Below are 139013 nucleotides of genomic sequence, written 5' to 3' on the forward strand. Positions count from 1 at the left end.
AAAAAATGACAAAATCATAGAATTTTCAGGGAAATGGATGGCATTAGAGCAGATTATGCTTAGTGAAGCTAGCCAATCCCTAAAAAACAAATACCAAATGTCTTCTTTGATATAATGAGAGCAACTAAGAACAGAGCAGGGCGGAAGAGCAGGAAGAAAAGATTAACATTAAACAGATACATGAGGTGGGATGGAAAGGGAGAGAAAAGGGAAATTGCATGGTAATGGAGGGAGACCCTCATTGTTATACAAAATTACATATAAGAGGTTGTGAGGGGAATGGGAAAATAAACAAGGAGAGAAATGAATTACAGTGGATGGGGTAGAGAGAGAAGATGGGAGGGGAGGGAGGGGGGATGGTAGAGGATAGGAAAGGTAGCAGAATACAACAGTTACTAATAGGGCATTATGTAAAAATGTGGATGTGTAACCGATGTGATTCTGCAATCTGTATTTGGGGTAAAATTGGGAGTTCATAACCAACTTGAATCTAATGTATGAAATATGATATGTCAAGAGCTTTATAATGTTTTGAACAACCAATAAAAAAAAAAATTAAAAAAAAATGCCTATTGCCAGGCTCAAGTTATAGCTCAGTTGGTAGAGCATTTGCCTAGCATGTGTGAAGCACTAGGTTTGATCCTCCACACTGCATAAAAATAAATAAAATAAAGGTTTTGCATCCATCTATAACTTAAAAAAATACTTATTGCCAGTGCACTTCACAGGTAACAGTTGGGGTGTGGCTATATAAAATAGGAGACCACTTTGTGGAAATGTAAGACTCTAATTCAGTTTTTTTTAATTGAAATTTCTTTTGGTGTGTAGGAAAGGGAGATTAAAAATTTAATGAACTTTAAAAAGTTTAACAGAATAATGGTAAATGCACAATGTAATTCTGTAGAAATATCTAAACTACTGAATATTCTGAATCTAATTTTTAAGTGGGCAAATTCTGCACATTTATACAGGGATAGAAATATGTTTATGGTATTATTTTGGCAAAAATACACGAATGTGTGTTTGTGGCTGAAAAATGTGTGTTTATAAATACATATAATACATACATATGTGTATGAATGAAATGTAAACTTCTTTTAGTGGGACATGGGGCTCAGTGGCTAAATACACTTTTAAATTCATACACTTTCAGTTACAAAATATGTGCTTAATTTTAAAATAAAAATTAACACTAATAAAATATTAAAGCATCAGTAATATGAAAAAACTGCCAAATATAAGCTTCTAGCAATGCAAATTTATCATAAATTTATATTTATTGTTCATTTTTAATATTTTCTTTTCAGATGTTTTATTTTGTTTAAGAAAACATGTAAAATAAAATGCAAATTGTTGATCAGTAGTATAAAATGTTGAAGGGTTTAGGATAAGACATTATAGTATCCATGTCAATTGATAGTTATTTTATCAAAATGTGTATAAGAATTATAAAGTACATAAATAGAAAATGTCCAAATGGTGACAGCAAATGTTTCCAAATCAAATAAATAATATAAGATGATTGAATTTCATTTTTTTAAAAGATGAAGGAGGAATACAAAATATACTTTCATGTAAGTCATGATTTTGCCATTTGAATAATTAATATTGTCAAAATTTCACTACTCATTCTAACCATTTCTTATGTAGTCATAAAAATCTTATGAAAATTCATTATCCTTTGTAATTCAAACACCTATACCAGATATAAAGACCAAGATAATCCAAAGTAATTACACATTTTTCTGTTTCAGATATGTAACAATTTTGGCAATTGTCAGTGCTTTCCTGGCCATAGGCCTCCAGATTGTACATTTCAGATTGGTTCACCAGGGGGCAGTATTGATGATGGAAATATTCTAAAATCTGGTGAGTAAAAGTTCAACTTATAAAACAAAACAGAATTTTGTTTGTTTTACAGGGTACTAATTAAAGAAATCTACTTCTGCTTCAAGTCTTTCATGCTCTCCTGAGAAATTCAAAGAGTTACATGTATGGTGTTTCTATTTAAATTAATGTTATACAAATTTTTAATCATATTTTCTGAGACATCCAAGATTTATTTATTTAGTTAAATAAGATAACATAAAATAGTACTCCTAAATTTTAGTTAATATTTTAAAAATCATATAGAATAACAAAGAATACACATGTGATTTGCATTTCATATTATTAAAAACTTTGTAAATCATTTAAAAGCAACTGTAGGATACAGTGTGCAATTTGAATGAAATTTGGAAAAACATATGGCAAAATATAAAAGTATATTTTATATGGAATAATACTAAATCAATTACATTTGGAGTGGGAGTGCATATTTATATTTTCCCCTGTTCCTATGAATGAATACAATATCCTAAGGTACGTTGCTTCAACCATTCATTCATACTTTCCCTCCACAAACGTGTTGTTGGATATTTGGAGAGGCAAATTAAGATCCATATTTCATAAACTAGTTATCTAAGTGTTTTATGGTTTGAATGCGAGGTCCCCCAGAAGTTCACGTGTAAGACAATGCAAGACGGTTTGGAGAAGAAATGATTGGGTTATAGCCTTAATCTAATCAGTGTATTAATCCCTGGTGTGATTAACTGAGAGTGAACTGGAGACAGGTGGGGTGTGGCCAGAGGGAGTAGTTCACTGGGAACATGGCTATGGGGTATATGTTTTGTATCTGGAGCATGGAGTCTCTTTCTCTCTGCTTCCTCACCACCATGTGAGCTGTTTCCCTTTGCCATACTGTTCTGCCATGATGTTCTGCCTTACCTTGAGCCCTTGAGGAATGGAGTCTTCTGTCTCTGGATTGGGGTCTCTGAAACTGTAAGCCTCCAAATAAACTTTTCCTTCTTTACAACTGTGCTGGTTGGGTCTTTATGTCACGGTAGTGAAAAGAGCTGACTAAAACAAGGTGTTTGGTAATGTCAGACTGAATGAAAATATATTACTTGAAAAGCAATGACTTTAATTATAAGGGCCTTAAGCAGACAATGAAAGAAGGGAAGACAAGTAAGTTGTTATATAATATCAGGTATTTGTAAGTAGCAATGAGTAAAGAAAAATTATGGAGAAAGATGTTTGAGAATTAAAATTGATACATGGAGAAAGATATTTGAGAATTAAAACCAAATTTTCATTAGAAATCAGAAGAAAGCTGGGTGCAGTGGTGCATACCTATAATCTCAGCCACTCTGAGGTAGGGGGATCACAAGTTCCAGACCAGCCGTAGCAATTTAACAAGGCTCTAAGCAAGTTATTGAGACCCTATCTCAAAAAAAAATTTTTTTTAAAGGCCTGGGGATGGAACTCAGTGGCAAATTATCCCTGGGTTCAATCCCCAGTACCTCAAAGTAAAAATAGTAATAATAACAAATAAAAATAAAATAAATCAGAGGATGGACAGACATGAATATAATCCAATTTTCTCAGAGATTAATAATCCATAGTTTATGGTTAAGTCATCAAAGTAATTCATGGAATGATAAAATTATGCACAATGAGTTGAGATATAACTTCAGGAAGCAACAAGAGTTTAGAAACAAAATCTCTGAGATGATTAATAATCCTGGAAACAGAGAGAATGAAAAGGAGCAGCAAAACAGATATGTACTTCTGGCCATGGCAAAGTAATAACAGAAAATTACACGAATGTTTGTCAACAAGTGACAACAACAACATGGAGTATGATCCTTGAGAAAAGGGAAACATGAAATGAGCAGCACAATGGTGAGACATTGTCAACCATTTTTGTGTGTATGTTTTGGAAGATTCAGATGAAGAGAAGAAAGTTAATGTACAGAACAGATATTTTTTTTAAGTAATGGCCCCAAACTTCCCCCAACCATTATTCTTTTCTAGAGATCAACCAGCAGCTGATTATAATGAATCTTAACATAACAGGAGGTGGTTTGGATCATCCACAACTTTCTCGTGCTCCTGCAGCACACTGAAACCTGGTATTAACTTGGCCTCCTTATGGATGAAAGTCCTTTTAGGTTTTTATTCATGACGACTATTTCTGATAACAGAGTGTGAGGTCTGTGACTTACTTCCATAGGCTGCATCTGACTCAGTTCTCTCAATGTAGTAGTTCAACCAGGAAGAAGCTAGTGTAAAAAAGCATTAGCTTTGTTTTCTTCAACAACCAAAAGAAAAGCAATAACCAAACCAAAACAAAATGGTAAACCCCCAAGTAAAGAAGGCAGAATGAGATCTCCAGTTTTCTTTTTTTATTTTAAGAAAAGTTTCACAGGACTTTACCCATTCACAGTTCACAGGAACAAAATTAACAAAAACCATCCTCAAGGAATCCCCAAATATGATGTGTTAGACAAAGGCTTTAAACTTTAAATACTCTCTTATTAAACCTGCTCAACACCTACAGAGAAACATGGACAAAGAACTAAAGCTAATCACAGAAAAGTGTGTGAACAAAATGAGAATATCATTAGAGCTAGGAGTTATAAATAGAACCAAACAAATTTTGGAATTAAAAAAGTACACTAACTAAAATAAAAAATTATAAAGCAGATTTGAACATATAGGGAAAGCAACAGAAAATTTACTGGTAGTTCTGGCTGGTTTGAATGATTTAAGAATTGTTGGTTGTTACATGAATGTCAGTGGTAGTCTGCAGGTACTAATGTGAGGGAAGCTGAAGGATCTTTGCAAACTCTAGATAAACTGATTACGGAGGAAAATTACTTGTGAGAACAAATATCCAATATGGATGAAACTTGTGTTCTGGAAATGGATACCTGAAAGGCATCATACTTAGAAGAAAAAAGTAATAATCACCCCCATGGAAGTTTACAGTGAAGGGTTTAGTAGATGCTTTTGTAGTAGACCTCAGTACACTTCTCAAAAGATTTGAAAATATGGACTCAAACATTAAAAGCTTTTTATTAATAGAGAACGTTCATGGTCCATTCCACCATGGACATATTTCCAAAGAGAATAACAGATCCTTCTCCAGAAGAGCTCAGACAAGTCCTTCAGGAGGCATTTGGAAAAAGACATTGTTGTCGCAGGAGATGACAGCTCCTGTATGTTTTTGCCCCTGAAGATCTTCTAGTGGGACAAGATGTGCAAGTGGACCAGTGATATTTATTATCTGTCTGGGGCTAAACCTAGACTAATGTTTGTGTTTATATGTTTTTAATAACAAACAGTAAAAAGTTTAATTTTTTTAAAAAAAGTATGTTAAAAACATACAATAAGGGTACAAAGAAAAAAATATTTTACACAGCTATGCAAAGTATTTGTGTTTTAAACAAATGTTATGACAAAAGAATCAAAAGATTAAAAAATAGAAATTTTATAAAATAAAATATTACAGTAAGCTAAGGTTAATTTATTATAGAATTTAAAAACAAAATTTACTGAAGCCCTACTGTCCAGTGTTTATTAATTCTTCTGTAGTCCAATCCTTCACATTTACTCACTGACTGACCCAAAGCAACTATGTGTCCTGCATGCAGTTCCATTCATGGTAAGTGCCCTATACAGTTGTATCTTTTTTAATTTTTTTCCTTTTCTTTTTTTTTTGTGGTGTTGAGGATTGAATCCAGGGTCTTGTGCATGCAAGGCAAGCACTGTAACAGCTGAGTTGTATCCCTAGCCCAGTTGTATCTGTTTTTATTTTCATCTTTAAATACTGTATTTACTGAACCTTTTCTATATGTAGATATGTTTAGATAACCAAATGCTTATTGTGTTAGTTTTCTCCAATATTCAGTGCACTAATATTTAGTACACATTTGTAGGTGAGAAGAAAAAGGATATAATAATAGCCTAGATATGTAGTGGGATATACCATATAGGTTTGTTCAGATACATTTGTGATGATTGAACAATGACAAAATCACCAGTTGATGCATTTCTAAAAACATATCCCACTCTAAGTGGCATATGACTGTATATTTATAGTCATTGTATCTTCCTGATAAAAAGACCCTTTTATCATTTTACATTCTTTCCTTTGTGTCTTGTGACAGTTTGTCTCATGGTGTATATATTTGTAAAATCTCATCTAATTGTACAGTTGAATATTTGCATTTCATTGTATATAAAAAATATAAAAAAGGAAAATACCAGAGCTATGAAATAACCAAGATTTTCCTTGGCTATTGATGGGAATATAATTGTTTCAACCACTTAAGAATATCACTGGAATTATTTACTAAAATTGAATAAAAGTATATGTTGTGAACAAGCTTTGCCACTCCCGAGGTGTACATGTGCAAGAGAAAGGCAAACATGTTGATGAAAAAAAATATGTAGTAGGATATTCATGGCAGCACTATTCATAATACCCAAATGGCAAAGTACCCACACATCCTATGGAATAGAAAGCTTTAATAGCTGTTATTTCTTTGCAATGATATAGTATCCACCAAAAAGCATGAACTTTTTACCACAATAAGCAATGATGTGGGTCCATCACAAAAGCCAGCAATATTGAACAAAAAATGTGAGATGGATTAAAAGTACATATAGTATAATACCATTAATATAACATTTAAAGTCTGTTGAAAATGATGCATGTTTTTAGAGGCCAAAGTAGTTATTTTTCCTTGAGATGGAAAACAGTAGCCTTGGGAAGTTCTGAGGTGCTGGTAAATGTCATATTTCTGGATTTGGTGGTGATTGCATAGTCATGTTCAATTTAGAAAATTCTTTGAGCTATAATAGTATATGCACACATTTTAAAAAATATTATGTTACACTAAAAATAATAAATAAATGATAATTGGAAAAATAAGTGTATATAGATTAATGTATATATCTATACATAGATATAGATATTTATATATACAGGTTATATATATTAGATATCTGTATTATGTATATATTATATTTGGGTTCTGTTTTTGAGTCCAGGACAGTAGGCATATGCATATTAATTTTATTAATGCATTATTAATTCTACAAGTATATTGATATATTGTATATTTTTCTAAATTGTGTAATACCTTAGCTTTTCAAAAGTGTAAAAAATAACCAAAGGGCAAAACCTTGTAGAATATAAATGAAAGGAGAAGTATATACACATATCTAGAAACACAGATATAGATATTGACACCAGATGGGAAGTCATGGAAATTGCTTCTTGCAAGGAGAGGAATTAATTTAGCAGTGTTATGGACCAGGCTGTATGGGCAATGACCAAACAGACTCCATTTTACCCTAAGACTTCATATCATGTAAGAAATGCTTCCCCCATTGGAAAGCTCCGCCTCTGTACCCATTAATAGTGACCAAGCATAAGATACTTGGCAACACAAAACAGCAATTCTTATACAATATAAAATTGTTCTCTTTGGTCTCCATTTTTCTTGGGCAGTGTACCTTGTCATACATTGATTGTCTAGACGTTAGTAACCATTCTCTAACTTGAACTGAACTTAGGTCATTTTGACCGCTTCCATTCTACTTGCTTGCTGCTATGACAACCTGGAAAGTCCCGTGGGAAGTACCAATATATCCATTGCCCCTAACTGCCCAATTCAGCTTCTGTACCTGCTTGCTTGCAGCTACATCAACCTGGATGTGGTTTTTTCAGCTTTTGCCTTTAAATATCCTAAAATGCTCAGGTTCAGGGATGTTCCTTGCAGACACAGTTATGGGTCCTGTAGGTATTGAGCCAGCTGGCCGGCTAAATAAAGACTCTTCAGTTTGGACAGGGGACTTGGTGTGTTTTCTGAGCGACCTGCCCTACAACAAGCAGGGAGTGGGTAAAGTTTTTACAATTTTTTTTTTAAAGTTTAGCTTAAGTGTTTTTAAAATAATAAATTATTTTTATTTAAATTAATATTATTTTTAACTTTTACATAAAACATAAAAGTTATACATACTAGTGGGGTAACATGTAGCACTTCAATACATATATACATTGTGCAATACTTAAATCAAGTGAAACATACCTCCTCAAAATTTATCATTTTTGTGAAAACATTCAAAACTTTCTTCTGACTCTTAGAAATACACTATCATCATCCGTGGTCACTCTACTGTGCAACAGCACAGTGAAATTTCACACTCCTTCCTACCTGAGAAAGGGAAAGGTTGATCAATGAGTCCTTTTAAATTTTGGTGTTACAAATGAATCCAATGCAGTAAATAGCACTCAAAATGTATACAGCACCATAGTGTTTAAACAAATATATATAAAAGACAAATTAGAAATGTATGAAAGTATACCATTATGGTTTGGGGATTATGAGCTTAAATGTTTTTTTCCCCTTAATAATTGCAATGTGTTAAAATTTTATGTGTGTGTGTACATTTATATGATTAAAATAAGAAAACTATAATTTATTATAAAGTTTTCAACAAATCTGTACTTTCTGATGTTGCATTTCTAGATTTATTTTTTCTTAAAAAAGGCTATAATGCACATCGGTACAACTGGCTTATTCTGAGTTTCTACATTTTTCTGCCATTTTTTATTTCTTTCATCCTTGTTATCATTAAGAGAAATGAAAGGAGAAAATCAGACAACAGAGAGAAAACAGAATGTGAAGGGTAAGTATGACTCTTGTAGTTAATTTATTAGGTTAAATTGTACTTAATATTAACCATTGTCATAAAATCATACTAATGTTATATAGCATCTGTCATTTTTACTCCTAAAGATGTGCATTTTAATATAATATAAATGCCTTTTTTACAATTTTGCTTTCCAATAGTTTGTTAGTTTATTGAGCCAAGTAAAAAATTAGACTGTGCTAAAACATTTCCTGGTGAGTGTTCCACACTGTACTGGGGTGTTTATAAATCAGAGAAGAATATATTTGGTGCATTATTTTAAGCCTCCTTCTATTTGAATCTAACTTATGTATTGGATTTGGCTTTCTTCAAGGAAAGCCTTTTTTAAATTTAGGAGTTGCATTAAAACTTTTATTAGCAAATTATTTTAATTTCATAATCTTTCTGTCTCAAATAACATAAAAAATCTCACTTAAGATTTCCTCTGAAATTATATACTGTTTCCTGTAGGTTTGTATATGCTATTCTTAGATTTGTGCTTTTTTTCTTCTGATGACCAAACATTCAATTAACTGAAGGCAAGAAACTCATATTAAGACTCTAATTGCAGCTTGGTTGTCTCAGTCTTTTTCTGTTATTACAATTGAATATCACAGACTGTATAATTTATAAATATTTATTCAGCTCACTGTTCTGGAGGTTGCAAGTTCCAAGATTGAGAGATTGCTTCTGTACTGAGGTTCTTCTTGCTAGTGAGGGGGACTCTGCACAGTCCTGAGATGGCACAGGGCATCATATGATAGAAGGGGCATCCAAGAGACAGAGACAGAGTGGCTTTTTTTATGACACAGTCACTCTCAAGAGAACCCATTAATTCATGAATCTATGAGTAGATTATTTAGTTCTTGAGGTCAGAGTTCTCATGACCTAATAACCTCTTGAAAGTCCCACCTGATTTCACCTCTGTAAACCTCACAATGAGGGTTAATTTCAACATGAGTTTTGATGAGGACATTCAAACCATAACATTCACAAATTGTTTCATCTTCAAAGTGTTGTTTTCTTTTAAGCTGTTGTTATGGGTCTGTTTCAGGAAGATACTTTCAGTTTTATACACACAATGCATATTGTTCCAGCAAAAGAATAAGTAACTTAATTAGGCTACCAGCATTTTTCTGAAGAAGAAAAAAAAGGCCTTGCATGCTTGCATATGATACAATTGAGGGGATCTGGGTGATGTATGTGCTCAATACATCTCCATAACCCAATATTTTTATTTTTTGTATTTCTACAAGGAACATTTACTTGGATATATTGAAAAGTTATTTTAACCAGTTGTGGAAATATAGGAATATACTCATTTCCACCATGCATTACCTCTTTATTGAATTTTATAAAGGGCTCTATAAAGGGCTTTGAGTCTCAGGAATCTTTGGATATACTTAGTATAGAACCATCTGTCTTGCTGCCTAGCTTCAAGAGTTCCCTTGAGAGTAACAACCTAAGGCTTAGTCCTAGAAAGTCTTTTTTCCTACCCTTGAGTTAGTTCAATTTTTTGATGTCTTAGGTTATAAGTAAAAAAAATTGACTATGGAATATTTTTTTTTTCATCTACACCTTGAGTGAATATTTAATGTAAGATAGAGTTGGATTTCTTTTGGTTTCTTTTTTCTTTGTTCATTTATAAATGAGTTTTCCAGAGTAACTTTTTATCTATTTCTGATATTTAGGGGTAAGGATGGCCTCTGCAAACATGCTTTTAGTCATTCTTATCCTTGACATACTCGATCTTTCACTTAAGTAAACTCATGTAAAGTCAATAAACAAAATATTGGACTTTCATATAAAATATGGTAATGATCATTTTCATTCAGATCTTCATAGAAATAATCACTGAAATTAACAAAGAAAATAATGTATTGAGAATTTCTTTAATTATGTGAAATCCTAGGCACATTCCCAGGTAGAGTAGGAAAAAGAAAAATGAGGAGAGCTCTAGCTAGGCTGGTAAAATTAAGCAAGGATGTTGGCAAAATTTGTAATCTTTTTGGCTTCATGCACTCCCAGGAAAAAAACATGGCCATTTAAAATTTGGAGCGAGGTAAGTTCAAACCCTAGAGAAAAGAATAAGTCTTCCCAATAAGTAGGGATATGATTTTATTGTGTATTAGGGTGTGTGTGAGGAGAGGAGGTGGTAATTGTATCTAACTTTTATAAATTATACTTTCCTCTCTTCACATATAGTTCTTATTGACTGAAAAGTTGTGCGGATTTCTTGAACCTTGTGTCTTTGTAAAAGATGTCAAGTAAGACATAAGGCATTGTAAAAGTATAGCAAAGTGTGTTAGAAGAGAAGGAAGGGGGAAAAGACACTCTCAAGGGAGAGAGAGGTTGTATTTTAGAGGAGATAAAGAACCTACTTCTTGTGTCCCAGCTTTTATGGGGATTTTGGGGGGAAGTTTCTAAAGGGTCCCACATGAGAATCATCTCCTAGCTTTTGATTGACAGTTGGCTTATATCAGATTTCTAAATCCCTGTTGCATATGTTTACTAATGAGTGTCTAATGAAATCCATGTGGGTGAAAATTTATAATTACACTAAGATCATATCATGTGCCACAGACCTAAAGGCAACTGGAATTTTTAAAAATATATATTTTATAGTAGTCTTAGGCCAGGGCACTCTGTCTTCCTCTTATCAAAGGAGTCATTTTGAATAGACACCTTTTAGCCCTAGGGATAATGTTGCAGATTATTTTCATAATTAAGTCAGAGCAGTTAGTGTGACTTTGTGTAATGGTTTCCTTAAAAACATGTTGAGGGCTAGCACATAAGCAGGGTCTTTGCAATTAATGCCTTAATCTCTGTATTTTCAGTGCTTATGTCTACCTGTTCCTTATCATTTCAACTATTTTTCCTCTCATTTGAGCTCTTATTTATTCAATGATTTCACCATCAGGAGAAACAAAGTAGATTGACACTCCCTTAATTATTGTACTGTTCTACAAATCTATAACCATCAAAAAATTAGAAATCATCAAGATTCTTTCTTCAAAACTTCCTGCAAAATATAAAATCTATGAAAGATCAAGGCAAAATAATGATAGGACATATCAAGATGTTAAATTGAAGCCTAATTGTTTCAAGAGTCTTAATAAATTTAAGCAGTCTAAATCCCTTATTTACAAAGCAGATAATACCAGATTGGATAAAAATAAAGAGAACTATAAGCTGACAAGAAACTCACTTTAAACTTTAAGTTCTGGTGTGCTATTGTGACAAATATAATAATAATATGCTATGTATTTCAAAAAAAGTGGAAGGATGTAGAATATTTTCATCATGAAGAAATGAAACATATTTAACCCCAATTAAATTGGTGTACAGTATATATCTACAAGTAAATATCACATGGTACTCCATTAATATGTGCAATGTTTATATTTATATGTAAGTTAAAAACCAAATTAAATTTAACAAAATGTCTAAAGTTAAAATACATATTTTAACTTTATACATATATAACTAAAAATATTTATAGTTATGTACACCATGCTAACACCAACCATAAGGTAACTAGGTATACTTGACATGGAGAGCTATGTTAATATCAGACCAAAGGCTTTCTGAATAATTATTTTACATGAAGAGAATAATTCAGTATGCCAATTAGAATAATATAAAAATCAAGTTATTATGGAGACACATAATTGTTTTGTTCTAATAAAAAATTATTTTTTATTAATTTCTTTATTTTTACCTTGGCTTTGTGTACTTGAACTTCTGTTATTTGGTGCATGAAAGAATGAGCTACAAATATTTGAAGTGTCAACAATCTTCTCTCAACAATTGATAAATTAGTAGGCTGAAGATATAATAAGGACCTAAAAAATTGTAAAACAGTAACCAGTAGCAGGAACTTTCAGAACACTCTGAGATACATCCATCAGGAATCATATTTAAGTGTTCCTGAAACTTCTGACAAACTAGACCAATTCAGTGCCATATAAATGTATCAATAATGGTCCCATCATGAGTCCATTATGACTGTATCTTTTCCCCCACATTTATGCCAACATTTATTGTTGCTATTTGCTTTAAGTTTTTCTTATTCTGCAAAAGCATAGGTAGTTAATGCAAATGGCTGGGCAAAGATAGCATTGGCAAAGGTTTTGTTCATGGATTTACAGAAGTTAGAAAGATACAAAGCAGAACACTAGAAGACAAAATGTTAGAAAGATATGTAGTAACATTATCAGGCATCCTTGTATTATTCCTCAAAGTGAAGAAACCCATCCCCATAGGTAACCAGCTGAACAAATCATATAGACTTGCCTTCCTTTATTACATGCTGCAACCAGTGGGCTTCAGGCTGATTCTTTCTCCCCCAGTCCCTGTTTCCCCAGAAGTGTTGACACAGTGCAACATGTTGTGTTTGCTATCATACATACTCCTTCATGTGGTTCTAGTAAATTTTCAGGAGCAATTCTGTTATGTAGGATTACCCGGAAAAAATACAATTATTTTTGTTTAGCAGCAATATTCTTGTAATACCTTGTGCTATTTGACCTGTGGTGGTAGAAAAATTTCTCACCATGTCTTGGCTTATGTATTCTCCAGCACTGCAAATAAGAATAGCAGGTATGTGTTGACCCTACCTTATCATCATAACATGTAAACATGCTTCTTTTTCTTCTGGAAATGGAGTTATGGGGATTTTCCCACTTGAAATCATGTTTTGTGTAGCAAGAGAGGAGTAAAGGAAAGCCCTAAAAGGGAGGTATTCCTTCCATCAGCTCTCTAAACAAGGGATTGGTCCCATCCTTGAGTTGGTGGATAAATACTTAAAATCACAGACAAAAATGTAGACTTTGGATTGCAGATAATGCCACCAAAAGTACTTTCATTTATTTCTTTATTGACCAGGAGGATGAAAACTGTATCAAGGCAAGGATGGGTGTGGCCACAGAAGTCAACTGAATGACATTTAATTTGAAGGAGTGTCTGTCATAGCCTCATATTGTTAATCTGGGTGAGACACCTATCTATAAAGTTGGGAATAGATCATGGAGATCCTGGTGCATAGTTTTAAATTAGAATAGCAACATTTATCTGGTGAACGACTTTTATTTAGAAGGTAAGATCTGAAAGGGGAAGATCTTCATGGATTATGACAGTAGGGATGGCATTGAAATTGGTTATAGGAATAATTAAGGGCATGTGTTGGTCATGGATCTATTATGAAATCAGGTGACATATCCAACAGTTGGTTAAAACCATTGCTAATTTTATGACACTTTGGGACAACTTAATTAAAGCATGATCTTTCCAAGTTTGGGTACAGTTATATATGGGCTCTTGTGGGTTCTAGCAGTTAGGATAATAATGATGTTGAGTAAGCAATCTAAAACATAGGGAAAGTAGCCTTTTGGGTGCAATATGTTCAAAATTATTAATATTCATAAGAACAAAAATTACTTTTGGTAGCTAAAAATTAGCATAAGGACACATAAAATAAGGATATTAACTGAAGAAGTTACAGCCGTTGAGCGTATATGATTGATTATGCTTACAGAGAATATGAAATAAGGATTATCAGAAGAAGTCATCAAGTAACTTGTAGTGTTACTAGGGATTAGATTAGTCTCTAAATCAGTCAAAATATCCTGGCTTGGTCCAGAACCTTGGGTTTGTAAGCTGACCATGGTAGATATCTACAACTTCTTGATTTTGAGTGTTAAATCATCAATAGGAGTAACTTCCCAGGAGGATTTTGACATTCTTTTAAATTGAGAAACATGAATCCAAAAATCATTACACTCTTTTAGAAATCTTAATGAGACCCAAGCCCTGATCACTGTCAGGGTATTTGAGGTGCTGGGATGAATATCCCTTATGGGCTCCACCTCATGGGTGAGACAGGATTTTTCCTTCTGACCAGCAATGGGATCTATTTATTAGGGGAATTGTATGAAAAAGCACCACATCTTGGAGTCCTGAAACCTCCATGAAGTTCCTAATCACCTAGAAATACACCTAAGGGGCAGGGAGGAGTAGATGCCCTCTTCTCTTTGAGGTGAAAATACCCTCACCTCAAATATCTTTTGTTGATCAAGTTAAGCAACTTCAATTTTCCAATTGCAATTTTGGAAATGACCAAAAGATGTCACTGTGAACTCAATGCAACAAGCAGAGCCAAGCAGGAGTGCACCCCATCTTGGAGCAGCTTCTGTGACAGATCCATATTAAAAATTTTGCCGAATAGTATACAGAGACATTTGCTGAAGATCCCTTTACACATTTTTTGTTTCCTTTTACAAACTTAGAAAGACAACCAATATTTGATTGTTGTCTCTATGCATCATTATATGTAAGGTATAGAAACCCAGATAGTTTATGGAAACAAGAATGTAAAGAAAAAGAAAAGAAAGAGAAAGAAATAAAGAAAGGGAGGGAGGGAGAAAGAAAGAGTCATTGCAAAATTAAAATTAGGTAAAATACTCCTAGGTAACAATGTTCTTTCCTGCTGTTTTGTTTTTGTTTTTATTTTTTAAATAATAGTCATCCTAATGAATGTGAAGTGGTATCTCAATGGTTTGAATTTTCATTTCCCTGTTGATTGGTGATACTGAGCATCTTTCCTTGTACCTCTGAGCCACAGGGGATATAGGAAGATATTGTTTAATGTGTATGAAATTTCATTTTTGCAAGATGAAAAGAATGGTACAGTCGTGGTGGCTGCACAACAATATGAATATGCTTAATACCGTGTAACTTAAAATTGGTTAAGATGGCAAAGTTATGCTATGTGTATTTACCACAATAAAATGTATTATTTAAAAATAAGTAAATTGTGAAAAAAAATTGAAATTAGCATGTTACAAATTCATTAGCCATAAAATGAAAACTTTTCCATGTTAATTCCATTGTCTTTCCATGTGTGAACGTCCATGTGTGAACATATTGGTGGGGGGAAGGTATGACCGATCTTTCAAATGCTAAAGCCATGGGGCTTTCCAAGAAACAAAGTTGTTCAAAACTGAATAAATAAGTGGTAGTTTTGTATTATGGTTATTTCATAGTTGTATTTTTTTGTCTGATACTTAAATTATAAATCAATACTAAAGTCATAAAACCATACACTTTGTAGTTAGCTTCTTGCTTGGACTACTCAGACAGTATTCTTAGACTCAAATTGACTATAAAATTTATTTTTTATTTGTTGATGTTTTGTGTGTTTTGAACTAAAGCATAAAGTAGAACTCCAGCAGTAGATATGGTTACAAATAGGCAACTACTAATGATCATACTGAGAATTTCTTTCTTTTCCTTTATTACAGTAATTCAGCTATTGTACCAGAAAGCTATGATGTGAAGTATTAATATTGCCAAGAAGTTCACCACCAAATGGCCTAACAGAGAAAATGTGCTTTATAACCCCATGTTATGCCCAAATGCATTTTAAATGTCAGATTTTGGAAAATAAAGCCCACATACATAGACAGCAGGCTCCTATGAGTCAAAGGCAGCTTGCTGTGGGTGGGTGCTCCTGAGGCTGCAAGTGACACTGGCCTCTGTGTTCACAAAGCTGGGGCCTGGGCAGCTGAGTCCTTCATACACCCACTGCCCTTTGACTCAGCTCCACTTCTACTGCCCCAGCAAGAGCCTAGGAAACAACAGGTGTTAGCCTGCCACAATTCAGCTCCGCAAGTCCACCACTGTGTCCTGGCTGACTGGTGCTCTCTCCTTCCGGTTTTTTCAAGCCTGGGCAAACTGGCATTCCCCAGTAGAATATTGCTGGACTAGGGCTTCCTATCATAGTGCCAAATGGTAAGGAAAGATTTTCTCTTGGTTTAGAATTTCAGACCAGGCTGAAGGGTCCAACACTGCCCAGTTTCAGTGCCCAAGAACTGTGGGGGCCCTGCTAGACCTAGTGGTTGAAGGGTTCAGTGCATAACAGAGACACTTATCCCTCACTTACCTGACCTGCAGAAGAAGGTGCATTTCTCCTGGGGAGTGAGGAAGGAGAAAGCTTGATGGAGTCTGAGACCTACAGCCTATACTTCTTCCACTCAGGGCTGAGGTTAGTAGGCCACAAAGTGTCCCTAGACGATAGTAGAGAAATTCTCTATCTCCTACAGGAGCCTCTCCCAGAAATCAATGTATAATTTTATGGTGCTTATGGTGTATATGTGGGTGTTGGGGTTTGGAATTATAAAGAGCAATGAGAGATAAAAAAATAATTAAATGAAGAATGACGATGCAGCTCTACACTGAGAAATGCCCATATAAACTTTGCTCCCCAAAGATTCCAAAACACCAGGACTGCAAATCACAGTGCCATAAAAGATAGGGGAAAACAACAATGAAGGAGTTGTTTCAATACAGATAGCCAAGTTTGTGTGTGTGTGTGTGTGTGTGTGTATACATATATATTTTTTTTCAAAAAACAATGTGGAGAAATCAAAACCCTTGCGCCCTGTTGATGGCAGTGTAAAATGGTACAGCCACCATAAGAAGCAATATGATGAGTCCTCCCAAAATAAAATGTATAATTACCAAAGAGGAGAGCTCTTCCTTTTCTGAGTACATACTAAAAGAATTGAAAAGGTTTCAGGAGATATTTGTAGACCCACATTCCAAGCAACATTATTCTCAATAATAAAATAGATTTATATATATATATGAATTATCTCCTTAGTGATTGGCCTATGGATTATAATTAATATAACTTACAATGGATTAATACCAACTTAATCTCAGTAGTATGCAGAGTTAGTTCTGTGTACCTTTGTTGTCTCCATTATGTTTGGCCTTATTTTCACAAACACTACTATATGCACAGCAACACAGATTTATAATTATTGCTTTATGTGATTATCTTTTAAATAATACAGGAGAAAAAGTTACAACAAAAAATGTGCTTGCACTATCTTTTATATTTACCTTTACTTCATAGTTTCCTTTATTGGCTCAACAGTTCTTCATATGCATTCAAGTTACTGTCTAATGACTGTTAAGGCATCCTGAGGAACTTCCCTTTAGTATTTCTTATAGGACAGATCTATCTGTTAGTGATAAAATCTGTTTTTTCTCTATCTGGGAATATCTTAATTTCATCTTCATGTTTCGAAATATAATTTTGCTGCTTATGAAATTCTTGGTTAATTATTTCTTTTAGCACTCTATTTCATGCCACCACCTTCTGGCCTCCATGGTTCCTGATGGCAAATCAGCTGTTCTTACCTGGTGTCACAAGTCATTTTCTTATATTACTTTCACAATTTGTCTTTCTTTCAGTTGTTTGATTATATGTGTATAATAGACTTTATTTGGAGTTCATTCCACTTCTTAGATGTGTAGATTTATACATTTTTATCATATATGGGAAGTTATAGCGCCCTGTTGATGGCAGTGTAAAATGGTACAGCCACCATAAGAAGCATATTTCTTCAAACATTCTTTATGCCCCTTTTCTCTTTTCTCATTCAGAAATTTCTCCTATTATATGTAAAGGCATAATAAAGTCCAGCAGAATTTTAAGGCTCTGCCTTCATTTTTTTTTTTTTTTTACTTTAAAATCCTCAGACAATGTTAAGGGCTGGATTGTATCCTGCAACATTTGTATGTTAAAGCTCAGTGACCAAGTGACCCAGAATGTGATTATATTTTGAGGTGAGACCATTAGAAAGGTAATTAAATTAAAGCAGAGTCAAGGTGAAGAACATAGAATAGACTGAGAATCAACCTACAGGTATAAGAACAGAGCAAAGATATGGGGACACAGCATGAAGGCAGGGGCCATTTTCCAACTAGAGACAGACAGGCTTCATATAATAACTGTACAAAAATAGTATTATTAGGTATACTTTCTAACATTTGCAGTTATCTTCATACTAAAAATTTTAAAACTCTATGAAAGACAGCTAAGAATATCTAAACAGATGCACATGAATAAGAAGAATCAACATAATAAATATGTCCATTTCTCAGTTCAATCTAATGATTTACTAGAAAAAAATAAAAATTTAAAAAACATCAAATACCCTAAAACTGCAGAACAAAATTGGAAGATTCACACAACGACAAGATATACTGTAACACCATATTAGTCAAGAACAGACACACAGATTTGTAGAAAGGAAAAATAAAGGCAGTACAGGGCCTTACATACATACTCAGCTTGCATGTGATGATAGTGACAAACGAATGGAGAAATGATAGTCTCTTAACAAATGGTGCTGAAAGAATTGGACATCCACATGTCAATAAATATACACCTCAACACACACCTCATACATTCACAAAAATTGAGAATGGGAAGGAAATCTCGGTGTAAAGTACACAAGGGTAAAAATTCTAGAGGCAAATATAAAGGAAAGATTGTTAGGGAAATGCAAATTAAAACCTTAGCAAGACACAGTTAGTCATGCATCTATTAGAATAGTTAAATTTTGAAACACCTGACAATACAAAACTCTGGTAAGAATGAATTGCAACAAGTTTTCTCATTCATTGCTGGTGTGATAATATCACCACCACTTTGAAAAGCCATGTGCCAACAATATCTTAGAAAATTACACACATATTTAACACATAACCCAAACATCTCACTCCTAGTGGTTTGAAAACAAAATGTTAAGTATTGCAATACATAAATCACACTATATTGTGATCAGTATTTATTCAAAAATTTCAATTTAAAAAAGCAATTAATATAATTTATTAAATGAGTAGAATATAATTTTCTGAATAGAAGCAGAAGATCTTTTGATAAAATGTAACATCTATTCATGATATAAATATTAGCAAACTTGGAATACAAGTTAAGGATCTTTTTTGGCAGGGGAGGGGGTACTGGAGATGGAACTCAGGGGCATCAGGGGCATCAAGCCACATCCCCAGCTCTACTTTTATTTTTATTTAGAGACAGGGTCTCACTGAGTTGCTTAGTGTCTCTCCTTTGCTGAGGCTGGCTTTGATCTCATGAGCCTCCACCTATCTCAGCCTCCTGAGCCACTGGGATTATAGGCATGCACCACTGTGCCTTGCCAGAAGTAAAGGCTTTTAATCTAATAAAGGGTATCCACTAAAAACTTAGAAAAATGTCACATTTAGTCATTAAATATTGTAAGTGTTGCCTCTAATATTGAGAACAAGACAAGAATACCTGTTCTCATTCCTTATAATTACACTACAAGAAATAATGTAATTAGCCAAGTAAAGTGATAAAAATGTTGACAAGTGGAAAAAATTTATTTTTACACAAAATAATTGTGTTTATAGAAAATCCAAAATAATCTCCAAATTAGTAGAATTAGATTAGAGATATTAATATTCACCTTATATGCAAATGCCAATTGCATTCCTATTCACCATCAAAGAGGTAAAGTGAAATGCAAAAGGCTAGACTATATACAACAACATCAAAAATACCTAGGATTATATTTTAACAAGAGTTATATAAGAACCTCTTCATAGAAAACTGCAATATCCAAGAAATATTAAAGAAGACTTAAAAACTAGAAGGATCTAGCTTGTTTGTGTGTTGAAGAAGCCACCTTGTATTTGTGAACAACAATCAATATTTCTCAATTAAATCTGTATTCTCAATATGTTCTGGCCAAAATCCAAGCAGATTATTTTAGGAAACTGACAAATATTCAGTGCATTAAATACACTCAAAGTAATGTTGTGCTCATTTTGGCAGCACATATGCTAAAATTAGAATATTAATGAAATTTTACAAAATTGGAGTAAGTATACTTTTACATGTGAAAACTTCTTCTAAACATCAAAGCTAGATAAGTTATCACAGGAAAAATAAACCATATACCAATATCTCCCCTGAGTATAATGATTCTCAACAGAATATCAGAAACTATTTTAGAAATTTATAAAAAATCATTAGACATTAAATCTGTTATGATTTATTCCAAGAATGCAAGAACAAAATCCAAATCTATTCATAATAAAAATTCACAACATCTTCTCTTTTCTCATTGGAATGATTAAGTTTTGGTGATCTTTTGCACTGCATGGGGGACAATGTTAATAATACTATATATATATATATAATGTATCTATATATAATAGATACATTATATATATATATATATACACTATATATAAATAAAAGATATCCAGATAGTGTGTGTGTGTGTGTGGATATATACACACACACACTATATGGAGATTGAACCCAGGTATGCTTACCACTAATCTACATTCCCAATCCCATTTTTTAAAATATGTTTTTTATTATTTTGGAGTCTCTATAAATTCCTTAGGGCCTAAATTGCTGAGGCTGGCCTCAAACTTTCGATCCTTCCTCAGCCTCCCAAGTCACTGGGATTACAGATTATAAACATGCACTACCATGCCTGGCAGTGTATTGTGTACTTCAAAATTGCTAAAAGAATACATTTTTAACAATCTTACCATGAAAATAAGTTGACATGTATGTTAATTAGATTGATTGAATCTTTCTACTGTCAAAACATTTGTACCCAAGAAATATGTCAATTAAAGACAAATAAATAAATAAAATCAGAACAAACAGAAATAGAGGGAAATATCCTCAAACTAAATTAGGAAAGAAGAAATAAAAGATATCTAGATAGCAAAGGATGAATTAAAATATTCTATATATCCAATCATGAGCTTGTGTATGGAAAATTTAAGGAACACACATACGAAACATTAGAATAAATATATGAGTTCAGATATGTCACAGGAAAAAGATCTAGATTTAAAAAAATCAAATGTATTTCCATATCATAGCATAAATAATAGGAAAATTAAAGTAGGAAATGATAGCATCAAAAATAATCAAATACTTAGGAATAAATTTAACAAAAGAAGTACAAGATTTAAAAATACAAAAGATTTCTGAGAGAAATTAAAGAAAATCTAAATAAAGAGACAATCCATGTTCAGAGGTTTGAAGAGTAAATATTGTTAAGATGGCAATTCTCAAAATGACCTATAATTCTAACACAATTCTTATCACGGTTCTTGAAGGGTTTTAGCAGAAATTGAAATGAAAAGATTACTATGGAAATTCAAATGAATCAGGACATGGGAAACAATTTTAAAAAATCAGAATAACTTTCAATTCACTTTCAATTTTCAGAACATAAACATAAGGCTAAAGTAATAGAGTCTGGTACTGATGAAAAGATGGACCTACATACCAATAAAACAGAATTGAGAGTATAGAAGTGAACCCTTGCATTTGCGATAAATTGACTTTCTATAATGGTGTCAAGTAAAGTCATTGCAGAGAAGAAAGCATATTCAAAGAAGTATGCTGAAACAATGATGTCTCTACATAGCAAAGGATGAATTGTTACCTTTACCTTACATCAAAAATAACTCAAAGTGCGCCAGAGATCTAAAATTCTAAAATAAAACTACAGAATATTTAAAAGGCCACTTCAGGAAAATCTTGATGTCTTTACTTTAGACAAAGAGATCCTAAATATGACACCAAAAGCAAAATTCATATAGGTGAAGTTCATAAATTGGACTTGTCAAATAAAAAGCAATTCAGTAAAGAGAGATTATATCTGAAAGGATTAATAACAAGAGGGGGTGGAGAACTAATAGAGACAATTCTCTGATACAAGATTTGCAAGTATCAGAAGTCTTAGGAAAAAATGTTTTTTTTTTCTTTTCTGGGGAGTAAGAAGTGTCATGATCAGATATCATCAGAGATGAGACATGTATCAGATACTGTTTAACCCTGGAGCCAGAGTTTTCACAGGAGGGACTATTAGGGAAGAGTTGTATATTGTCTTAGACAGAAGATGGGCCAAAGATCAAGGACCTAGCAGAAGGAAAGAAGGTTAATTAAAGCTTGGTTAACAAGAATGTTGTTATAAGTGTTGACCAGTGGAGACCCACAGTTCAATTTATCATTTATGAGGCAAATGGGATGGGGGATTGGTATCTGTGAGCCTTTTCAAGGCAATATAAGTGAAGTTGTGTCTTTGCATGAAGCCATTTTCCAGGACACAAATGGTGGGGGTTTTCTTATTTTTTGATACCAAAGGGATTTGGTAAGTTACAAAATTATCTGGACCTCATCAAAACTAACTACTTTTGTGCTTCAAAATGCAAACACAAACTGGAAAAAATATTTAAAAATGATTTATCTGACAGAGAACTTGAATCCAGAACACAGAAAGAACTGTTACCATCCATTTGCTCAGTTTCCAACACAATGCTTTGTTTGAATTAGGAAATCAATAAATATTTGTTGATTATACAATTTAATTGACTTACCCTTTTCACCATCTTGATGACTTTATGATCTGATAAAATTGCTTTCAATCTTCATCCATGGAGACTGAAGAGGGTTACTTTTTAAGACCCCAGACATTTGAAGATGAAAATAAGTCTCCTTATTGAAAATAGAATGATTAAATAAATTCATGCATACTGAAGAGTAAACCTGATCCTTTCTCCAAAGCCTTTCCATGACCTAGACATGGCGGCTGAAACTCTAACTGCTGGATTGATACACACACCTCTATCATCAGAAAACTGATTCTGTCTAGGACAGCTCAAGAGATAAGACCTAAAGATAATTGGCATTTGGGGTTTCTCAAAGAACCAGACCTTTTCTGTACCTTTCTTGTGTACAGAGAAGTTTGCCATTTTAAAATGCCCACAATATGATTAAATCTGACTGGTAATTTCTACCATTTCCATTTTTTTTTCTTCCTGGAGACATGCCTCTTGGTGTATCTATCTTCTCATTCTAGTCTGGATTATTAGACAGTTGTTATCCCAGGACTTCAGTTCCATCCTAGAAATTCTCAATGACCTCTTTCTTCTGTTGGATACCATCTTTTACTCCTGTGCACCAAGGGTGTGGTTTGTCAAAGAGCAAACTTTTCTGTATCATATTTCTAAGGAAAATTTGAAAATAGCTCCTTCTCAAGGGCATGAATATAGTTTTAAAAACTTTTCAGTGTGTCTACAAACTAAACATATACCCCATAATTATATTTACACAGAGACATAAAGAAATTCATTAAAATATTTAGCAGATTCTAATTTTTTTTAGAGATTATTCCCAGTCTGATTCTGGGATAATAGAATGTACTAAATGACATATATCAGGAGGAGGAACTAGAACCTCATTCTCACATAGCAAACTAAAGCCTACCAATAATCATCACTGCTTCCACCCCTAGTGAACAATCTCCTGAAGAGTCCATCCATATGCTTATGACCCTGACTTCAATTTTGCCATGCTGATTTTCTAGTGAAATTGATTTACCCTAGCTTGATCCTGCTGGTCTTTTCTTTTAGCACAGCAAGAAAACAAAATGAAATGTCAATGAATGCAAAGCAAGGCCATTCTCCCTCAGGAATTGTCACCTTACCCTTTCTTCATTAAAAAATAAATCAATTAAATGATCACACAATACACCTCAAATTGAAGTCATACATTTTCTTTCCTGAACAAGACTTTGCAGTCAGCAGCAGTGTTCCCATGACCCATTTGATCAGGTCAGGGTTTGTGTACGTAAACCACTGCAAGTAATGTGATCTCTCAAATCCAGGCAGAATATTTGAGAGGATTATTGGGCTCTCTGATTTTAATTAATTCATTTTCTGAAGAGGAAAGATTGGAGGCTCCCATTTTATTTTGTCTGTGGTTTCTACCAGGACACAGATAGTTCAAGTTTATACAGAATCTTTTGGGGGTGTTGAAATGCAATAGACTGAGGACTGAACTAATTTCCTAACAAGTTCTGGATAAAATAATTTTACTCCATTCTGAACTGATGACTAATAAAAGATTATGAAATGCTGGTGAAATTACTGAGTGTTCCAACCCTTGGTGTTAAAGGTCACTGAAGCAAATCCTGTCAAAAATAAGTAGGGATTTGTTTTAAAACTCACTCCCCCAAATTAATAGGAATAATAAAATTGGGACTTTTTTGTGCTTTCTTACTTTCTGGTGGTTCAGAGACTATATTGGGTGTCTCCTGGTAAAAACTAAAGATGATTATGCCCTACTTGCCAACACACATGTCATACTTATATTTTTTCTGTTATTAATAGATGCAAAATATTTTATTAATAGACATGATAACTAACAGGACAATTGCACCAGTGAGTACCAGTTATGATCTATTGCCTAACTTGGAAATACATAGTGTTCAACAGATTGTGCTATCATTAATTGTCCTTTAACAAGGTAAAAGCCCTCTTTCTTGACAGCTTCAAAGACGAGTATATCATATCTTCAACGTACTATGGAAATGACTTGATTTTTATTATTTTATTTTATTTTTTGTAGTGCTGCAGATTGAGCCTGAGGTCTTGCACATGCTGGGCAAGCACTGTACCACTGAGCTATACCCCAGTAGTGTGATAGAACAATACTCATAAATACTTGAAGAAAATGTGTGGAGTTGCATCATCCAGTGACCCAAAACAAGAACCAATGCCTGAATGTATGATTCTTCATACAAACAGCAACAGAATCCTGCCATTAGAAATAGAGAAGGAATCCTCCTTTGAAGGGAAGGGGCTTCAGTTGTTCCTCATGACTAGAACCATAATAAACAATGTACCTGTAATATAGAACATAAATATTACAATGTTAATAACAATCTTGCAGCCTTGTTTTTCAAAGTCCATTTTATTTTGATCAGTTCAGTATACTGCACTAATTACTTTAAGTCTTTTCATTATATGAAATCTACCATGTGTCAGAGATGATTTAATCTATTTAAGTGTTGAACTGCTAGCCAAACTTGTACATTTTATAGTAATTCAGAATTAGTAAGGAAAACAGTTCACCAGTGTTTAGTTTTATATTGGGGTGCTCAGGTTGGAATAAAGTGGTATAAAAAGCAAAAAAAAAAAAAAAAAGAAATAAAGAAGGAAAGTGTAACTTGTATCTGGTACATGGTACTGTACTTGGTACATGGTACCTGGTACTGCATTTATTAGAAAATAAAAAAAGAGTAAATCCTTTTGTCGAACTCAATTCACAATTTCCCTCACGGTGATTTTTCAAGAAAATCTGTTTGAGAAGTCAAAAATTGTGCTCCATTTGTTTACAATGAATCAAACAGCATTCTGCTGTCATATATAACTAATTAGAACAATTAAATAAATTTTAAAATAAAAATAAATTAAAAAAGAAAAATCAGACAGAATTTGTTATATAGATCATTGGTAAAGTACCCCAAGTTTAATCACAAAACAAACAAGAATATTAAAAAAAAAACAGTGACTTAAGGATCATTTGATATTTTAATTTTCAGAACTCTGAAATAGATAATAAACATACAATTTTTGCTATTTTATTTAGAGGAGACAATAGTGTATTTTAATCTACACTATAGGAAATTACTTATTTTGTACTTATTTTTCAACAGTTTGTTTAAATGATGTTTATTATAACTTTAAATAAGGTTTATGATAACTTTAAGTCCATCAAAGTGAGTCTCAAATAGTTTAGAATAAAGAGAGGTTGATCACAGACAGGAAAGCTGAACAAAAACATGAACTTTCCCAAATGCTCTAAACTGCCTTTAACAGAGTGGGAAAAAAAGAGTCAGAACAGCCTAAGGCTCCTCTTCAGGAAGTACTCTTTATACAGAAAAAACTAAATAAAGGATTCTTTACTAGCCTTAAAAAAAAAAGAAAGAAAAGAAAAAATAAAAAAATCTGTATGGTCCAACCCAATTTCAGAATGCACTAGATTTAGGAAGCCAAGGGATTTAATGTACTATGAATTTATCACATTCTTATAAGCATCAGGAGTTGATACCCAGCAATAACATGATTAAAATATTAATCAAAGATATAAAAATTTCCAGCAAGTATAAGAAACTTTCCTGGACATGCAAAATGTGTGAAGGATCTCTGTAAAGTTAAAACGTCAAAATCTCTTTACTTCAGAAAGATTTTGTCATCAAGATTTTTTTTTTTTTTTTTACAAAACACCAACAACTTTATTAAAAATATTTTCAACATCTCCAGCCATTGGGGAAGTGCAATTCAAAACTACACTGAGATTTCATCTCACTCTAGTTAGAATTGCAATCATTAAAAACAAACAACAACAACAAAAACCAAGACATGTTGACAAGAATATGGGAAAAAGCAACTCTTATACCTGGTTGATGAGAATATAAATTAGAGCAGTTACTATGAAAATCAATATGGAGGTTCCTTAAAAGAGTAGGAATGGAATGACCATGTGATCCAGCAATACCATTCCTTTGTGTTTATCCAAAATAAATAAGGTTAGCATGCCAAAGAGATACATACCTATCTATGTATATAGCAGCAAGGTTCACAGTAGCAAAATCATGGAACCAGTCTAAATGTCTGTCAACAGATGACTAGATGATGAAAATGTGATATATATATATATATATATACATACATACATATACACACACAATGGAGTTTTATCCAACCAGGAAGAAGAATAAAATTATGTCACTTGCAGAAAAATGGCTGGATAAGGACATCATGTTAAGTGAAATAAGCCAGTCAGAAATCCAATTTGCAAAATGGCCACAATTATTGCCCTCCTCGTGTCCACATCTGTTTTGAATTAACTGTGTAGTTTTTCCCCTCAAGAGGTAGATTATAGGGCTGGGGATATGGCTCAAGCGGTAGCATGCTCACCTGGCATGTGTGCGGCCCGGGTTCAATCCTCAGCACCACATACAAAGATGTTGTGTCCGACGAAAACTAAAAAATAAATATTAAAAAATTCTCTCTTTCAAAAAAAAGAGGTAGATTATATTTCCTCAACATTTGGATCATCAAGATTTTTGAAGTAAAAATTACCTCCAAAATATTAACCTATACACAATAAAAATTACAGTGTGGTTTAAAATTTGTATGCTTTTAACATTAGTGATAATTTTTCCCAGAAAAGTTATGTTCTCTTATACTGAAGGAAACAGTAATGAAATATAAAGTAGGGTAAAGTTAAATAACATATTCTCCACATGTTATATGTCTAGAGAAAGGGAGTGAGAGAGGAAAGAAAAAGAGAACTACGAGGAGAAAAACGCTTTCTAGAAGAGGAGAAGAAATAATGATGAACTACTTCAAAAATTCTGTCTTGGTGTGTTGACTACTCTTGATCTATTCCTTTGCAGGGAATAGGTTTACTCAGTTTCTAAATATGAATTTCTATATATTTAACTGTAAATTTGGGAATTTCATGCTAACTATTTATAATTTAAATTAAAATGTAACATGATTAATATCAAAACATGGAAATATTTCTAATGGTTTGGATTTGTGTTATTATTATTATTATACTGAGGATTGATCCAAGGGCACTTTACCACTGAGCTGCATCCACAGTCCTTTTTGTTTCTTGTTTTAAGACAGGGCCTCATTAAATTGCTGAGGATGGCCTTGAACTTGTGATCATCCTGCCTTAGCCTCCTGAGACACTGGGATTATAAGCATGTACCATGATGCCCAACTGTATTTATTTCTTATGCAGCTATTTAAAGTTAAAAAGAAAAGTATTATTAATAAAATGAATATTGCATGAGTTTAACTTTTGGAATGTGATGATGATCTTCACTTGTGTTTACTGAATTATCACTATAACAATACAAAATGGTAATGCAGCAGGTGAGTGGGGCACAGGGCAAAAGAGGCCCCTTAACAATCTATTCTAAAATTTATACAATTGCAATGAGGACAAAGTAGTTAAATACTTTTCTATCTTTTAGTTGAATATATGTGTAGGAGAAGCTCCACAATTACATGGATTTGTTGCCTCAAAGAGCTTGCATTTGCATTTTGCACTGAATCTCCTGAATCATGCCACCAATCTTGTACACGTGTGACAATTATTGAGTAATTTTAAATTAATTTTATTTTTTATGTCATAATGAAATTATCCTTGCACGTTCTTGATTTGTTTCTTTAGAAATTCAGATAATCTTGTAAAATTAAATGAATTCTTGAAAAATAGTCCATGGGAACATTCGATTAAGATGTTCTTGTATTCTTTTCTGAATTATGAATTTTTTCAAGTTAGCAATAACAAGGACATAGAAGAGCATAAATAGAATGTCATATTGTTTCAAATACATTTTTAAGAAATGAACTGGCATGGTGTTGCACACCTGTAATCAGAGAAACTCAGGAGGCTGATCAGAAGTTAAAGACCAGCCTCAGCAATTTAGCAAGGCTCTAAGCAACTTAGTGGGACCCTGCCTTAAAAAATAATAAAAAGGGCTGGGTATAAGACTCAGTAGTAAAACACAGCTGGGTTAAACCCCCACTCCCCCAAAATAATTGAAATAAAATTTTTAAAATAAAAATGTTTTAAAAAATAAAGAAATGTTACAGATTTGCAGAAAATTTTGAACCTATCCAAAATGAATCATTACAGTTGTAATTAAAGCACTCATATAGCTACTTTCTGACCTTTCCTTCTCACTTGAATAGAAAAAAAGCACTACTGTGATTTTGATGTTCCATTCCCATTGTATGATCTTATATTTCTGCCACTGTAAATATGGATTTTTAAAAACTAGTATTATTGTAAATATCACATTTTTCTCTGGGTGAATTTTTTATTTAACATATTTTTCTTTGTCCATTTTGTAGCACTGGAGAACAAACACAGGAGCACTCTACCACTTAGCTACATCCCTAGCCCTTTACTTTTAATTTAAATTATGAAACAGGGTCTCATTAGTTGCTGAGATTGGCCTTGAACTCATAATGCCTTTTCCTCAGCTTTCCAAATAGCTGAGATTACAGGTGTGCACCAGTGTGCCTGGCTTGTTCAGATATATATAAATACACACACACACACACACACACACACACACACATATATATGCATATGCATATATATGTATATATGAATCATATATTAATATATACCATATATTATATTGTGAATGTATATTATTTTTATACATAGTGAATAATATATATTTTATATATTTATACTTATAAATATATATAATATTTTAAATATAATGAAATATATATTTCATATATTTATAAATATATAAGATATTTTATTTACTACATAGAGTATATATAAAATATAACATATATTTATAATATAATAATATGTAATATATATGCATAGTAGTTAGGTTCATTTTGACATAATCATACATGCATAGAATTTAATTTACTCCATTTCAGTCCTCATTGCCCCTCCTTCTTTCTTCCCCTTCTTCCCTCCTCCTATTCCCCTTCTACTCTATTGGTCTATCTTCCACTAATTCATACATTTTTAACTGGTGCTTCATAGATACACACAAAGTTGGAATTCACTACTTTACTCATGCACATAGAGTAATCTTGCCAAATTCATTCTGCATTTTCTCCTCTTTCCCTTCCCTCCTTCCTCCTCCTCAATCTCCTTCTGCTCTGCTGATCTTTCCTCTGTCTTTATGATATCTGAATCCCCTTTTTCTCCATTACTATGCTCTTCCTTCTACATCTGAGAGAGAACATGTGACCCTTGATTTTATGAATCTGTCTAATTTTTCTTAGCATGGTCTTGTCCAGTTCCATCCATTTATCAGAAAATGCCAGGATTTCCTTCTTTATGTCAGCTGTATAAGTTTGAAAGAATAATATGGTTAATAATTGTTTTTATTATTTAATAATATTTCTTTATATGAAAATATTATAGTCCATATAATAGATGAACATTTATGTAGTTTCTATTTTTTTGTTCTTATGAAAATGCTCCAGTGTATGTACATGTAGGTATATGTGTGTGTGTGCATGTGTGTGTGTTTATTATACACATCTGTGAGAAGTCCTCTTTGGCAATATTGTCCAACATATGAATTATGATCAATTCTAAGCTTGAAACACATTAATAAATTGTAAAGTTGATAGAGTTTATTGGGACACACATTTTTAGAATATAAATGAATAGAAAGAATGGAATGGAATAGAATAGCATAGAAAGGATACAATAGGATAGAAGAATAGAACAGGAAATTCCAAGGTGCACCATGCATTCAAAAGTGAATATAGTTTAGTAATGATTTTTCTTTATTGATGTTAGGATGTGTTCCCATTGTAAAATGTATCCACTTATCACTGTGGTCAAAATGTATGAAAAGAAATACCTATAGTTTGTTACCATTAAAGGGACTCTCAGGTTTTTGAAAAAGAATATCTTCAGTTTTTTCAGACATTTACAAATCACTTCCAAGATTATTTGCATAATGATTGTATAATAATTCTCCAGGAAGCATCTTTTAACATTCCTACATCTGCACATTACCATTTGGTCATTTTCAAATATTTCAAAATATTTTTCTTAGAATATAAAATACATACAGAAAAGTACACCTATGATAAGTGTACCTATCATAGTGTATGTCAGTTTTTATAAACTTATCTGTGAAAATATAACCTAGGAATAGAAATAGAACATTATCACCTGCCATGGTTCCACTGTAGGCTCACTTGTTTGGACTTTTACAAATGGGACTACTTATGTGCCTAGCCCTTTTTATTTGGCTTTGTGTGTATGTGGGTGTGCCTTGTACGTGTTAGACAAATGCTCTGCTGCTGAGCTATACACTTAGCCACATTTATTTATTTGTTTACTTACTTAATATAACATTTTATTTTGAGACCAGGTCTCACCAGGTTGTCCAGTCAGACCTTAAACTTGTCATCCTCCTACCTCAGCCTCCTAAGTAGCTGGGATTAAAGGCCTGGGTTATCAGGCCCAGCTCTATTCACCACCTTTTTCTCATCGATTTATTTAACCAATTACCTATCATGGAAATTTGGATAGCTTCCAGTACAGAGCTTACAGAGATACTGATACCATAAGTATTCTAATTAACACATATTAGTAAACAATTCCATGTATTTTTATTGAAAATACAGAAAGCCATGAAATTATTGGGGCAATTGGTAAAAGATAATGCTACAGAACAAAACTATACAACTCAAAACATTCAACAATGATTCATTTCTAGAGGTTGACAGTGGTTGGGTGGGTGACTCTAATGCCTACTTTAGACCTGAGTCAGTCAGAGCAGCTTTCGGCCTAAGGTCTTATGTCAGGAAGAGTTCCGGGTTAGAGATATGGCAGCTGCTCACCTTAGATAATGATAAAAATAGAGGAGGGCACACTCAATTACAAAACCATATTTGAAAAGAGATGTTAGTGTAGACTAGGAGGGCGCTGGGGAAGAGAGATAGGGAGAGGATGGTCAATGGATGCAAAGTAACAAATGGTAGAATTAAGTTTCAATGTTCTATTTGCACAGTAGGATAATTACAGCTAACAATAATGTAATGAGTATTTCAGAGAAGATACAAGACAGAATTTGAATGTTCTCATGTCAAAGAAAAGATAGATGCTTAAGGTAATTACCTGATTTGATCATTATACAATTTATACATGAATAGAAATATCATTGTGCCACCACCCCAAATATGTACATTCATGTGTCAACTGAAAGGAAAAGACAGTACAACTAAATAAAATAAATTCTGATAATCTTTTCCTATCAACCTTTCCCCATCTCTTCCTCCAGAAATGATTAATGGGTACAAAGTTATAGTTAGATAGGAGTATGAATTTCTGAACAGTAGGTTGTCTGTAGATAACAGTTATTTACTGTCAAAAAGCTAGAAAATTTTTGAATGTTTTCACCATGAAGGAATGATGAGTGTTTGAAAATCTAGATATTTTTCACCTCACTCAAATATACTACAATGGTATCCCATTAATATGTAAGTTTTATGTAGTTACATTTCATGTAACAGCTAAAGTAAATTTAATTTTAAAAACACAATGAAATATCAGTACAATGCTTATAATAGTATTTTAAAGAAAAAACAAAACCAGAAACTAACAAAATGTTCCATGTATGTGAAGTAATCATTGTTGGTGGGAATGTAAAATGGTGTGGATGCCATGGAAATTGTCTGGCAATTATTCTAAAAGGGAAACATTGAATTGCCACATGACCCAGAAATTATACCTCTAACTTTATACCAAAGAAAGTGTAGAAAATGCTCCGTTAAAAACAAACAAACAAACAAAAGTGTATATGAATGTTTATAGCCGTACTGTTCACAGTAGCCAAGTAGAAACAATCCAAATGCCCATGAGCTGATAAAAGAGCAAATTCGGTATATCCACACAATAGAATATTTTTCATCTACAATGAGAGAAAGTGCTGATACATGTTAAAACATGGATGATTTTTCAGAAACATGCTGTTTTAGTCAGCTTTTTTCACTGTTGTGACTTAAAGATTCAACCAGCACAATTGTAGAAGAGAAAAGGTTTATTTGAGGGCTCAGAGTTTTAGAGGTCTTAGTCCATAGAAGGCTGGCTCCATTTCTTGGGGCTTGAGATGAGGCTGAGCATCATGGCGGAGCATGGGTAGAGGGAAGCAGCTCACATCATGGTGATCAAGAAGCAGAGAGATGGATACAAATATAAACTCAAAGCCACGTCCCAATTCCCACTTCCTTCAGCCACTCCCTATCAGGGTTAAGATTCTTAGGACCCAATCATTTCTCCCTGGAACTTTCTTGCATCATCTCACATGTGAACTTTTGGGGGACATCTCACACCCAAACCATAACACATACTAAATGAAAGAAACCAGACGCAAAAGGCTGCATGTGGTATAACCCCGTTTATATGAAATGTCCATGAAACAAATAGATACTGAAAGTATTTTCAGGGTTGGGAGAAGAAGGAAATGAGTAATGACTGCTTTATTGAATAGGGTACATCTTGTTTGTTTTCTTGGTGTAATGAAAATGTTCTGAAATTAGATGGTGTTGATTGTGTAACAATGGACTAAATGCAATTGAGTTAGACACTTTAAGATGGCTTAAATGGTGAATCTGAGGTCATGTAAATTTTATCTCAGCAAATAAAATAAATTTAAGAACAAACAAAATAAGGCAACAACTGTTAACATTTCATTAATCAAAGCAATTTTCATGGAGTCTCATCCTCTTGCGATTCTACACATGGCTTTGGGTTCTCAGAGAACTAGGATCCAGAATTTATTTCTCTCTCAATCTTTTCACCCAGTTAGAATTTCTCACAGTGAGGATCTAAGACCAGGTTTGAAAATCTAAAATATGAGCTGTGAAACTTCTTACAGTCTGTCTTTGCAAGTACGAACTATTATGTCTGCCATACTCTATTGAACAAAAAGTATTGAGAAAAACCTAGATTCAAGAGAGTGGGAAGCTGACTCCATTTTTTACCAGTTATAATCCACCTGGCCTCTCTCTTGAGCTGGTTCTACTTGCTGCCTAAAGGTTTCCTTGACAGATGTTCCATGCCACTCACATCTTCCTGGTGTCTCCATTGCAGCTTTGGCTTTATTCTCACAACTTCATGTGCCATCCTCTCAGGGGTTGCCCACAGGGATTCCATTGCTGTCACATACTGCCTGAACTTCCACAGTTACTTTTAAAATTCCAGTGGAACCCTGAAATGCTTACCTTCTTCAAGTCTGCAAAACCGGCACCACATGGATGAGGTCAAGGTCTTCCACCAGTTGGAACAGTAGTGGAACCCACTTGGACCATGGTTGTAGTGGCCGTGAAGTACCTGGATGGCTGCGTACCATTAAACAAATCTTGGGGCAACAACTTCCTAGGTGGCCCTGTGCAAGAAGGAAGCCCTGGCACTCTTTTCTCAAAGCAAAATCTTTGAAATGAATTTACACTTTTACACTATTGAGCGTGTGATGGGTGGGGTCTGGTCAATTCCTGAGATGCCCTTTAGTAGTCTTTCCTACTGTCCCTGTGAAAAATATTTAGCTTTTCTTCAGTGGCACTAATCTCTTCAGCAACTGGATATTCCTTGGCACCAATTTTACATGCACTTTTCTGTCCAAAATTCAAATTTTTAACATCTTTTTGCCCTTATTGTTGTTTCTGATTATCACAGTAAACCCGAATAAAAGCCTGGGACTGTGCTCAGTGGCAACGCACTGGCCTTGCAAGTATGAGGCGCTGGGTTCGATCCTCAGCACCACATAAAATTAAATAAATAAAATAAAGGTATTGTGTCCATCTATAACTAAAAATATGTTTTCTAAAAAAGCCTAAATGCCTGAAATTTCCTCTGCCAGATAATCACTTTAAATTCATTCTTACACAATGTCTCAGCACATGAAAAAAATATAGAACCAATTGTATGCCAGAATATAACATGTATGGTTCAATTCTTAATAGATCCTCACTCCGATCTGAAACCTCATGATCACAGTCTTTATTTATCACAGCTCTATCATCATTCTGGTCTTCTAAGTTCATATCAGAATGTTCCATTAAGCTCCTCTTTACAACATTCTATGGCCTCTATAACCTGTGTTTCTAAACCTTTTCAAACTCTTCCCACAAAACAGTTTCTGAAACAAACCTCATGGACAGGTATAGTATACCTCTTAGTGCCAATTTCCTATGTTGGTCAGCTGTTTGTCTCTATAACCAAAATACCTGGTGTAAACAACAGAAAAAGAGGAATGATTTATTCTTGACTCACAGTTTCAATGATTTTAGTCCATGGTCAACTGGCTCCATTGCTGTGGGCCTGTGGTAAGACCAGACACCATGGCAGAAAGGATGAAGTGGAACAGATATGATTTCCTCATGGTAGGTAGAACAGAGAGGAAGAGAGAAAGAGGTCATAGACAAGGTATAATAGTACTTTGAGGGTATGACACATGACCTGCTTCCTGCAATGAATCCCTACCTCATCCATTTTCCACCACCTCTCAATAACACCATTAGTTTGTTAATCCACTGATGAGGTCAGAGCCTTCATGATCCAATCACTTCCTAAAAGCTCCACCTCAGAACGTTGTTGCATTGGGGACCAGTCATAAATTTTTGAACACTTTGGCCCTAAGGTTAAAAATAAGTCAAGAATGTGTACTCTTATTACTTCTAAACATCACTGTAACTGGAGGATATTAGATGAATGTATAATAGGTAAGTGATAGATATATAGATAAAAGAAAGAAGTAAAACTGTACTTTTAATATGTGGAATCATTCTATATGCAAAAAATCCTAAAGAATATGCAAACCATAGCTAGGGATATAGCTTAGAAGCAGAGTCCTTACTTAGCATATGCAAGCTTACCAGGACAACTGAATAAATCTTAAAAGGTCAAGTGCCAGCATCTAAAAATAAATTGCACTTATATACTCCCAAATAAGTAGAAATGAATTTTAAAGAAATTACCATTTACGATAGCATCAAATAAATTTAGTGAACAGTTTTAGTGAACTATATTTAAGACTTCAATAGTAAATACAAAAATTTTAGAACTTTAATAATTGAATTAATGGAGTATTATTATATTCATAGATTATATGATTCAATATTGGAAAGATATGAATTATCTTCAAATTGATTCATAGATTTAATGTAATGTCAATTCCCCAATAGGTATTTGATTTTAGGTTCTTGAAGTTTCCAGAAGAGGACTTAGACTAGCTAAAGTATCTACATAAAAAAGCCTTTACAAATAGTGGTGCTGGAACAACTGAATATTCATATAGCAATAAAGCAAAAAGTAAAAAAAAAAAAAAAAAAAAACCTTCAAATTTGACTTCAGCTACACAAAATAAAATCAATTCAAGGTGAATCATAGATTTGTATTTATACAGTTCTTAAGGAAAATCTATATACTCCATATCCCCTTTCAGTTCTTTTTAGTTAAAATTTGTGACATCGGAACATGGGGGTAGGAAAGATAGTGGAAGGAGATGGATAACATCACATATATGAAGTACATGGATGAAGACACGAATGGTGTGACTCTACTTTGTGTACAGAGATATGAAAAATTGTGCTATATATGTGTAATATGAATTGTAATGCATTCTACTGTCATTTATAACAAAATTTTAAAAAATTGTGACATTAGTTAAGTGGCTGATTCTTACTTGAATATTATATTTGTAACGGTTATGGTATTATAGTGATGTTCATTATTGATATTTGGTATTTGCATAATTTTTTTGTTTTTTCAGGGTTTACATTTATTAATGTCTTTATTCATTTTCTTCCTTTTAGATTTTTTGAGATTACTTTGGTTATTTTTCCAAAAAATATATATAATGTCAGCAATATACTTCCCATTAAGTGTGTCATTAACTGAATCCCACTCCCTAAAATTTTTGTTAGTATTTACTATCAAAGTCTTAAAAAATAGCTCAATAAAATAGCTCATTAAATTTATTTGATGTTTTTGTAAAAGATAATTTCTCTAAAATTCATTTCTACTTATTTCGTAGTATATAAGTGCAATTTATTTTTAGATGCTGGCACTTGACCTTTTAAGATTTATTCAGTTGACTTGAATCAGATCAGGCAATGAAATGTTTCAAGTTCCATATTAATTAGTATAATATTGTTAAAAGAAAAAAAAAATAACAAATTTAACAGTTTATTTAAGCAAAAACTGATTCATGGTTCAGAAAATATTCAGAGCTAGAAGAGGTTCAGAAGAGTGTTGTTCTGTAACATGGAATGAGCATTTATAGACAGGAAAGAAAGCAAAGCACATGATATTAGGAATTGAACTCAGGTCATCATACCTGCTAGGATTAGACAAGCACTCTACCACCAATCTGTATCCCTAGCCCTCTAATTTATGTTTTGAGGTCTTCTTAAACCAGTGAATCACATTTAAATTTTTATTCTTTTTCAAACATACAAGAATTTTCCAAGTAGTGTTTTCTTCTTCCTCCTCTTCCTCTTCCTCTTCCGCTTCCTCTTCCTCTTCTTCTTTTTCTTCTTCTTCTTTCCTTGAGACCAACTCCTGCTATATTGCTCAGGCTGAACTCTAACTGCTGAATTTAGGGAATCCTCTTGCCTCAGTCTCCCAAGTAGCTAGAGATATCTACTTGAGGTAGGCTATCACAGTGGAAGGGTATGGTAGAGGAAAGCAGCTTAGCTCAGGATGTGATAAGAAGCCAACAGACTGCTCTGCTCAACAAGAACAAAATGTAAACCCCAAAGGCATAACCCCAAGGACCCACCTTCTCCAGCCACACCCTACCTGCTTAAAGTTACCACCCAGTTAATCCCTATAAGGGGATTAATGCTCTGATTAGATTAAGGCTTTTATAACCCAGTCATTTCACCTCTAAATTTGTTGCATTGTCTCACACAGGAGCTTTTGGGTGGGGGGGACCTACTATCTAAACATAATAAAAACAAAACAAAACAAAGCAAAACAAAACAAAACAAAACAAAAACGTGTTTTTAAGAAGAGTTCTTGCTATATTTCCCAGGTTGACTTTGAGCTCTGAGCTTAAGGGATCTTCTTACCTTAACTTCCTGAGCATTAAGGACTTTAGGTACATGCCACCAGACCTGGCTCAAAGTGTACAGAAATTTAGAACTGTATCTTCCTGGCGAATTGAAATTTTTATGTTATAAAATATCCTTGTTTATCTCTGTGATGATTAGTTTTATGCCAGCCTGGTTAGACTGTAATACTCAGATATTAAATTAAACACTAATCTAAATTTCTGTGAAGGTATTTTGTAGATGTGGTTAACATCTGCAACTAGCAGGCTTTAAGTAAAGATTAAGTTCAATAATTTGGGTTTGACATATTAAAGCAGTTAAAAGGCCTTACAAACAAAAATTTAGATTTCCTAAAGAAATTCTGCCTGTGAAATGCAACATAAGTGCCTACCAGAGGTCCCTAGTTTTTGAGTTGTCTTCCAGGTTTTGGACCTTCTAGCCCCCACACTCATGTAAACTGATTCCTTGAAGTCTGTGTGTCAGTCTGTCTGTCTATCAATCAAAAATTGAGTTCTGCTTCTCAGTAGAATCCTGAGTGATAGAATTTCTAATGATACTAATTGCTTCAAAGTTTAACTTACATAATTATACCAGTTGTTACTGCTAGTGTTTGTATGATGTATATTTTTATTCTCTTATTTTTAAGCTTTATTATATTTTAGATCTTCATATTTTAAATAGTGTATATGGGTATTTTTGAGAGTTTAATCTGATAATCTTTGAATTTTTTAATTGAAATATTTTGTATATTTTCACACAATTTATGTACCATGGATTTACTTTTATATCGAATTGTTTAGTATCTTTTTTTTCTTCTTTAATGTCCTCTCATGTACTAATTAAGATTTATTTACTAACAAGCTTTTCCCAACTATTGGCTTGTTGATTATCATTTTATAATTTGGTAATCCAGGAGATTAAAGCAGAAATTTCCAAAATTCTTATACATTTGTTCTAATTCCTCTTTCCAGAACATAGAAAAATTTTAATATCATTTGCACCCCTCCTCACATTCATGAGTTGCATGATGTATTTTATCTATCTATCTATCTATCTATCATTAATCTATCACAAACACCACACTACTTTCTTTGTTGGAATAATTGTTAATATTTTATCATCATTCATTTAGATTCAGCAAGATAGTTGCTTTTTTCTTTGTTCTTCATTTAGTGCTACTCTATGAGATCATTTTCCCTGTGCAAAAACAAACAAAAGAATTTTAGCATTTTCTTGATTATGAGCTTGCTGATGATACATTTAAAATTTTTACTTATCTTAAAAGAGTTTTATTTTATTTACACTCTTAAATAATATTTTCCATGAATACATATTTCTTGGTGGATTTGTTTTTCCTCCTCAGCATTTTTAAGGTATCATCACAGTGTCTGCAGGATTAAATAGTTGTTTTGAGAATTTAGCTGTCAGTCTTATTGTTGCTCTTTTAAAGGCCTTTGCTTTATATTTACTAGAAATTTTAACATTTTAGTGCTTTTTTCTTTGTTTTTGAGTCATGTTACTCTGATGTGATTAATGAAAAATTAATTAATGAAAAGCTGTGCTTTTCATTTCATTTTTTTTATTATTGGTTGTTCAAAACATTACAAAGCTCTTGACATATCATATTTCATACATTTGATTCAAGTGAGTTATGAACTGCCATTTTTACCCTGTATACAGATTGCAGTATCACATTTAAGTCCATTTGAGAAACATACTATATTGTCTGTTTGGGACTTTCTGTCTTCTGTTTAAAAACTGTCAACCCCTATTGCTGTAACTACTGCTTACCCTATTCTCCCCTTCCCTTTCCCCTTCCACTAAGATTACATCTATATTACATATCCTCACTGCACCTCTGTGTCTTATTTCCTTGTCTCTATTTGTAAGTGTATTTTCCCTCCCATCTTTAATCTGTACCTTCTTCTGTCATATCTGTAATTCCATGGATTATTTTTTAAATTATGCTAATTCCAGAATATTAATTAATTTTTTGGTTATTTATTTTGTTCAATCTGATTATTATTTTGCATTTGCTATAGTTTCTGCAGTTCCCAATTTTTTATTTTTTATTTTTTACTTTTTGAATATTATATTAAGTGAATTTAAAAATTCTCTGTAGGTCTTCTTAGAGTGTATTCTTGTCCAAAGTATTGTATAATCTGTGTGTTCATTTTTTCAGGGACTATTAGGTTTCTATTATAGTAGCACCAATATTTTCATGTCTAAGATGATGTTTTGTTCAGGCCACTGAAGGAACAGAAAATACTGAATCACTAATTCCCCTTCAGTAACATCATAAAATTTTCCTAAGAATATAATTATAAAAGTCAAATTTGTCACTATGTAACAAATTTTTTAGAAAATTCTTATTACTAGTAAGTGCTCTGGAAACTTTGGCTATTATTAATTTGCACCAAAAATGGTGTAAAACATAACCATAGAAATACTAATGGTGAATGTCAGTAGATGTTTGTATTTCAATGAGTTATTTTATTAGTCTTGCATGCTCCAGATCACTTGAGTTTTTTTAACCTGAGAATTCTCTTCATTTGAAAATAAAACTATATTTTACAAATTACCATAACATAGCATAAGGAGAAAGTTGGATGCATTATAGAGAATGCCATATTAAGAGGGAATCAATGTGTGTTTAGCACAGCTCTGAATAAAGTTCCTCTGTAGATCTACTTATAATACTGATGATGTCAAAGAAGTCCACAATGAAATAGAATAACAGGGTTTTCAGGTGAAGATGTGCACCAGGCATTAGAAATGTGTCTGTAGCAAAAGGGATAAGTCAGGAAATATAATCATTATAGAGAAAAGAGTAACCAAATAATCAAATCATGCAATATAACAAGGTAAACAGATCCAAGTAAAGGCTCAGACTTAAGAAGTCATGAAGCAAAATGCTGAGTTCTGGGTAAAGTGTTCTCTAACATAGTGACCTGGGCACAAGTAAAATGCTAAAGAGGAAGATAAAGAATCCAAATGTGACCATAAAATTAATATGCTATTCAGAAGCCATGTGGAAGGAGTTATTCAACAATAGTATAATGATATGGTTAGAGTGGACAAAAATTGAAATAAATGAAGATAAGACCAACTGAGAATAGCGTTTCAGAAATATGAAAGAAGTAGACTATGGGGGATTTTAAAAAGGTAGGGGTAAAATTGGAGCAGTAAAACCTTATTGTTCCTTCAAAGACAGGATATATTCAGTGAGATAACTGGATAAGCCAAGTCAAAAAATCATTTTACCAAAAAAAATCATTTTACCAAGACAAGCTTCTTTAAAAATCAATTCTGAGACATAGTTCCAAGTCAAAACAATCCAAAACTTCATTCCATGTTCAGACTCACTTATAGACATATTCAAGAAGGAAAAAAAATCATATGAATACTCCCACATTTTCTAATTCTCAAGAATTTTTTAGCATCATTGTCTTCCATGTGGATGTGACAGGTCTTAGTGATTTGTCCTTCCCTGTGCTTCCACCACCCCACCCCAACTTGGGCCAGGTTCTAAATTTGAGTCTCCCGAATAATTTATTTTACAGAAGCTTAGTCATTGTATTCTCTTTGCTTTGTAATTTTGGTTTCAATATCCCTTACCTTTTTTTATAAAGAGGACATATTCTTGTAAAGCCCAATGCTTACAGAAAAGCCATAATGTAATAAAGAATAGTGTGAGAGCTATTTAGAATGTAACCAAAACTATGTGCTAGTAAAATTTACTTCAAGGCCTGATAACCTGGATCATAAACCTATATTCTCTATTAATGTACTGCATAATAACTTTCCCTATTTTCTCCTTTTGATAATCAAAAGGAGATATGACTTCTTCTATTTTCAAAATCTCTCAGTGAACAGACTTTCATGCATCCTGAAAACCTTTACCAAATGTATCATAAATTTTGTATTTTGAAAAATAAAACAGTTTCAAGATATTTTATCCTTTGCTTTGACTTTTAACATATTAGAAAGTCTACAAATGTGCAAGCATATTGTTTCATGATTCCCTGGCAATCAAATATAGTACATACGCAAGACAACTTCCCTATAAGTGTAAAGAAGAGAGAAGATAAGCAAATGTTTATAAGAAAAATAGGAAGGTGGAGAGGTAATATCTTTCAAATCTGTCATGTTCTTCTACTTTTTCTACTTCAAAGCCATTGGCAATAAGCACTTCAGGGTCTCATGTATTGTATTCCAGGGCTTCTGAAATAAGACATGGATAGTTTTCAAAGACCCCTGTAAGTATAAATGAAAGCCAATGGCTGGATTGACTAAATGATAACTTAGATATAGCCATGGTAAAAATTGTTTGAATTGAAGATTTGAATTTTTCCATAAAATTTTTTTTCTTGTCACCTGTTCCCATAGTTCTTGTTATTTCAATAAAAAGTTTTATGGTTTACCATATAGCAGTAAGCAAATGATGTTCTTATTGAAAAAGCCCTGATAATGAATGCAAACTTTCAGTTTCTTCATATGATGAACAAAGATGCTTTGTGGTTTTATTGTTTATCAAATTACAAATAAAGAAAGTAGAAAATGAAACTATCCCAAAAGTGGAAGTCATTTCTTTCTGCTTACGTGATAAGCTGTAGTCACTGGCTCTAACAATGACTATAAAAAATAGATGTTCTGAAACTTCTTAGAGGCTGAGGAGGATCAGTGGAGTAGACCTCAAGAATGGCACATGATAAAATATCACTTATGGAAGATTCTTGGAAAATCCTTGAAGAGTACCATATAGATGAAGATCTGGGCTTCGCTCTGCCAAATCCACTGGTAAGAGAGGGTGGTGAAATAAGGGGAAATATCACAATTGGAGGCAGAGTTTGAATAACTGTGTCTCTCTGTTCTTCAAATTTTCCTCCTAGAAACTCAGTCATATATGTAGTTCTTATTTACCTAATAGAAATTAAGAATGATTAAATAAAGAAACCATGGAAGGTATTTTACCTTTACAAAAGGACTATACTATAGATACCAAAAGTTGACTGATTACAATCGTTTTTTCTGAGGGTATTCTGAAAAGGCCAAAGTTATTAATGTCCATGAGTCATGCAGAAGCCCCTTTTTCTAGTGATATCTGTCAAACTGGTCAAAGTTTGTGCTCTTGATTTGATTTGGTTTATGAAATGATACATCAAGTAACTTTCGTCTTGTATGAATAATGGTTACTGTTTACTAAGAGTAAGATGCAAATGAGTATGAAATACCTTAAAAATTATATTTTGCAAGTTTTAGCTATAAAGCACAATGCATATGGAGAAAAATGCTTGCTTCAAAATTATATGTCCCTAAGTTGTATTCTAAAGAATGCCACGTATATCTATTTATCATTAATATTTTAATAATCACACATTTAGAGTCAGAGGGCAAGATAGTCATACAGAGGTGCCCAGCACTCACCTCTTTCACAAAGAAGCACCAGCATAACAATTAAAAGCTGAATTTTGAGGTGAGTGATTTTGGAACCCAGCAAGTTAGAGACAAGAACCCTGTAAGATACAGTCTTGGGAGAGTGGAGAGTATGGTATAAAGCTCACCGAAAAGTGCGACCCAGGTCAAGGAAAGGGGTAAAGTCCCAGCAGACCTCTGTGGCCATCAGCAAAGGCAACCTTGCCATCGACATTGGCAACCTTAGCGACACGGGGGACAAGCTTGGAGCCCAGTTAGAGGGACTTTCTGGAGCGTGCACGATAGCTTGGCTCTAGAGAAGGAGTTTGCACTGTCTCCCCGCACAAACCCCAGATCCCAGGATGCCACAGGCGGGTCACACATTGAGGGCGGAGCTATGCTGCCTTTTCTGCTGCTTACGGGATCAGGTTAATTAGCTAAGCAGTGTAATAGGCCCAAACAGCTTCCCTAAAGGTTCCAACCTCTGCCTAATCCGCCCAAGTTTCACCGTCAGTCCAGTTGCCCACAATCACGCTCAGCGGCGGACACAGCCGCAAGTTTCTGGAATAACCCGCCCAAGCAGCCGCCCTACCTCACCCAGGCGCGCAGCAGCTGAGCCACCGATAGACGTGGGCGTGTTGGGGGCGGAGTCACAGCGCGGTCCCTCTGGCTGAGGAGCCTGGCGGGGAAGCAGCTGCCTCGCTCCGCAGGTCGGGCATTGGAATCAGCTGCAGTTTCGCCTCCTTGATCTGGCCTGGGTCCAGGCTTCATGCCCCGGCGGCGGTGGACTCTCCCAGTCGCCCAAGCCGCTGTTGGGTCCCAAGGTGCGCCGCTGCTGCTGTGGAAACTCTATTGTGCTCCGTTTCCAGCGCCATCACTGTCACTGCCAGAGTGACCACATCTACAATTGTGTGCAATTTATGAACCCTGACACCTCCCCCCCGCCCCCCGTGGCTCCTGGAGACCTCAGGGCTTTCACACACACTGCGTCCAAACACAGGGATGTAGCTGAAGAATCTCTGTGAATTTTATTTATATCGGTTATTTTGCTTTACAGTTCACTTACAGTCTTAACTTGGTTTTAAAGTTCGAAGCCTTACCCATGTGGAATAAAGTTAAGCCATTTGTCTTCAGTCACCACAGTCCATTACTGATAACCCAAAAGGCTCACTTTGAAGCAACCTGAATGAGGCATTAGGGCAGGGTATACAGGAAGTTGTTCAGACTTCTGCCTGTGCCTCACTTCAGGATTTTGCCTAGGTCTTGCGTTTGTGTTTCCCTTTGGGTTTTGTTTGCTGTTTAGGGGGGTATTAGGAATTGAACTCAGAGGTGCTTAGCCACTGAGCCACATCTCTAGATGCCGTTCGGCACCTGGCTGTATATTTTCCTTTGATATGTGATAAAAAAATATGATCAGATCAAGAAGACACTTTTATTTGAATTTCATTTGTATTTGTTGGGCAAAAATCAAGCCTATAGTGGAACCAAAGTAGGCAATTTACATGCATACAGTAGTCCACCCTCTATGTTTTTGCTTTCGTTTGCTTCAGTGACCTGCAGTCAACCATAGTCTCAAAGTAAAATGGAAAACGCCATAAGTAAACAATTTATGAGCATTAAATTGCTCACTGTTTTTGAGTCTTATAATGAAACTTCACACCACTCCATTCCATCCCTCCCAGGACATGAGTCATCTCTTTTTCCAGTGTATTCATGCTATAAACTCACCTATCTGTTAGTAACTCAGTAGTGCCCAGGTTATGAGATGGACTGTCAAAGTTTTGCAGTGCTTGTTTTGCAACCCTTATTTTTCTTACTAATAACCCCAAAGCACAAGAGTAGTGATGTCTCTTGACAATTTAGATATTCCAAAGAGGAGTTTAATGTGCTTCCATAAAGTGAAAAGGTGAAAGTTCTTGATTTAATAAAGAAAAAAAAAATTGCTGTGTTGTTAAGCTCTATGGTAAGAACAAATGTATCAGTGAAATTGTGAAGAAACTATTCAAGTTGTTTTTGCTGTCACACCTAAAACTGCAAAAGTTATCACCAAAGAGCATAGTAAGTGCTTACTTCAAATGAAAAAGGTATTAAGTTTATCATAGGATGTAGATATAGGGAAAATGCATAGTGGTTAAGTGCTATTTGCAGTTTTAGGCATCAACTGGGAGTCTTGAAACATTTGCTAGAAGCATAAGAGACTTTATCCTATACAGTTTCTTCTATATTTCCAGGTGTATTTCAGTTCTTGAAAAAGATATAAATTTAAAATAATTTGCACATTATAATCCTTGTCATCAAATATTAAGACATAAAAAGACTATGGATTCTGAAATTGGAAATATATATGTCTGAATTACAATTGTGTGTGTGTGTGTGTGTGTGTGTGTGTGTGTCACAAGTTATGTAAACTGAGACCAGGTTCTTTTTATTTATGACATAGAGACAACTTTTGGGGCAATTACAAGAATTAAATGAGAAATGCATATGAAATTAGTGAGCAGAAAGCCCAATCCACTAATGAGATTTTCTTCTGTTCAAAGAACTTAAAATCTAGTTGAAATGGAAAAAAATATAAAACACAAGATTACTTAATAATGACATGTAAGGTATACTCCATAGGATTTATAATGGAGAAGATTGATGTTGAATGGTATACTAAGGAAGGTTTTAGAGCATCTGTTGGGTTGAATTTTGAAAAGAATGCAAAATGAAAGTGCTTAAAGAGAGAAGAGGTGGAAAACAGAGAAGAGCTTGAGCCCTGTTTGTCAGGTGACAAAGCACAGGCTGGTGTTTTCAGACAAGTACAGGTTTGTTGGGGCAATGATGCACAAAATGTACTTAGAAGCAAGGGGAGTCATCCTCAGGAAACCAACACTATTTTACAGTAACTTCCACTAGCAAATCAAAGTCCTATTTTTTTCTTTCAAGGAGGAACTACCTCATGATTATGACGCCTGGATTTTCATTGCTAAAAATCTTCCTGAACTGATTGAGAATGGCCAACTTCGAGCAGAAGTTGAGAAGGTTTGAAATACATATTACATTTGTCTTCTTGTATGGTTGCTTAACATTTTTAAGTTGATTTCTAAGCCTAAATTAGAAATTGGATCAAGAGTGAATTGGGTCAAGTCTCTCCATTTGTTCTCAGATACCACTGCTCAGCATTGATGAGCTCCAAGGACATAAGTCACAGCGACTCGCACATTTGGTTCTGGGATACATTACCATGGCATACGTGTGGGATCGAGGTGATGGAGATGTCCGAAAGGTATGGAGATTTTCTGGTATTTCTTATGCAACATGAGTGAAAATGAAATCCAATTGATATTTAATGTAAACAATCCCAGTGTCTGGTTATAGTTTCCAGAGCATTTGCCTATCATGGGTGAGGTCCTGAGTTTGATCACCTGTACCACAAAAAAAAAAAAAAAAAAAGAAAAAAAAAGAAAAGAAAAAAAGAAAAGAAAAGAAAAAAGAAAAAGAAAGAAAGAGAAAAAATTTTCAAAAAGTACTATAACTGTACTTTTAAAGTTAAGATGAGAGAACAAAAAGAAAAGAAAATAACAGTTTACTGATTTAGCATATCAACTGTTATGATTATACTTGCCTTTTTCTTGTATAACACAGTTGCTCCATCCTATCCATACACATATGCATTCGACTTCTTTAATTTAATTATATTGTGAACACTTTTTAGTTACTACACAATCATCCTAATTGTTTGGAATAATTGTACAACTGTTCATTGAGTTACTGAACTTTTGCTTACCTACTAAATCTTCTATTGATAAATATTTAACTTTTCAAAAACATTTCATTATAAACTGGGCATGGTCACACGTGCCCTGTAATCCCAGCAGTTCTGGAAGTTGAGGCAGGAGGATGCAGTGTTCAAAGCCAGCCTCAGCAACTTTGAGAGACCCTCTGCAACTCAGTGAGACCCTGTCTCTAATAAAATACAAAAAAGGGCTGGGGATGTAGCTCAGCAGTTAAGTGCCCCTAAGTTTAATTTCTGGTACCAAAATAGAAAAAAATCAGTATTATATATGACACTACAATAAATATCTTTGAATGGCTCTTCATGGTTAATGTGTAAGTGCTTCCATCTATCAACATAGAAGAGTATCTTGGTTTCGTTCAACTCTTATCAACATAAAAAAAACCCTTAATTTTAAATCATCTTGTATATATATTTATAGGTATGCATTCATGTGTCAGTCATAGTCTTACTATTAAAATAAAAATAGCAGTGAAGATCACATTGTAAATTAGGCTCATATTCAGTATCTGTCCTGTAATGCTGCTAAAATCCTTGCCTTCCCATCTCTTGTAGTGGTCCCAGATTGAGCCAGTGCAAACACAGGGGTTCCAGTTAAATTTGAATTTCAGATATGCAATTATTTAGTGTATGTGTGTGTCCTGAAAAATGCAAATTTGTTGGACATCCTGTATTTTATTTGGCAGCCACAATCTTATCAAACCAATACTGGAATTTATTTATTTATTTGGGGGGAGGTTACCCGGTATTGAGCCCAGAAGCACTCAACCACTGATCCACATCCCCAGCCCTATTTTTTGTACTTTATTTAGAGACAAGGTCTTACTGAGTTGCTTAGCACCTTGGCCATTGCTGAAGCTTGTTTTGAACTCTATATCCTTCTGCCTTAGCCTCTGGAGCCGTTGGGATTACAGGTGTGCCCAACCCCACCCAGCTCTGAATTTAAGAATAAACTGGATTCAAAGGGCATCTTCTACCACTTAGTGAACACTTTCCTTTTTCAGCAAAGCTAATTAGTGTTTTATTTAGTTATTTTTCTTATCACACTGTGCTTAAAGGCAGGTGATCACATATGATCCACCTATATGATGAGTCATTTCTGACACATAGGGATAGAAGTTGTTGTTCTGCATGATCCTGGGAACAACTCATGCTAATCATTGAACTACTACATCCAGATTGGGATGATGCCAAACAGTCTAAAACTGGTTCTAGTCTTATAATCTAACTTAAAGTTTCTTTAAGTGAATAATCTCATTAGATTTGCTAGAAATATGTGTGTCTGTACTGAAAATCAGTCTATGCTAGTTGCCCTGAGCAGAAGTCCAGAGGACTTAAATAGTAGTTGGTGTCACCACTAATGCTCAGAAGACAGAACAACAAGGCAAGAGGAAAAACACTGACCAAGAACGTGGAGACCAGAAGGCATATAGTGTAATTGAAAAATAATAAATGTATCAGACTTTAGGTCAGAATTAAGAAAGAAAAGATGAAAGTGTATTTTTAATTTATCATGGTTTCATAGAGTCTTATCATTCTGAAAATAATCTCAGGAAGTAGTAGTACTGTAAAACCCGTAAAAACATGTTTCAGTGGGGCAGTTATTAAGAAAGAAAAAGTTAATGAACAAAATGTAAGTAAATATAAATCACATTTTGCTTGAGAATTGGCAAGAAGTTATCATCTGAGTTTCATAGCAGCTGTATCTGTAATAAAGACATGTTTGAGCACTTTATTTCCTTTTTCCAGATCAGTTCTAGTTAATTATTCAACTAAACGTCACCCTTTTTACCCCTCTGAACATTCTCTAAATCAGAGAGGGACAAAATTATTTCCTTTTGAAAAACGTAACTATTTTGCCAGCTACAATGTTTCAGTCTTTAGAAGCACAAGCTCTTCAACATAAAGTATACATCCCAGTGTGATTTGATGACCAGTGATTTTGTCCTAACATTCTGTTCTCCTGGTTAAAGCCCTCAAAAGTCATTAAGCTAATGGAGAGTGACTTGGGTTATAACTCCTGTGGTTTTCACAAAACTGTGGCCCATGACTTATCATCATACCATCTCTATCCACTACCCCAGGCAGGCCATAATCCCTATTCTTCCCCTCCTTAGATACACACATATATCAGCCAAAGGCTGCTGATGTCAATGATTATCCCAATTACTACATGGGACAGTACAATTATAAGCTAGGTGATAGTAGATGATGAAGTCAGGCAGATAAAGGATAAAATGTTAGTTTCATGGCTAAGGGAGTTATTGGAGAACTTGGCCTGGAAAGGAGGAAGCAGTGAATGGCTGTAAGAGCTCTCGGAATCAGCTTGCCTACTTAGCCATCTAGTTAGGCAGCATTAGACAACTGTAGAATCACCCTGTGTGGGCAGAAGCCTTTTATTCTGTGGCTGATTGCAGAACAGATTTTACAAGTAGCAGGTTCAGAAAATGAAGAGTTGAGGAGGAAAAAGGGGCTGAGCTGTGTTTTCACTTCCAAACCCAGCAATTCGATGAGCCTCTATACCTCCTGAGGAAGAGAGAATGAAAGAGTTTAGCCAAAAGTGCCATCTCAGTTGATGTAGTTATTTCTACAGTGAAATACAAAGCCAGGGTAAAGGAGCTCTCTTCTTCCAGGACAATTAAATCTGAAAGATTTACTAAGCACCAAGGTCCTATGGTGAATCTTTCACGGGGGAAAAAAATTGTCCAGGAGAATTTCCTTCTGCATTGAGCTTCAAGAGTAGCAAACTGCACTTCTACTGTCTCATATCCAAAAGTCTTAATTACAAAGACTTTGAGTATCTTTGACATAATCAATTTTATATTTTTATTTCTGGTGAATAATGTGGTGTCTTGCATAGAAAAATTACTTAATAATTATTCATGGGAGAAATGGATGAGTGAAGGCGGGAAAATAGCTCCCAAGGCCACTGGGAAGTAAAAGACCCAGGCTTTGTACTCTGTTCTTTTTCTTCCTTAGAGCCAAATTATGCCCACCCAAATTCAAAACATGAATGTTTAACAATTACCAGAGTTAAGTAATGAAATGTGGAAAAGAAAAAAAATCCACTTATTTGTTTTCAAATGCCATTATACAAAAAGCAGTCAAGGTTTTGGTACTCAGAAAGCAGCAAAAAAAGTAACACACTTCAATGATTCAAACTAAGTATTGTGTTTTAATTAGGTCTTGCCAAGCAATATTGCTATTCCTTACTGCAAACTCTCTGAGAAGCTGGGACTACCTCCTATTCTGTGTTATGCAGATTGTGTCTTGGCAAATTGGAAGAAAAAGGATCCCAGTGGGTATGTAAACTGTGATTATAACAGATGAATTGGAATGTATGTTATTTAAATCAATATGTAGTTATTTATTGGTTTAATTTTTGACAGTACAGTTTCTCTGGTATTGTCTATTATTTCTTGGACTATTGTGTCTGAAACTACAAATGTACAAAAGTGAGAGAGTGCTGTGTATTTAACATATAGTAAAATACATAGAGATTCTAAATGTTCAATTTGAATTTGCCTTTTGTATACAGGTATGCATGTAACCACGTCCCCAAACAAGCTTACAAGCCACAGAGTACTTCTGTGACCTCCGAAAAGTTCTTTGTGTCTCTTTTTATTCAATTCCCTTCTCTGTTCCAGGCAAATACATTCTAATTTGTCTTATCAGAAATTAGTTTGTTTTTTATTGCATTTTGTATCAATGAAACCCTAGAGTATATATGCTTTGGTGCCTGAGTTCCTTGGATTAACACATTTTTGAGATTTTACCAATCTATTTTTAATTAATTAATTTACTTACATTTTTTGTTAATATATTATGATTAATGCAAAACACTAAAACTCATTATACCATATTCTACATGTACATACCACACTTTGATCAATCTCCTTCCACAGAACATCCCTTTTCCTCCATTCTTCCCTCCCCTTGATTCCTTTGCTCTACTCTGATAATCTCCCTTCTATTATTAATTGTTATTTTTATTATTATCATCATAATTTGAATTAATTTTTAAGTAGTAAGTTGCATGTAAGAGTTTCCAGCAGGAAAGCAGCAGTGTCTGCTTCTCAGAAAAGACTGCACAGAATTGAGGCCACTCCTATCCCTCAGTGATGGGATTTGCTCCAACAAAGACCTGTGGCCATGGGTGTATACAGGAAGGAGTGTTCTACAGGTGGCTGTACCACAAAATGAAAAGATTTGATCTAGAAATTATCTTAACAGTAATAATGAGTTTTTACTATGTGTTCCTCGCATATTTAATTTTTAATTTTTTTTATAAATTAGATATTTCCAATACAATCCTGAAAGATACAAAAAAAACCAACAGTTTTTCTTTTTTAACTATGTCTTACCTCAGTTTGATCAATAGTATTCAATCTGATAATAGTAACTCAAAACCATTTGATTTCAATTACCTTTCTTTCTCTATTCCAATTGGCTCATGGCTTCCGGATTGATTCTACCAGGCCTATGACCTATGAGTAAGTATTCTAAGAACTATTTTTTATTCAAAGTGAATGTCGATTATCAAAGTATTACAAATACATTTTTAAATAGTTGATTGAGTTCAGGCAAAAATAATTTAGGTTATTATTAAAAGAGCAAATAATCCCATTCCTTAAAACTATATCTATGATTTTAATATGACCATGTCTATTTAATATTATAGGTAGAGAAACATACAAAAATACAACTTGATATGAATTATGGAATTTATATGCCTAAATACAAAATGAACATACATCTATGTATCTGTGATCTAATGACCTCCCTGGGAAGAACTAGTTAACAATGTCAATAAGTAGTTATAAAGAAACCTGTTTTTGTTTACTTGATTTTGCTTTTTACCAGTCCTTATTACTTTTGACCTATGTACTCTACATAGCCAAGAGCTGGAGAAACTAAGGTGTAAGCTTTTCCTAGTGAAGCTAGACTAATGGAAAGGAAAGGCAACTTATGAAAATTGTATAATGTTGCATGATTAATAGAAGGGACAAGAAGGTAAACTGCTAGGAGGTCTAATCAATTATCTAATCATATAACATATTTAAAGGGAAGAATCCATGAGGCAATTTATTTGAAGTGAGTCCAGAAGACAGGAAAGATGGCAGTCTATATAGCAGAGGACATAGCAAGTGTGAAGACTTGGAACTGACAGAAGTCTTGGTACATTATCAATGCTGAAGGCTAGCTGGTGTCACTGTAGACAATGATGAAGATAACAGTAGGAGAAAAAGATGAAGAAATAAATTTATAAAAAGAAGGAGAAAAGGATGAAGAAATAAATTTGTAAAAAGATTATCACTTATCTTGCCAAGGGACATAGAGCAAGCAAATAAGCTACAGGGGTGGTCTGACTTCAGAAACCAGAATTCTAACTACCACAAAACTCACAGATACACAGACATTGAAACCATTTTTGTACCAATGCCAAGACTTCAACAGAAAAGAAAAATAGGGTCTAACCAAGTTATTTGAATTTCTTGGTCAATTCCTTTATATCAAATAAGCCACTGATAAATTGAGTGAGGTTCACAGAAAAAATTTTAATATATTTATTTAAACAAAAGATTACTCCTTCAAACTCTACCTCAGATTTCTCTTAAAACCTTGAATATCTATATCTATTTAATGGAATAGTAGAAACAGACATATTTGTGGACTTTCTAGTTCTAAATCTAGAACAAAATCCAAGTCCCAGTGTAATTTTAAATATTATTTATTACTAATTGTATGATCTTAGATAGTGTGCCTAATATAGCTGTGTGTGTATGTGTGTGTGTGTGTGTGTGTGTGGAGTTGTTGATTTAACATGTTTGCAAACTATAAGTTATACTAAAATATACTGTGATTTTGCTAAATTTCTTGCCTATTTTACCTGATTTTCTTAGCAACATGGACATTTTGTTCTCATTTCCTGGTGAGGACTGCAGTAAAGGATTCTTCCTGGTTTCTCTGTTGGTGGAAATAGCAGCTTCTCCTGCAATCAAAGTATGTCCACTTACTTTTGAAATTTTTATGTCAATTCATAACAGAGTAATTCCTTAGTAACTGAATTATAGTAGCATGAATTGAGTTTGTGTTGGTTAAATACAATATAAGATCACTTAATTAGGGGTAATGGATTATCTTATAAAAAATATTTTATTTGCTTTTGTGTATCATCTAAAATATAAAACTAGGGGTCATATATTTAGAATCAAATTTGAAAATCCTGTAAGTAATAAAAATTTTCAATGCAATTTGTCATTAATAATACATAATGACATAATCCAATTGTTTTGACTTTTAAAATATAAATGAAGAAATAAATTTAATTTGTGGGTTAAGCTGGGGGAATTTTATACCAATGTTTAGTGGTAGGAGATCTTACATGTTTGTCTTTTATTTTTATTTTTTAAGGCAATTCCCATTATACTCAGTGCTGTGAAACAGCAGGACCAGGATACTTTGCAAAAGGCACTTCTTGATGTGGTTTTTTCTCTGAAAGAAGCCCTAAGAGTGTTTCAGGAAATTCATGGCAAGTACTGTACACATTACAACATTCTAAGAACAGTCAGATGTTTCTGATTGTCTGAAGGGTACAATCGGTTAGGAAATGAAAGTAAAAAACAGCTGTCAGTGAGCGTGGTTTCTTTCACTTGTTATATTTATCTCATTAAATAATTCCACTTTCCATATGGTAGATTTTATTATCTCCATTTTACAGATAAGGAAATATAAATTCAAAGACATAAAACACTTAAGGATACACAGGTAGTAACTAGTAAAGCCAGAATTTCATACCAGATCTCTTTAATTCTGAAGAGTTTTTTGCTTGCTTCTAATAATTACGAAGACATTTGCTAAATGGGAAGGAAATTTTAAATTCTGAAAAAAAAATCTTAGCTTCTGCTTGATAAGAGCTCTCTGCTAATTCTGCTTCTTCACAAGTTCACTGAGAAGCAACAGAGAAAAGCCATTGAGCTCAAAAGTTGTTGCAAAATTAACAGCTAGAAAAGCTACAAAAAGCGAACAAACAACAACAACAACAAAAAGGTTTGCAAAAGGGCATCTGCCCTACCAGGTAACAGATTTAACAAATATGTGAGTATTTATCACTGGGCTTGGAGCTACTGCTGATTGCTCCTTGGCAAAGGAGACACATTTTCAGATCAAATGTTAGTAAGTTTGGGGGAGGGAGACCTAGGGATATATATAGTCCATGGGGCTGCTGTGTTTGTTTGTTTTCTTTTGTTAAAATTTTTGGTCTCCCTCACTCTTCTGGGGGCCTCGTACATGTTAAGCAAATGCTGTACCACTAAGTCATATCTCCAGCCCGGGTTTATTTCTTGCAAGCACTTTATCTGTGTGTCAGTAAGAATACAAAGTAGTACTAGAAATGTTGACAGTTTAACTGGCCTGAGGATGTAGAGTAAGGAGGTGGGTGGCTTCTTAAACAAGCAATGTAGCAGTCTGACAGTGGACCCCATTCCATGGACATGGGTGATGAGCCTGGCACCTCCACCATTGGTAGGAGAGTGAGAAGGGCTTTTCCACATGGGCTTTGTTCTGCATAGACTGACCTGATCCCTTTCCTGAACCCTGTGATAAAATCCTGTGAGTTATTTACAACACCTTGAACTCCCTGTTTACCTCTAATGAGTCTTAATTAAACATATTCCATCTTTTTACAGAATATGTGGACCCCAAACTATTTTTCAATGTTCTTCGCATTTATTTGTCTGGGTATGTAGTATTATGCTTGAATTTGTTTTATTTCAACTAATATAAAAACACACCAAATACTTATTGATGGTTCCTCACCATTCATGAGGTTTGGATAACAATTATGCTAAAAATGTATTTTGTAGAAAAAGAATAGATAGTATTCTCTGTTATTACTGGTCCAGGATTGCCCTAGAAGGGGAATAGGGAAACTTGTCATTTTAAATAGAGTGAATGATCTGGCTAGTGCAAAGGTAAGTTTCTTTTCTGGGAGTATTTATACCAAATTTTCTCAGAATATCATTATTATTCGCATACATGAAAATTAGGGAGAGATTTGGATAAAGAATCACAAAATCTGTCTTGTCACCTTCTAATACCTCTAGAGCAAGATTTTAAATCAGAAAATTGACAATTAATATAAAGAATGATTTTTTTTCTTTCCTTCCTGGTCTAGCTGGAAAGGAAACCCCCAGCTGTCAGAGGGTTTGCTGTATGAGGGGGTCTGGGACACCTCAAGAAAATATGCAGGGGGAAGTGCTGCCCAAAGCAGCATATTTCAGAGTCTTGATATCCTTCTGGGCATAGAGCAGATTGCTGGTGGAGGTGAGTGGAAATGGCAAATAATAATCATCGCTTGCAATAATATAACTTGCGTCTTAATATTTATAAAGCTTCTTCCCTTTGGCATCTCTTCTGAGCTTATTGGATGCTTTCAGGAGAATCAGAAAAGTAAGGATTACATGGCCAACATCCCATTTCACAGACGAAGATGCAAAAACTTAAGAGGATAATGTGACAGGCTTCTTGTTAAACAGCTAGAAAGTGGCAGAGCCAAAACCCAGATCCAATTCATCCTTCTCTCAATCTGGATTTGAATATGTAATTATAGGCTGATAGACTCTGGGGGAGCCAGGATCACATGTTCTGAAAATGTAGGATGAGATTCAGAAAGAAAGTCACCTGCAAATGAAACCCAATTGTGAGCAGAAGTTGGGGAGATGAAGGCAGCAGTGACAGGAGAGGCCTGGCATATCTTGTGTGCAGCCATCCTACGGACCCAGCAGCCCAAACAGGCTTGCACAGGAGTTTAATGAGGAGCTACATTCTTCAGGAGCATTCCCACATACCTGTCATCCCATCTGCTGGGAAGGCTGAGGCAGGAGGGTTGCAAGTTCAAATCTTTAGCACTTTAGCAAGACCCTCCATCAAAATAAAATAAAATAAAATGAAAACATAGTTCAATGGTAGAGCATTTTTCTGGCATGTATGAGGCACCGCACACAGAAAAAAAAGAAAGAAAAAAAGATGAGCCACTTTTTTATATGTCTTTTTATATGTATTTCTTCTTAGAAAAACTTCTTCCCACTTAAGCTTCTATTTTATATACTAAGAGGAAAGCACTGGGCTAGGTGAAAATGTTTTTTTCTTAATTTAAAATGATCCTTTAAACTCTTTTAAACTCAATGTCGTGACCTAACAAGTGTAGATTATTTATACCCTGCCTATAACATCAGCCTCTTGGAAGAACCAAATACAGTAGAAAAATGATAAAGAAAACACATATGAACATTCTTAATATGAAAAATAATTTTTGCTCATTTTATTTTCAGAATTAACTGTAGTTTTGTGTAGTTACCATGGCTGGCTGGTAGCAGCCCAATAACTGTTTATCCTCCAAACAGGGTGATCTTAACCTCAGAACTTTTTGCTGTAGTTCCTAATAGTGATCTCCCATTTGCTCTGACCTCCCTCAGCTTTCTCCCCTGACTGGGGAAGACTTTGGCCTCCCTGTTACCTTGTCTTTATCTTGTTCCTTTAGGACCTGCTGCTGAGTTCCTCCAGGACATGAGAACATACATGCCACCAGCACATCAGGACTTTCTTCGCTTCTTAGAGACAGGACCATCAGTCCGTGAATTTGTTGTTTCAAAAGATGATGCTGGCTTGCAGGAAACTTTTGATCAGTGTGTGGAAGCTCTGGTCTCCCTGAGGAGCTACCATTTGCAAATAGTAACAAAATACATTGTGATTCCTGCAAGCCAGAAACCCAGGGAAAATGAAATGGCAGAAGAGCCAACTGGACAAGAAAACAGAGGAACTGGAGGCACTGATATAATGAATTTCCTAAAGACTGTAAGAAACACAACCAAGAAATCCTTTTTGAAGGATCGTTAATGTAAGCCCAGCAAAGGTACATTTCATTTAAGCACAGAAATTGACATATTTTCCTGTCACTGCTCATTGAATCAGACCCATGAATTATTGATAGATAGTAATTTACTAATGATACACCATAAAAAGATTTCTAAATAATTTTTTCTTTTATCTATGGATCTATGTAGGAAAATAACAAAAAATGATAGTATAAGCATACTACAAACAACATTAGAAATATTATAACCTGTTTGTCAATGGAATATAACGATGAAATTCAATAAAGAGAAAAATCATGTAAGATCTAATAAATCTTGCTTCATTTTTGTCTACCATTAAATATTGCTTCAGATGAGGTATACTCCACACTATTATCCCTTCAGCAGGGCCAGTGGATTCTGGTACTTTCAAAATGCTAGTGCTTGTTCATAATTACTCGTTTATTTGTATTCTCTTTGCACAATAAGCTTCAGGATGCCAGAAACACTCTGTACTATTTATTGGACCTATGTTCCCTCAGCTCTTAGTACATACTTAGCAAATAACTACTGAATAAATGAATGTATGAAGACATCTATCAGGACATACAAGAATAGGTCACCTTTGAAATGCAGTTTCTTCCTAGGTTATTGAGCACTAACACTCTAGCATGAATTTGTTTAATAATGGAATTCTGGAAAGGTAGAGATGGAGAGGAACTTAAAAATCATCTAAGCCAATCTCTGCATTTTAAAGATGACAAAATTGAGGCTCAGAAAAGTGAAATAACTTACTTAGGATAATAGTTGATATAAATAGGAAGAAATTTTGAGTTTTTGATAAGTCTTATTTTTTTTTTCTTTCTATTTGGAATAGACGAGGTTAGAGGGAAAGGAAGTATAAGTGAGGATAGGAAATGAGATGACATAGCAGGATCTTATCAGGAAGCAAATGGTCAGCCAGAAATTGGTTGCATAATGAAAGATAGAAGGAAAAACTATTCAATGCCCAGGGTATACGATTAGCAAGCACCTTGAATTCATGAAAAGTTCAGCTCTAAGGATAAGGAATATAATTCAGAAATTTCAACGAGTATGCACAACTATGTTTGAAGAAGGAAATGCGTCATGTACTTCTAAAATCAAAATGTCTAAATACCATTTTAACATCATTGCTCAAATACACCCAACCCAGTGAAATCTTGTAGCTTATAGCAAAATTTTACTTGGTTGCCTACAAAATATGCTAAATTTCAGTGGTAATCATACTTATTTGGTGAGATACGTTTTTTTCCCCCCTTTTTCCCCTGTAAATGTTTCTGCAATTGACTACACATAATTTTATAGTGGGCAAAGTATATATCTATATAGATGATAGTCTATAGGTCCAAATAACACAAAACCAGATTTTGAATTTTCCTCTAATGAATTCATATCTGCACTGAGAGAGGCACAATGAAATACTTGATATATTTCTAAAGATGTGGCTACTTCACATCCACTGCCCCATAGTCTCTGTTCATCACAGTGAGTGTTCTTTTGGGCACTGTAGAGGATGTGTCAATGGAGCACAAAAGCGATATCTTATTACAGGAAAATATTTTAGCTAGATGTCATAAATTCTTAGTAACATGGTTCCTTTTCTTCTTAGTCCATTTTCTCTTGCTAATAACACAATACCACAGACTGAGTATGTTAGTTGACTTTCTGTTTCTATGAAAAATTACCTGATAAAATTCAACTTCAAGAAGAAAAAGTTTATTTTAGCTAAAGTTTCAGATGAGCTATGATGAGCGGGCTCCATTGCTTTGGGGCTTGTGGTGAGGCAGAACATCATAGAAAGGAGCACATGGTAGAACAAAACTGCCCAGCTCATAGCATCCAGGAAGCAAAAAGAGACAGAAGAACCCGGGACCCAATATGCCCTTCAAGGGCACATCTCTAGTAACTCCATTTTTTTCCATCAGACCCCACTGCCTAAAGGTGTTTCTACCACCTTTCAATAGCACCAACTGACTGGCAACCAAGACTTTAGTCCATGAGCATTTAAAAAATGTTGATGGAAATTTAAAATAACACTGGGAAAGTTATAAAGAAAATAAGTTTATTTTGGATCATAGTACTGGTCCAAGATTGAGAACCAGCATCCAGTGATGGCCCTCTGGCTGGCTGAATCTTGAGAGAGCAGAAGGAATGTGCAAGTTCTGGTCTCAATCTCTTTTCATAAGGTTACCAGGGTTCAACCATGGAGATTCCACCCTGATAAACATAAGTTCATCATAACTAATCCTAACCCCCTCCCAAAGCCTCAAAACTACCTATGAGAGTCAAATTGTTTCCATCCTCTCTTTACCTCAAGATGGAAATGTACATTATGAAATGCTGTACATACTTTAAGGCTTCACAAATTAAAATCAATTACACTGAAAACTGAAGTGGCAGAAGAAGACTTATGTCTTTCACAGAATGTGTACCTGAAAGATTTCCAGTGACGAACATATAATTACTATGTACGAACCAAATGATGGAAGAAGTTTTCTGTTTTTGATTACAATGCACCCACCTACTGACAGTGTTAGTGGTTACAGGGTTGATAATTTACTAAAACAGAATCCTGGAGTAAATATGAATACTATTCCTTTGTACAACTTGTAAGATGTGTTTCCTAAAACTATATGTTTTTTACAAAGTACTATAAATGCAATCCTGGAGTTGATTTTGAGGTTGGGTATTATGATGAAGTCAAAAGAGTAAATTTAATGTCAGTGGTTGAAAAAACTTAGAAAGGAAAAACTGAAGTTGATAGTTTGAAAGAGGAAATGAAAATATATATGGTTTTCACTAATGAGGCTCATTGTATTTGTTGAGCACTGGAAACCAAGATTTCAGAAGAGGGAAATAATACTGGGATTACTTCCTTCTATCTGGTTATTCTAGAAAAACAGTCTGGCAGTACTAGTATAACTATGACCTTATCACCTCCTCCTGTGGATCAAAGTTCCCAGTGAGAAATATTGGATCTTGTAATAGACTGCCATGAGTAATTTTACTTCTGCATTCCTAATCTAGCTATTGGTATATTATGTAGGATCTGGCTGAACAGCAGCAATTTGGGTACAAACTTTTGTTCCAGTGCCCAAAATATTATCTTTAAAAATCAATATAACTTTGACTTCTATTTTTATGAAAAGTGTTGGTGGAAATACACAGTAAACTAGTGGATCCATGTGGATATAGTTTCATGATGGCTTACAGTTTATCCTGGAGGTGGGATTATTTTCTATTAATTATGAAATATACCAAAACAACTAGATACCAAGAATTAAAACAATTGTAGTTTATATAGAAGAGAAATTACAGTGACTTTCTTCTACCTCTATCATGTTTTCTAATACAGATCCTAGTTTTCATTGGTTATAACTTCATTTAGGTATATGTGTTAAATAAATAATTTATCATTCCCTTAAAGAGAAATTATTACTTCATTTAATATAACTTTCTGTTTTAGGAAGCATTTCTAAAAGGGAATTTTAATCCATTTCCAAATATCTGTATTTTAACTGAGGGCAAAAATGCAAATAAATCTTCAATCCTTACAATGTAATGGTTGAAAAGTAAAATAAGGAAGCAATATAATTTTGCTTTTGAAACATGCCTACAAAATTATTGTATTCATATATTTGTAATGAACAGTTTTATAAAAGCCAAAATACAAAATGTGTGTTATGATTGGGCTTTTATTGTTTTTCCTACTTTGCAGACATAAGAACATTATAAACAAAAGTTATTAGAGTTTGTGAACACATAAATAATTTTAATTACTACAAGTTACATATAAAAATGTGTATTTGTTATATAATTTTGCTTCAGCAGAAGTTTCTGAGAGAATATTTCTGCAAATTTTTTATAAAAATTTATTAATGAAGCACTTTATCCTTGATTTCTTTATTAAATAATTATTTTTTAAAAATTCTAACAAAGTCATCTTTTTAAATACTGCTGTGAACATAAAACTACTGGAGATAATTTAGGGAAAAATCTAGGTGATTTTGAGTTTGGCAACAACTTTTAAACACAAAATCAAAGTTGGATTTTATTACAATAAAAAAGTTTTTCTCAGCAAATGATATTATTGTTAATGGAATGAAAAGACAAACCACATACTGGGAGAAAGTATGCATAAAAATATCTCTGGTAAATGACTACTATAAAAAACATAAAAGGAACTCTCAAAATTCAAAACTAAGAAAATGAACAACTTAATTTAAAAAATGGACAAAAGGTTTGTGCAAGACACTTAACTAAGAAAAGACATACAGATGGTAAATAGGCAAATGCAAAGATGATTAACATCCTATGTCTTTGGAAATCTCAAATTACTTTTCTGGATTTCTTCATTTGTAGAGCAGCCTTGAAAATCCACAATACTGACAGCACCAAATGCTGGTGAGAATGTGGAGCAACCGGAACACAGTTGATGTCTGGTAGGGAATGCAACATGGGACTGTCACTTGGGAAGACAGGTTAGCAGTGTCTTGCCATGCCACCCAGTAACCACGCTGTCAGTTAAGTCAGAAGGGAAACTGTTTTTATTTTGTCTTGACTTTCAAAAGTGTTGTAAGCAGGGAAAATGAGGAAAGGCAAAGAGCAGAATCACCTGTCTTCTGGTGAAAGCAGCTTTGGAAGAGTATCTGTCTTAGAACTTTTAATTCTCCAAGGGTGTGAGGAGCTTGATTACTCTGATACAACCACTTTTACCTATCCATTCCCATTCGGGTACCACTGCTTTGGCCATTATTCAGTCTCACCTGGAGAACTTTTAGGGAATTCTCTCTCACTTCTATTCCTATGGATTTTTGAATCTCTTTCAATACATGTTACCTTTGCCTTCACAGAGTGATTATTGCTGTATGTGTGTACATATGTGCATGGTATTTCACTTGCTAATTGGTCTATGGGCGGATTGACAGAATTTTCATTTTATATTGTAGAAGTTAGCAACATATTTAAAACATTGGTTATTAAACATAAGCACTATAAAAAGATATGTAAATGCCATGATGAATAATACTAGAGGCATGTTTATGAGCTGAGAGGGTATCAAGTAAGTATGAAGTGATGAGAAAATATCAGAATAGATTTGAAGCAGTGAGAACAGTTATGTGGTTGCTAGGTGGTTATTATAATATCTCAATAGTAAATGGCAAAAGACTTAAAGCATGACCCTGGATTGGAAAAAGAGAGAAATATTAGAAGCATTAGGAAAGCTAGATTGGAAAGACCAGTGTTCTATTGGATGAGGGTCTGCTGGAGAGATGACTCGGGTCTCTATCTGGTCAACTTTGGGCAGTCACACAGGGTCTTACACTTCATTCTCTTCTATCAGGGTCTTATAATTCTCAATATTTTTGAACAAGAGAACTTACATTTTTATCCATTATTAAGCATCTCAAATTATATTACTGGTTCTTAGAGATACCATTAACTGAATATGGAATATAAGAATAAGCTAAGTTTTATTCTTGTTACAAGAACATAAGTGACAACTTTAGCTTACAACTGACACTAGACAGTGGGATGTCTGCTCAAGGACTTCAGCCAGTAGCTGCAGATTTTGGCTTTGCCCCTATCTTAATGGAAGACATCTAGTAAAAGTTGAAGGAGTTGAGATATTTCATAAGAAACCTCTATAGAGCATCCAAGTCCATATGTCCAAAGGACAGAAAGACACATGAGTTTAGAAATCTGAAAAAAATCCAGCTGGAAGAACCACACTGTAGTCACCAGGCTAGAGAAGATGGTCCAAGTCATTGAATGAATGAATAAGCACACTCACGGAGAGGGCACAGAGTAAGCAGAGGGGCAATTCAAATCTTTACCATGAAGGTGACCAATAATCAAGTATAACCAGGAAAAAAGGAGAGAAGACCCAAAAAAGGCAAGCCATGGTGGATGGGATCATGACTTTAAATCAGATTATCAGCGTTTCAGTCCTGGTTTACCACTCATAGAACCATGACACTCAGCTTTATCTTAACTTTTCTGAGCTGCAGTGTCCTCAACTAAATAATAGAAATAATAATAGTACCTAACTCACAGGGCTGTTGTGAGAATAAAATGAAATGCACTATGGAAAACACTTACCTTAGAACTCAGCCGAGAGAAAAATCAAGGATCATTGGCTGCTATTTACCACTATTATTATTTTACAGCCAATAAAATGAGGAGGAATACATGTAGTGAAAAGTGTCAAGGAGAGAAGAGAGTTAAAAAAAAAAGTAGGCAGCAATGTCAGATACCTGAACCGTTCATTAAGGAAAGGACTAGGAAGTCCCCAATTGAATTTAGGAACAAAGAAATAATTAATGAGCTGGAGAAGAATACTCAGTGTACCAGTACTATTTGGGACTTTACTTATCAATTTAGAAACCAAAACTAAGTATATCTGATGGTGTTATCAGTAAACAAGTGAGCTAAAAATTTTTAATTGGGAATATGTTTCTTTCATTTTCTAAATATTCCTTGGTCAATTTCCAAAAGGCTCAAATACCTAGTCTCAAAGAGATGAAGCCCTTTTTGTATACCCATACTTTTATGGGAAAGCTGATTATGGAATCCAGGACTCTGAAACTCCTGGCCCTACTGATAAGAGGGGAAGTTTCTGGGCACAGCCACATTTCCTCTTGGTAAATAAGAAAGACACCATGCTTTAAGTAGGATGTGTCTCTGTGTTCTTTACTGAAGAGTAAATTTGCGGGGCTGGGTCTAAAATGGTACAACTTGGACCAGAGTAAAGCTCTATCTAACATCAAGACCCTAATTCTAAAATATAAAGTCCATAATCTTGGAAATCATTCCTTCTACAAACATTTATTGAGTGGCAGACGCTAGGCCTGCTGCTACAGGAAAACACAACATTGGGTTCGATATGGGTTCTGTTTTTTACAATTGAATAGGAAATATGAGGTGAATACATTTGTAATAATCAAACTAGATAGAATTTGAAATAGGACATGAGCTGATTATAGAATTTTGCAGTGTGAGAATAATTCTAGAAAAGAGTTCTTGGAAGTATTAGCATTTGAGATATGTCTTAAAAGATTAGTTCAGCTATGGACACAAAGTATCATGGAAACCAGAGATAGTATAAATGAAGTGATGAAGTAGGTAGCCAAGTGCTGGTTACTCAGGAGCAGCAATTTATTTTTTGAAGTTTTGAGCATAAGTCTTGGGTATGTCAGCTCAGTGAAATGTGAACTTTATCTCATCACCAGATAGGAGCTCTTGAAAATTTTTGTGGCTATAGCTGAAGGAGTCACAGACCAAAGGTACGTTGGTCTAGGGCTTGGGAGCAAGAAAGGTCAAGACTGAATGTGCATATTTGGGGACCTGGGAATAGATTCAAAGTTAATGTCAGATGGATATATTTAAGAACAGCTTTGTAAAGAAATATCTACATGTTAAGAGTGAAATAGAAAAAGGAGCAGGTGTGATGTGCATGCATGTAATTCCAGCAACTCAGGAGGCTGGGGCAGGAAGATGGCAAGTTTCAGGTAAGACTCAGCAACTTAGTGAGGCCCTAAGAAATTTAGCAAGACCTTCTCTCACAATAAAAACATAAAAAGGGCTGGGGATGTGGTCAGTGGTATAGTGCCTCTGGATTCAATCCCGAGTACAAAAAACAAAAACAAAAACAACATCAACCAAAAAAAAAAAAAAAAAGAAAGAAAGAAAAATAAAAAGAGTTATTGACTAGACAGAAAAGATAATATATTTATCCCAATAGGAAAAACGACCCAAAATACACAATGTTAAGACATGATTTTTAGAATGAAGGGAAACAAATACGAAAAAAAATGAATTTGTTATTATATGTTAGGTGCTTTGGTTGTGATTTCTCATTTGTTCATCATGCAGTGTCTCTGGGATAAACATTACTATTTACTTCAGATGTAAAAACAAAAAATTTGGGATTTCAAGCTGCCTGTCAAAAGGTCACACTGATAAAAGTGATAAAACTGAGATTTCATTGTCAGATCATCTTCCCTGAGTGAGTTAACAGTGGGAAGATCCTATACTGAGAGACAGTAACTCAGGAATGCTGTCAACTCCCAGGATGACATTTGATAAGTCATTTAATTCCCTTAAATCTTGGGTTGTTCGTATAATGAATGAGGGTGTTGTACCATATCATTTATTCTGCAATGGCTCTTTGAATTTTAATATTTTATGATTTTATAATTATGCAATAAATTCATGGGAGGGTGTAGAGGAAATGGATAGAAAATAACATGACTGGTATAAAAATAGAATTGAGTCATCTTTTCATCCGAGATTGAAGGGAAGATCATGAGGATGACATACAAAGATGGAAAATTTTTATTTAGGAACCATAAGAAATCAATCTTCAAGTTTGGTTGGATATTGAACTAAAGGCTAGTGAATAATTGAAAACGGATCTTAGTTGTCTCCTAATAAACCATTAATATGTTAGGCTGCTTTTGGTACACAAACTTCAGAATTTAAACCTGCCTTGGATCTGTTAGAGGAGCTATCACAACAATTCTTTCTCTTCTATATTTATTTTAGGGAAAGGGATGAAGGAGAGATATGTATAGATGAATTATCTTTCAAATAAATTACATTTTAAAAAATTCAGGGTCCATGAGTGAAGGGCAAGACTTCAGAATCTCCCCAGTGCAGGTGTAGATCCTGGTAGTCATTATGGTGGGCTCCACATTAAAGACAATTGTCACTGTGATGGCACAGATGACAGTTAGCCTGGCAGCCTGATTAGTGAAAGGAGCAATGTTCTGGTATTACCTCACTCTGGTAATAATTACCAGCGCAATACTGGACAGCGCAATTCACATGTGCATGCTTCAGCTTACTAATCTGTAAAATAAAACTCAGTACCTATTTTTACATTAAAACCACTTATCTTGTGGCTGGGGTTATGGCTCAGTGGTAGAGCGCTCACCTCACACGTGCAAAGGCCTGGGTTCGATCCTCAGCACCACATATAAATAAACAAAATAATGCTATAAAAAACCCCCACTTATCTTAATGATAGGTTCTCAAAAGTTATTTGACAAAAGGAGAGGATTGAGTACAATCACTATGTGTCAATTAAAAATGAAAATATTTTTTAAAATATTAGGTAGTTGAATCAATAGATCTGTTCAGGTTAAATTCAAGTTCGTTGGTATCCATTGCTTTATTTGTTATACTCATTTGTTATCCAAGTATAATTTCTTAAAATAAGTTGAAACAAGCATGATATTAGATTACGCTGTTTTAAAACTCATCTGAGCTTCTAGTCTGCTGTTGGAATCCTCCCCATTCTGCTCACCATCCACTGCTGACCACCGAAATAACACTGAATCTAACTTCTACTTTTAATAGTTACTGCTTTTGGAGAATACTTATGACCCAGTTGTCACCACAAACCAGATTCCCGTCAGTGTACATGTTTCATCAGGTGTAACCAAAAGTCTATTTTATTTCCCCTTTTCCAAGGTTGAACATATATGGTTCTGTTTTAGACCAATCTTCTCATATTGCATGTGTGAGAATGGGAAGAAGGGATTTTCTTCTTGCAGTGGGTTGTTTGCCTGTTGGTTTTAATCAGCAGTTTTTAATTGTTTACTTATCCTTGTCTGAAAGCAAGTTCAGGGCAGTCTGGAATTCAACCTGAGGGCAAGGTTCTCTTCTGTTGCTGAGAAAATAGTTTTGAAGCTCCCTTAACCTCAGTCTGTGATATATATGGACCAATTGTTTCTTCAGTGGCAGCTTCACTGAAGATACTTCAAGTAAAATATGGAGCCTCAAACAGAAAATTTGAAGACAGCATGGCAGTTGTCTTTGGGAAGCTATTACATTTCTGAGGAGTATGGCTTTCTACTTCCAAATCCTCTGGTAAGCATGGAGTCTTGGATGAGGTTAGAGGAGGTGTCCTGAGATTCTGGTTTATTTGTGTTTTAAATTTATGTCATCATTAAGAGAGAAACAATATAATTTCTAAGTCACTAAACCTGAGAAAGATACTACAAATATCATAGAGTGTAATTACTGACTAGAGAAGTGACAGCTATAGCTGAGGATAGTTTAAATCAAATGCTTTGGTGCTGTTTTCTTTTAATAGATTGTCATCGATGCCAGGAAAATCATAAGAAAATCTGTAGTTAGCAAGAAGAACTCTGAATATCGGTAGAGGATGAATTACATGGACAAATATAGAGCCCTGGGAAGAGTACCATGGTGCTTCTGAGGTGCATTCCATTCCTAAGCAGCTCTGGGACACCACTGATAGCCTATTATGTGAATTAGTTTATCTTACTTGCTAGTGGAATGAAAAGAGAACAAGAGGAACATTAGGTGCTTTCAGAGCTGATTAAAGTGATTAGATGGTATCAGGGATTTCTGAGAAGGAAATTTGAAAACAAACAGTATTTTTTCTTTCAGTGTGCTTAGCAATCCAAACCATAGTGTAATTCTGTCTTATCAGCCAGCTTTATCAATACTGGTTTTCTCCTTAAATATGACCAGAGACATAGACTACTAAAACAGTATTGGTCCCAGGAAACTATCTGGTACAAAACCCCTCTTTTTACCCCTCTGGCTAGTTGAAGTCCAGAGGGGGTGACATAGCCAAAGTCACATTTCTGGAAAAAGCAAAACTGATACTCAGGACACTTGATATCTTTGTTCTATTACACTATAGAAAAAGGGTAGGGTCATTCAGTTAACAAATACAGGGATGATTATGTTGCAATCACTGTAACAATTTATTGAACAAACAACCTGCCCCAGCCTAATTTGCCACTTTTTAAGATTAAGGAATTGTCTGGAATTCAAAGAGCTTTTATCAAATACCTATTCTGATGTTTGCTGATGTTTTTTTTGCTTCTGAGTGTTACTGGAAGCATTTAAATGAAGATAAGAATTAAATGCTCTGTACAGCATCAAGTCACAGACCTACAAGTACTTGGCATTGGCAGTACAGGGTGTTTTAGATGGATAGGTTTGCAGTCTGGATTACTGTATTGTGTTCTCTGATGCTTCCACTAGGATCACCAACTTTCTTTGTGCTAAATGAATTCCTGTGATGCAGGACTCTCAGTTGTAAGCTACGAAAGCCCTGGAAAAATCTGAAGGAGTCAGTCACTATATCTTGTTCTTACTAATTCTTATGACTTGGGTGACTTACAAATATCACCTGACCCTCAGTTTTCACATGGATGGAGATCTGCTGTATGGATATAAATACACTGTGAAGATTTAGTGTGAGGACTAGAAACCAGTTCTCCTGATCCTTAGATCAGTGCTTGTAACAACTCCATTCCGTGTGAATAACTATAGTCAAAGATGCTCCCATCCTACCTAGTCTAAAAGGAAGGAAAGATAATTAGCCAACATGATCTTGTTGAGGTTAAATATAAAAAAAAATGAGCTCAGGAAAAATATTACGAAGCTGGTAAACACTGGGTGAAGCCACAATTGTAGAGTTCCTCTCTTTGTTGTTTCCTTTTTTTTAAAATAAATATTGGAGCCAGATGAGAAACAATAACAACATCAAGTTCTCATGACATTCTGAGTCAGATAGAATTGTGGTGTGGTTTGGTTGATGGATAACCCTTAGAAATTTCCATTCCTGAGCTCACGTAAAAAATTCCCTGGTCTTAACTGTCAGAGTCATACTTCCCAGATCTCTTAAAGTGTAATTCTTTGTTTCACTTTTAATTTTCTTTCATTCGTGCTGAGATTTCAAGCATCTCCTTTTCTGGGAAGAGATAGAGGAAGGAAATTTTCTTGAGAATCTACCCCAAGTTGCCCCACAGATCAGGAGACTCAGTCCCCAGCATCACCCGGGGCAGCACTGTTGCAACCCATCACAAACCAGGAATCAGCAGTCAACACCTCTAGTCAAGAGCACAACTGTGCCTTGCTTTCCTCCCACTTAAGAGCAAGTGTTAGGAGGGGTGTTTCTCCATGTCAGCTGGCCTCAAAGGGGTTCATCTGGCATCTCTTCCAGGTGGACTTTGGGTTTGGTACTCTAAATGCTTATTTGAAAGTCTCTCTAAAGAACTTAATGTATAGGAAAATATTTGGCTTTGGGGGAGAAGGCTAACTTGGTTTCAAATATTCTAACCTGCTGTTTTCTATAAATTCTCAAACATTTCCAAGTTCCAAAGTTTCAGGTTGGACAACTCTGATAGCTATAAATCAACCACAGAAATCCTTTGCCAGATCATGTTTCCTGTGTGTGTGTGTGTGTGTGTGTGTGTGTGTTGGGGGGGACTATTTCCTTTAGACAAAGAACATTGGAAATTTAGCTTCCCAGGAATGGAGGGATCAAGAAAGATAACAGCTGGAGACTAGATTGGAGCAGAACTTGAATACTGCGTTCTGGAATTTGTATTTAATATATCTGGTGAATAACATGTACAGATGGCATTTCAACAGTTTCCTCAAACAATGTTAAGGGTGGGGTAGTTAAAAAACAATGGTTCCAGGGCTGTACTGCAAAATTACTTAGGGTGTTTTAAAAAAATCTCAGTGCCAGAGATTGATATAATTAAGAATCTATCACCTATTTGACCTTAATACTCAAATACCAGCTTAAGTGGAGGACAATGGGAGACCACCACAGTGGTCAAGGTGAAAGATAGAGGGCTACACCTATGAGGTCAACTTGGAAATAAAAGTGTCTTGGCTAGAAGAAACACTGCAAAGAGCTTGAAAGCAGTTTAAAAATCAGGGAAAAGAAACATTTTACATGAACAACTTGGGCAGAAGAAAAGGACTGGTATAAGTAGCCACAAGGATGTTGGGTACTTTGTTTTTAATTATGATTGATCAATCTTTCAGGAAAAAATGAATACATCCATGTTCTCTTGTAGAAACACAAAACACTTGATAGAAGCTGTGGACTCCAGCTAGTTAGAACAAAGTGTAGAAAATTATTTGCCACAATAGGCTCTAGCTTCCAGATAAGGAGTACATGGCAAGAGCTCAGACATTTCCCTAAAAAAAATGATAGTACCATTGGTAGTTTCTGGGGCATCTCTGATCAGGCTGAATGTGGATTGGAGACAATAATGGTACCATAGTAGACACAGAGACAAGAAGATCATATTTAATACTAGTTAATACGCAAGTTTTAAAATATGTTTGGGGCTGGGGGAGAATGTAATGGATGAAATATAGATTTTGTGCCAATATTAAGAGAAAAGTGGATAGAGACAAAGGGGAAACAGATAGGCATGAGGAAGTGGGAGCAGGGACAGACAATCCTCTACAAACTGAAATGTTGAATACTGAAGCAACTTAAAATGTTTTCACCTAGGTGGATAAAAAAACCTGAGACAACATGAGGAAGGGTGGATAGGCTGATGGATCCTAAGAATGAATGAAGAAATCAATCATGGGAAAATATGTGCCCAATACTTTCAGCCAACATGAGGCTCAGGGAGTGTTTTGGGTTCCTAGGTCAAACCGAACAAATTACCACAGCCTGGGTGACCTAAAGCAGCAGAAATTTCTTCTCTCAGAATGCTGGAGAACAGAAGTCTGAAGTGAAGGTGTAGACAGGCACGTACTTCCTCCAGAGACTCCAGGGGAGAATATTTCTTTTTTTCATTTTTTTTATTTCTTTCTTTCATACATGACAATAGTGGAATGCATTACATTCATAATCATCCATTCATAGCACAATTTTTTATAACTCTGTATATAAAGTATGTTCATGGCAAATTATGCCACTATACATGAGCTCTCTTATTAATTTTTTTTTTGCATTACAATTCTTAATTTTCAGGTTCTGAGGGCTTCAGATATTTCCTGGCTTCAGGTTGCAGAACTCCCAATCTTTGCCCCCATCTTATAGGTCCTTCTCTGTGTCTGTATCTTTCCTCTCTGGTGTCTTCTCTTATAAAGACATTTAGTCTTTGGATTTAAAACCCATCCTAATCCAGGACAATCTCACCTCCAAAGACTCTTTTCCAAATTAGTCTATAATTCATTTCCAATGAACATGTATTTTTTTTTAAGTGAGGTGTAGAGACAGGTACCATTCAACCCACTACAGGAAGTGGGAAGAAAAGATGAAAGGTGAGAGGGATAGAGCAACCTGAGCAATGAATTTAAATGCTATAATATTTAATGAATTTAAATATTATCTTGTTCATAGATTCCCCAAACTGAATTTATAGGTATTAAAAGGGGAAAGAGAATGAAAATTGAGAATGAAAAATATAAAATTGTCTATGAAAAGCTGAGGGTGTATCTCTGAGTATTAGAATGTTGTCTAGCACCCATGAGGCCTTGATCCTTAGAATAATAATAATAATAATAATAATAATAATAATAATAATAAATTAAAGAAAAATAAATCAAATGGTGAGGAAACACAGGGATAAACAGTGTATAGTTGACTTGGTTAGTGTTGTTAATTCAAGGAATAAGTTTGAGTTCATACTTTCTTCATAAAATACATCAAATGCCTTCATATCTTTATCTGTACTCTGATATATTTTTATATATCAGTACAGATTCCAAGATCTCTGGACTATAGACCATTTGGTGAGCCATTTTAAATTACATTTTTTTATTTCCTCCATGCTTATTGTTCATTGAGGATTCCTACTTCTAGACAAAATTTTCAACTTTCATAATTTCTGAAATGGGGAACCCAACTGAAATTTTTGAAGGTATTGCAAAACTTACTCACGGTATTCTTTTTCTTATTTGCTGCCATATCCTTTTTGTAATACATAAAAAAAAAAATTGAAGAAAGTTCTTACTTTGTACTTGGCTCTATGTAGGGAAGTAAACTTTGCCTACCTCTTGCTTTCATCTATTCTTCACAGTAATCTTCACCATTTAGAAATATTCCATTTGTTAATGGATTCAACTCTACCTCTGAGATCTGTCTCGTAGCTGACCAACTTTCCCCATTTCCACCCAAGTCCAATCTGCCATCCACATGTCCCCTAGACAATCTCCTCCCATCTTGTTTCTTTATTTCTACTCTTGCCCAGTATTGTGTGTATAACAGTCAAAGTGAGTTTTGAAAATGAAGATGAACCATGGCACTTTGCTATTTGAAAGTCTCCAATTGTCTTTAGAATAGAATCCTACAAGGACCCCCATGTTGCTTGCCTATTTCTTCCTGGGGATATCTTACCTTCTTTCCCTCCACTTTACTACAATGCCATATCAGCCTCTTTTCATTAAAACATTCCTGTTGAGATATGCCTGGTTTATTTTTACTCAAGTTTTTATTTTATTTTTAACCCTCCTCATGCTATTTTCTTAACAAAAGTTTTAGTTAACCCAACCAAGTGATAATCTAACAGTGTATTGCTTATGAAAAACACATTCTTAAAAATCTGTTTTCCTTGTGGGCACAGTGATGCACAGCTGTAATCCCAGTGGCTTGGGAGGTTGATGCAGGAAGATCTTGAGTTCAAGGCCAGCCTCAGCAAAAGTGAGGCTTTAAGCAACTCAGCGAGACCCTGTCTATAAATAAAATACAAAATAGGGCTGGAGATGTGGCTCAGTGGTTAAGTGCCCCTGAGTTTAAGCCTGGGAGGAAAAAAAAAAAGTACTCCTTTTGAATATAAATGTGTTAAGAAAATTTTTCCAAAATAAAGCAAAAGGATTGTTAAACATTCTTTCACTCTCATCCTGAAGCATGATCTAACAGATCACTCTAGGATTACTAATCATCTGTGGGTTGTCCCACTGACCAGGGCCCAATATCTGAAGTTATCTGCTAATTGTAGATTTCTGAGTTGCAATTTCTGTTGAGTAGAAATTACAACTCTGATAATTATGATCACAATACCCTGTAGGTTATTAACAGATTATGTGTTTAATCCGCAAATTTATTTCAACACTATTTTCTCACAACTCCATAAACCTCAGTTTTTCAAGTACTGCTTGAACCCACTTTATCATCCTGCAGATATTAACACTAATGAGCTAACTATATTTTGAAACATGTTCTGTATTTGTGTGAGTCGCTTTTTAAACTTTTTGAAAAATACACTTTGGGAAAAGCCCTAGAAAAACAAATACAAAGCAGGAAATTTTTTATAAAGAAAGAAAAGTTGAAGATTTTATTATTCCTGCTCATCCCATTTCTGGGGTTTGTGATTTGGGGAATGAGGGAAGAAAAGCCTTTAAACCTTTTTCAAAAAAACTTTTTTAAGTCAAATCGGTTTCTTTTTTCTTTTTTTAACATTTATTTTTTAGTTGTAGTTGCACACAATACCTTTATTTTATTTATTTATACTTGGTGCTGAGGATCGAACCCAGGGCCTCACATGTGCTAGGTGAGCGCTCTATTGCTGAGCCACAAACCCAGTCCACCTTTTCAAATTTTCTTTCCTTTTGCACTAGTACTCCATACCCCCCACTATGCCCTTCTCCCTGTTTGCTTTGAAGAGGTGTTGGAGAGTACACTGAATTTTGAGTCCAAAGAGGTTTGGTCTGGCCACTAACCAGATGTGAAACCTGGAGACAATCATCTAATCTCTCTGAGTTTTAACCCCCTCAATTTCAAAATGAAATAATGAAAAACTATGTGATAAAGATATACAACATGAATGCATATGGATTAAAGACTTAACTCTCAACAATAAAACTAGAAATATTTTAAAAGAAATGAGGTTGGGATGAGATAAACTTTCTAAATATGATTTAAAATTTTCAAGGATGAATAAAATATTGGTTTATTTGACTAGTCTGTTAGGCATCATTATTTCAAGCACACACATAAAATCATAAAAGTACAATGACCAAAGCATTCTACCACTGAGCTATATCCCCAGTCCTGCTGTGAAATTTGTAAACCACGAATGATGGTTTACTGACATGAACTGACAAAGATGCATGAACTGACACCAAAAGGGATGTTGCTTAGTGAAACATTCATCTGTTGGTCTTGTGTCTTAAGCTGTAGGAGCAACTGAAAACTTATAGCTGAACTTAAAATATAATGTTAGCAAATTGACAATGGTCCATGTAATATTCACAACATGTCATGTCTGGAAAATCACAGGAGAAACTTTCAAGTCATCACTGTTAGATGGAAAAATGGGAATTAGGAACTTTTATGTTTTACATCATAGGCTTCATGCTTTTTGAATGTCCTGTCATAGGCATTGATTACATTGTTTAATCATCATGCCTAAGATAAGTATATTTTTTGAAGGATTACTTTAATTAGTTTAGTAAATATTAAAATAAATATAGAAATTTAATGCAAATAATCCCAGGAAAAACATAAAAGCTGGGTGCAGTGGTGCATGCCTGTAAACCCAGTTGCTCTGGAGCAGAGATAGGAAGATCATGTGTTCAAAGCCAACCTCAGCAATTTACTCAGCAACTTTGAGGCACTAAGCAACTTAGTAAGACCCTGTCTCTAAATAAAAATATTTAAAAAGGGCTGGGGATGTAGCTCAGTGGTTAAGTGCCCCTGGGCTCAATCCTTGGTACCAAAAAAAAAAAAAAAACCCACAAAAAACCAACCAACCAACCAAACAACAACAACAAAACAAACAAACAAACAAAAAATAAAAACAAAACAAAACACCCAGCTACTCAGGATGGTAAGTTTGGGCAATTTACTGAAACCCTTTCTCAAAATAGTAAATAAAAAAGGCAGGGAATATAGCTCAGTGGTACAGTAGCTCTGGGTTCCCTCTACAGTAATGCAGAAAGCAAGTATAAAAGAATTCCAAAACATAACAAAACAAAAAGTCTAGTAATGTCTTTAGTGTTGCCCAAAGCTTAGATGAATTGTCACTCCCATTATGTATCATACACCATGAATGCAATTATCAATTGATATAATTTTTCTCTAAGAAACTCAAGGAATAGTTTTCAACCTTTAAAACCTTTAACCCAGAAAATCTGCTTTTAGAAATAATTTTAAAAATCTGAAAGACATATAGAAGGAGGATTATTCCAGATATGTTAATAACAGTGAAAAATTATAAAAACAATTAGTAGTATGTAACAGTAGATTATTGGAATACTATGCAAGTTTAGCTTTTTGCAGTACTAGCATCCCTCACACACTAGTCAAGTATTGTACCCCCGAGTCACATCCAGAGCCCTGCTATACTTTTAAAACATGTCATAGAGATGTATGAACTAACTCCAAAAAGGATATTGTTTAGTGAAAAATCCATCTGCTGGTCCTGTTTCTTATCCTGTGGGAGCAAATGAAAATGTAAAACTTAACTTTAAAAAATAGCCTGGCAACAGAAATTAACACAATTTAATACTCTTCAGTTTCTTGAGAAAAAACTAAAAGGCAGAATACATTTTAGATGAATTATCAAATAGCCTTCAAATACTTTCTCACTTTTGGATTATGTGCAAGGTTTGTTCTCCAGCTCACTGATTTTCTACTTTAAGGTGTGTTGGAATCTACTGGAAAGATTTTTAAACATGTGCTGCTGGGTTCTCCTCCAGAATGTCTGATTCACAAGGTCCAGGGCAGGGCCCAAGAATTTGTATGTCTAAAGAGTTCCCAAATGATGCTGATACTGCTAGACTGGGGACCACACTTGAAGAGCCTTTATTATTCCATATAGAAGTCCAAACACTAGACTTTGGAAAGAGAAAAAATGAAATAAAGGAAGAAGGGAACTTTCCTCTAGGAATCTAATGGAAGAGAAAAACTAGATATTAGAGAGTAAAATATAGCCAAGATTCTCAGTCTACCAAATGAAGCATTTAAAAATATCTTTGCGAGTCAGGAAGCCAAAAATCCAGGAGGATTTAACTTTTAGAATGTGACTCATTATCCAGTAGAATGAACTGGGCATAACTTTCCTGTGTTCATAAATGAATACATGACCAATGTTACCCCACATCATGTACAGCCCCCAAAATGGGAAGTTATACTCCATGTATGTATGATATGTCAAAATACATTCTATTATCATCTATAATGAAAAACAACCAATTAAAAAAGAATGTGACTTATTACCTATATATCAAAGAAGGAAAGACAAAGATGATGATTTAATTACAGCTTCTTTTTTAAAAGCTTATTTTAAAAATATTTTTCAGTTGTAGATGGACACAATGCGTTTATTTATTTATCTTTATGTGGTGCTGAGGATTGAACCCAGGGCCTCACACATGCTAGATGAGTGCTCTACCACTGAGCCACAACCCCGGGCCTAGTTACAACTTCTCTATGGATGTGTATGTATGGTACTGGCACTTGAACCCTGGGGTGTTTTACCACTGGGCTACATCCTTAGCCTTTCATGTATTTATTTATTTTTTTTAAATTTGGCTGGGACTACAGGTGTGCATCATTTCACCCAACTACAGCTTCTTCTCTAAGACTCACTTTAAAGGGGCATTCTGAATACCGTAACTATGCATTCTTGATTTTCTGTCACAGAGTTTATGTCAGCTCTGCAATTCCATCATTTCTGTCACTGTATTCAACTTTTATTCATACAACATGGGCATCAGATAGACATTAATGGGATGAAAAATAGGTTGCCAGTTCACATTTAGTTTACCATTAATTTCTCAGTCTGAAGTTCTGGGGATCACACTCAGAGCCTCACACATGCTAGGTAAGTACTCTGCAGCTGAGCTGCATCCCCAATCTCTGCCTTTATTCTTGCAGCATTGTTACTCTGCCACTAGTCTGTAAACCCCGAACTTTTGTCAGTTTAATAATTAGCTTCCTTCAATTCTGAACCTACAGCTGAATTTTTGCTGGAGAAAATGACACCATCCACTTTTTTCTCCCTATGGTAAGAGCAGAGGGAACATAAGAGCCTCTATTTCCCAGAAGCTGAGATGCTGTGAGAAGTTAAGAACATAATATAATCTCCTCCTTGGGAACATGCACATTTATAGTGAAAATTCAACAATTGTCTGTAGTGGAATTAGATTTGTTGTGAAAATGAAATGTGCCCAGCTTGTCCTGAATCAATTCAGCAATAAAGATCGAAAGGAAAAGATTAAATAAAATCCATAATTTTCAGAGTAGTAAGTATAAGATATTAGACATGTCCAGGCACAAATTGACTAGAAGCTTGAACCTAGGATTATTGTAGGTTCTGAGGGACAGTGGATTTCTAACAAGAGATAAGTGGGTAACTTGTAGATCTCTGCCTCTCCAAGTCTATAGTTTTTTAAAGTGCTCTGGATTCTCAGCATAAGTTCAGTATTATTTACATTTGTTTATGTACAGGTCCCTATTCCTTTCTTCTTTATTATTAATTTAATGCCTACCCCTATCTGCCAGTTACGCACCCTGGTTTTCACTCCAATGTGCTAAGAAATTAAATGCGTAAAAAGTGGACTCCTTCAGGCTCCAGATCTTCTCCTCTTACCACCTTAAGGCTGGATGTTCCTGGCTCTTCTCTCCTTCTTCCCTTCCTCCTTGACCTTCTGTCTTTAATTACTCCCCTCTCTTGTCAGTAGTAGAATCTGAACCAGTTCTGTTATTTTTAGAGAAATAGCACTCTCAAGCACAAATCCCATCTTTGCTACCATCTCCCCTGAAAAAAGGTCATTTACTTTTTCTCTATTTTCTTACTTCCTTAACGTATCAGCATTTGAATTCTGCTTCCAAGACCCTCATCTTTATTTCTACACCACATATATACAGAAACTAGTATATTTTAGTGACTTCCTTGTTTTGTTCTCTAAAGAGTCCAATCTTACTTTAATTTTCCATCAATGCTTTTGACCTTCTGATGATTGTCCACTTGTGTGAAATCCTCTAATGTCTTGACTTCTGTATGGTCATTCTCTTCTGGCTCATTGAATCTCTAGAAATTTCTTTCTTTCTTTCTTTCTTTTTTTTAAATCTGAATCAATGGATTCAACTTCTCTACCTACCATGTGCATATTACCTAGTGTGGTAATCTAGGCTTACTTCTCCTTTTAATTTGCAAAATCTTCAGGAAGACTTTACACTTTTGTGGTTTTAACCACTACATGGGGTTTTTCCTGCAGTTATATTCTGCTATGACCTTTCTACAGAACTCTGAATTTCTCAGTACAGTTATACTTTTAGATTCCACAAATAGTTTAAGCTCAATAAATTCACTATTATTATGCCCACTCTTTTATTTCCACTTGCATTTCTATTTCAACTTGTGTTTCCACCCATTCATGTAACCTCCAAATTCATAAAAATAGAAGTCATTTTTATTTTGTTGTTGTTTGAACCCACAGATACTACACTCATTTGTACAAGCTATATGCTAAAAAAGGATGCCAGATCATTGGTTATCTAAATTTCTAGACTCATATTCTAGTAATCTTTTCTCTGGAGCTTTGCAATCTAGCAACATTGATTAATTTGGAGTCCCAAGAAGCTTATGTTTGTTTATCTGCTATCCCATCTACCTTTACTACTTTACTTCCTTCAAATTTCTACCTGCAAAAGTCACCTTCAGACTCCAAAACTGGGTTCAACTTTCACATTTCTATGAACATTTTCTTTTAATTCTCCACAATAACTGACAAAATTAACCAGTTTCACTTCTTTGCAAATCTGTAAGCTTATGCACACATTAGTAATTAAACATATTATACTTCATTGGATCCATCTGATTACATTTTTTTTCTCCTTTACTAGACCATATAAGGACAAGAATTATACTTTAGGCATCTAGGTTTCTTCAGTGTCTAGCACAAGGCCTAAAAGATAGAAAATTCTCACTTTGTTGAACTGAATTGACTTGAATTCCCGCAAAGATTGAAATCTGAAAGTAATTACTCTCTGAAGCTATGTCCCAGGAAGCTCTAAAATATTGAGATTTTTTTTAATTTTAAATGCAGAGGGAACTTCCAGATCATTACAGGCCTTGGATGGAAATTGCCAAAAAGCTTCCTCACTTGATTGAAAGTCACCAGCTTCGAGCTCATGTCAACAAGGTATTTACTTTTCTTTTTCGTCTCTTTATCCCCTTCTTACCATCTTGCTTCCATCTTCATACCACTTTTACATTTCAGTCTTGTGGAAGTGAAGCAGTTGACCCAGAGAATGGTCATTGCCATTGTCATGGCGTATTACCATGACAATATAAATATCTCATCCTTCCTAAAAAATAGGGTGACTCCTTCCTGATCATGACTTTCCCTAAAGTTTCCAGAACCTATACAGACAATACCCGGAATGTAGTAAACACCAGCCAAATGTTTGTTAAAGAAGAATCTGGCTGGGAATTGAATGAAAGTTAATGAAAAATGTGTGACTTGGAGAGGATAGGTGTGGACATCCTCAGAGGCCTCATTCCAAGTCACATGATAAGTGCTCTGCTGCCTCTGAGTGAATCTGTGCTGATTTTATCTTGGGTCTCACAGAATACTTGAATACAAGAATTTCTGAATTCTAAAGTCAGGATTAGCCTTGGATGATACAGAAATAATTATCTGCAAATATCACATAAGTATTTACATAGAGTTAGGTATATGATGAGTAATATGTGACAAAATGAATATTTTTTTTCTCAAGAGTATGTAATGAATCAAGAAAATTCCAAGGAAAACCAAAATGACCTCACAAGGAATAATAAGAAGGTATAATAGGAAAGCCATAGACTTCCAGAAATACCTGGATTTAATCTTGATTCTATCACTCAGGTAGCACATGGACCTGGTGAAAATCTATTGACTTCGAAAATTTACTTCCTTCTTAAAAAAATGGGAGAAATTCTAGTCTCATAGTATTGCTGTGATAACTAAATGGTTTTGAAGGGGACTTCTAGGGCTTGATATATGTTTGATATTTCCTTCTCTTCTTCTCCATCCATCATAATCATACTACATGATTTCAGAGGCACAAAAAAGATTTTTCTACTCTTCAGAACTCTATTTCCTGATGGAATCATATTTAGTATCTGTAATTACACACCCATTTAAAAATATTCCTTGATGTTCAACTGTAATGCACCAATAAAATGTAGAAAAATAAATAAATAAAAATATTCCTTGAATGTCTGTTCTGTGAAAAGCACAAGATTAGAAACACATAATAAGAGATTGTCTTCAATGTCTGTGAAGATGTTAAAAGTAAACCTTGAAAATTCTTTGTCATTTGTGTAAAAAGTTTTATGGGCATGACCAAAGAAATACAGAAAGAAGAAAGAAGAAAAAAATAAAATATCTCTAAGGGCAGGAAAAGAGAGGAGATTATAGAGGATGGAACAAAAACTTTAAGGAGTTTTAAATCACATTAAGTAAATCATGTGTCAGATACACAAATAAGTTTATAGTGTTCATAGCAAGCGCTCAACTAAAGCAAAAGAAGAAGCTCATGGTTGCTCCTTCCCATCTCAGAAAAGTAGAGAAGCAAGCCTGGGGTAACCCTGGACAGTTGGAAGGAGGGAAGAATGGAATTCAATTTGTGAAATATGTAGTCTCTTGTACCAGACTTCCCTAAAGTTTTGATTAACCCAACATTAATAAAGGAAAGGGGGCTGGGGATGTGGCTCAAGCGGTAGCACGCTCGCCTGGCATGTATGGGGCGCTGGGTTTGATCCTCAGCACCACATAAAAATAAAATAAAGATGTCGTGTCCACCGAAAACTAAAATATAAATATTAAAAAATTCTCTCTCTCTCTCTTTTTAAAAAAAATAAAGGAAAGGACTTGTCCAGTTGGTACTTTTCAAAGACAACACTGAAATCAATCCCTTGACAGTTGTTACTTACGTTAATATTATCTCCCCAGAATTTATGTTCACGTAAAACTTTGGAAATGGTCTTGTAGAAAGAGTATCTTTGTAGATGGAATGAATTTAAGAGTTCATACTGGAATTCCATACTTTATAAACCTGATATTACTGGAGTCCATATAAGAAGAGGGAAACTTGGACACAGAGACAAAGGAATGCAGGGGAATCCATCAAGAGAAGACGGTGCAGTGGTGCATGCCTGTCATCCCAGCAGCTTGGGAGGCTGAGGCAGGAGGATCAAAAGTTCTAAGCCAGCTTCAGTAATTTAGCGAGTCTCTAAGCAACTTAGAAAGACCCTGTCTCAAAGAGAGAGAGAGAGAGAGAGAGAGAGAGAGAGAGAGAGAGAAGATTAACACAGATAAGGGAGATATGCAGCAATCTAAAATATGCTGAGGATTATGGGCACCCATGAGAAGCTAGGAGAAACACACGGGAAGTCTCCTTCTAAGACTCCAGAAGAAATCAACCCTGCTGATATCTTAATTTTAAACTTTTATCTTCCTTAACTGTGAGAGAGTAACTATTGTTTTAAGTCACTCATTTTGCTATAGTTTGTCAGGGTAGCTGTAGGAAACTAAGACAACCTTCTTAACCTCTCTCTCTACTTCTTTTTACTTATAAAACGCCCAACAACACAAAACCACTCAGAAGAAGACTTCACTACCAAAGGCTGAAGGCTGAGACTTAATCAGCTGGAAATCATTTCCGAGGAGATAATATGATCATTTCTAAAACCTCATATGGAGATGTGGATGAAAATATCTGTCCTCTGAAATCTCTTACTTGGTACAGATTGCAATATAATAAGTGAGTATAAGATTCTGATCTTACAATACACCAAGTCAACTTAGAAAGGCCCAATAGACTTATTTGTATTCTAAAACAAAACTTGTTTATTAGCTGAGTCTCATCCTCCTACATTTCCTAAGACGATATGTTCACGTGGAGTTATACAAGAAACTCAGTAGTATTCTGCAAATAAAGGAAAGCTTTATTAGTTTTTAATCTTGATAAAACTGACCTTCTCTTGTGAACATGAATAGATAAACCAAAAGTTACCAAACAATGTAGAAATCATGAGTAATAGAAAGCGATGGTGGTCTACAGGACATGCAGAGCCAATGTCTTCCAAAATATAACCAAAGATGAGATTGATATTTTAAAAATTCTAATTAGTGTGTAGTATATTGTCTTCACAATTAATTGAAGGTTGATATGTAAAAGGAACTATCAGAAAGCAAAGAAACAAATATACAAAATGCTCAAATCCAGTAAATTCAGTGAAATCTTGACTTTAAAAAAATGAGGTTTAGGAACTCCCCTGAAAAATTTCATAAAGCATACAGCAAGAATCAAAGAAACAGAAACTATCAGAAACATGAACATATATACATATGTGGAAAAAAAGAAATGCAAATGATCTAAACTGTTATGTAACAGAATATTACATGGGATTACATTACAGATTATTATGGGTATGGGAAAAGCAGAACTTCCAACATTTCAGATCTTATGAAATATTTGAGTTTTTATATAAGAAAAAAAATATGAGAGGTTGAGTGAGGGAAACTTATAATTACCCTGGTGAATTTTCAAATTTTCTTGCATAATAAAAAAATTCTGCAACTTCTTAAGGAAAAATAAAAAAAAGAAAAGTAATTTAGTTTTAGAGCAACCACATAGAAATATTTATCTATAATATCACATATTAAAATGTAATTGAATACTTATTTTGCTAAAATTAAATATATATATATATATATATATATATATATATATATATATATATATATATATACACATATTCAGCCATACCAAATGCTGGAAAGGGCTACAGTGACTCAGTATGCCAAAGGAAAGAAGATCCAGGGAAGAAAGTGGTCCAGGGCCCTAACATTGTGAAGGAGCAAGAGACCAAGAAGGTGGTAAATCCTCTTTGAGAAAAGTCTTCAGATTTGGGGCATGGCATGGTACACTCAGCCCCAAAGGGACCTTGCCTGCAGGCTAATAGTGCCTTCTGCAATTAAACACTTCATCCGCCCAAGTCTGAATTGCCAAAAGCTACCCACTATCAAACTGGACTTTTAAGTATAGACCAAGTAAGAGACAAAGCAAGAAAAGAAGCCAGAACTGTTGACCCTAGCTATAAAGAAAACTGTTGACAAAGAAGTTATCTCTACTAAGAGACCACCTGTCCTTTATATATGATGTCATCAACTTGGTGGAGATTAAGAAGTCTCAGCTTCTGGTGATTGCACATGAAGTAGGTCCTGTCAGAATGGTTTTCTTCTTTTCTGCCTGATATTATAAAATGGGAGTTCCCTACTGAATCAACCAATGGGAGAACCAGACTGGGGCATCTAGCCCACAGAAGATCAGGAATATGTACAACACTGTCACCATAAGGCTGTTTAACTGGAAGGCAAATGTGCTCTGCCTAAACTAATAGAAGCTATTAGGACCAATTACAATGACACATGATGACCTTCATGGTTACTGGGGAGGCAATACATTGGGTCAAAACTGTGTGGCTTGTGTTCCAAGCTGGAAAAGGCAAAGTCTAAAGAACTCATCACTAAACTGGACTAACTATATACTGTTGAGTTTTCTGTACGTAAAAATAATTTTTTAAATGTCTGTATGTAACAATATGAACTTTCATTCATTGTTGATGAGAATGCAAATTTCAAAGCCACTTTGAAAGATAGCTTCACAAATTCTTGTAAAGTTCAATAGACTTAACATACAAATCAGCAATAGTATTCCTAAGTATGTATCCATTGAAATTGAAATTTTATATTCACAAGAAAGCTGTATGTGAAACTTCATTCATAATTACCTAAAAAGACTTTGAATCAACCAACATATCCCTAACAGAAGAGTGGATAAACTGAGTTAAAGCCTTTCTATGTAGTGAAATATATGGCCAAATACTATTTAGTGATAAAAATAAATGAACTATTGATTTGTGCAACAGCATGAATGAACATTAAGTATACTCAACTAAAGAAAGTTGTCAAACCCTGAAAGTACATATTGTATGATTCCCTTCTTTACATTCTAGAAAAGCCAAAACTATAAGCACAAAATCAAGGGTTACTAGGGTTTGGTGAGGACAGAGTACTTGACTCCAACAGGGATGCACACGGGGACTTTTAGGATGATGAAATTCTTTGTTCTACATGGTACCCAGTAGTGGGCACATGACACTCCACAGTGAGCAACTCATGGAATTGTACAACATAAAGAATGGACATTCACCTGCATAAAATTTTAAAAAGTAAATCAGAATATTGGGAGGTCCCAGGATGCAATGTACACTGTGATGAATGAATCTAAACTGGACTACAGACTTAGGGCAGAATCTCAATAAAGAGGGAGGGAGAAATGGGAGCTGACCTAAATTACCTTGGAAAATAATATTTGACTAATATTATTAGCAAGGCTAAAGAAAAAATGAACTATACACAATCCATACTCTAGGGGATAAATCTGTTTTTCATTAGATACAGTATAAACTTGCTTTACTTGTACTTGGGTTGAGCAAATATGTATTAGGATTGTGGATGATATTTCCCTGTGAGGGAGGAAAGTTACAGATTATCAAGAAGAGAGGGAAGCTAGAAATAATTTGTGGTACTGGAATAGAGTTGGAGACATCAGTATAAAGTCATGTTCAGCGATATATATATATATACACACACACATATATATATATACACACATATATATATATATACACACACACACACACACACACAGACATGTGTGTGTATCTTTATGAACATATATGGGTAGGTGGATACATATACATCAATAAATTGATACTAAGCTCATGCCTGTAATGCTAGTGGCTCAGGAGGCTGAGGCAGGAGGTGAATACAAAGCCAGTCTCAGCAAAAGCCAGGCATTAAGCAACTCAGTGAGACCCTGTCTCTAAATAAAATGCAAAATAGAGCTGGGGATGTGGCTCAGTGGTCGTGTTCCCCTGAATTCAATCCTTAGTACCCCCCAAATAAATCAATAAATAGATAATAAGTATATAATATTATAAATATGTACACACACACACACACACATACTTTTCCTAGCTCTGTCCACTGAGAGGATGTGAAAGTAGGGACATCCCAGGAGCAATGAACAAACCCATCACTCAGAGAAATACTCTTTTTGACAACAAGAACCAGGGCTCCCTGATTATTCACCTGGGGCAGAGAAAATACAAGAGCACCCTAGAACATCTTTCTAGAGAGTAAAACACTGCTCAAAAAGAATTGTTATGGAAAAATCAAATGGAACTCAGGAGCCAAACTTAAAGAGCTACCAATGGCCAGGCTGGAAAAATTTAAGCATGTAAATAAACTAGTATTCACTTTCATTGTATCTCAAAATTAGTGTACACACACACACACACACACATATGTGATATATGTATACACACACACACATATATGTGTATATATGTATATATACACACACATATATACTGATATATCTTAAAAAGATAATTTACAGGTCTGGGGGTGTGGCTCAGTGGTGGAGCTCTTATCTGGCACACTGAGGCACTGGGTTCCATCCTCAGCACCTCATAAAAATAATTAAATAAAACAAAGGTATTGTGTCCATCTACAACAACAACAACAACAACAAGGATGATGACAATTTTACAAAATATAATTTAGGAATATTTATAAAGTTTGAAGAAAAAGAGTCTTTATAATGCTGACGTGTATTGATCATCTATGAGGACAAAAGAGAACAAGTAATCCCTCTAATCAAGAAGTAAGAAAATATACCAGCCAATCGAGCATGTGTTCCAAACAACAACAACAACAACAAATTACAAACCAATATAAAGGAATTAGAGAGGAAAATATGAGTATTTCAGAAACACTGCTAAATGAAATTTTAAAAATTTATGACTGATTCTAAACAATCATTGATAACATAACTATAAAGGAATTTCTGTAACAATGTGTGCAGGCATGTGTGTGTATATATGCATTCTTGTATCCAGGCTATGTTAATATGAAGTAGCTAAAATTTCAAAATTCTTTTTAACAAAATTCAAGACATAGAGTCATGTGAGAGTTATGTAAGTTTATACTACATTTATGTCCATTTGCTATTCTGTATTATGAAGCAAATCAACCATAAATAATGTATATTTAACAGGAAAGTAAAACAATTTGCATTGCCAGTTGTTATGACATACTTTACTACAAAGAAGTTGACATCAGATGGTATGGGGCAGCAGTAAACAGAAAGAACTAAAAAATTAATAGAAACCTACATACAGATCTGTGTATATATTGAAACTTGATATGTGGCAGAGGTGGAATTATAGAGCAATGGGGAACTTTCTCATAGCAGCATAGCCTATAGTCCATACACGCTGCATGCATAGAGCAAACTAAGTTTCATCTGCTTCTTTCACCACAAACAAAAATAAAATTCCCCATTCACAATATCCTCAAAAAAAAAATAAAATACTTGGGAATCAACCTAACAAAAGAGGTGAAAGATTTATACAATGAAAACTACAGAACCCTAAAGAGAGAGATAGAAGAAGATCTTAGAAGATGGAAAAATGTACCCTGTTCATGGATAGGCAGAACCAACATCATCAAAATGGCGATATTACCCAAAGTTCTCTACAGGTTCAACGCAATGCCAATCAAAATCCCAACGGCACTTCTGGTAGAAATAGATAAAGCTATCATGAAATTCATATGGAAAAACAAAAACCCAGAATAGCAAAAGCAATTCTAAGCAGGAAGTGTGAATTGGGAGGTATAGCGATACCAGATTTCAAACTGTACTACAGAGCAATAGTAACAAAAACAGCATGGTACTGGTACCAAAACAGTCAGGTGGACCAATGGTACAGAATAGAGGACACAGAGACCAATCCACAAAATTACAACTTTCTTATATTTGATAAAGGCGCTAAAAGCATGCAATGGAGAAAGGATAGCATCTTCAACAAATGGTGCTGGGAAAACTGGAAATCCATATGCAACAAAATGAAGCTGAACCCCTTTCTCTCGCCATGCACAAAAGTTAATTTAAAATGGATCAAGGAGCTAGATATCAAATCAGAGACTCTGCACCTGATAGAAGAAAAAGTTGGCTCTGATCTACATATTGTGGGGTTGGGCTCCAAATTCCTTAATAGGACGCCCATAGCCCAAGAGTTAAATACAAGAATAAACAAATGGGACTTACTTAAACTAAAAAGTTTTTTCTCAGAAAGAGAAACAATAAGAGAACAAACAACCCAATCAACAAATGGGCCAAGGACCTGAACAGACACTTCTCAGAGGAGGACATACAATCTATCAACAAGTACATGAAAAAATGCTCACCATCTCTAGCAGTCAGAGAAATGCAAATCAAAACCACCCTAAGATACCATCTCACTCCAGTAAGATTGGCAGCCATTATGAAGTCAAGCAACAATAAGTGCTGGCGAGGATGTGGGGAAAAGGGTACACTTGTACATTGCTGGTGGAACTGCAAACTGGTGCGGCCAATATGGAAAGCAGTATGGAGATTCCTAGGAAAGCTGGGAATGGAACCACCATTTGACCCAGCTATCGCCCTTCTCGGTCTATTCCCTGAGGACCTTAAAAGAGCATACTATAGGGATACTGCCACATCAATGATCATGGCAGCACAATTCACAATAGCTAGACTTTGGAATCAACCCAGATGCCCTTCAATAGATGAATGGATTAAAAAACTGTGGCATTTATACACAATGGAGTATTACGCAGCACTAAAAAATGACAAAATCATGGATTTTGCAGGGAAATGGATGGCATTAGAGCAGATTATGCTAAGTGAAGCTAGCCAATCCTTAAAAAACAAATGCCAAATGTCTTCTTTGATATAAAGAGAGCAACTAAGATCAGAACAGGGAAGAAGAGCATGAGGAAAAGATTAACATTAAACAGAGACGAGTGGGGGGAGAGAAAGGGAGAGAGAAGGGAAACTATGGAAATGGAAGGAGACCCTCATTGTTACACAAAATTACATATAAGAGTTTGTGAGGGGAAAGGGGAAAAAAAAACAAGGGAGAGAATTAAACAACAGCAGATGGGGTAGAGAGGGAAGATGAGAGGGAAGGGGAGGGGGGATAGTAGGGGATAGGAAAGGTAGCAGAATACAACAGTCATTAATATGGTATTATGTAAAAATGTGGATGTGTAACCGATGTGATTCTGCAACTTGTATTTGGGGTGAAAAATGGGAGTTCATAACCCACTTGAATCAAATGTATGGAAGATGATATGTCATGAGCTTTGTAATGTTTTGAACAACCAATAAAAAAAAGATGTTTGAAGAACTTAAATGTAAAAGACAACAGTAGTCAAGTTTTAAGAAGGAAACATAGGGGATTTTTTTTAAAGTACTGGAACTAAAAAAGAATTCCCTAACAAGATGTATAATTGGGATTTTTTTTTTATAAACCCAGTATCATTAAAATAGGACCTTGGATCATCAAAATAGGCTAAAAGAAAAACGAAAGAAATAGCCATAAACAATCTTTTCTTAGTGCTTAGGCAGGAGTGTGCCCTTAGAGGTGAAAAAGTATAATTAATCTTAGCAAAATAAATGCAATAGTTCTGAAAGTGAATGAGGTGCAGCTGCAGGCTGTAAAGGCTGATGAATATCAAAACCACAGTGTTGAATAAGAAAAGTAAATCACAGCATACATTCAGTATGATGCTATTCTGTTAAGTTCAAAGTCATTCCAACTAAATAACACAAGGTAGAGTGGTCATATGTATTTTTACATGACCTATAAATAGCAAGGGAATAAAAAATGCATCAAATAGATGCTTTTGAGGGACAGGCAGGGTATTAGGTAATACAATTAGAAGCACTCACAGGGCTCTGAAGGTTTGATCAAGCTCTGTTTCTTAAGTTGAGTGAAAGGTAAGTAAGTGCCTATATGTATTCATTAAGCTGTAAACAGATATCACATGCATTCAATTCATATGCATGTGACATCAATTCACAAAATACTTCTAATAAGTAAACAGCTATGAGATGAACTTCAGAATGTTCAGTGGAGAGACACTGTTCAAACAAATTGGCCTGAGTCAAGTTGTAGATTCTGAAGGAATGTTCACTATTTCTGAGAAGCTCCTCAACTGTTTTTGTTTGTTTTCTGTGATGCTGGGAATCCAACCCAGGGCCTCATATGCTAGGTTAGCACTTTGCCACTGAGCTACACTACCAGCCCAGGTTGTAGAGCATAACATATAATTTGAGGCCTGGGGATACAGCTAGGTGGTAGAGCCACAGGATGCCCTGACTTTGAGCCCCTGGATGGCAAAACCAGGACAAAACCAAAGGGAAAAACTCATACTTCTCTCTGCCAACCTGAGTCCAGAAACTCTCAAAATGTTACTTGAATTTCATTAAGAAAGATAAAAGGTTCCATTGGTAGAGCACCTTTTTTTTCTGTTGTGATGGAAACCATAATTTATACTAATTAATAAAATTTTAATATCTTCTTATAAGGGAAAAAATAATTATGTGTTCATATTTCCAAAGTCATTAAAAATTCAGAACAAATTGGCTGAGGAATAAAATGCAATCAATATATTTTATTCATCTGTGAAAGAGGTATTAATAATAACCCTCTCATAATATCTTTTCAATGTGCCCAACTATAATATAAATAATGTTAAGGTAATGTTCAAAGTATTATTAAAAGAAAACAATAAACTTGGAGAAAATTTATATCAAATATTAAGATCCATATGGAAAATGTGTTCCACCACATCAATAAGATGAATAATCACTGGAAAATATGGGCAAAGGAGATATATATATATATATATATATATATATATATATATATCTCAGTTACAGAAAGAAATATTCAAGTTGTTAATAAATATGAAAAATGACCTCATCAACAAACCATATATGCAAGTGAAAACAATGAATTAAGTGTCTTTATCTAGCAGGTTGCAATGAATTAAATTAAACAAGTAAACACATTAGCATAGTGTTAGTCATGATCTAGAGGAACAAACACATGTTCAAGATAACTCTTTCTGGCAAACAATTTTAAAATACCCATTAAAATCTTAAATTGCTTCAATCCAGAAACTCTATTTTTATGAATTCATCTTGCAAAGATATATACTCAAAAGGGCAAAGATGAGTACACAAATCTGTTTATTGCAACAATTATAATAGCAAAATAAAAAGATAAAATATTCTAAAGTTCTATTAATAGATGGATCTGTTAAACAGAGGAAAACTGCAGCTATTAAATTACAATGTATGTGTGTATACAATGTATATATGTATACATGTATATGCCTATATATACATATTTTTTGCCATATAGGTTACTGAAAACAAAAGTGTATAACAGCATATAATGTGGACTATATGATGTATACATTAAAGGAGATTGAATTATTATTGAAAAGATAGATGCATAGATAGAATACATATTAAACTTTTAATGATTATATCCAAGAAGTAATATAGATACTAGCAGAAACAAACTTCTGCTTATAAATAATGTATGTTTTTGAGATATATTGACCTATACTGTATTTGATACTGTTTACAGCAATGTTTTATTACTTTTGTAACTTAAAAATATGAATACTATTTTTAAAAGTCAATGTTTTTCTCCACAAGCTTAGTCTAGCTGATGAGTGAGACCTGCCAAGAAAAAAGATTAATGCTAGCTCTTTTAATACTACAATGTCACCAGCAAAACAACATGTGACTAAAGAAGCAGTCATTGAGCTGAGCAAAATTCTGGTGAAAGAAAAGATATTGAAACCAACTAATGGAAATGCTGATTCTTATGTTGTACTTAAAGTGGCTTCAATCCCACCTCCTTCCTATCAAAGGAGATTACAACAAATACTAAGAAAATCAGGAAATAAGCCAGTTCACTGTTGTGAGGTACAAAAGGGGAAATGTTTTAATATTAAATTAAGCTAAACTATTTCAGCCAAGTATATACTTTCCATCTTACAATGAACCAAAAGTAGGAAATCAAGTTGATTGCCTTAAAATGAGGGAAACAGGTGTATGACTCACTGTTTCTCATATACACACACTTCCATACACAAATATATAAAATATTCTCCTATAAGTTTTTCTTCTTTCTTTTTTTTTCTGTTTTAATCCCTTTAGTTGTTTTTAGGCAAGTGATTTATCACTGAGCTAAAGCCCCCAGCATTTTTGTTGTTGTTGTTGTTGTTATTGAGACAGGGTTTTATTAAGTTGGCCATGTAGGCCTCAAACTTGCAGTCTTCCTGCCTCAGTCTCCCCAGAAGTGGAGACTACAGACCTACACCACCATGCCTGGCTTTTAGTTGATTTATAACTGTATACTTGGAGGGTAAGGCCAGGGACTCTGGAATGCATGTGCATGAAGTTTCCTAAAAAGTGTCTCCAATCATGATGAGTATTTCTCATCTGAACCGTATTCCTTTACCTAAAGGCTGCCCCGCAGGTTAGCTGTGACTATTTCCACAGCTAAAATGTGACTAGTAAAAATTAAGGAGCTACTAATGGATTTTGAAGGCTTTGAAAGAGCAACTGTAAAATATCTTGTTATTTTTATATTGATTACATGTTGATAAATCTTTAATACAACCACTTGATAAAATTTAAAACTCATTTTACTTGTCTCTATTTTACTTTTTTTTTTTTAATGTGTTTTGACATTTTTCAAACGAAACGTATGACTCACATATTTCCATTAGACAGTGCTGACATGGAGAGTAGGACTGTGGTCAGCAGACCTGACCCGGTCTTTCCTGGCCTTGTGACTTTGGGCAAATATTTTAACGTCTTTGAATCTCAGTTTTATCCTCTGGATTTGGGGGAAGACAGCATACCATCCTGCATGGGCAGTTTGGATACTTTAGTATGCGTATTATAAGAAATACCTTAAAAGTAATCTAACAACTGTTATAATTCTTAGCTGGTGCCAGCTAAAATGCAGCATCTCAGCAGGGCCCGCAGGATCAGCTCCCCAGCCACAGCCCAGAGCACTCAGTGTTTGCGGTAGCGTTGGAGAATTCTAGTCCGGCGATGAGAGACTGCCCCCTGGTGGACTGAGTAGGGATGCAGACGAGGCGACCTATGCTCCAGAGCCGCCGGCACCAACCCCTGCGCTCTGCCCGCCTGGCAGTGCCGGGAGAGCTGAAAGATGCTGGAAACTTTCCCCGCCATCCCATTCTTGACCTTCCCGCCGGAAGAGAGTCACCAGCAAGATCTAGCTTGGGCAGTGTCTAGAGTAGGGGGTGCACAAAGTGGGGAGGAGAGCAGGGGGGATGTGCTCAGAAAGACAGTGCGCAGAGATTGCTGAGATCAGCCACGATAGCCAGGGGAGCCCCAGGCAAAATTGAGAAATCGGTAATATTTGTTAGGTGCAGGGCTGTCACAGATACCTAATGTCTGGCTTGAACCCAGGGATCATTATGCATGCGAGGCAGGCACTTTACCAACTGAACTATGTCCCCAGCCCAGGACACTGCTGTTAATAATGATACTACCTTTAAATGTCTCATTGAGGCCATTGTTATCCCCATTGTGGAGAAGGAAAAAATGGGCATGGGAAGGGAGCAGGTATAAAAAGACCTTGCCACCTTTATTGCTTATAGTTTTCAAACAAAAGCTGAACCTCCATTTTCCCCAACTCATTTACCTTTCTATGGGGATATAGTCAAATTCCTAACCCCATCGGACCTCCTTTTACTCCGGGAGTCAATGGAGAGTGCCCTGCGTGGTGACCACCATGTGGGACTATTACAGGGTTAAATGATGTCAAGTAAGCAGGCGGCCTTGATAAAACAAGACTGTAAAAGTTGTCAAAAGTGACTCCTATGAAATAAATTATCTCAATCCTAGGAGCAATTTATTCTACAATATTCGAACCAAGCAGTAGCTTCAGCAATGGAGACCAGAGTCTTTGGCACAATTGAGCGGATAATTTAGGGATTCAGGTAGGGTAATTGGGTACTTCCTTAACAATACCAAGTGGGTTACCTCCCATACTGAGTGTCCTAGGATCTGGGAATAAATAAATGGGCATGAAGGCTATCGGCTTCTTCATTGAAATCTAACAGGCTTCCTTACACCTTTCAAATCACAGGACCCTGTACCTATCTCCCACCCTCACAGCTGTTAATCTTTGGAATGTCTCTTGAACAGATGCCCCTCCTGAGCTGCCAGTTCCTAAAGAGTTACCGGCAACAACGCTTGGCCCATTTAGTCCTGAGCTCCATTACCATGGGATATGTCTGGCAGGAAGGAGAGACACAGCCTAAAGAGGTAAGAGGCAGACAGATGCCTGTCCTATCATCTGCCTGGTCCTCTGCACCTGGGATAAGCTCTCTGCTTGGTACTATATTTTTTAAAGTGTACTTTCTTATTTATTTTGTGGGATATCAGTTGAAGGAGAGGAAAAGAGACAATTTAAATAAAGAATTACTTTTTTTTCCTGGTAGGAAGCTAATATTCTTTTAGACTGATAGTCATATTCCCTTTTATTAATTAGCCTTTGAGATTATTTTCTCTGGCACTTTCCTCCATGAGTGTGTAAAGAGCTGCATTTGAAGACATCCTGAAAACACATTGAAGACTTACAGCTGTCTTATACTCCTAAACATATCTGTTGTTTTGGATGCTTTTTTACAATCTCATAAATATGTAGGGTTATACTATGTCAATTTTACAAACTGAGGAGCACAGAAGTTAAGTCCCTTGTCCAAAGTCAGAGAGCAAATTAGTAGAAAAGCCAGGGCCAGAACCTGGTTCTTCTGATTTCCCTCATGGAGCCTTCTTTTCCCAGAGGGACACGTTGACATTTATAACACTGATCTTTATGTAGTAATGCTGTTTAGGCTAATTATAAGCCTATCTCTTGATAATTTATCTGTTCTTTTCTGACATTTTGCATAAACTTTTATAATTACAACATGTACTTTGGGACATAAATTCCTGGGCTCTACTACCCATCTTCTAAACTAATATTACTTTTCATTTCTTATAAAGATCCTTATTCCAGAAATCAAAAAGTGTTCCATGTTCTAGAAAACACAGTTAAGTGAACAGCCTGTGCCCAATTTGTCTGCCCGATTGATTCTACCTCTTATTCCTCCCCAAAGCACAGGAAGGAGCCCTAGGGACAAAGTGTAGAGCTGCTTTGGGGTTTTTATGATGTACATCTCATTTTGAAAAAGTTGTATGTCTGAAAAATTTGAAATCTAGGCACATGGACATGCCAATGAGGCTCTCTATGCTATCTTCTCCCTAAATCACTGTCTTAAAGTAGGGGGAGAAGTACTCAAAAGGCAGGGGGAGGCAGTCTCCAGCCTACTGCTGTATCCATGTGGTTTCAAGCCACCCCACAGGGCTCCTCATTTCCAGACCCCAGACCTGGCCTTCGGTCATCTCTTACTGTTTTAAAATGTTCTTATTAATACATACTGATTGCATGAATTATTGGGGTTCATTTATATTTCCGTGCATTGTCAAATTCAACCTCCCTTTTCCCACCCTCTTCAAAATATCCCTTTCAATCCATATTAATCACTATTCTGTTTTGAGTTCCAGTTTTTTGGTTTTTTGGGGTTTTTTTTGTAAAGTTTCCACATATAAGAATATGTGGCACTTGCTTTTCTGGCTAATTTCACTTAATATAATGTCCTCTGATTACATATATTTTGCTCTTATTAGAGGATTTCATTCTTTTTTGGGGGGGTGGGGGGTACTAGGAATTGAACTCAGGGGCACTCAACTTCTGAGCCCCAGTCCTATTTTGTATCTTATTTAGAGACAGGGTCTCACCGAGTTGCTTAGCACCTCAATTTTGCTGAGGCTGGCTTTGAACTCATGATCCTCCTGTCTCAGCCTCCCCAGTGGCTGAGATTACAGGTGTGCACCACCACACTCAGCGACTTCATTCTTTTTTATGGCTAATCCACTATTTTGTATACATACCACATTTTCTTTATCCATTTCAGAGGCACCTAGGCTGATTCCATACCTCAGCTGTTGTGAGTACAGCTGCCATGTGCAGATGACTCTTGTGCAGATGACTCTTTTTTGTATGCTGGTTTCATCACCTTGGAATATATATAGCTAGGAGTACTTTTAGTTTTTGAGGACTCTCCATACTGGTTTCCAAAGTGGCTGTGCCAATTTGCATTTCCAACAAGAGTGTACTAAGATTCTATTTTCTCCACATACTTACCATAATTTGTTATTAGTTTTATTTGTTTATCTGTCTATTTTGATAATCACCATTCTGGTTGAGTTGAGATGGCATCTCATTGTGGTTTTGATTGCTTTTTCCTCATGGCTAATGACATTGAGCATTTTTCATATTTGTGTTGACCATGTATCTGACTCCTGTTGTCACTCCTGCCCTTGCCTTCTAAAGAAAGTGTTCCTTAGAGTTTCAAAATTCAAAAGTCTTTATAATTTTTTATCTAAAAATGCTGTACCAAATCTACCTAAAACTCCAAGTTAAAAAAAACAACAAAGTGAAGTAGAGCTTCTTTAACAGATATTTCTATCTTAAAAGAATATGAGGTGAGGAGATGAGGAGCATACAAATGCTTTTTTTTTTTTTAATTTGGACTAATCTAACTTTAATTTAAATAGAGAATCCCATGGATCTGAGTAGCTTTTCTGGGATGTAAGCAGATAAGGCTCTGTGGCAACTGTTCAAGAGAACTCCAAAGATTAACAGTTGAAAAGGTAGAGAAGGGGATAGGGGTTCCGTGACTTGAAGGATCCCTTGGGTGTAAGGAGATTAGGTGTATTTTAATGATGTCATACCATGAGTAATGGAACCAGGGACTTCATATCTCAAAGTGTAGGTTGAAACTACAAAAAATTATGCAAAGAGTCAGAGGCTATAGAAGAGGGTAAATAGTGTCTGTCCAGAAATGGTTTATTTGAAAGTCATTATCGGGTTTGACTTAGGAAGTGACCAACAGACTTGGTTTCCACACAGACTGAAATGTCTGTCTTTCTCACTCTTATCCAGTGTGCTCTGATCTCTCTGATTGACACACAAACACACAAGCACATACATGTATTTCCATCTATGTGTATACCCGTATCTAGAGGTCTAACTATCTGTCTAGAGAAAGAGTTTTTCCCACTGCTAATTTATTTAGCTCCTGCTTTAGTACTGTTTTTTTGCATAGCCAGTTTCTGAGGTTAGTAATTTTCATACATGTTGCAGTGTGTACTCATAAACAGTGCTGCCACTAAGTTACTGTTCATGGATATCTGCATGAAGCATGTGAATAAGGATCACCCCGCTAATTCAAATGTGATCCTCAAATCATTTCTTGACCACAGGATTGCTGGAATAAAAGACAACCGTAGGTATTTCCTCTGCCACATTCTTCCTAGAATGTGATATTTGTCTGGATTTATATTTGAAAGGTGCTGCCAAGAAATCTTGCCATTCCCTTTGTTGAAGTCTCCAGGAAATTGGGGCTCCCTCCTATCCTGGTACACTCAGACTTGGTGCTGGCAAACTGGACGAAAAGGAACCCAGAAGGGTAAGAAAGGGAGAGAACATTTCGGATTTTGAAACTCAGTAAAAGGTGGTCTTAAAACTTCACCTCTCTCCACAAGGAAAGTCCAGACTTTTTAGTTCCTTTATCATTAGGGATGTTCACATTGATTGTTTTTGTGGTTTCAAAGATTAAACTTGATCATAAGTGTCCCCCAAATCCACTCTGAATACATGGCCCAAACCACTTTTCTTGCTGTTGTCACATCATATCTAAAATTTTTAACCCAACCTTCGAGGTCCTGTATAATCTTACTTTATTCATTTTTTTTCTAATCCTACTTCATTTATTTCTTCTCATTAAATTGTTTCTTCCCTGATATGTCCTCCATTGGAGTCAAGTTAGAACCTTCAATAAATGATCATTATACAGTGATCATAAAATAATGATTGTATGTGATTCGAGAGTTGGTGATCTAGGTATGTTAGACTGATAATTTGATTAATAATGTCATCAATTCTACCTAACACATCACTTTTTGATAATTCTGCTGGGAATAAAAGCTTTTGTCTGTGGAAAAAATAGCATGATTTTGTAACAAATAAGAAATCCAGTAGTCAGAAATGAGTGGGAGAGAAGTATTAAATTTCCCATTGAACTTTTATTTTCACAGACAAATTTATTTCTGGCTATAGATGCAAGATATAGCACTTACTTTTGTGATAGATTAAAATATCTGAAGAGACATTCAGGTTGGATGTGAGGAAGAACTTCTTCAGCACAATGGTTGTAGGTAGCCAAGGATTCCTAAAGGAGATAATGGGACTCAACTGTAAAGGAGTAAATACTTAATATACAACTTAGCTTTTAGGTTAATTTATATCCCCATTGGAAGAAGAATCAATGGGTCATCTCAGGTCTCTAAGGACCTGGAAATTTGTTTTGTTGAATAATTACATTTTAATTTTGACCAATTATGCTTTAATAACAAAAGTGGTGATCATTGAAAATAGCAAAATCTAGCTTAGAGTTTGGGTGGGAAGAGATAATGAATAAACACACATGAATTATTCTTGTCAATGCATTGGATATTGAATAAGGTGAATTTACAATTCAGAAAAAAGAGTGGAAACAAGAAGATTAAAGGGAAAAATGGCAGTACTGGATTGGGAAAGTCAAAAAAACAAAATAAAAGGCTGACGTCCTACAAAGTGAGAGTATTGGGCTTATTTAACCCCAGATAAGCAGGCACAGTCCTGGGCTTCCTCACAAATGCTTGTTGGTACATTTTGAAGTCTTTTAATATGCCTAGCACAGAGCTAAGTGCTTTGAATAAATGAAAGACATAGTAGTTAAGGACTTCCAAAGTGGTTAAATAATGAGACAAAGCAGAGCATGACAAATATCAAAGGGTGACACAAACAATATGTTTATTGGAACCACACAGTGGTTCCTAGTCCAGTCATAACCAACAATGTGCAAGATGTGTGTCAATATATGTATTAGTTGTATCACACACGAGTGTGTGTTCCTGGGTACATGTGACCCTAGAAGCTATATCTGGTTTACAAACTCAATTGTTTTTTTTTTTTTTTTCTTTTCTCTTTCTTCCTCTTGGTGGTTGCCAATAACTGAACTTTGGCTAGACCCCTGGAAATCAGGTAAGTTGTCAGAAATCTTTTACTCACTTTAGAATCTAAGCTAAATTTTAAAGCTTAGAATAGAACATGAACATCCCAATTTATTTGTATTGCACAGTATCGACTATATAAAAACACATAAAAAAGATAAAAAAGGAAATATGCCAAAAATTTACAGTCCAAAAGTTGGAGATGGTTGATTTTGCCTTGTAAAAATGAGGAACTTACTTTTCTTTATGTCTTGATTTTCCAATCTATGCATAATAAAGCAAGTAAAGTGCAATAGAAGGAAACAGATTTAAAAAAGAACTTTACCAAGTATATGACTCTTTGAAGTCTAATACTCTGAAAAATATTTCTGTCTCACAATAACTTCTACGAAAATCAAATTGTAGGCAGATTACACCTATAGAAGAATTCCTTTGAAACATCTCATTATTATATGGACTAGAGCTCATGGGGCAGGTATGGCCAAGACATTCTTAGGCTCCACTTTCCCTAAAAAGTAAAGCTACCTCTGAAGCCACTGTTGCTTCTCCCATCCTCAGACCTCAGCCTCTATTAAAGAGTCCAGAATAAAAGCTGTAGTTCAGGAGGTAGGGGGGTGAAAGGCGAAAATATCACTCCCCACGCTAATGTAACTCTGTTGAATAATGCAATTCCTGTCTTAAGTTTTGTTTTGTTCTCATTTGGTTTGTTTTGCTCTGTTCTTAAGGTGTGAAAGACATCTATGTTACAATAATCTTTGGAGTTAACTTTATAGGTTTTGTAGACTGGATCGACATCTGAGATATTTGAATCAATCTAAAGGACAACTGGTCATTTTTTAAAAAAGATGTATTCCTCTGTAATGGTCTTACAGCTTCTGGTATATTGCATGGCATTTAGTTCCAGATTAAAAGGAACACTGGTCTGGTTATGTGCTATAGGAGTTATATGTTGACCCTGAACAAGCCATTTTGTGTCTCTGGACCATAATTTTATATCTGTAAGAAAGGAGCATGGTTACCCCAGCTCGAAGACTCCTCATCTTTGGACAACAATGATGTGATCCTCAAGAAACAGCTATACCTTTAGCTAAGAACTGCCTATCCATATTTCACCTGGCCATTCCACTGGGTTGATAGTCCAGGACCATCAGGGCCATGCTAAACTTTGAGTGAGAGTCCTCAGGTAAGGTTAATTTGGATTTGAACGTATTATTCTCATTCCTCCATGATGCTGCTGAAGATAGATACTCATCCTCAGGTTTGTCTTAAGGAGTGGAAAACATGTTTTCCTGACTGTATCTGTAGTAGGCTACTTGGTGGAGACCTATGGCACTGAGTACTTGTAGCACAGTGTCCACCCCTTTAACCATGTGACAATCTCCTTCCCAAGCAACCTGGACACCATCATCCTGTTTCCTGGGGGAGAGAGTCTGCGTGGCTTCATACTGGTGACTGTTTTAGTGGAGAAAGCAGCTGTGCCTGGAATTAAGGTATCTTCTCACTTTATAGCCTTTTTTTTCTTTTAAATTTGAGAAATTAGTCCGAGATCACTCTCTCCAACCCCAGTTCCTTTCCCTGAAGTAGATTTCTCAATGTAGATGAATATTAACCTTGTCCTACTTAGTTCAAATCTGAGAGAAAAGATCTCAACTCTAGTCCACAGTGTTAGCTTCATTTGCTTAACTGCTGTAAAACTTGGAGTAGATAATTTCTGTATGCATCACTCTAGGAATGGGAAATCAAGGCAAACAAGATGGAAATTGTTCCAGCCTTGATGGAAGCACAGGATCTAGTGGAGGGAGATGGATTAATATAGGGTGAGAAGGAGAAAAAATGTCATGTTTCATGAAAAGACAAGTCTAGAGTTAAAGGATCAGGCAAAGCCTCCCCAGAGAAATGACAGCTAAGTTAATACCTGAATGATGAGAGAGAGAGAGAGAGAGAAATCAAGAGCACACACAAATATATTCCTGGCAGAAAACATTGCTATATAGCCTCAGAGAAAAATGAAATGAAATGTATTTTATGTATTTAGTGCCAGAAGGCAGCATTAAGATGACTTTGCCCTGGGGATTGCAGGTTTGAATTTTTTTCAGGTATCCTACATGTATCAGAAAAGGCTGGGGGAGCTTTAGAATTTGTCTGATTTTTATCAAAGACAGAGCTTTGGAGTTAGGATGCCCTAGTTGGCAATATAGTAGAAATGAACATAATGTGTAATAAATCCAAAAGAAAAAGGAATAAAAATGATAGAGCTTAGTCTCTTCAAGATGTATAAGGAGTAGCAGCCACTAGAAAGAATCAGAAAAAACCTAACCAGGGTTCTGTCTGAAAGGTGCCAGAAAGATTCTGGCTTTCAATAGACTTCATGGCAAATCTCATTTTAAGAATACTCCCAGGAAGATGTGACAATCTAGAAGTTTGTGGGGTGCCTGCCCCTGGGTTCCCCAGCCGTGGAACCTCAGTGGGCTTTAAGAGAATGCTGGCAAACAAAGCAATCTCATCCCCAGGCACTTGCTCAAGCAATGCATGCTGTCCTGCAGCCCAGCCAGGATGCCCTGCTTGAGGCCCTGCAGCAACTGAAGCTCTGCATCCAGGACATGACCAGAACCTTAGGACGAATGCATGGTATAATGCCCCCTTGTTTCTGAAGGATCCAAGAGGTTGAAGGCTCTGCAGATGGGAAAAAGGGCCTAAAGTTTGGGCACATCCAAAATAGGTGAGGACTGATCTTTCCACAAGATGGCGCTGGTGCACTATATTTCTTTTAAGGTAGAACTAATTTTGCTGTTCTAACAGAGAATGAGTCTGTAGAGGCATTTTCACAGTTTTGCCCTTCTTTCTATTTTCCAGGGATTAGCATAATTTCCTCTCTTCAGAGACCAGATATATTTTTGGTCTTGTAGGAAGCTTGGGAAGAGCGGATGGGCCAACCCTGTAATATTGGTCTTGTGTGCAGTAATTAGAATATATCAAAGCCATTGAACCCCAACTTAATTTCAATTCTTATTTACCTTAAGTCCAATTTTATCATGTTTATGGGTTAAGTCCGAAAATAGACATTTGTATACACAAAGAGCTCACAAAATATTGAGGATTTTTATCAATCTTTAGAGAAGACTTCTTAGAGACATGAAAACTTAAATTACATATCATACATCAAAACTACATAAAAATCTACAATAATTATTATAATTTTATATGGTTATAATTTACTTTGATTTGCTTATTTATTTACAAACTTTTAAAATCTTCACTCCTTTTGTTGCTGGGGATTGAGTCCAGGGGCAAGAGCTCAACCACTAACCTACATCTCCAGACCTTTTTAATTTAGTTTTGAGATCAGGTGTTGCTAAATTGCCCAGGCTGGGACTCAGTCTCCTAAGTAGCTGAGCACAGGGGTATGTGTCACCTCCCCAGCTTGCTTGTCACTCTTTAAACATATTTCTTTCATCTGAAGCACATCTCTTAGGATTTCCTCTAGTGAGCAGCTGCTATGGCTAAACTCTTATGTATTTATTATTTATTTGGTCCTGGGGATTGAACCCAGGGACATTCAACCACTGAGCCACATCCCCAACCTTTTTTACATTTTTTATTTAGACACAGGGTCTCACTAAGTGCTTAGGGCCTCAGTAAGTTGCTGAGGTTGGCTTTGAACTTGTGATAATCCTGCCTCAGCTGCTGAGATTACAGGTGTGCACCACCACGCCCAGCTAGATAAATTCTTCCATCTAAAATTCACCTGATTTTTCTTTATCTGAAAAATAGTTTTGTTAGCAGTTATATTCTTTCAGATGTTAAATATATCAGTACAGTAACTTCAGGTTTCCCTCATCACTGTTGAGACATAGCTTTCATTCCATCTTTCTCCCTGATTGCTTCTCAGAGCTTCTCTGTGTTCATCTAACTTCTTTGGTGGTTGCTGTTTGTGTCTTGTTTCTTTTCTTTTCTTTTTCCAGTGGGTTCTGTCAGTTGGTCGTCATCTTTTCTTGCGTGTTGATTTTTTTCTTTTTCACTATGCAATGCTGATTATCCATGAAACAATATTTGCAAGCAGTGTTTTGAGACTGGAATAATGAAGCATTTGCATTTAGTTCTTCCTGGTTCTTGGGAACACTAACATCCTGAACCACCTTGATTCAAATCTGGCAAACGAGGGCCCATATACCAATCAGGAAGTTGCACTGGGGCTAAATCAAGTAAACTGTGGTTACAACTTTGCAGGGACTTTTTTTTTTTTTCTTAAATATTGTTTGACTCAGTACCAAGGTAATTCTCGTTTTGTCTCCTGGGGCAAGCAGGAGTGAGGTAGGAGGTTGTGTTTCTTACTGAACTTGAGGATACTGGCATCTGGAGCTCTCAGCTTAGTATGAAAAGTCTATCATGTGAAATTTGTCACCATGGCTGGGCCCAAGTCCTTGTTTCTGGCCCCATTACACAGAGAAGCCACTAAAACCAAGCCACATTGTGTCAGGATTGGACAAAGTGGTTGTTCACTGAGTCCCTGTTTCTGTCTGGTAGTTCTGTCTGGTAGTTCCTTGCTGCTATCACAGATCTTAGATGTCTTTTAGATGTTTTTATGTTTTATTCAGAGTTTTTGGTTGTTTATAGTAAAAAAAAAATAGGTCCAATTCATAATAGCACTCCATTATACAACTGGAAGTCTCTTTCTTAAATATCATTCATATCTCTTTCTTTATTTGTTTTCATACCAACTCTTGCATGGACTTCTGCTGTACCTTTCCAAATCCTTTTCATCATCTACTTTTACCTGGTCTAATTCATTGTCTACACAACACCTTGAGTGAACTTTTAAAGTGTAAATCAGGCTGCATCACTTTTGATCTTAAGATTCTGAGTGTCCATGTGGGCTCTGTCCCATACAGTGGCCTCTAGCCACATGTGGCATTTGAACACTTGAATGTGGTCAGTATGATTGGAAAACTAAATTTTGGGTTTTAATTTGAATTCAATAAAATTTAAAAATTGAATCAGCATAAAATAATTTTCAGTTAAAAGCCCTTTTATTATGACAAAGACTATATTTCACCTAATTATTGAAAATGTGGCATCCAAAACCAAGTTGACTTGAATGTAGAAGAGTGATTACTAGAAGTAGGAAAGGCTGTGGGTAGTGAGAATTGAAAAAGGGAGAGTTCAATTGATTGGTGCATGCTGGGTATTCGTATAAAAATATCATATCAGACCCCACTAATATGTACAATTAATTCCTGTTAATCAAAAATCAACTAGTTACTAAAAAATAAAATAAAATAAAATTTAGCATCCAAACTAAATTTGCTGTAAGATAGAAGTGTGAGTGCATGCACAGAATTATTATAAAAAAAAACCTCATGAGTAATTTTTATACTGACTAAATATTGAAATGATAATATCATGGATATTTGGGGTTAAGTAAAACATACTATTGATTTTAATCTTGCTTAATTTTTTGAAATGTCACAGTAAAATTTAAAATTCTACATGTGGATCGTACCACATTTCTATTAAATAGCACTAGTTTACCCTAGGGATAAAGCCCAAATCCTTAACCTTTTCTCTAAGACCCTTTTCTGATATGACTCCATGCTGTTTCAATTTTAATCTAACTTTGTTTGCTATCAAGTTTCTCTTGGTACCTTTTTCTGTTACTAGCTTTTAGTTACTGAAAATAACCTTATTTCTTCTATTTCAAGGTCTGTGTTCTTGTGTTCTTGCTTTTGCCTCTGGCCAAACACTTTTTCCTACTCACCCTTCTCCTAGTCAACTTCTGCTTATATATCAATCCCAAAATTACTTTCTCTGGAAGAACCCTGGTCTCATCCAGGGCCTGAGAGCTGCTTAAACCCTGACAACTTTGCTATCAAACCTGGGAAGAGAGGAAGAGGCTGAAGCAATGATGGAAATAGGAGAAATGAATGAAACATTAAAAAAAAAAAAAAGACTGAGGATGGGCAAAGTTTAGGTACATTTAGTAGCAGAAATAGGTATCAAATATGTATGTATAATTTCAAATCTGGATACTAAAACAAAAATCATGATGCCTTTGGTAAAGATCTATCATTTGGTGGATGTAATCAAGTTCTGCTTGGTTGGTTGTTTTTCAGAGTAGATGGGGATTCACAGGAAGGATGCTAAGTTTAATTGGTGATTTCTTACATTTTGCAATAATTTTCTCAGATTTGGGCACTGGATAATGGTCATTAGCGATTCAAGTGGTTGGGATTTGGTGAAACAGTGAAGCAAAAGGAAAAAATAAACCAAAATGCTGCTAGACATTAGAGTTAATTTGTGAGAAGATTATGACTCAAAATATATTGATAGCTTAAAAATAAAAAATATATATATATACAAATATATACATCTTCAAGAGATTGAGAATAGCAGTAAGGTCTGAAACGTTTGCTCAATAATTAAAGAGAATATTCTACATAAAATGTTCTATATAAGTCAGTAAATTTGACAAGGGAAAGTGGCATCGGGAACCTGAGTGTCAGAAAAGCATACTGTTTCTTCTCAACCTTGTTGTACTTCTTAAATTGTGTACCAAATGCATGTATGACCTAGTCTCAATAATTTACTTTCTTAAAAATTAAAAAAGGGAGAATTTAAAAAATACTCATTAAACTTCAGGTAATGGTGGGACATTCAGTGGAGATATATGGCTTTCCAAGATACAGCTTAGTGGTCAAGACCCTGGAAAGTGGAGTCCAATCTCCTAGAGTGGCCACCCTCCAAGCCTTGCCTTCTGAGTTGGCCAATAGAGCACTGGCCACATCACGTGTCTCAGTGGGATTGTAGTGAACATGCATACAACATGACAATACTGCAGTCATTCTGGGTCTATGGTTTTTGTGACCTTGACCTTTTTGAGTTCTCTTTGTTTAAAAGCTTCTTCCCAGCATAAAACCCATTATCTCTACTCCTAAAAAGCTTCAAAAGCAGGTTTCCTTGGTTTTATCATCATTGTCACCATCACCAATATCATCATAATGTTTATAACGTAAAAATTTTGATGAGCTTCATGCAAATTGATCACAACCACATAGATTTTCTGGAGATTCACATGAGTTTCAAATGAGATATTTAACCAATATTTTATTTGTTTGTTTATTTATTTTCAATGCTGGGGACATAACCTGGAGACCAGTAGCTTAGTGGGTGTGAGGCAAGCACTCTACTACTGAGCTACATCCTTAGCCTCCTATTTTGCGCATTGGGGAACAACAACAGAAACATGGGAAGATATTTATCCAGGCACTGAATGCACCTGGGAGTGCGATCTGAGCAGAAGCCTTAGACCACAATGCCATTTTCCCACTCTGCTAGGAAGTCATTTGGAAGGGGTTTTAGGAAACACCCTTCTCAGCCAAAAGATACATATTGACCCAAGGCACTATGTTGGTAGAGGAAGAACTTATCTACTTGGGATCCCTTAGACAGTATTTTGTTTGGAATAGTCCCCCCCTCCCAAATTGCTTAAAATTTATCCCAGAAAATCAACTGGGTGGTAACAACAACAAATACCAGATTTTGAATCAACTCTGAACCTACTAATAGCCTTATATACTATAAACACTAAGTTGTTTTCTGGAAAAAAAAAAGAACAAAATATTGAATGTATAAATAAGATAGAATATATGTATTGTCCACAACCCAGTTGTGGTAAAGCAAATGGATAGAACAAAACAAGATACCCAGAAATGGCACGTAATACATAAGGTTTACTAAAAACTGCTTACAGTAGCCTCAGACTGGATAGATAGCACCTCTGTCCCTCATGAGGCTTTGCCAGAAAGTAGTGTCTCTGTCTGTCAAGGCACTTTTTCTAGGGGTAGCTGGCTGGACTAGAGTACATCTTTCCACAGTGGTCTGTTCTGCACCAGTTCCTACAGGGACAGGGGTTAGGTTACATAGGCAGTGACATCCTTAGATTGCTCCATTCCATTTGTATGACCAGCATCCCAAGGAGCTTAGCATACGTGCAAGAAAGTGGTTCCTACAGATAATGCTAGTTTGCCCCAGTTCCCAGTGCATGCGAGAACAAGTCAGTGTTCTTCAAGATAGTGCTTATCTGGACATTCCAGTGTGGGCCTGCATTCATTTTCCCTTGACTTGGCCAGGTTCTTGGGAATGGAAAGTGGCATTTTGGGGACATGGTGTTTTGCTGGCCGTCTTTTTTCAAGGATGAAACAACATAAAATTGAATATATAGAATAAAACCCTCATGCCCAGCTTTCAACTTAAAAAGTGGACTGTTACCTAAAACTTTGAAACCTTCTAAATGCTTCCTTTCAACTTCATTTCCCCAAAACATTTTTCCTGTTGTCAACATGTGGATTACTATATTAGTCGTTCTCTTTCACTTCTGTAAATTTTCGTTATGAAAGTATTTCATAACAGTACATTATTTTACATGCTTTTGAACCTTAAAAAAGAAGAAGAAGAAGAATTAAGATGTATGTTTTCTTCCCGAATCCTGACCATTTCACCAAGTGCCTACCTTGTAGGTCATATAGATTTAGTGCCTGTCACTGTTACATAGCAGGTTTTTGTACAACTAGACTATAATTTACTTATTTTTTCTGGGTTATTCCTCTTTATTGTTTGTTTATTTTGTGTTTTTTATAATTTTTTAGACTTTGATGGACCTTTATTTTATTCATTTATTTTTATGTGGTGCCAAGAATGGAACCCAGTGCCTCACACATGCTAGGCAAGGGCTCTACCTCTGAGCCACAACCCCAGCCGCTGTGTTTGTTTTGCTATTAAAAGCAATGCCACTACAAGTATTCATGTCCATAACTCCTGGTGTCTGTACTTAAGAGACTACTATCTCTAAGGTAGATGCCAAGGAGCTGAATTGCACAATAAGAAGGTATGTACATCTTCAGTTTTACTAACTAGCACCGAATTGCCCTCAAAGCAGTTCGGTGCTAGTTAGTAAAACTGAATGTTAATAAAGGATGGAACAATCTAAGGATGTCACTGCTTATGTAATAACTGAAATCCTACCTCACTGACATTTAATATTGTTAGTTCTATTCATTTACTAATTCATTTCACTCATTTATTCAGTTATCTATTTGGTTATTGCCAATCAGATAGATATGAAATGGTGTTTCTTCATGTTTGTATTTGCAATTTCTCTCATATCTGATAAGTTCACAACTCTGTCTCTGTCTTATATCTCTGTGTGTGTGTGTGTGTGTGTGCACATACACATTCATACAGCATAGGCTCACCATTCATATCCATTTTCTGTAGGATGTGTGTCTTTCCTCACTTTCATATTGAACTTCACCTTTTACTTATTGTTTTTTCTTTTTTTGTACACTCTGCTGATTTTTTTAGCTACATGTGCTACAGACGTTGTGATTTTATAAGCAGAATGTCTTACAAAGTTATATAACGTGTGACCTGACATATTCCACAAAGAACTCTGTTCTCTTTAATGCATTTCTTCTCTTAGATATTGAATTTTCTTGTCCATGGGTCCAGTATATAAAGATTATCCTTTCATGTCCTAGTTTTTCTTTAATTTCTTTCAAAGTAAGGGACAGTCCTGAATGGAAATATTGACCTTTTTTAGTTCTACTCTTTAAAAGAGTTATTTTTAATATTTTTCTATTAAGCATAGCACTTTTTGTAGATGTCTTTTTATCAGTTTAAGAAGGTAAGTAAGAAACATAGAAATTCCAAATTAGCTGAATTATTTGGTTGCTTTAATCATGAATGATTTTTTAAAAATCTATTACAATTTCTTTACTTTAAAAATATTTTACATATATTGAAATAATCATTTGACTGCTTTCATATGTTAATTTATGTAAAATATTAAATTACCTCCAATCATTTCTGCTTCAGCACAAAAGTTGCTTAGTCATTTGGGTGGGGACAGAGTGCCGAAGGGGGAAAAACCAAGAAGTATGACTAAGGGAAAAAAACCAACACTTGGTCATTGTCAGATATGAGAGGTGAGAATGTGAACATTTGAACACTCTGAGACGAAAGTAAGAGACTAAGAGTATGAGCTACCTGAGTCCATGATGGTTCATAGAAAATAGAGACAGGAAAGAGATGGAGGATCACAGACTATGCATGACGGTAGAAAAGGGAAACCGATGGTTGTGCAATGTTATTTGGCCTCATTTAATAGAGTTTTCTTTTTCTCTTAAGAAACAAAACAACCTAGATAGGAATTTGGATAAGATGAAAATGTAGGAGGTCACAGAATTCAGAGGGGCCCCATATATATCATGTGACCTGACATATTGTGAAGAGGGGAGAGAATGGCTCTCCAAAGCTGATGAAAGAAATTTAGTAAAAAGAAGAGAACATACTTCTTTACATACAAGTTAACAAACTAGTAGGATCAGTTATCCTCAAGCATCAATGTAGATTCAGCAATGGATGTACACATTAACAAATGCAGTTTAGATCTAAATGAATTTGTATCTGACTTGTTGTGGCAATCCTGGGCATGCTTGTGTCCTTTGTTGACTACACAGACCCTCAGCTGAGCATGGATGGATTTGGCTTCCCTCTCTTGTGGAAATGTTGAGTGGGGTGACTCTCTGCTTTTCTTCCCTCCCCTTCCCACATTCTCTCACATATCATGTCTCTTTAAAATATTAATTTTGAGGATGGCCTTGTTGTGATTAAGTAAGAAAGGGAAGTTCCATAAATAGAAAAGGCCAGCATATGGAATCATTTAAAAGTTCTGTAAGGGCCAATGAGGGGGGCCACAGAAGAGAACATTCCATCTGCCTCTTGTTGCTACTTCCATTCTGGTCTCTGTGCAGATCAGATAGAGGATGCAGCCCCAGGAGAGCAGCAGGGCCCATGCACATGTAACCAATTGTTTTCTTTTGCCTGTAGTAAAGTTCATATTCTGATTGCTTTTCCAGATTATGTAGATCCAGACATATTTTATGCAGTCATCCGGATCTTTCTCTCTGGGTAAGCATAGTTCAATTGTTTCTCTGCATGAGGCCTCTGTAGCATTTTCCAAATTTATGAGAAGAGAAACAAACAGAACCTTCCTAAAGTAAGAAACATACCAAGTGACCCTTGCTAGCAAAGTAATCATCTGGATCCACTCTTGGATCAAGGAAGTGGGGCACCATCTGCAAATGATATAAAAGGCTGACTATTTGTAGAGTCTTTAGGTCTTCATATTAGATCCATTTATATTCACTTTTCTTAGACTCCCACTTTGATGACAGAGTTGAATATTTCACCCACATAACTCTATCACTTATACCCATTCTCTTCCTTGTTACTGAAGCAAGTGGAAATAGATAACAATATAGAAATGTTCTTTCAAAGTCCCTAGAAGAGAAACTTTGTATGGTTTGATGTCTGCACCCCTTTGAAATTTCTTTATATTGCAACCTAATCAACAAGATGAGGGTATTAGAAGGTAGAGTCTCTGGAAGGAGAGTAGGACATCATGGCTGTGCCCTGGTGAAAGGCACTAAAGCACTTGTAAAAGGTTTGGGGAGGGCTGGGGATGCAGCCCAGTTGGTAGAGCACTTGCTTAGTACCCATGAGGCCCTGGGTTTATTCCTTGGCACAGATAAAATAAAAACAACAAACAAACAAACAAAAAAACCCACTAGGCCCTTTTTACCCTTCCACCTTTTCCACAGCATTCAAGGAGTCATCCGGAAGCAAGAGAGTAGGTCTTCAGCAGCCTGATCCTGTGAGTGCCTTGATCTATGACTTCACAGGCTCTACAACTATGAGAAATAAATAAATTTCTATTATTTACAAATTATCCAGTGAAAAATATTTTGTTATAGCAGCAGGCATAGACTAAGACATTGCTTGTTTTAATCAGATTGCCTTCCTATTCACATTTGACAGTTTTATGTGTGTGTGTGTGTGTGTTTAATGTTTAAATGGTGAAAAGCAAGGTTTCTAGAATAACTTTAGAGTAATGAGTATGTGACTTAAGGGAAGAAATGAAACAAATAGGTAGATTATTATGGTTTGGATATTAAATGCTGCCTAGAGGCTGTGTGCGCTATTGGGAATCAGTGGAATCTCTTCCAGGTGGGGCTTACAGGAAGGAAGTAGGTCAGTGTGCGCATGCCTTTGGGAGAGATATTGGGACCCTGGAAGCTCCTGGCTGCCATGAGGTAAGCAGCCTTGCTCCACCACACTGTCCCTGTCTCTCTATAGTCCTTAAGTGATAGGATCAAGTGACCATGGACTGTAATTTCTGAAATTCTGAGCTGAAGTAAAATTTTCTTTCTTGTATGTTGATCATATCTAGTATTTTTTTTCTCTCATAGAAAACGAACTAACACAGGAAGGAAGTGTATGCAAAACGAGTTGAGAGCATAGCTGAGAAATTAGGCTTTCTTTGTATACCTTTGGTAGGATTAGACATGAAAAAAAATCCATTTATTTTTTAACAAAAGTTTATGGAACCGTAGAGAAAGCTTACACTACATACAGAAATAGACCGGGATTTAGGAAACATTTATTCCAGGAAAATCTCTTTGTGCTTCACTTTGCTTTCTAAATCTGTATTCATTTTTCATTTGTCACATAACAAATTACCACAGATTTAGCAGCTTTAAACAATGTGATTTTATCATCTTACAGTTCTGTAGATCTGAAGTCCAGACAAGCTCAGTTGGGTTTTCTGTCTAGAATGTCAAGAGTCTGAGGTCAGAGTATCTGCTGGGCTGCCCTTTAGCTGAGGTTCTGAGTGAAGATTGGCTTCCAAACTCACTGAGGTTGCTGCAAGAATGCAGTATTTTTGGAGTCCTAGAACTGAGAACTGTTTCCCTGCAGACAACTGGGCAGGAGTTTCTCTCCGTTTTTAGGGCCTGCTGATCCCTGAAGTGGCTCCCTCTACCTCAGGAACACCACCTCTAAACCTTCTCTTCTGCAAGTTTCCCTAATTCCTTTTTCCCCCTGCCAGTACACAGAGGAAACTGTGCACTTAAAGGTGTGTGATTAGATTCAGTTCACCCAGATAATGCAGGATAACTCGCTGTATTGAAGCTAATTAATCAGTAACCTTAATTACATCTGCAAAGTCTCTTCTGCCTTGACATATAATACACCACATTGACAAGATATCTCTTAATATTAACAGTTCTAGAAATGAGAGTGGAAATTTTGGAGAATTCTTTTTAGAATTCCATGCACCACAGCATCTTTCAAGTGAATAAATAAGTTCTACATCTTTATGTCAGAGACATCAGATAAAAATGAGCAACATCCTCTGAAATCTTCATGATTAGATGAGCACCAGAGAGTGACTATGTTTTCATTAAAATAAGTTCTGGGTCAGTGGCACATTTTAACTGTAATCTACATAAATGCCTCCCCATCAATTTCTAATCCTCAAAATATTTCCCATGTAACTATGTGGCCAGTACTAAATTGTAAAGGTATAGTATGTATAGATGGCCAAAACATCTGAACTGTTGAGAATTCCCAAGAGGGTTGTCTTGGAAAATGCAAATTTATTCTTTTGTACTTGATTTGTCCTATGTTTGGTTTATTATTTTTTGTTTATTCCTTTTAAAAATTTTTATTTAGGAAAGTTGAGGGATTTCATCTGTAAATGAGCATATTCCCTTCTGTTCCTACTCGCATTAAATTTCTCAGGGAAGTTAGATGCCTCTATGGAAAAGATGTCATATCAAATCTGTTGTTTAAACTTCCCATTTTCTTGGGGTTGTTAGAAATATGCTACAATACTCCTGGGCCCAAGAGTACATGGGATTGATACTCTGGCTGCTCAGAGAAATCCAATTTCTCTTCCTCGAACTGAACTTACTCTAGCTAGAGAACATCAATTTTATCTTTTCTTTTTTTGGTCCTCCATACTGGGGTTTCTTTAGTTCTTCAATATGGCTTCAATATATTGTCTCCACTTGGGACACTAAAAGGAGATTGATTAATGTGTCGATAATTTGAAATATCTGGTAATTCTTTTAAGCTGGCTGGATCCTTTCAAGAAATGCATTTGGGTTTGCATATTCTGGATATTAGATACAGATATATAGAATGCTATTTTTTCATTCATTCATTCACCGGATATTTAATGATGAGTGCTTACCACATACCAGGTACAGTTGTATGTGCTGAGAACAGAGCAGTGAAGCAAAACAACATCTTGGTTCTTGTTTGAAGGAGGGAGAAAAGATAATAAATAAATAAACATGGAAAACAAGTGGACCTTCTAAAGGCAAGGATCCTACAATGTGTGTTGCAACAATAGGCAATGTAGGGAAATGATAACCAGAATATAAGGTATTCTGGAAAGAGTGTTAGGTGTGGTGGCTGAAATGTCTTATTTGATAATTGTCATCTAGGAATGCCACATCACAAGTGGCATTTGAACATTTGAGCAAACACTTGAAGGAAGTAAGAGAGTGATCCACCCAGATTCCTGTTCTAAGCAAAAGGAAAGGCAATTGCAATGACCCGGATGTAGGGTCATTGTCATTGCCTTTTTTTTCATGATGGGAGAACTGCAGGGCTGGAACATACAGGGAGAATGAGAAAGATTCATATGGGATGTGAGGGCATGTTGGCTCTTGCTCTCTCAGTGAGGTGAGCAGTTTTGAGAGTAATGGCATGATCTGTCTTTGGTTTTGGATCATCATTCTAGCTGCTGAGTGGAAAATAGATGATTTGAAACCAAGGAAAGTGTTTGAGAAACCATTATTAGGATTCAGTGTGGTAGCCTGGACTAGGGTGGCAATAGTGAAGGTGTTGAGAAATGGCCAGAATCTGCGTGTATATTGATACTAAGGTTAACACAATTTGCTGTTTGGATTACACAAGGAATTGAAGAGAAGTACACCAGTCTACAGTGATTGTGAGGTTTCTTGGCCTAACCCACTGAAAAAAATTCATTCTGTTATCTCTTCTGCTGGGAAGACTGTAGGAGAAACAGGCTTGGGAAGCAGGGAGGGGTTCTGGGAGATTACTTCAAGGCCATGTTCATCCTGTGGAGATCTCAAGTGGGGAGAAATAGGATTCTGAAGTATGGGGTGGCGTCCAGGTATAAGTCTAAATTTTAGTTAAAGTTGGTTTTGTTAAGATACTAGTTAAGATCACTTGTAAAATAAAGAGTACTGAGAAGTCCAAGGAATGACCTAACATTTAGAAGTGTTCCAAGATAGGGAGGAAATAATAAAAGAGATTGAGATGATCATAGACCGTCATCCAAATTACAGAAAAATCTGATCAAGTCTGCAGTTGTGTCATGGTTCTGATTATCACCCAGAGGTAGTCATGTGTTCTACATTTCTTCACCACAGAATACCTATCATTCAGCAATTTTATTAGATTAGGGTCCTGACATTGGACAAGTCACAAAACCTCTCTGGATCTCATTTAATTCTTCTGTTATAGGAAGTAGATACAAATTGGGGTACCTGAGGTTAAGAAATATTTGTACAGTTACCAAATAATGAAAAGGGAATTAGGAGGGTTGTAGCTCAGCAGTAGAGTGCTTGCCTCACACACGTGAGGCACTGGGTTCGATCCTCAGCACCACATAAAAATAAATAAAATAAATAAAGATATTGTGTCCATCTTTAAAAAAAGAAAAGAAAAGGGAATTAGGAATTCCACCTCTTTCTGAATAATATGATAAAAATACTAATGTTCATCTGATGCTTCAATGTATTCCAGGCACTGGGCAAATGTTATTTTGATTAGTTCTCACAATGATCCAATGAGGTAGATAACTGATATTACTCTCATGAGGAAACAGCATCTAAGAAAGTTTAACTGAGCCCAAACTCACAGTTAATCAATAGAAAAGTTGAGATTAAAATCTCTATCTGCCTACATCAGAGGCCTTGCTCCTAACAGCTACAGCTTGTCATCATCCCACAGTGGGAATCTTTCCTTCCGTCTTCCCATGTGTCCTGCTCTGCTTTCTGTATTTGATCTCTTTCCAGTGTGATAGCATCCTAAACTGCAAGGGCTACTGTGCTGTTCATCCAGTGAAAACCACAGGACATCCAGGCCCAAAGAAAACAACCCTGCCCCTTCTAGCCTTTCTAGCCTCAGGGCAGTATTTGAGGAAGCTCACACACAGCTAGCAGAAGAGTCTGTGGCTTTTGTATATGTCTTGCATCCCTTCTCTGTTGACGTATAAGTACAGGAAGAACAGGGAACATTGATGTGTATCTGTTATGTAACCTGACATAACAGGGAAGGTAGCTTGATCCCAGCCACAAGAGGTAAAGATTCTTTTCCTGAGTAGCAGTAGAATCTACAAAATGGTGTTCTGAGGGAATAATAAAATAGGTAATTACAAGTTTGGAGCTCAAGATCTGGTTTCATTGTTTTTAACAATATGACCCTGGGGACTTAACTTCCTTGAGTCTTTGTTTCTTTATCTCTAAATGGAAGTTAAAAAAAAAATCTGCCCTGATCTACTTGCAAGAGGTGAAGTGAGAACATGGATATGAAGGTGCTTTATAAACCATAGAGCACCATAGGTGCGGATGTAGTGAGCTCCCGTGGCTATTGTCCTGTCTCACTGTGGAGTCACCAGGGGCACTGGTCACTGGTCAATAATGTTTATGTGTGAGTGTGTGTGTGTGTGTGTGTGTGTGTTGTATGCATATGTGTGTGTATTTGCATGCATTTGTGAAGTTGTACTTTTATAATTACAACCCTGCTAGAAGGGGCAGGGTTGTTTTCTTTGGGCCTGGCTGTCCTGTGGTTTTCACTGGATGAACAGCACAGTAGCCCTTGCAGTTTAGGATGCTATCACTCTGGAAAGAGATCAAGTACAGACACAGAAAAGTGAGTAAAGGAGGTGGCAGCAGAAAGAGGAGGCTGAGGGAAGACAACAAAGAGGGCAACCAAAGAAGCAGGAGAGGGGAGGTCTGGAGGGGTGGGGAGGAGAGCCCACTTGATCTGAGTGTGACTATGAGCCCAAGCACCAGTCCTTCTCCATGCGGTGCCATTGGCCCTCTGATAAGCCCAAGGATTGTGTAATGTTCTCTTTGTGGCTGCCCATATTCCCAGAGCCTGCTGTCAACAGAGCATTTGGTAAATGCAATTCTCATAAAAGCAGGTCATATTTAGGACTGATAGTTTAATGAGACAACTGTTACAGTTATTGTTTCCAGGGAGAGAAATCAATAATGTTTATGTGTGAGTGTGTGTGTGTGTGTGTTGTATGCATATGTGTGTGTATTTGCGTGCATTTGTGAAGTTGTACTTTTATAATTACAAGCATCAGGTCATCAAGGTTCAGATTAGGAGAGGAAGTGTTCTCCAGAGCTCCCAGATTTTTCTGTTGATTAGTATGGAAGCCATCATGATGACTGAACTTTTTGAATAAGTGTCATGCAACCAATGCCAAAGATTCCTCTCTAAGAAGCCTTTGCTTCTTGGAAATAATCCTTTAAATAGGGAAGAGAAGGGCTGCAATTCCTTGGCGAGTTATGAAGCTGAGGTTGATGATGCATCAGAACATATCCTGCAAAGACTCCCTATCTTTTGTCCCCAAACCACCACATCTATATTCACTTTCTCACTCACTCTCCATATGGAAAAATACATTCCTCAATCCTATTACCCACTTCTCCCTGATTTTTACTTCTGCTTAGATGGAAAGATAACCCAGCAATGCCCATGGGGCTAATATATGAAGGAATCTCCAAAGAACCCTTGAAATACTCTGGAGGGAGTGCAGCTCAGAGCTCAGTACTTCATGCCTTTGATGAGTTCCTGGGCATTCATCACAGCGAGGAAAGTGGTAAGTCAGGCATTTTCTTTTCTTTTTCCAAGGGGAGGGTGAACAAAGAGGTGTTTTTACCAATTGATAAAACCAAATCTAAGTGAGAATGTCAGGCAGTCTGTACTGCCCTAAATTAGTTAGGACACTGTGTGCCTGCCACATGTTATGGTGTCAAGTCAATTGACTCCAGATCTTAGCAGGATCTTGGCTTTCCTTTTACAAATCTTAAAACATTGCCATAATTCCAGCTGTTCTCTGTAATTTTTATTTGGATCCTTAGGCGTGTAGCTTCCTTTTTCTAAAATGGGGAAATCTGGAGTTTGAAGGTACGACATGTGGCTGAGTCTGGAGCCAGATGGAAATGGGTCTGAAGTTCTCCACTGCAGTCCTTCCCCATGAAATGGTACAAGTTCCAGCCAAATCCATTTGGCCCAGAAGAGGGGGGTCTGTCATTTTGGAAGCTTGAAATTGCTCATTTCCTTTCTTGCCAGCACAGAGCTATGTGCTTAACAGCTGCAAAAAGGCACTTCGTACTATAAAGTTTTCAAGTTGGATTAGAAAAAAATGAGAAAAATTCAGTGTCATAGAATCATCTCTATGACAAAAGTCAATTCTGTGGAACTATGAAAAATTTTCATAAATTTTTGCATCGATGATGTTAATACCTGTTATACTACACATAATATTAAACACATAATGAACTTGCCATACGTATCTGTTGATTTTTAACCAACTTGGCTTCAAGAGTCTATTAGTAACACAGTTGCTCATTCTTTGTGTTTGGGTCCTTATAAACATTCTAACTTTTATCGTTCTTAGGACTCCATCCAAAAAAAAAAAAAAAAAAGCACTTAGGAAACAAAATTTATGAGAGTATTTAGCAATTTAGTTTAAGGTTTGTATCCTACATTTATGGATATCCCTCATAGAAGCTGGCAACTACACACTTGGTTTCTATTTGGTATATGATAAATATTTATACATTGGTTGACAGATCTAGTTCCAATTCAGCTATCTGCAATGCACTTGCTTCCTTTCCTCTATCTCCTGTCAACAGTCAGAAATTCACATTTGAATATATGACATATACAAGCAAAAAAGCCAGCAAGTAGATTGCGTTAGGACACCATCCATAGTCTTTGGTGCCTTCTAAACTGGAAAAGCAGCCAAGCTTTCCTAAAATTCCACATGATGCTAAGATCGTTCTGGGTTGTTTCTTTCAGCTGACTTTCTGTACAGAATGAGAGACTACATGCCTCCTTCCCATAAGGCCTTCATAAAAGAAATCCACTCAGCTCCTTCACTGAGGGACTTCATCCTATCCTCTGGCCATGGTCACTGTCTGACAGCCTATAACCAGTGTCTGGAGGCCCTGGCAGAACTGCGCAGTTATCACATCACCGTGGTGACCAGATATCTCGTCACAGCTGCAGCAAGAGCAAGGAGCAGGAGGCTAGACCATCTCCCAGGGCCACCTCAGGCTTTAGAAGACAGGGGCACTGGAGGAACTGCAATTCTGAGCTTCCTGAAGAATGTCAGGGATAAGACCTTAGAGGCAACCCTCCACCCAAGTGGTTAAGAGACCACCTTCTCCCCAGTGGGGAGACCCCATTGGAGGGTAAGTGGACCTTGACAATGAAGGTCAGGGTTCTGCCTGAAATCAGACAGCACCATTTATACCTCTCCTCTACAGTATGCCATATTCTCCTTTGCTGAGAGCTGTTGTCCTCACAGAGGAGAGTTTATATATACGGCCAGAAATATTCCTGCCCTACCTGATCACTGCCTAACAGCAAACAGCTGTGGATGCTTTCCCTCAGAACTCCACAGAGAAGAAGATATGCCCTATTTGGTTGCCAAGTAATAGAAAAATAATATAAATTTTAAAAACTGAATGAAATTGCTCATGGATACATCTCCTTGTTGATTTCTTTAAAGAAAAAATTCACCTAATTTATTAAGTTACTACCAAGCTCTGATTCAGGGATTAGAACAGGGATTTCTGTGACCTCAGGGAAGTCTCCTTGCATGTATTGAATTTGGGGTCTCCCTGCATGTATTGAATTTGGTAGCAGGAGTTTAGGAATGCTCAAGTGGAGATGCATATGAAGAGGATGTTGATAATAAAGACATGGTTGTCATGCATGTGAAAAACAGCAGCTAATGATATGAGATTCCCTGATGCATGGTACATAGATTTGCAAATTCTATTTTAGTTTTCTCCTCTGTTTTTAGAAGAATGTTTCCTCTTTTCTCCTTAGACTAAAAATCTGTACTTATAAAATGAAATAATTGACCTTTGGAAAGCAAATGAGCCAAATAGAAATAAATAGTAAAACAACATATTCAGTGTGCAAATAAGTGTAACTTTTTACTATATTAGTTTCTATCTCAAAGTCCCTTTCTGCCTGACAGAAGGTAGTCAGAAAATTTTAATCTTGCCAATTGAAAGTAAATTCCATTAACTTTGTTCCTGCCCCCAATTTGTACTCACAAACACACCTGGGATGTTATCTAAATACCCAGGGGGTCTCTGCTGTTCTGGAGTCAGGGAGTAGCTCCTGATCATTGAGCATCCTCTGTCTGAGTTAGTGCCTGGCAAGAAGTCGCCTCCCCATGTGGACACACATCAAGTGTAACTGGCAGCATATCTCATCTCCTCTAAAAGGCCTTTGGGATTAGCCCTCAAAGTCCTATCATGGCACTGGGAAAGCATTCATCTCCTTCCCACATTTCCTAGAAATATTTAGAGACTATAACTGCTCAGGATTGCTACCCAGCACTCACAGCAAAGTTCTCCACTCTCCAGTGCCTTAGAGGACCACAAGTTAGGGACTCTTGTCAACTCTGGGGCCTTTGATAAGTAGACATGAACCGTGTCTTCCACCAAGGCACCATGGGGCTTGGTTGTAAGTGATGAAGAAAAGGATAATATGACCCCTAAACAAGCAACAGGGTGAAACATATCCAGGACTTTCCTTGGTCTCACTCAGTTACATTTGGTGAGTACACAGATCTCTGATTGAGAACTTAAGAAGCAATGCCACAGCCCTCTTCAGGTTTTTTTATATAGGTCTTTTCTAAACAGGGTCCCATCTCGTCCTTCAGAGTGACAGTGATCTTTTTTCCTTTTGGGTACCAGGGATTGAACTCAGGGGCACTCAACCACTGAGCCACATCCCCAGCCCTATTTTGTATTTTATTTAGAGACAGGGTCTTAATGAGTTGCTTAGTGCCTCGCTTTTTTGCTGAGGCTGGCTTTGAACTTGTGATCCTCCTACGTCAGCCTCCTGAGCTTCTGGGATTACAGGCGTGAGCCACTGCGTGAAAAGAATGATCTTAACTGGTTCACTTTAAATGCATCCAACTTCACTCAAAGAGACACCAAAGCTTGACAAATAATTTTCAATAATGTTAAATATGTGGAAAAGTGGATAAATTGAATGAGGAGGGAAAAGGAATATTCAATGCTTTGTCTTTCAAACTCTTCAGAATAGGTTTTATTTGTTTGGGATTAAGCCTTATGAAGAAGGATGGAACAAATGTAAACATGTCTTTATTTTATTTGCTGATGAACAATAATGAATCCAAAAACTTTGTTCATGTTTCAAGAGATGATTTTTTGAGGCAGAGCTCAATTTTCAATTTTATGATATAATGAAGGGCATAAAACTTCCAGCACAGAAATGAACACACTTTTCTCAAGATTTCCAGGAACAAAATATGTGACCATTAGAGAACAACAACAACAACAAAAAAAAAAAACATGAACTAAGAGTAGAAATAATTTTTTTATCATTATTATTAATATGATGATGATGGAGAAGAAGAAGGAGGAGGAGGAGGAGGAGGAGGAGGAGGAGAAGGAGAAGAAGAAGGAGGAGGAGGAGGAGGAGAAGAAGAAGAAGAAGAGGAGAAGGAGGAGGAGGGGGAGGGGGAGGGATGCAAGCATGAGGAAATGATAGTGTGCGGAGTCAAGCTAGTGTAGATTCTAGTGTAGATTTTTATGTACCACAAAATCTGTTTACCTTGCTTAGCATTTCTAAATCAGAGCAATCAAATATGTAAATTAGTGTAATAGCTACCTTGCACTGTTTTTGTGAAAAGTAAAGCTAATATGCATTTGCTAGGTAGCACCCTGAGTAAATGGTAGTGCTGTGATGATGGTGTATGCTCCTTGTTGATTCAAACAAAACAAACAAACAAACAAAAAAAACAAGTCTAGGAAATAAACAGTGAATGGGGTTGGAGGCCCATGCTCTCCTCCCTGCCAGTTCCAAGGAGAATGCAGAGCAATCAAGAAGTGCTACAGAAACCATTTTCTCAGATAAAAGTAGGTTGCTTTCTAGTTGCTCTGTGGCTCAGGATTCAAGCAGCAGGAATACTGCTTTTCAGTGGGAAGGGTGAAAGATGGAATTCAATGAAATTTAATATTGGACAATCAGAGTCTCTTAGACACTCAGAAATCCAGGTTCATTGAACATAGAATAAGAAGCTGTGTAATGGAACACAGCCAATTGCAGTAGCAGCAGAAGCTCTAGCTTATCAGCAGAGAGGTATAGGATGAAGAAAGAAACACAACAGACACATTTGGTGTGGAAACCCTGTAGAACAGAAAAGCAGCCTGAACTTAGGGGATCTGGAAGTACACAGCAAACTGGTGTTTAAAAAGTTGTTCTGTGTTTCCCAACTGGTGATTGGAGAGCTTAGACAGCAGCCATCTTGAGAAGGCCATGCTGCCCCAAAATGAGTCCAGGAGCACATAGCAAATATTGTCACACTGTTCTGGTAAGTCCCTATCCAGTGGCCTAGGGTGTACCTAGCAAAATGCCAGTGAAACAGGCCCAGAAGATTGTACCCAGGGAGATTCAAATCCAAAAAATGAAGAGGAGTCCAACTAGCTTCCTTTTGAGTCTGGCAGTTTATATGACCAGCTGAAGAGGGTCGAGAAACCAAATAGGCATAATTATACTCAGGGGTCTAAGCCTTGGAATATTTGTGGGTGGTGGAGTGTGAGACACCTGTGGAGGGTCTACCTGAGTAGAATTCTAAGGACACTCCTGAGATCCAGAATCACAGCAGATTGGCATCTACCCAGCTGGAGGGGTGTGTTGATATCTCTCCAGAGCAGATACCACCCAACAACATTCTTGAGATCTGATTAAAGTTAAATCCCAGCCACAGCCCACCCCCTCTCCCAGAACTCTGCAGCAGCCCCACGCTGGGAGTACATGGATGTGGTCTGTGCAGACCAAACTTCCAATGGTCAGTCCTTCCTTCCCATCCAGTTCTACTTTAAACTGGTGAGAAGGAAAGCTGAAAGCTACTTCATCCAGTTTCAGTTTTAGGCCATTCCAGCTGGCCTAAATCCCTGCTTTACACACAAATTGGCTGACAGCTTGGTGAGTAACTCAAAAAGCAGGAAAATTTTTAAAAAATCCTAACTCTTGCTTTCTCTAAGAGGTACATAGCCCAAGAAGAAAGAGAGAAGGACAGAAGGACAGAAGCTTAGAGTGCAAACATCCATCTTCGTTAATGGTTTTCACCCGCAGTGGAGGAAATTATTTCAATTTTCATTAAGAATTCATTAAAAATATTTTTTTCCTCTTTTATTTGGTGTTCTTGCTGTGCTTATTGATTCAGGGATGTACACATATACACTTTTCTTTCTTTTTTTTCATTTTTAACATTTTTTTACTATTGTTATTTTTCTTTGTCTTGCCTTTTGAGGGTTAGGAATTTTTTGTTGTTGTTGTTGTTGTTTATTTTGGAGTTTGTTTTCGTTTATTTCTTTTTCTCTCCTATATTCTGCCTTTATAGTCAAATTCTCTTGTTCTCTTTCTCTTTTTCTTTACCTACTTTGTTTATTTTTTTCTCCTCCTTCTATATAGCCATCCCTTGCTACATCTCTTTTGCTTTTTCTCTATTTATAGTTTGAATATTCTAAAATTTTATTTTCCTCCCTATCAATTTTTTTTCTCTTAAATGAATTGATTTTTACCATCTTTCAGAACTATTTGGCTTATATGTCTCCTTCCCCCACCATTTAGGTTGTTCTTTATGTAAGTACTACAGATGGCATAGTTGACACTTAATACTAAATTTAATGCCAGACCTCATTCATGGCTACCAGTTATTTTTGCTATTGTCAGTTGCTGACCCCAACATTCTTGTTTTTGTAGTAGTGAATATTACAGATGTCATAGTGCACACTCGATACGTACTTTAATATTATATATTGTTTGCTTTTGTGGTTGCTATTATTTATTTCTGCCTTTGTGAGGCACTGGGAATCTGCTGGTAAACTACAAGTTCATAGGGTAGATATACTGCTGCTCAGCTAAACCCAACCAAGGGACAGTGTAGTGAGCCCCCTGCTTTACACATAATTTAGCTATGTTCAAATATCAGTGATACTTAAATGCAAATAATAGGAGAGACAAAACCTTCAAACTAATGATCAGGCCCTAAATAGGAATGGCTGGGGCAGAGGAGGGGTGTCAGGTCCAACTCAGGGACATTCACCCCCATAAAAAAAATCCTAATTAACATAAAGTCAATGGATATCACACCCATGAAGTGTCTCAGCCTAGACCACTCTCATACCCCTTTAAAATACACAGAGTTGTTAAGAAGAACATCCCAGATATTACCTCACATGCCTTGCTATACACAGCATAATTTCCAAATCTTTTGAAACCTACAGAGAAAGTGGAATCCTCAAGCTCTGACACAATATACACTGATTCAAAATGTGCTATCACCACCAAAGAAATGGCAGGGAAAATACTACAAAACCAATTTAGAAATGTATTAAAACATTTACAACTTGATATGTCAGAATTTTCTGGCAAGAGAAGTCTGTTCCCTAAAAAGGCCCACCTGTAAGAGTAGAAGAGAACTATATCACAAAAGATGCATAAAACACAGTACAGGAATATAAGAAATATGAAAAAAATTAAGGTAACATGATACTTCCTGAAGTTCATAATTCATCAACAACTGGCTCCAAAGATGCTAAAGTGAATAAAATACCAGATAAAGCATTCAGAAGGAAAGTTAGAAAAATGATCAATGAATTTCAAGAGACATAGAAAAACAACTGGATGAATTAAGGAAGAGACATAGAAAAACAACTGGATGAATTAAGGAAGTCAGGAGAGGACATAATTAGAAATTCATAAAGAGATAGAGAAATTGAAAAAGAACCAAATGGAAATCTTGGAAGTGAAAGATACAATAAATGAAATAAAATGTTCAATTTCCAAAAGGAAGACTTTGAGCAAAAATTAATCAGAAGAGACAAAGATTACTTCATATTGGTAAAGGAACAGTCCAATAAGAACATACCATGATAAAAAATGTTTATGTCCCAAATATTGTTGCACCTAATTCCAAAAAACAGAAAATACTTGAAACTCAGATAGACTCCAATATAATAATACTGAGCAATTTAACTCAACTCTTCTACCAATAGATCAGTGATTCAGATATAAATTCAATAAAGACTTTCCAGATCTAAAAATGTTATAAATGAAATAGATCTAACAGAAATATGTAGAATATTTCATCTAAAACAACCAAATTTACTTTCTTCTTGGGCTCATGCAACCTTCTCCAAAGTATATCATATTTTAGGCCACAAAGCAACTCTTAGCAAAGACAAAAACATTGATATAATTTCTTGCATTTTAGTGATCATAATGAAATGAAATTAGAAATAATCACCACAAGAAACTATAGTACATAAACACTTGGAGGCTGAAAACATATGCTGTTGAATGATGAATGGATTATAGAAGAAATCAGGGGAGAAATTTAAAAATTCTTAAAACCAAATGCAAATAGTTATGTAATATTCCAGAACCCCTGAGACACTGTGAAGGTAGTTGTAAAAAGATAGTTTATAGCTAAAAGTATCTACATGAGAAAGTCAGAAATATACTAAGTAAACAACTTACTGATGTATCTCAAGTCTCTTGAAGAACCAGAACAAACACAAGTAGTAAATATGCTGAGAAGGAAATTAGGAATAACAGTCTTATTCACACTAGCCTTAAAAAAAATAAAATACCTAGGAATAAATCTAACCAAGGAGGTAAAAATATCTACAATGAAAACCATAGAATACTGAAGGAAGAAATTGAAGAAGACACAAAAACTGGAAACAACTCTCATATTCATAGACAGATAGAATTAATATTGCCAAAATGGCTATATTATCAAAAGCAATATATAATTCAATGCAAATTCCATTAAAATATCAATGACATTCTACAGAGAATTAGGGGGAAAAAAACAAATAGTCTCAAAGTTCTTCTGGAAGAATAAAGGACCCAAAATAGCTAAAGCAATTCTAAGCCAAAAAATCAATGCTGAAGGCATCACAATATCTGACTACAAATTACACTGCAGAGCTATAGTAACAAAAACTGCATGGTACTGGCATAAAATGAGACACATAAACTGATGGAACAAAAGAGAAGACACAGAAACAAATCCACACAGATACAGTCATCTGATATTTGGCAAAGGTGTTAGAAACATACACTGGAGAAAAGACAGCTTTTTAAACAAATCTTGCTGGGAAAACTTGTTATTCATATGCAGTAAAATAAGACTAGATCCTTATCTCTTATCCTGCAAAATAGTCAATTAAAAATTGATCAAAGACCAAGAAATTGGACCAGAAATTATGAAACTCCTTAAAGAAAATATAGGGTCAGCTCTCCAATATATAAGCTTAGGCAATGACTGTCTCAATAGGATCCCTAAGGCTCAGGAAATATCAAGAATTAATAAGTGGAACAGCATCAAATTAAAAAACTTCTTCACAGCAAAGGAAACAACTAAGAGTGTGAAGAGAAAACTCACAGAATGGGAGAAAAATTTTGTAATTACTCTTTTGCCAGAGAATTAATATCCAGAATATACAAAGAGTTAAAAAAAAACCCTTAGCACCAAAAAAAAAAAAAACCAATTAATAAATGGGCAAATTAACTAAACAAGCACTTCTCAAAACACAAAATAACAAATATCAACAAATATATGAAATAATGTTCACCATTGTTAGTAATTAGGGAAATGCCAATCAAAACTACATTGAGATTTTATCTCACTCCAGTCAGAATAGCAGCCATCAAGAATACAATAATGCTGGAGAGGAGTTGGAGAAAAATGACCACTTTTACACTGTTGGTTGGGATTGTAAATTAGTATAACCACTATGATTCCTCAAAAGACTAGGAATGGAACCACCAAATGGCTCAGCTAAACCATACTCCTTGATATTTATCCTAAAGAATCAAAGTTATCATGTTATAGTGGTAGGTGCATACTTATGTTTATAGCAGCACAATTCACAGTATAAAAACTATGGAACTGGCTAGGTGTCCATCAATGGATGAGTGATTAAAGTGAATGCAGTATATATACACAATGGAGTTTTATTCAGTCATAAAAAATTATGTAATTTGTAGGAAAATGGGTGGATCTTGAGAATATTAGGGTAAATGAAGTAAGTCAAGGGTCATATATTTTCTTTCGTATGTGGAAGTTAAAGAGGAAAAAGGAAAGAAATGGTGTGTGTGTGTGTGTGTGTGTGTGTGTGTGTGGTGAAGGATGTCATGAAAATTAAAGGAGTATCAGTACAATATAGGAAAGGGACTGGGGGAAAGAGGAAGGGAAACAAGGGGAAATACTGGGGAACATTGGTCAAATTATATTGTTACATCATGTGCATGTACAAATATGTAACAATTAATTCCACAAATATGCATAATTATAATGCACCAATAAAAATTTGGAAAAAAACTCTGGGGGGCACATGTGCAATTCATGTGTGTCTGTGCATATAGTTGTCAAGATGTAGAATTGTAACTGAGAACTAACAGACTGCTGGACTAGTCCATGGTCAAATTCTAGACAGATACACTCTGATCTAGGATTAGAAAATTTTATCTCTGTGATAAACAAGAAGGATGCTGTCATAGGCTTATCTTATGAAGTCATCCAGATGTAATCAAAACCACCAAATGTAGTGTCTAATTGTGGTGTCATGGCTTCTCAATAAGTGTAGAATCAACACCCAGATTGAAAGAAATAGAGGGGTAGAGTATAAGTTCTTTCTTTCAGAAAATGGTTTTATCCAAGATACTAAATCTTTTTGCCAGGACCTCAACGGAAGTGAACAAAATATGTGTTTTCTTTGTATCACAGGGAGTTTGCATCTATGATTACAATAAAAGTTTAGTCAACAACAGGATCAAACACTATCCTTCATGTTTTTGATGTGAGCAATATTCACCAGATTATGCTCGAATGTAGATACCTCCTTTGATGATCTTATGAATTTGTGAGATTCCTTAATTAGAGCTTTGAATTAGGGTGTTCCAGAAATTGGAAACAACAATATATAGAGATAGATAGATCCATTATATATGTATCTATACCATTGTATCATATGTATAAAAATGTATATTTAGATTTAACTATATATGTACACACATCTGTCTCTTTCTCTCTATGTAATTGTTAAATTATATTGTCACATCATGTACAAATATGTGACAATAAATCCCCAATTTATGAATAATTACAATGCATCAATAAAATATGGAAAAGAAAAGAGAGATTTGTTCAGGTGCGTCTATGAATATAGTTGTCTATATATATACATATATATGTGTGTATGTGTGTGTGTGTGTATATATATATATATATATATATATATATATATATATATAGAGAGAGAGAGAGAGAGAGAGAGAGAGAGAGAGAGAGAGAAGATAGCGGAGGCTGGAAGTCCAAATCTTGCAGGGTAGGCTGGCAAGCTGGAGATCAGGGAAGAGCCAGGAACTGCAGTTGGAGAACACAGGACATCTGCTGGCAGAATTCTTAATCTTTTTTTTTTTTTTTTTTTGCTCAGAGGAGTCAGTCTTAGTTCTATTAAGTCTTGAATAGAACTTTGAAGAGACTCTCCCATATTTTGGAGGGAAATCTGCTTTACTTAAGTCCATCAATTTAAACATTAATTAATTTCATGCAACAACAACAACAACAATCACAAGCACAGACACTTCAGAATGATATTTTACCAAATACCTAGGTGCCATGGATCAGCCACGTTGACATTAAATTAACCATCACAAGTCTCCTTAAGAAGTACCTGAATTAGGATAAGTTGCATAATTTTCCATTAGAGAAAAACAGTTCTCCTTATATATAGTGGCAAGAAGGTCACAAGCAGTGAACAGTGTAGCTGGCCCTTAAGAGATACCTGGAAGGGAAGTGGCAGTGAATTGGATAGCACATTGTGATAGAAAAGTGGGGAACACCCACTTTTAATAATCTAAATCAGTAATCTGATTTAGATTATTAAAGACTCCATGCTGAGTGACCCATGAGGAATGAAAATTCTATCTATCTATCTATCTATCTATCTATCAATCATCTATCTATGGTTATTTCTTTTTTAATTTTATTTTTTATTAGTTGCTCGAGACAATACAATGATCTTGACATATCATACATTTGATTCAAATGGGGTGTGAATTCTCATTTTTCCACGTGTACAGATTGCAGGATCACATTGGTTATACAGCCACATTTATACATACAGCAATACTAGTGTCTGTTGTATTCTGCTGTCCTCCCTATCCCCCCTCCCCTTATGGTTATTTCTTTATTATTTATTTTTTTGCAGTGCTGGGGCTGGAGCCCAGGGCCTCAGGCCTGCTAGGCAAACACTGTACCACTGAGCTGCACCCAGCCCCTGAAAATATGTCCTTATTAAAAATACAAACTCAATGACCTGAGGTTGGCAACACAGAAGAGCCTTAACCTGGGAGGGGATGACAAGGATGTGGAGACCCAAGCCATGCACACAGATTCCCTTTTACCTGGGCTGCCCCTACCACTTAATAGTGCCGGTGACAAGAAGAAACTGGTTCCTCTCAAGGTTGTGACAAATTCAACAAGGACTAGTTTGGTCATTTAAAGAGGCTGTCTTGGGATGATTTTAAAAGCAATGAAAGCAAAAACCACTAAAGGAATAATAGCTATATAACATGGACTTATGCTGCTGGTTCTTGGGTTACCTGTGGGTGGATGGGTCCCTCAAACTGGGACACAGAGGTCTCTCAACCTGAAGAGTGTGAGGGTAAGACAGGGAGGCTCATGGGATGAGTTCCAGTTCCTTCAAGGTTAGTTTGAAATTCATGGTTTGATGTCTCCAAACCAAGGTTAAAGTCTAATGAAAACTGACCTCTTCTTCCCCAGAAAAAAAAAAAAAAAGACAGAGAAAAAGGAAAAAGAGACACAGAGAGAAAGAGGTAGAAAAGGAAGGAAGGAAAGAATTTCTTAAAAACTGTGAGCTGCCGTGGGTAGGCTGCCCCTGGTTTCAATCCTCAGTACTGAAAAAAAGAAAAAAACAAAAACAAACAAACAACATAACAAAAACACCCTGTGGGCTCCTGTTCAATTTAAGATCTGTACTAGAAAACTGTCTGTACCTACAAGCCAATTATTCCTTCCAGAACACAAATTTCACCCACCCCATTTTGTCTTGCGTTTTCTTGGGCACAGATGTTCTATTTGCTTTGCTAATGGAAGGAACACTCTTCTTCTTCTTTGCTCACTTAACAGTAAACTTAATAAAGAAGTCGGATATTATTGCTTTCTGAAATGCAATCGTTAATTTTTGCAGTTTAGCATCTGCTTCCCAGTAACATTAAAAAACTGAATTCCTGAGCGTAAGCACCATCAAAACATAAATGAGTATTTTTGCAAAGTCATTCCCTTTGTAAACTCAAAAATCTATTGGCCACATGCTTCCGTGGCAGCTGCAGAGATGTCAAATGAAACTCTATTGTGGATTTGCCTGTTAATTGTCCATAAACAGTTTTGTCACTTTTCAGAGGTACCCTTCAGAGATTTCACCTGCACTCTGTTGAAATCCATTTCTGTAGGCCCTGAGACTCCACTCTATTCCTTGCAGGCAAGGGCACCAGGCAAGGAGACGTGGGGCCTAAGAGAATCACTCCTAGGATAAAAAACATTTTACAGAACAAACTGGAGACATGACTATACTAGATGCAATCTTTAAAAAATAATAATTATGCACATACTACCATTTTATCACTAAGACAGGCAAGATAAGCATCCATTTGAAATCATATTGTAATTGGTAGTACTTTTCTGTCACATAAATGTTTTTATTTAAACCTAAAAATTTTCCAGTTAACAGTGACAATTAGCAGTAATTAATAGTGGGACTAATTAAGCAAATAACAGGTAATTGTTCTCATTTTCAGTTACCTAAACTTATAGAAAGAGCTCAAAAACCTAATCATGGTATTGAGAAGGCAGAAAATTAAATCCATACTATCTCAATACAGCACCCCAGTTAATCCACAGGCAAAGTCAAAGTCAGACTGGCCATGCTCATGATTACAAGGCAGGAAAATAGCATGCTTTAGCCACCTCATTCACAGTAATCAATGGATGATCCTTTACTGGGAATCACAAATCGCAGCTGTTAACATCAGCAATCAGAGGAGAAAACAAAACAAAACAAAACAGTGGCAATGGCTATGGACGATGGACGGTCTATGCTGTGTCCATTTGACAGTAAAAACTGTTTCACTTTAGTCCTTTATTGTGGGCTCCTTAATGGGTTATGTACTTCTTCTTTTAACTTTTTATGCAATACTGAGAACTTGAAAATCAAGAATCAATAAATGGGGTGGTATCGAACAAAAAGCTTTTTCACATCAAAGGAAACATTCAAGAATGTGAAGAGAGAGCTTACAGAAGGGGAGAAAACTTTAGCCACATGCACCTCAAATAGAGCATTAATTTCCAGGATATAGAAAGAACTCCAAAAACTGAGCGCCAAAAAACCTCACAAATAACCCAATTAATGAATGGGCTACGGAACTGAATAGACACTTCACGGAATAAGAAATACAATTAAAATAGTCAACAAATATATGAAAAAAAATGTTCAATTTCTCTAGCAATTAGAGAAATGTGAATTAAAACTGCACTGAGATTTCATCTCACTCAGAATGGCAATTATCAAGAATACAAGTTGAGGACGTGGGGGAAAAGCTCACCAACATTTATTGCTACTTGTACATTGCTGGCTGGAATATGAATTGGTGCAATCACTCTGGAAAGCAGTATGTAGGTTCCTCAGAAAACTTGGACTGGAACTACTATTTGATCCAGTTATCCTGCTCCTTGGCATATACCCAAAAGACTTAAAATCATCAAACTACAGTAACATCATTACATCAATGTTTATACTAGCTCAATTCACAATAGTTAAGCTATGGAATCAACCTGCAACAGATGAATGGATAAAGAAAATGTGGTATACATAAAAAATAGAATATTACTTAGCCATAAAGAAGAATGACTTTATGACTTTTGCCAGTAAATGGACAGAACTGGAGACTATGATGGTAAGTGAAATAAACTAATCCCCATAAGCCCCCAAACCAAAGGCTGGTTGTACTCTCTGATATTCAGATGCTAACACATAACAAGCCAAAGAAGGGAAGAATAGAAGTTCATTGGATTAGACAAAGGGAAATGAGGAAATTGAGGGGTATGGAATAGGAAAGACAGTAGAATGAATGGACTTCCCTATATTTATATATGAATACATAACCAGTCTAACTCCACATCATGTGTAGCCACAAGAATGGGAAGTTATACTCCCATTCTTTATGTCAAAATACACACTACTGTCATGTACATCTGAAAAGAACAAGTAAAAAATAGAAAAACATAGACTGAGAACTTGGCTGTAGCATGCTGATGGACTTCCCAGGGCATGGGACTTTCAGTGCTAAAACAGGACGGATCTATCCACACAGGTTTGGATGCCCTAGTTGCCTTGGAAGAATCTGTGTCACCTCCACTGCCTTCTGGATTATGCTCTGGAGACATGGGAATCAGAATTCTTACCAAAATTGGCCTAAAGAATAATTTTAGAATTTACACAGTCCTCTCTCCGGGGTCTGTTCTTCACTGTTATTGATTGCTTCTACAGTACATGATTGGTAGTGCTTCTCTGTCACATAAATGTTTTTATTTAAACCTAAAAATTTTCTAGAGATCCAATGAAGCTTAGCCAGCGTGGCACTTTTTGGTTCCCACTTTTGTGTTCCTTTGGTGATGCTTGGGATGAAACGTGACCTTGAGCATGCTAAGCAGGCACTCTACCACTGAGCGACAGCCCTGCCTGAGAATTTTAATTTGATATAGATTCCCAGGTCAAGATGAAATTAAGGTAATAGAGTATCTGTTAGATTTATTTATAGCCTTTAAATATATATACGAATGGCATCTTGGTGTCCATTTGCCCAGCAGATCTTAAGGGAGTGGCAGGGGGTTCTTTTCATTGCATTGTCTTTGCTTGTAGTTCTGATGGGTGACCACCAGAGGGAGATAGCAACCTGCAATACTCAGCATTGCATTGCGTTCCAAGAAAGTTAGAGATTGTGGACTTAACTCACAGGCCAAGGATTTTTCTTATTTTTTGAAATATCTTTTTCTCCATAGAAGGACTGGGAAGGCCTGGAGAAGTTATTACACTCAGGATGCTTCCTCTAGACAGAACCACTTAAATCAACCCCAATGGGTTTCTCTGGGTTCAAAAGTGATATTTTATTTGTGAAAGTTAATAGAACCACAGGTAATTTGTATTCTTCTTTTATGTTTTTCTTCATTAAAAAGTAAAATCAGTAGTCACTATATTGTTTTGTTTTAAAATCGGAGAGGATTTCTTTATCCTACCTCCCTGGGCCAGTGTTAGCTGGAGATCTTTACTGTCAGAAAAGCTTAAGTGCAAAAAGATTAGTAACAGGACTAAGCACTGAAGAGGAAGATCAGTAAATAGTCAAACAGGAAGAGCCAAATCACTGCCTTGGGCTTTGAAGGAGATTAGTTGGATTTTTGTCTACAAGAAAAGACAAATATTATATTTGAAATGAAATCTCTTTCTCCTGCTTGCCCCCTCCACACCCCTACTGTGCTGTACTTGGCCACGTGTGACTCCATGGAACACGGACTATCCTCAGAGGTCATCGGTGGGGTCAGCACATGCAAATAGACTGTCCATTTGGAAATGTCCTATTATGGCAATCCCTGTCATATTCAAGTTCTGGATGGGACAGAGATCTTATGCAGACAGAAGCAAGGTGACAGTTACCTTGTTGGTCATTGTTGTCAAGTCCTACCTTCATTTAAAATACAAAACAAGCCTAGTTCTTTACCATTTCTCCATTCATATTCAATGATTAAAGAGGATGTTGGCCAGATAGTTAAAAATTCTCATATGAAAAACAACAAATCTACACACTGCTCAATCCTCTATACCCATAAAATAAATTTGAGATTAAGGATTGCAATACAGAGTATGAAGCCCACAGAAGTCTTCTCCTCACAGCGACCTTCCATTCTGTGTGACCTGCCTGGGTATGTATGAAACCCAGTTGCTCCTTATGACATATTTTCAACATCTGAGTGTTAATTGTAGGGTGACAAAAATACTGACCTTTATAGGGCACGATGATCATGTGGGTTAATACATGTCAGCCATTTAGATCAGTGTCTATGCAGAATAAACTTGGTGTGACTGGTTGCAGCGGTTGTCATTGTGATTATGAGTGGTGAGGGGCTGTTAGATACACTGTTGAACAGCAGAGAAGGGAAGCTCATTTACTTGAATTCAAGACATAAAGTCATCGAAGAGTGAACTTCTGGCCTCTCCAGGTCCCCTTGAAAAAGAGTTATTATCTAAGAACTTCAGAGGAAGGCCTTGGGAAAATTAGAAGATGTCTATAGTATTGCATTCTGATCTTTTTAGAAAAAAAAAAAAGACTTTTTCTAACACTATTTGGTGGAGGGCTTGCCTAGCATGCGTGAGACCCTGGCATCATCTCCAGGATCACAAATAAAGGAGAAAAAAAGAAGAGGGAAAAAAGGAAAGGAGGAGGGAGAGGTTCAAGGGGAAGTTTAACCCTCTAACTTCCAACCTTCTCTTTCTGTAACCCTTTTCCCAAATAGTTGACATTATCAAAAAATTTTCCAAGGATAGATGTCTGTTTCTTTTTCATGTTTTAAAACATCCAGGGATAGAATGATGCCTCCATACTGACATTAATGACTCAGGTTACTCTCTGCCTTTCCTGGTATCTTCGGGATATTTCTTGTACCTCATGGTTTAGGAAGGCTACTGAAGCTACAGCATTTACATCTGCTTTCCAGGTCAGGAGAAAAACAGGAAAAAAAAAAAAAAACATTGTTGTCTATTTTGAAGAGACTTCAAGCAAAAAGGGGGAGGGTGTGAACAGATATTGAGGTAGGCAACAAAACCTATTTATATTACATCTTTCTCATATACTCTGATTTTCTCAGTGCTCCTCATTTTCTCAACACTTTGTTTCAGAAAAGAATCTAAAAACTCACCCCACTGTATAATAGATTGATAATGGATAAAAATATTAACACTACCTAATTGATTTTCACTTTTTTTTGAACAGGTGATTGAACTCAGGGGCACTTAACCATTGAGCCACATTCCCAGCCTTATTTGTTTTTTTATTTTGAGACAGGGTCTCCCTAAGTTGTGGGTTTGCATTTTAATAGGACTAAAAACTAGTATTTTTTTTTTAAACTTCACCACTAAAATTTCAAGAGAAAGGAAAGGGAAAGAAGCAGGGTGGCAGTTTGAATAGGGTCAGAGCTGCAATCATAGCCTATGTACAGTAGACACCTTTCCCTTCAGCCAGTCAGTTTGCACTAAAAGTTGTAATATTATCTCCAACTTTCAGATCCACTGATGTGGAACACATCATCCTGTGTAAAATTACTGCTCTTAGCATGGAGGAAATTCTGCCTCCTCTCACAGAGTCAGGAGTAAATTCTTTGAAGGATCCCTGTCCCCAGTTTCCAGTAGTGTTTCTCAGTTTCAAAATGTGTCAGAACTTTGTGGAAAGCTTGCTAGAGCTGAGATTGCTGTGACCACTCATAGAAGTTCTGATTAAGTGGGTTTTGAGTTCAACCTGAAGACTGGCTTTTCTTTTTCTTTTCCCCCATAGCTTTATTGAGGTAAAATTAAGTGCACATATTTGAAGTATGCAACTTGATCAGTTTTGACATGTATGTATCCAATACAATCAATTTAAAAAGCATTTCCATTATTTTTAATTTGAAATTACACAGACCATTTCCTGCATGATTTATTATATAAGAAATCACTCATCTTAAGATATATAGAACCCCACCCACATGTGTCAACTATTTCAGAATTCAGTGGCACACTTACAAATACTTCAGAGGTCAAGGAAGAAAGCGGAAGAAATGTAAATAAAAAGTGCTTTGAACTAAACCATAGTAAAAGCTAGAAGTATCAGGACCTCTGGAATGAAACAGTATTCAGGTGAACATTTATAACTTAGAGTACTTGTATCAGAAAGAAGCTAGAATAACAAATTATTTCCAAATTATTTGTAGGAAGGAAAAAAAGAGTAGGAACAGAAATATATGAAATAGAGAAGAAATAATACAGCTAAAACAGTCTAATCAAGAAAAAAACAAGAACACAAAAATTAATATTAATGGAAAGGGAGCTATCAAAATAAACTTAGAGATGCTAAAAGTATATTAAGGTAATATTACATGCATGCCAACGTTTTTGATAGCTTACATAACATGGTCTATGTTACAGAAGGATCTGTGTGCTGCTGAAAAGAAAGTGTATTCTGTCATTAATGCATAAAATATTCCATATATGTCTGTTAAGTGTAAATTATCAATTGTGTTTTTTACTTCTATAGCTTCTTTATTTAGTTTTTGTTTGGAGGATCTATCTTGTGGTGACAGAGACATGTTACAGTTACCCAGCATTATGATGTTGTGGGAAGACTGGCTTTTCTAACAAGTTCCCAGGTGATGTCATTACAAGCTAAAGTTTGAGAACCACTGGTTTATGGTGTTTCTCTCTCTTCCTTGTTAGCAAGAGCACTATGAGCCCTTACCTACAATCCATCTCACACTTCATGAAAGTGTTCTGCTTTCTGAAGGGAGAAAGCTTAGGTTCTGTGTGTCTTGATGACCCCCACATTTCTCTTTACACCAAAATATCCAGAATAATGTTTGCATATATTAAAAAGAGAAACACTTTATTTTGATCATTCTCTTGCACCATTAAGTTTCAACACTAGGACTCAAACATACAGAACAAATGTACATTTAAGGGGAAAAAGCAATATTATTGTTAAATGAAGGGCATAGTAAAAATTCAAGACATCTTGGGCCCAAAGACTCAGGAAATAGATGGTTTCTCTTAAAATGGAAACATCCCCAATCAACTGCTAACTGCGGTTTTATTAGGTACTGGGACTTATATTAAAGCTACTTTGGTGTGTTTATTAAACAATGCCAAAATTAATGGATAAAATATTCCTTCAAAAGTTAGTGAGAAGAGGCTGAGCAGAAAATGTTAGTACAAATGGGGATCTTCTGCAAAAAAGATATCAGTTGTCTGACTAGGTTTTTGTATTACTGCTTTCCTCTTCCCCATCTCTCTCTGCCTCATCTCAGTAAGTCCCCGTTCCTTCATCTGTAAAATGATCATACTGGACTGGGCAATCTCTCTCTCATTTCCTAATGTTCTCTGGTTTACTAATGAGTGCACCAAGGGTAGTCATGGGTAGAGTCCGCAGGAGTTTGGTTCCATTTGTAATATCAGCTAGATATCTAAGCGCTTGTCAGTTTGCCATTGAGGCTGGGCCCTGCCTGTTTGCATTAAACACAGGCAGTGTTTATGACAAATAGAATGACAAATCACAGAAAAAATTCATCATGACCAACAAAGAAATTCACCCAAGAATCACATGCCCTTAAATGGAATCCCCAGCCTGTGACCACCAGCTTCCCTGAACAAACCCTCACTCAAACATGGTCTCCTGCCTTTGCCAAGCAATATCACTGAACCCTTGAAGGGGCTCTCGCCATGTGCAGGTGGGTTCTAGTAATTCATCCTAACTTAAGAAAATTGACTAAGTCATTCTAGACCATGTAGAGACCCCCTGGAATGCCCTCAGGACTTGCCACTCTGTCTTTCCCTGATGAGCTTCTACAAATCCCTGGAGACTCAACTGAGGCACCAGCTCTGGGAAACTCTTCCTCCCCCTACTAACTCCACTGTCCCCACCTGTTGTTGCCTAGCACCTTGTGTTTGCCCCTATTGCTGCATTTATCTCAAAACTACCTGTTTATATAGCTACTTCCTCCACTTAGCGATAAATTCCACCAAGTCACCTCAGGATTTCTGATGCTTTGCATGAGTCGTACTTAATATTTGGAGAATGAAGGAAAGCATGAGTAAGCTCAGAGGGTGGAGAGAGCCCGTCTGAGGTCCTGTCTGCAGTGTAAACACTGTTCAAACTTCTCTTAGGGGAAAAAGAATCTCTAGAGAATCTCCAGCCGGGGGCAAATGACTTTGTGACTCTTTCCCTCAACACAGTTTTATACCAATAACATCATATTTAAATTCACAGCAAGCAAAACTTTGAACACGGAGACCTGAAACACAAGCATCAGGAATGGCTGAGATAAAAGAGTTCAGGATATATAATGATCAAAGCAGATGTATGTGATTGAGGAAATACTTTCATACAGGTTATTTCACCTAATTTTTTACCCAAACCTGGTAAGACAAGTACTATTCTTATTTCAGTTTAGCTGGTGAAGAAATGCAGCCCAGAGGAGGTAGATGGTCTGCCTAACCTCTAACAGCACAGGATGTGACAGGACCAGAAATCAGGACAGATTGCTTGGCCTCACATGCAGTGGTCTCTCTGTTGTTCTGGACACAATTGTCATAGGAGAAGGAATTTCGAACAGTGGATGTTGTTGTCTGGTGGGGAGAGAGAGGAAGCATATTGCAGGCCAGTCTGTTGGGATCCCTCCAAAGTGGTTTCATGGGTGTCTCAGTCTGCACCCCCAGCTTGTGGGAGCTTCTACTGCTGTCCCTGTGTTTCATCTTAGCTTCTGTGCCACTCTGGGAGCAGAAACCTAGAGACACAGGAAACCAAAATGACAGTTCTAATTGGTAAATCCGCACTAATGACTTAGGACAGAGATTTCCCCTACAGTGAATCACCCTCCAAGGACCAGTGAGTCACGCCATTTAACTCTACTCTTTAATTCATATTTCATAAACAGTTCCATTTGCTTCAGAAGTCTTTAATTTGAAAGCCAGAGGCCATGGTAACAGCAATTGTAAGAAGTTCCCCCACAGAAGAGAAAGAAGAGTGCAAAATGAAAGCAGATGTCCTTTCTCGTTCTCAGTAAAAATCCCTATTAATGTCATATCATCTTTTCCATCCCACTCTCCCTGTCACCCCCACTGTCACTTCCCAGAGAGGGAATTTCACAAAGGGCATTTGCAATGGATCCTCTTCTCTGTTCTATTAGTCCAAAAATAGGGATTACCCTAAACCTTTATGGAACAAAGATAGAGCAGCTCCACAGGTGGAAAGCGAATGATCCTTTCTAGCTCTTCACAGGACTTCCCTAGGTGGAGAAAGCAGGATGAGATTTGGGCTGTTGCTTCTTCTGGGCCCATTTCAGAGACCCTAATGATATCACTGGGCTCTATACCTGAATTGTGCCTCTGTACTAAGAGGAAGAGAGGGTTCAAGTTAATGTTCAAGGTACAGAGGAATAGATCCTAGTCTGAAATTCTCAGCAGCACTGAAAGAGATGCCTGGTGTGGGTGCTGCTTACACCTGTGTGGCTGAGGCTATGCCAGCACATACAAGCCTTTAGAGCTACTGCGGTGAGATATTGTGGTAGCTTTCAAAACAATCAAGGCTAGATTTTATGATTTCCACACCGACTACAAATGCCTGATACAACAGCATTCATCTCTAGAGCATTAAATGATAATTTTTGAAGTGCTTTTGATATTCCAGATACCAGATAAACAACACACATCTGTATTTACATATATAGGTATTTTGTGCCTATATAACACATGGTCTCAAGACATGTCATCCATCCATAAAATCAGATAAACAGTAAGACTAATGCCCTAACTGTGAAAGGACACCATTCCAAACACAAGAGCTATGCTATGTCTTATCTGCTGTCTATAGTAGACCATAAGCCTCAGGCATAAAATGATAATGACATTAACACTTTTTTCCCCCATCAAGTAAAAACAAAACAAACCCACCTCAAAACATCATTCACTCCACAAGCATAAAGTATCTAATACGACTTGTTATATGAGCTACTTTATGATTTATTCATTTGCTATTCCACTCAGCTACAAGCTATTCCAGGGTCCAAGTTCTTCAGTTTCTTAATCTTGAGCAGAAGGGAAGGTGGGCCTCTCCCAATCTGTTTCTCTTCTCTTCCTGAAAAATGGGACTTCTTACTCCATGTAAGTAAACCCTAAGGGAAGCTGTTAAGTCCAGAGACATCCCAGTGTGGTCACAGCACAATTCAGACCTCCTGTTTTCCCCTCATTTGACCTTTTGTGTAACTATCTTAATTTGGTATCTGTATGTCAAAGTTGTTCCTTGTGTGGTCTCCTCCCACACACCTATTCTGACAAGAGACTGAAATAGTGACTTTTCCCATAGTGACCCCTCCTTCCATGTTTCTTTATATGCAGCCCCTTCTTGGAACATTCTAATGCTTTTATACCCAACTCCTAGTTCTCCACATGCCTGGTTGGGTCTTAGTTGCAAGGGTACCCTCACCCACCCTTCAACACTTCAGGATCAATGGGAAACTTATTTTTTTCCCATTGTATGTATTACCAGTGGGGCCAATCTACTTCTGCCAATGAACACAAGCACATGACTTGGTCATGCTGGAGCCACCGTGAGCATTACAGGAGCAGGCAGGGGACCCACACAGGGTCATTCATATACTTCTCTGATTTTGCACATCTGAATAGCAAATGGGGGCTTGAAGCTGATTGTAAAAAGAATGTGTCTGAGAACAGAGCTGAGAAACAGAGAAGCCGAGTCAAGAGTATGACAGAGGGCAAGCAGGGAGAGGTGGGGTAGAGAGAAGAGAGCTTAGATGATGTTTTTCAAATTGCTGATTTAAGCCTGCTCTGCCCTTGGATTTACTAGTTATTTAAGCCAATAAGTTATATATTTAAAACAAATAGCCCGAACATAATGAACGCTATCCACATTTGTCCTCACTGTGTACCTGTTCTGGAGTCTGTACATTTCTTCCTTGTTTTACTCTGTCAGATGTGACCTCAAAGGTATTAAGTCTTTCATGCTTATAGTTTCCTGGATTTTATAATCCCCCTGAGGCAAAATAGGTTTCTCATGCTAATCACACCCCTGACTCTTTTTGCTTGATAAATAATTTCAGGAGTCTCTCTCCTGATCCTCTAGCTATTCCATTCTCTTCAAGTCCCCACCCCACCCCACC

The 139013-nt window shown here is 35.8% G+C and overlaps 3 protein-coding genes and 1 long non-coding RNA gene across 15 annotated transcripts in view; 3 read left to right on the forward strand and 1 right to left on the reverse strand.

The window, feature by feature from the left end:
• The window catches only part of Adam18 (ADAM metallopeptidase domain 18), a 119430-nt gene extending 101449 nt beyond the window's left edge, over positions 1 to 17981 (forward strand). For 3 of the 10 annotated variants that reach the window (XM_048792863.1, XM_048792859.1, XM_048792867.1), the window contains 3 exons: positions 1755 to 1869; positions 8364 to 8523; positions 13414 to 14678. In XM_048792863.1, the coding sequence (XP_048648820.1) occupies positions 1755 to 1869; positions 8364 to 8523; positions 13414 to 13471 (333 nt within the window). In that variant the 3' untranslated portion in view covers positions 13472 to 14678. Of the gene's footprint in view, positions 1 to 1754; positions 1870 to 5418; positions 5460 to 8363; positions 8524 to 13413; positions 14687 to 15827 lie in introns of those variants that run through there. The other 7 variants (XM_048792860.1, XM_048792858.1, XM_048792857.1 and 4 more) reach the window with 7 other exon arrangements.
• A 24473-nt stretch (positions 17982 to 42454) lies between these two features.
• On the forward strand, positions 42455 to 57205 carry Ido1 (indoleamine 2,3-dioxygenase 1). Its single transcript, XM_015506238.2, has 10 exons — positions 42455 to 42624; positions 46168 to 46263; positions 46388 to 46507; positions 50201 to 50319; positions 51496 to 51510; positions 52921 to 53020; positions 53432 to 53549; positions 54706 to 54757; positions 55194 to 55342; positions 56559 to 57205. The coding sequence occupies exons 1-10, from the start codon at positions 42526 to 42528 to the stop codon at positions 56912 to 56914; spliced, it is 1224 nt and encodes a 407-aa protein (XP_015361724.1). The 5' UTR covers positions 42455 to 42525; the 3' UTR covers positions 56915 to 57205.
• A 9251-nt stretch (positions 57206 to 66456) lies between these two features.
• Ido2 (indoleamine 2,3-dioxygenase 2) lies at positions 66457 to 117872 on the forward strand. Of its 3 annotated transcripts, none has more exons than XM_015506198.2 (10): positions 66462 to 66789; positions 78715 to 78810; positions 92825 to 92944; positions 96077 to 96195; positions 97797 to 97811; positions 99171 to 99270; positions 100291 to 100408; positions 108694 to 108745; positions 115399 to 115547; positions 116753 to 117872. In XM_015506198.2, the coding sequence occupies exons 1-10, from the start codon at positions 66691 to 66693 to the stop codon at positions 117106 to 117108; spliced, it is 1224 nt and encodes a 407-aa protein (XP_015361684.1). In that variant the 5' UTR covers positions 66462 to 66690; the 3' UTR covers positions 117109 to 117872. The 3 variants fall into 3 exon arrangements, with proteins under 3 accessions (XP_015361686.1, XP_015361684.1, XP_015361687.1); XM_015506201.2 differs by lacking the exon at positions 66462 to 66789 and adding an exon at positions 81260 to 81418 and having other exon boundaries at positions 78717 to 78810; XM_015506200.2 differs by lacking the exon at positions 78715 to 78810 and having other exon boundaries at positions 66457 to 66789.
• Positions 117873 to 134704: 16832 nt separating this feature from the next.
• Positions 134705 to 138994, reverse strand: LOC125613261. The gene is made up of 2 exons (XR_007343766.1): positions 137788 to 138994; positions 134705 to 136622 (listed from the first exon to the last, which is right to left on the reverse strand). It is a non-coding gene; the product is annotated as an uncharacterized LOC125613261 (long non-coding RNA).
• Between the last annotated feature and the right edge of the window lie 19 nt (positions 138995 to 139013).

The sequence above is a fragment of the Marmota marmota genome, unplaced genomic scaffold (genome assembly GCF_001458135.2).
Source record: "Marmota marmota marmota unplaced genomic scaffold, marMar, whole genome shotgun sequence".
Taxonomy (NCBI): Eukaryota; Metazoa; Chordata; class Mammalia; order Rodentia; family Sciuridae; genus Marmota; species Marmota marmota.

Coding starts and splice junctions, on each gene's coding strand:
- Ido1 (XM_015506238.2), top strand. CDS start 42,526: ATGGCACATGATAAAATATCACTTATGGAAGATTCTTGGAAAATCCTT. Junction 53,021..53,431: donor CAGCTTCTCCTGCAATCAAA/GTATGTCCACTT, acceptor TTATTTTTTAAG/GCAATTCCCATTATACTCAG. Junction 53,550..54,705: donor AGTGTTTCAGGAAATTCATG/GCAAGTACTGTA, acceptor ATCTTTTTACAG/AATATGTGGACCCCAAACTA.
- Ido2 (XM_015506198.2), top strand. CDS start 66,691: ATGGAGCCTCAAACAGAAAATTTGAAGACAGCATGGCAGTTGTCTTTG. Junction 78,811..92,824: donor TTCGAGCTCATGTCAACAAG/GTATTTACTTTT, acceptor TCTCTTGAACAG/ATGCCCCTCCTGAGCTGCCA. Junction 99,271..100,290: donor CAGCTGTGCCTGGAATTAAG/GTATCTTCTCAC, acceptor TCTCATCCCCAG/GCACTTGCTCAAGCAATGCA.